Source organism: Vulpes lagopus, chromosome 18, assembly GCF_018345385.1.
Source record: "Vulpes lagopus strain Blue_001 chromosome 18, ASM1834538v1, whole genome shotgun sequence".
Taxonomy (NCBI): Eukaryota; Metazoa; Chordata; class Mammalia; order Carnivora; family Canidae; genus Vulpes; species Vulpes lagopus.
The window spans coordinates 24375944-24497393 of NC_054841.1; the positions used below are offsets into that span (position 1 = coordinate 24375944).

Here is a 121450-nt window from a genome sequence, read left to right on the forward strand (position 1 = left end):
CCTCCAAGAGACCAGGCCCCATCCTCCCTCTGGGCTTCACATTTTATTCACATGTATATCTCATTTCAACCTGACAACCTTTGATCACAAGCATTTTTTCCATTTTAGAGGTGAAAAAGAGGGGAGCCTGACCAACTCAGTTGGTGGAATATGTGACTCTTGATCTCAAAGTTGTGAGTTCAAGCCCCACAATGGGCATAAAGCTTACTTTTAATAAATAAATAGATAGATAAATAGGAAGAGAGTGAGGCCTAGAGAGGGTAAGTATATTATCCAAGTGAATGAAACATGATTTGAACTAAGAGTGTACACTTTTACCCATTGCACTTCTAAGAGCCTTTCCAAATGCAACAGTGCACCTCAGTACCCTGTTGGTGAATATTTGGATTGTTTCCTATTTTCCCCCATGACAAGCAATGCTGAAGTCAACATCCTTGCACATGCTTCTTTTTGTCCACATGGAAACATTTCTGAGGGTTGGTTGTGATGGTGAACTTGCTGAGTCAAAGGCCATTACATTAAAAAAAAATTTTTTTTTTAAATTTTATTTATTTATGATAGGCACACAGTGAGAGAGAGAGAAGCAGAGACATAGGCAGAGGGAGAAGCAGGCTCCATGCACCGGGAGCCCGACGTGGGATTCGATCCCGGGTCTCCAGGATCGCGCCCTGGGGCCAAAGGCAGGCGCCAAACCGCTGCGCCACCCAGGGATCCCCCATTACATTTTTAATAACAATACTGCTAAACCTCCCTCAAAGAGGTTTTTCTAATTTACCTTCCCACCAGTTGGAGATTCCATTTGCTCTAAGATGTTCAGGATTTGGGGTCACCACATCTGGGCTTGAATCCCGCCTTTGCAGCATGACTTTGGGCAAGTTATGCTGTTGTATGTATGAGTTTCTTTCTCTCCTCCTCTTCTTTCTCCCCCTATCTCTTTTTGTCATGCAGGGTCCTGTCGAACAAATAGTCTACAATTGAACTGTTCTGGTGTTGATGGGCATCAGGTTGTTTTCAGAAGAAGGCTGCCATGAGGGGTGCCTGGGTGGCTCAGTGGTTGAGTGTCTGCCTTAGCTTAGGTCATGATCCTGGGGTCCTGGGATTGAGTCCCTCATTGGGCTCCCTACAGGGCGCCTGCTTCTCCCTCTGCCTATTTCTCTTCCTCTCTCTCTGTGTTTCTCATGAATAAATAAATAAAATCTTAAAAAAAAAGAAGGTTGCCATGAACACTCATGTACATGCCTTTTGGTAGACATATTTATGTACTCCTCTTAGACATATAAACCTAGGATGTTGCTGAATCATAAGGGAGATATAGATTTAGTTTTCATATATATTGCCAAATAGTTTTTTTTTTTTTAATTTATTTATTCATGAGAGACACAGAGAGAGAGAAAGAGGCAGAGGGAGAAGCAGGCTCCATGCAGGGAGCCCAATGCGGGACTCGATCCCGGGTCACCAGATCAGGCCCTGGGCTGAAGGCAGCACTAAACCGCTGAGCCACCTGGGTTGCCTGCCCAATAGTTTCCAAAGGGATTGTACCAATTTATTTTCCTACTGACAATGTATGAGAGTTCTAGTTGCTCCACATTCTCATCAACATTTGATATTGTCAGCCTTTTACATTTTAGCTATTCTGATGGCACTATGCTCTTGTAATCCTCATATCACCCCGGAGAAGTATATGTGTGTGTGAATACTGTTGTTTAGTGACTGACCTCATCAATATCCTCCTTCCTACCTACTTCTGGCTTAGGAGGGCACTGTGATATAGTTCTGGCTGATGAGACAGAAGAGAACACCCACTGTGTAAAACTTCTGAGAACTGGGAACACGTTGGCTTTCTGAGAAGAGACTCAGGTTGCTCATCCTTCATTCCTTTACTTTTCTTTATTTTTCTACCTGGAACATGGACATTATGTCATCCATGGAACAACATATTCCATGAGGCCACAACATGAGGAAAAGGTCAACAGAATCACAGAGACACTGGCCATGACGTCATTAAGCCAGTGAAACAAACCAAGTAGCTCCCTGTGTTGAGATTTCCTGTAAGACAAAGTCCCCTAACCTATTAGTCTGGTTTTCTATTATTGCAACCAAGTTCATTCTTTGGCAGTACTTTAGCTATCTTCACTCTGCAAGTGAGGAAAGAGAGGCTCAGACAGTTCAACTGAAACAACAATGCAAGGAGCACTAGGGAATGGAGAAGGTTCTGAGATGCATGGAATTGACAGGATATTAGAGGCCTCTGCTTGTGAGGACCCTAGGGGAAGTAGTACCCTTTCTGAAGGCTCAAGAGAGGAAACAAGGCCGTCATAAAGACCTCCCTGAAGATTAATATATCTCTCTGGGGATCCCTGGGTGGCGCAGCGGTTTGGCGCCTGCCTTTGGCCCAGGGCGCGATCCTGGAGACCCGGGATCGAATCCCATATCAGGCTTCCGGTGCATGGAGCCTGCTTCTCCCTCCGCCTGTGTCTCTGCCTCTCTCTCTCTCTCTGTGACTATCATAAATAAAAAAAAAAATAAAAATAAAAAAATATATATATCTCTCTGGACAAATTTTACCAAGTATCCTTCCTCTAAATAAAGTCAACCTCAAATCAAGCCACTTTGATTGATCAATCTGCCATCTCTAAGCTGGAGATCTTTCAGGCCCTTCTAGGTCTACTACCTATGATTCTCTACCTCTTCTCTATAACCCATCTGGTATGCATAATTACATTACATGAGTACACCACATTATTATACTGTTTATGGACCTTCAGGTTGCTTCTAATATTTCATATTTACAAACAATGATGCCACGAATAGTGTTGTACATGTCTTCTGTGCACACATATGATATTCTCTCAGATATAGCTTTGGGAATGGAATTGGTGGGTCAAAGGGCATGCACAGCTTCAACTTTGCAAGTCATTGCTAAGTGGCTCCCCAGAAAGCATATTATGCATATTTGCTTATGCATATTTGCTTCTCCCCTACTAACAAAGCATGAGAAGTCTTGGTACTCCTCATCGTTGTCAACATTTGGTATTGGCAGACTTATTAATGTTGTGGATTGAGTTACAACATACATAAAGTTAAGTAAATAAAATGTACCTGTCCTAAGTGTCCAGCTTCATGCATTTTTACTTTTGTTAAACTCATGTAAACTCTTCCTGGACTATTTCCAGACCACTAGATGGCTCCTTCAGGTCCCTTTTCAGTTAAGATTCCTCAATCCCTCTGCCAAAGTAACAACTATCCTAATTTCTAGAAACATAAATTAGTTTTGCTTGTTCTTGAACTTCATACAATTGGAATTATACAGCATGTACTCTTTTTTTGCTTAGCTTCTTTCACTCAACTTAGTATCTGAGATTCATCCATGTTTTTTTTTTTTTTTATTCATCCATGTTAAAAAAAAAAAAAGAGAGAGAAATTTACTTTGAGGAACTGGCTCCTATGATTACAGAGAGGGAAGTCTCACAATCTGCCACCTCTAAGCTGGAGACCCAGGAAAGCTGGTGGTGGTAATTCAGTCCAAGGGCAGGAGAGGATCAATGTCCCAGCCCAAACAGTCAGGAAGAGAACAAATTCTACCATCCTCCACCTTTTGTTCTATTCAGGCCCTCAATGGATTCGATGATGCCCACCTACATGGGGGAGGATGATCTACTTTACTAAATCCACTGATTCAAATGCTAATCTCATCTGGAAACGCACAGAGACACTCAGAAATAATGTTTAATTTGGACACGCTGTGGCCCAATCAAGCTGACACAAAATTTAGCATCACAAAGGGTGAGGGTGGGCAGCCCGGGTGGCTTAGCGGTTTAGCTCCATCTTCAGTCCAGGGCGTGATCCTGGAGTCCCAGAATCCAGTCCCAGGTTGGGCTCCCAGCATGGGGCCTGCTTCTCCCTCTGCCTGTGTCTCTGCCTCTATCTCTCTCTGTGTCTCTCATGAATAAATAAATAAATAAAATAATAAAAAAAAAACCTTTTCCTAGAAAGCCATGTATTAAAAAAAAAAAAAAACAAAGGGTGAGGGTGACAAGGACTCTTTGCCAACTAGAGTAGTGTCAAGAGGGGGATCTGATGTTGGGCCTGTCCCTTCCTTTTCAACTCCTGTGGTGCCTAGTAGAGGCTCTGCATTCAACAGAAGCTCAAGAAACTTGCTAAAGTGACTAATTTCATGGGGACATCTCCTAATAATAACAATTCAATATCGGGCACCTACATATGTGGGACACCTTTTTATTTACAACTTCATCTTTCTCTCTTGGCAATCCTAGGAGTCTGTACCATTTTTCTCTTTCACAAAGGTGGAAACTGAAACCCACAGAGGCCCAACTTGGTCTGCCTTAGATCCTAGAAAAATGAAGTGCTGTGGGTTGAACAGCAGCCCCTCAAAAGATATACCCCTATCCTAATTCCAGAACCTGTGAACTGCAGGTACCATTCAGTTAAGGATCTCAAGATGTGGGCAGCCCCAGTGGCTTAGTGGTTTAGTGCCGCCTTCAGCCCAGGGCATGATCCTTGGAGACCTGGGATCGAGTCCCACATTGGGCTCCCTGCATGGAGCCTGCTTCTCCCTCTGCCTGTGTCTCTGCCTCTCTGTCTCTCTCTCTCTCTCTGTGTGTGTCTCTCATGAATGAATAAATCTTAATTTTTTTTTTTAAAAAAAAAGATCTCAAGATGTTTATCCAGATGGGTCTTTTTTTTTTTTTTTTTTTTTTTTAAGATTTTATTTATTTATTCATGAGAGAGAGAGAGAGAGGCAGAGACACAGGGTCCATGCAGGGAGCCTGACATGGGACTCAATCCCAGGTCTCCAGGATCAGGCCCTGGACCGAAGGTGGCGCTAAACCGCTGAGCCACACGGGCTGCCCCTCCAAATGGGTCTTAAATCCTAAATCCGATGATAAACATCTTCCAAAGAGAAAAGAAGAGGGAAGAGACAGAGGGAGAACAGGAAGCCATGGGAAGATGGAGACAGGATGTGTCCATAAACCAGTGAACTCTCAGAGCTACCAGAAGCTGGAAGAGGCAAGAAAGGATTCTCCCCTCGAGCCTTTGGAGGAAGTGTAACCCTGGTGACACTTTGATTTTGGACTCTGGTGCCCATAACTCTGCGAGAAGAATTTCAGTTGCTTTATGCTACTGGTCCATGGTAAGTTGGCACAGCAGCTGTAGGAAAGCAACACATGAGGGTGGTAGAGAAGGCAAAGGAGAATAAGGAGGGTCAGCTGCCCCTGCTGAAGCGCATGGTTCTCCATTGCCTGGCAGCTTTGTGACCCAGTCTCCTCCACTCTGCCTCTAGTTCATCTCACTGCAGCTGCAATGGTCTCCTTTCGTCATCCCTGGAATATGCTGGGCACATTCTCACCTAAGGCCTTGGTGCTTCTTGTTTCCTTTGCCTAAAATATTTGTCTTCCCCTGAACACTCAGTTTCCTGCTCCTCAGACAAGCCTCCCTGACCTCTCTCTAGAGTGTCTCCCACCTCCCAAGTCACCCTCCTCATCCCTCTAATTTTTCTTCATGGCCCTCAAAATCACCTGATGGGACGTTTGTCCACGATACACATGTTTACATATATAATACCCCCTCCAACTAGGACATTAGCTCCCCCAGGACAGGGGCTTTGTTCATTGCTTTATCCCCAGCCTTTAGCATGGTTCCTGGTCCATGGGAGGTATTCAATAGATATTTGAATGACTACTTTCCTTCGACAGCACATAGACTAAATGTGGAACAATACAGAGAAGATCAGCATGGCCCCTGTGGAAGGTTGACATGCAAATTCATGAAGTGCTTCCTATTTTTTAAAAAATATTTTATTTATTTATTTATTCATGAGAGACACACAGAGAAAGGCAGAGAGATAGACGAGGGAGGAGCAGGCTCCTTGCAGGGAGCTTGTTGTGGGGCTCTATCCCCAGACCAGGATCATGCCCTGAGCCAAAGGCAGATGCTCACCCACTAAGCCACCCAGACATCCCAAGTACTTCCTACTTTTTAAGATTTTATTTATTTGAGAGAGTGAGAGAGCGAGATAGTGAGCATGAAGTGCAGGGAGGGGCAGAAGGAGAGGGGGAAGCAGACTCCCTGCTGAGCAAGGAGCCTGACACAGGGCTGGGCTTGATCCCAGGACCCTGGGACAATGACCTGAGCCAAAGGCAGACACTTAACTGACTGAGCCACCCAGGTACCCCAAAGTGTTCCATATTTTTGTGTGTTAACTTGAATTAAAATTAAAATTAAAAGAATAAAGTAGATGACTAAAAAAAATATTTGAATGAATGAACAAATTACCTACTAATAGTGATGGGAATGAGAAGGAGGAGGGCCCAGATATGGAGCTGTCATCCAAGCTGAAGAGGAGACTGTGTGTGGGAAGCTCTTGGCCGTAACAGGGCCTCTGGCCCTCAGCCCAAGTGTGATTATGAACCTCAGAAAAGCCTTTCTCCACATCCCTCCACCTGGCTTGCCTTGTCTTTCCAGCTGATCACAGTCCCCAAGGGTTCATTTGATTCAAACATCCCTGGGAAGGTTTGAAAGCATCCTTTGTTTCTACACTTTCTCATTTTTTCCAAGCATCAAGTATGGACAGATACACACACCCTCATGCACATACATACACATAATCTAACACATACGCTTGGCCATAACCCACAGTCTCATGGACCCTCATGGCTCAGTCTACCCATATCCAGTACTACTTGTGCACAGCTATGGACACACACTGACCCTCAGTCATTTGCACTCCCCTGTCTCACATACTCACACACAGTTAGAGTCCTGCATGTGCCCTCACACACGAGCAGGCCTCCACCTAAGGTCTCACCTAGGTAAGTGCTCACACCGACACACAGACTCACTCATCAGCTCCTCTGGGCATGTGTGCCTGAACCCTCATGCACATACAGCTTTGAACATACCTCCAGGTTTCCTCACACACATACAAACAGGCAATGGCCTGCTGTGGTGACTCACACTTGTCATGACGACCTGTCATGATGGCCTATCATGACTTTGCATAATAACCTAACAACAGCAATATTGACTGAACACTGGCCATGTGCCAGGTACCCTGCCCTTTGAGACCTGTCTCATTTAATTCTCACAACAATCACATGAAATAGGTGCTATTATTAGTCCTATTTTATAGATGAGGAAACAGACTCAGAGCCAAAAGAGTCCAAATGGGATTCTAACCCAGGCATCTGACTCCAGAGTTCCCCTCTCCTTTTCTGGTAGAGTATATTTTTCAAAAATGATTGCATCAACATCTCCTATCCCTCATGCTCTTCTAGAACCTTGTCACTCTCTAATCAAATGGTAGAATCTCTGGCCCCTTCTCTTGAACTTGAGTGGATCTTTGTGACTACTTCAAATAACAGTACGATGAACATGATGCCAGTATGAATCCAAGGCTAGATCATAAAAGGTGATACCAAAAAATGGCCAAGATGTAGAAACACGGGGCAGCCCCGGTGGCACAGTGGTTTGGCGCCGCCTGCAGCCTGGGGTGTGATCCTGGAGACCCAGAATCGAGTCCCGCATCGGGCTCCCTGCATGGAGCCTGCTTCTCCCTCTGCCTCTCTCTATCTCTCTGTCTCTATGAATAAATAAATAAAATCTTAAAAAAAAAAAAAAGATGTAGAAACACCTGAGTGTCCACTGATGGATGAATGGATAAAGAAAAAATATGCCACTTTTCTCCACACAATGGAATATTATTCAGCCATAAAAGAGGGAAATCCTGGGGTGCCTGGGTGGCTCAGTAGGTTAGGTATCCAACTCTTGGTTTTGCCTTAGGTTATGGTCTCAGGATTATGAGATCGAGCCCACCATCAGCCCAAGCCCAGCACGGAGCCTGCTTGGGATTCTCTCTCTCTCCCTCTCCCTCTGCCCTTCCCTCTGCTTGCACACACTCTCTCTTTCTAAAATAAATAAATCTTAAAAAAAAAAAAAGGAAATCCTGCCATTTGGGATAAGATTGATGGACTTGAGGGTGTTATAAGTGAAATAAATCAGAGAGATAAAGGCAAACACTCTTACTTGTATGTGGAGTCTCAAAAAGCCAAACTCATAGAAACAGAGTAGAATGGTGGTTGCCAGGGGCTGGGAGGTGGGGAAATGGGGGTGATGCTGGTCAGGGGGCATAAACCTCCAGTTAGAAGACGAATAAATTCTAATGTACAAGGTGGTGACTATAGTTAACAAGACTGTATTGCATACTTGAAAATTGCTAAGAGAGTAGATCTTAAAGGTTCTCATCACCACTATTACCACCACAACAAAAGAATTACTGATAATTATGTGAGGCAAATGATAAGTATACAGTTAATTAATCTTATTGTATTCATCTTTTCATAATACATATGTTTGTCAAATCACCAAATTGTATACTTTAAAGTTATACAATGTTCTATGTCATTTATATCTCTATAAAGCTAGGGAAAACATTTTTTTTTTGCGGGGGGAGGGTTTTACTGTTTATTTATGACAAATGTCCCCCATCCGTGGTCTTCTCCCATCAGAAGTTCTTTGAAATGATGCCGTCGGCCTTGGACAGCTGGAGGATGGAGTCATCAGACTTGCCCATCCTGCGAATGGCCCCGCAGATAGCGTAGCTCTTAAACTGCCCATTGAACCTGCCAGTCACCTTGTCAACCTCGGCCACGTTCATCTGGATGGATGCGTGGTCCTTGCTGCCGATGATGCGGTTGCTGACGGAGCATTTCCGTGGCATGTACAGGTCCACGAACTTGCTGGCGTCGTTCTGCATGTTGAGGGCGCACCTGCTGCTGCCACCATGAGCTAGAGTGCAGAAAGTTAGGAAAAAAATTTTTATGTTTTTATGTTTTTATTTTTTAAAGATTTATTTATTTATTTATTTATTTATTTATTTATTTATTTATGATAGATAGAGAGAGAGAGAGAGGCAGAGACACAGGAGGAGGGAGAAGCAGGCTTCATGCCAGGAGCCCAACGTGGGACTCGATCCGGGGACTACAGGATAGCGCCCTGGGCCAAAGGCAGGTGCTAAACTGCTGAGCCACCCAGGGATCCCCAGGAAAAAAATTTTTAAAGAAAAAAAGGATTACACAAATTCTGCCTGGCTCTCTCTTGGGACACTCATCCTTGGAACCCAGCTACCATGCTAGGAGGAAGCCCAGGCTACATGAAGAGGCCATGTGCAGGTGTCCCGCAACAGCCTACTGAGGTCCCAGCTGACAGCCAGCATCACCTGGCAGTCCTGTGCATGAGGAAGCCTTCAAGATGACATCAGTCCAGTCACTATCTAACTGCAACCACACAAGAGATCCAGAGTAAGAACTGCCCAGCTGAGCTCAATCAACCCCCAAACTGAAAGGTAATAATAATAATTATTATTGTTTTATGCCACTAAACATGGGTGATTTGTTACATAGTGATAGCTAACTAGATGCCACGACAGATTACCAACAATTAGCCTCAGACCACCATGGGGAAGTGGTGCCAAGCTCTTTGTCCTCCTTTTAGACTGTCCTCTTCTACCCCCAGGATCCAGGATCTCAGAGCACAATCCTCATGCCACATGACCACTGGTATATCCAACTCCCTATCTGGGTGTGAGCTGTTCCACCCCCAGGCACTTGTCCACTGCTGACTCTGTGATGCTTAAGGCAAGTGCTCATCACTTTATTTATTTGAGAGATAGTAAAAGAGAGAGAGAGAGAACACAAGACAGAGGAGAGGCAGAGAGAGAGAGGGAGAAGCAGACACCTTGCTGAGCGGGAAGCCCAATGTGGGGCTGGATCCCAGGACCCCAGGATCATAACCTGAGCCAAAAGGCAGCCACTTAACTGGGTCACCCAGGTGCCCCCCTGTTTACTCTTTAGTCAAATGTGTAACAATTCCAGCCCTGCCCACCTCACAAGGAGGCTGCAAGGATCCATCCTGGAAGCTTGAGTTTAAGGGGTTATTATTATTATTTTAAATAGATTTTATTAAGTAATCTCCACATCCAACGTGAGGCTCAAACAACCTGAGATCAAGAGTCATATGCTCCACAGACTGAGCCAACTAGGTGCCCCACAGGGATTAGTGTTAATACTTGCATTTTAGGATCCCAGTGGCAACTAGAAGATAGGTAAATATAACCAACACAGGAAGTCCTGCAATGTGGAGACATCTAGCATAGGGGCAAACAACTCAGTGGCTGCAATGCAAATAAGAATGGCAACAAATGGGACGCCTGGGTGGCTCAGCGGTTAAGCACCTGCCTTTGGCCCAGGGTGTGGTCCTGGAGTCCCAGAATCGCGCCCCACATTGGGCTCCCTGCATGGAGCCTGCATCTCCCTCTGCCTGTGTCTCTGCCTCTCGCTCTCTGTGTCTCTCAGGAATAAATAAATAAAATCTTAAAAAAAAAAAAAAAAAAGGAAGAATGGCAACCAATGATCATTGGGATGATCCTGGACTGTTGAGAAAACTAAGCCAGAGATCAGACTGCCAGAACAACTTAAGTGGGCCAAGGGCCAGGATGTATGTTGGCCTGGAGAACTTACACACCATCTAGAGAGGGCAGCTCTCTGACTTGCCCGCCCATTTTTTTTCCCACCCATTGTTGTATGACAACATACACTCAATTCCCAGATCTGATCATTTTTTCTTTCTTTCTCTTTTTCTTTCTTTCTTTCTTTCTTTCTTTCTTTCTTTCTTTCTTTCTTTCTACTTTCTTTCTTTCTTTCTTTCTTTCTTTCTTTCTTTCTTTTTTCTTTCTCTTTCCTTCCTTCCTTCCTTCCTTCCTTCCTTCCTTCCTTCCTTCCTTCCTCTTCTTTCTTTCTTTCTTTCTTTCTTTCTTTCTTTCTTTCTTTCTTTTCTTTCTTTCTTTATGATAGACACAGAGAAAGAGAGGCAGAGACACAGGAGGAGGGAGAAGCAGGCTCCATGCTGGGAGCCCGACGTGGGACTCAATTCTGGGACTCCAGGATCTCGCCCTGGGCCAAAGACAGGCGCTAAACCGCTGAGCCACCCAGGGATCCCCCCGATCATTTTTTCAAGAGAACTTAGAAATATGGATTTCTGTCAGAACTCTTCAAATTTAAAAAAATGGGCAACTAATTCATACTTCATACCTTCTTTTGGGGGGCAACTGATACAAAGTATCAGAAAACATCATCTACTGGGCAAACATCCCAAGGACTACCTTCCAGTCCAAAAATCTTATCCAGGTGGCTCCCCTGGGCCAGTCCTGAAGCCAGAGGCTGGGATGCAGATTTGCCCAAGACCTGGTGGCTGCACTGGAGGAGTCTTGGCCTTCTAGGCATTTAATCCTCTGTGAAGAATTTAGAGGCACAATATTTATAAAGCTGTTTGCCCAAACCAAAACAATATAATATGGTCTATGAGGGCACACTACCAGAAAGTTCTTCTTGGGCAGGAAGCACTAGGATACTTAGATAGATTTTGAAGGCAGTGGGGAGAGTGATACTATATGGTTGCCCCTGTCAGGGTCCCCTTCAGTGTCAGGAGGGGAAAGAGGAAGGGTATCTATGTGTGGGAAGCAGAAGTGATCACAGCCAAAGCAGCAGAACCCTGGCACCATGAGTCTATACTTTGGAGCTAGATGGAACGGAGTTCAGATCCTGACTCTGCAGCTTATCAGCTGGGTTTTCCTGACCTTCCTTTCCTTATCTACAAAATGTAGTTAATGATTTTTTTTATCCCATAGGATTATTGAGGGGGTTAAACAGGATAATCTACATGGAGGGTTTTTTTAAAAAGATTTATTTATTTATGATAGACATAGAGAGAGAGAGGCAGAGACACAGGAGGAGGGAGAAGCAGGCTCCATGATGGGAGCCTGACGTGGGACTCAATCCTGGGACTCCAGGATCACACCCTGGGCCAAAGGCAGGTGCTAAACCACTGGGCCACCCAGGGATCCCCTACATGGAGGGTTTGAAAGAGTTCCTGATGTTAGCTGCTATTTTCCCTCACTTTTTTTTTTTTTTTTAAACTCTGCCATGACTACTTTCAAATGTATCCATGCTGGAGCAGGTCTCTTTCTGCTTTCTCTGCCTGGTTCTTTCTAGACCCAGATAGGTGCCTCTTTCTCTGAGAAACCTCCATAGTCTCCAGGCTGATACATCATTCCCTCCCTCCCTTCTGGATGCTTTGCTTAGATGTGCCTTGGTGTCCATGGTCTAAGTGGTGGTTCTTGGCGAGTCTTTCTCCCCCAGAGGTAGGAAGTTCCTGGAGGGCAGGAGCCAGCTCTGAGTCATCCATGTTCCCCAGCAGTCTTCTCTCCAGTGGGTGGCCAGCAATGTTTGTGGAGTAAAGGGAGGGGAAGAAGAAGGGAGGGGTGTTACAAACAGCTCACAGAGCGTTGGTTGAACCTTGGGCTCCAGGGCTGTGACAGTTAAAGCACAGGTCAAGGGCCAATCTTTGTCGAACACCTCCCTTTGATACAGGGAGTGTGTACTGAATATATGAATGAATGTGTGTGCATGTGAATGAGTGAGTGAGAATATAAGTGTATTTGTGTGTGATGGCCAGGAAAATGTGTATGTGTGAATGAGCATGTGTATGAGGGTTTAGGCAGTTATAACTGCCTTTATTTTATTTTTAATTTTTTTAAAAGATTTTATTTATCGGGGCACCTGGGTGGTTCAGCGGTTGAGTGTCTGCCTTCAGCTCAGGGCATGATCCTGGAGCCCCAGGATCGGGTCCCATGTTGGGCTCCTTGCATGGAGCCTGCTTCTCCTCCCTCTGCCTGTGTTTCTGCCCTCCTCTCTGTGTCTCTCATAAATAAATAAATAAAATCTTTTTTTTTCCCCACTAATATGGAGCTCCACAGGAAAGGGGTCTTTGTGTCATTCCCCCTTGTGTCTTCTTCACATACAGCATCTGGTACTTCCCAGTGTGTGGTGGGGTACTGGGAAGAGCATGATAGGAAAACAGAATAGCACAATGCTTATCAAGAGGGTTCCAAGAGTCAGATGTTACCAGTGCTTCCTAACTTTGGGCCAGTTGACCACTATAAACCTCGGTTTTTTTCATCTGTAAAATAGGTATAATCGCAGCATCTAACCTATAGGGTGGAGCATAGAAAGTACTTAGTAAATATCAGATAGTATTATTATAGTGAATGTCACTATCCACTGCCAGAGCAGATGCTTCCATGGGCTAAAAACTTTCTCTCTTTTAAAGATTTTATTTATTTATTCATGAGAGACACACACACACAGAGAGAGAGAGAGAGAGAGGCAGAGACATAGGCAGAGGGAGAAGCAGGCTCCACGCAGGGAGCCCGATGTGGGACTCGATCCCAGGATTCCAAGATCACACCCTGAGCCAAAGGCAGACACTCAACCGCTGAGCCACCCAGGCGTCCCTAAAGACTCTCAAAACAAGTCAACAGACTACTAACCTTATCCATCAAAATTCTCTCTTAGTTTCTCCTACAAGAGGGAGCAATAAACTATTTTGTCTTCTAAAGCAGCTGGGAGGTTTATGCTATCACAGGATTTTGGTAGGCAAAAGCAAAACCCTAGGAGCAGGGTGCCCTCTCCTGGAAGTATGGGGTAAAGGTTGGCTCCCTACATTAGTCACTGACCTCCTAGGTGGCAGATGCTGTCAGGATTGCCAGCAAACAGAGCCCACAGAGGGGCAGCCAAGGGGGAGGGAACTTTTACAGCTGCCTAGCATAAGCTCCCTCTCTGACCTCCCCGCCTCGTCCGCTGCTCATCCGCTGCTGGACTCCTTCCTCAGATCTCACTTTAGGACGGCCAGACTGGGCCAGGCACCCCTGTTACAAGTTCTCAGAGCAAACTGTATTCATTTTGCATTCTTCTGTGTGATTATTTATTTATTTTTTAAAAAGATTTTATTTATTCATGAGAGTCACAGAGAGAGAGAGAGAGAGGCAGAGACACAGGCAGAGGGAGAAGCAGGCTCCACGCAGGGAGCCCGACGTGGGACTCGATCCCGGGTCTCCAGGATCGCGCCCTGGGTCAAAGACGGTGCTAAACTGCTGCGCCACCAGGGCTGCCCATAAATAAAATCTTAAAAATTTTTTTAAAGTTCAATTTAATTAACATATACCTTATTATTAGTTTTAGAGGTAGAATCCAGTGAATCTTCAGTTGCATACATTACCCAGTCCTCATTATTTTGAATGCCCTCCTTAATGCCCATCACCCAGTTGCCCCACCCCCTACCCACCTTCCCTCCAGCAACCCTCAGTTTGTTTCTCATAGTTAAGAGTCCCTTATGGTTTGCCTCCCCGTTTCTCATTTTATTTTTCCTTCCCTTCCCCTATGTGCATCTGTTTTGTTTCTTAAATTCCACATATGAGTGAAATCATATGGTATTTGTCTTTCTCTGATTGACTTATTTAGCTTAGAATAATGTGCTCAAGTTCCATCCACATCATTGTAAATGACAAGATTTCATTCTTTTTGACTGCTGGTTGTTTTCTTGACCCAAGAAAACATCCAGCCCCTCACGGGAGGGCTCCAGTTTCAGCCGGGGACGTTAGAGACCTGGATTTGCAGAGTTCCTGATCCCCACTCCAAAGATAGCCAGGTCTGTGGGCTGAAGCCAGGACACACCACAAGGTGGGTTCCTGAGCCTACATCTGAGAGCGTTAATTCATTCCACAAATATTGGGTGCCTTCTGTGTGCTGGACACTGAATGGACATTGGGAATATGGCAGTGGGCAAAACCAGACACATTCCTGACTCTTGGAAGTAGTGGGACAGTCAGACACATAATCAGACAATTTTGACATAATGATACATAGCTGTGCACACCCCCATTTGAGTCTGAGGGTTCCCAGAAGTGTGTCTGTGGGTGGGTGCAGCTGGCTCCTGGAACTCTCATAGGCCCTCTCACCACTTGTGATGTAGTGGTCTACGATGAGAGGACTGAGGGGGTTTGGGTGAGTTCTGTTCCAAGCTCTCCGAGAAATCCCACACCTCTGTACCCAACCTGTGTGGATCCCAGCACTGACATCAAGGCCCACCCAAGGGACACTTACAAACATGAGGGGGCCTGGAAGGAGGGTAGTGGAAGGACTTGGAGAGGTGGGGAGACACCCTGATAGGGTGGAACAGTGGGAAAGGTCTCCCTAGAACTGCATGAGTCCACCTCACCCCCATAGTCAGGATCCTCAGGATCTGGATCCCAATCCCCCATCTGGCAGCCTCCCAATGAATTCTGAGTCTATGTGCTGGTCCCCGGGGCTTGGGCAATCCAGAGGGCCCTTTGGCCAATGGGAGGGCTCCTTCCCTCTCCACCCCTCTCCACTGTCCAGGCTGGAAGCTTAAGTGTCTGCAAAAGCAAACACCCAAAGGGCAGGTTCAAAGGGCAGACAGTGTGGCAGGCTACAGGGCCCAGCCTGTCTCTGCTTATTACTTAGGTTGCCCCACAGCCTCCCCGGAGCCCTAGGTTGGTATCTGGGCTGGGAAAAGGCCAGTGTAACAATTTTTTGTCCACTATGGCACTGAGCATGAATGGGGGACCCTCCAGGAAGCGCTGTTCATTGCTTGTGTATTCAGCCTGATTTTTTTTTTTTAAGATTTTATTTACTTATTCACAAGAGACACACAGAGAGAGAGAGAGAGAGAAAGAGAGAGAGGCAGAGACACGGGCAGAGGGAGAAGCAGGCTCCATGCAGGGATCTCAATGCGGGACTCGATCCCGAGACTCCAGGATCACACCCTGGACCGAAGGCAGGCACCCAACTGCTGAGCCACCCAGGCATCCCTCCTTTTTTAAAAAAATTGTTTTTTATATATTTATTTATTGATGAGAGACTCACAGAGAGAGGCAGAGACACAGGCAGAGGGAGAAGCAGGCTCCCTGTGGGGAGCTGGATGTAGGACTTGATCCCTGGACTCCGGGATCATGACTTGAGCCAAAGGCAGATGCTCAACCACTGAGTCACCCAGGTGCCCCATCTTTTCCCTTTTAAACACATAATGACATACCAGACACACTGTTGTGCAAGGGTGCTTTCTTTCTTCTTCACTTAACATTTTATCTTGAAGATCGAACGTTCAGTATCAATAGATAAACATATTCCTTTTTTTTTAAATAAAGATTTTATTTATTTATTCATGAGATACACACACAGAGAGAGGCAGAGACACAAGCAGAGGAAGAAGCAGGCTCCATGCAGGGATCCTGATGCGGGACTCGATCCCAGGATGCTGGGATCAGGTCCTGAGCCAAAGGCAGATGTTCAACCGCTGAGCCACCCAGGTGCCACAATAAATAAAATCTTTATTTTTATTTTTTATTTATTTTTTTTAAATTTTTTATTTTTATAAATAAAATCTTAAAAAATTTTTTTTTAAATTTATTTATGATAGTCACACAGAGAGAGAGAGAGAGGCAGAGACATAGGTAGAGGGAGAAGCAGGCTCCATGCACCAGGAGCCCGATGTGGGATTCGATCCTGGGTCTCCAGGATCGCACCCTGGGCCAAAGGCAGGCGCTAAACCACTGCGCCACCCAGGGATCCCTATAAATAAAATCTTTTTTTTTTTTTAAATAAAATCTTTAAAAGAAAATCCACATACAGTTTAATGCAATTCCTACCAGCATGCCCGCAAAAATTTTTTAGATGTAGACAGGATCATTCTAAAGTTTATGTGTAGGGCAGCCCAGGTGGCTCAGTGGTTTAGCGCCGCCTTCAGCCCAGGGCCTGATCCTGGAGACCCGGGATCGAGTCCCAAGTTGGGCCCCCTGCACGGAGCCTGCTTCTCCCTCTGCCTCTCTCTCTCTCTCTCTGTGTCTCTCATGAATAAATAAATAAAGTCTTTTAAAAAAATAAAGTTTATGTGGAAAGACAAAGAAACTAGAATAACTAAAACAGTTTTTCAAACTCGGATAAATTAATTTACCTGATCTCAAAACTAATTGTATAGCTACAGAAATCAAGGCTGTAGTACTGGCAGAGGGACAGGCACATGGATCAGTGGAATAGAAGAGGGAATTCAGGGCAAATTGAACTTAAATTAAAAAAATATTTTTAAAGATTTTATTTATTTATTCATGAGACACACACACACACACACACACACAGAAAGAGAGAGAGAGAGAGAGAGAGAGTCAGAGATACAGGCAGAGAGAGAAGCAGGCTCCATGCAGGGAGCCCGATGTGGGACTCGATCCTGGGTCCCCAGGATCACACCCTGGGTTGAAGGAGATGCTCAGCCGCTGAGCCACCCAGTCGTCCCTAAATAAAATATTTTTAAAAAAGAAAAAGAAGAAAGGGAACTCAGAAATAGATGGAAATAAATGTGCCCAGCTGATTTTTGACAAAGGTGCAAAACCAGTTCAGCTGAGGAAACATAGCCTGCTTATCCAATGGTGATGAAACAACTGGAATGTCCATTGCACACTCAGGAGCAAAAAAAGACACCCAAAAACCAAACCAAACCAAAAACAAAAACTGCACACCATCTACCAAAATTAACTCGAATAGATCATGGACTTAAATGTAAAACCTAAAACTACAAATGTTTTAGAAAACATCCTGGGAGAGAATCTTTGAGCTCTAGGGCTAACACAGAGTTCTTAGACCTAACACCAAGAAGCACGATCCATAAAAGGAAACACCAATAAACTGGACTGCATCAAAATTGAAAACTTTTGCTTTGTGAAAGACCGTGTTAAGAGTATAAAAAGACAAACTACAGACTAAAATAATATATTTGTAAACCATATTTATGACATAGGGCTACTATCTAGAATATACTAAAAACTCTCAAAACTAAACAATAACTACACCACCACCAAATAACTCCAATATTCCTCTCCCAAATAATCCAGTTAGAAAATAGGCAAAAACGAGAAAGATATATTTCACCAGGAGGATATACAAATGGCAAATATACATATGAGAAAATGTCCAACATCATTTGCTGCCAGGGAAATACAAGTTAAAACCACAATGAGGGGCACCTGGGTGGTTCAGTGGTTGAGCATTTGTCTTTGGCTCAGGTCATGATCCTGGGATCCTGGGAATGAGTCCCGCATTGGGCTCCCCATAGGAAGCCTGCTTCTCCCTCTGCCTGTGTCTCTGCCTCTCTCTCTGTGTCTCTCATAAATAAATATTTTTTAGAAAACCCAATGAAATATTATTATATGCCTATCAGAGTGGTTAAAATAAAAAATAGTGACAACACCAAATGCTCACAAGGATACAGAGAAACTGGATTACTCCTATTTTGCCGGTGGGCATATAGCACAACTGTACAGCCCCTCTGGAGAATATTTTGGCAGTTTATTCTTATAACACTAAACACACAATTACCACACAGCCCAGCAATTTCACTTTTTAAAAAAGAGATTTTAAGTATTCCCCATACCCAATGTGGGGCTTGAACTTACAATCCTAAAATGAAGAGTTTTATGCTCTACTGACTGAGCCAGCCAGGTGGCCCCCAGCAATTCTATTTCTGAGCATTCATCCTTGAAAAATTAAAACTTACATTCACATAACAACCTGTACATGGATATTCATAGCAATTGTATTTATTTATTTATTTATTTATTTATTCATTCATTCATTCATTCATTCATTCAGTCCAGTCAAAAACTGGAAACCCAGATGTCTTTCAATGGACGACTAGGTAAACCAATTAGTGCATCCACAGCAAGGAATACTATGCTGAGTGGGAAAAGCCATCCAAATAGGTGATACAGTGTAGGGTTCCATTTATATAGCATTCTTGAAATGACAAAATTATAGAAATGGACTATAGATTAGTGACGGGGGAATAGAAAGAGAGAAGTGGGTGTGGCTATAAAAGGTCAACATGAGGGATTCTTGCGGTAATGGAAATGTTCTGTATCTTGACTGTATCAACGTCAATATCCTGGTTGTGATATTCTGCATAGTATTACACGATATCACCACTGGGGGAAACAGGGTAAAAGGACCATGGGATCTCTCTGTATTATTTCTTACAACTGCATGTGAATATTCAATTACATCAGAATAAAAAGTTTATTTTAAAAAGGATAATGTGGGATGCCTGGGTGGCTCAGTGGTTGAGCATCTGTCTTTGGCACAGGTCGTGATCCTGGGGTCCTGGGATGGATCCCGCATCGGACTCCCCACAGGGAGCCTGCTTCTCCCTCTGCCTGTGTCTCTGCTTCTCTCTGTGTGTCTCTCATGAATAAAAAAAATAAAATCTTAAAAAAACAGGATAAAGCTTATGGTTGGAGAATGTATGGCCAAGTTTTTTCACCCAGTAAATTAGAAAATATTTGAAATATTATAATTGTATCCAATTTTGGAGAATATCAAGAACAGGAATCAAATTTCTGGAGGGTAATTTGACAAGTTGGATCAAGACTTTGGCAAATATTGGGGTGCCTGAGTGGCTCAATGAGTCAAGCCACTGAGTCTTGGTTTCAGCTCAGGTCATGATCTCAGTATCATGAAATGGGTCTGGGCTCTGCATTCAGTGGGGAGTCAGCTTGAGATTCTCTCTCTCCCTCTTCCCTTCGCTCTCACATTCTCCCTCTCTCTCTCTCTCTCAAATAAATAAATAAATAAATAAATAAATAAATAAATATTTTTTTAAAGGACGTTGACAAATATTGATATTCCTTAAGCAAGCTATTCTATTTCTGTGTGTTTATCTGAAGCCATAACATATCAAAGGTGGGACACATTAATGTCTTACTTGTAACAGGGAAACTGAAACAATAGATGCCTTGGATACATAAATTGTGATACACCCATAGGCTGGAATTTCTGTAATAAGAGATACTGCATAATATAGGAGTTAAGAACAAAATCTGGAGTCTGACCACCTGGCTTGAAATTCCAGTTTCTTTACATATTAACTGTGTGACTATGGCAAAGTTACTTAACCTCTCTGTGCCAGTTTCTTCATTTGCTATATAAGGAAAACCTACTTAATATTATTATTATGATTAAATGAGCTATTATTTACAAAGGCCTTTTAATACAACCAGGCATAAATGAGAGCATTATGAAGCTAGCTCATGTGATAATTTTAGCTATAAAAAAGATATAAGATAGTTTATACAATATGATCTTAGATATATGTAATGAAAAGAGACTAGGAAGAAATTTATCAAAATGGTAATAGCCATAATCTCTGAATAGTCATCTCTCTGAATTAGTTTCTTTTTTATATTTTTCTATATTTTTTACATTTCACATAATGTATCTGTTTAATAGGAAAAGTTATTAATTTTCCAAAATGAGAAAATGGACTCAAAAGTGCTTTGTAACCTGTAAAGTGCTGTATCCATGTGAAGGTAAAGTGCTTTTCGATTAGCACTAACCCCCTAAGGTGATATTCTTTTTTTTTTTTAATTTTTTTAAAAAATTTATTTATGATAGTCACACAGAGAGAGAGAGAGAGAGAGAGGCAGAGGGAGAAGCAGGCTCCATGCACCGGGAGCCCGATATGAGATTCGATCCCGGTCTCCAGGATTGTGCCCTGGGCCAAAGGCAGGCGCCAAACCGCTGCGCCACCCAGGGATCCCAAGGTGATATTATTCTTATTCCCATTTTACAGGAGAGGAATACAAGGCTCAGAAAGGTGATGTGCGGGGATCCCTGGGTGGCTCAGCGGTTGAGCGCCTGCCTTTGGCCCAGAGTGTGATCCTGGAGTCGAGTCCCGGGATTGAGTCCCACATCGGGCTCCCTGCATGGAGCCTGCTTCTCTCTTTCCCTGTCTCTGTCTCTCTCTCTTCTCTCATGAATGAATAAATAAAATCTTTAAGAAAAAGAAAAAAAGAAAGGTGATGTGCCTCCCCAAAGTTCACAGCAGGAGTGTCGACAAGGTAGTTTGAGACTTGACAGGCAATGGGCCAGGTGGAAGTTATCTCCACCAGAGAAGTATGACAGTAAAAGGGGAATGGCAATCAATTTTGAAGAAACAAACTGGAAAATAAAGTATCGCACGGTATATGGCACAGAATCAATAGACTGTGGTAAACTTTCAGTGGAATGTTCTTTTTTTTTTTTTTAAGATTTTATTTATTTATTCATGAGAGACAGAGAGCAACAGAGACACAGGTAGAGGGAGAAACAGGCCCCATGCAACAGGGCCAATGTGGGACTTGATCCCTGGTCTCCAGGATCATGCCCTGGGCTGAAGGTGGTGCTAAACCACTGAGCCACCCAGGCTGCCCATCAGTGGGATGTTCTTGCTAGGTTTGTCCTGGAACCTTTTGCTCCAATAGTAAAGAAATGTACATTTCAACAATGTATCATTTTCACCTACTACATCAGCAAAAAACAAAACAAAGAAAAACACACAAAAAAACCCACAACAAAAACAAGGATAATATACATGCTGGTAAACATGCAGTAACATGAACTCAGACACTACAGATGATTTTTAGAAAATATGTCAATAAAATGAGGAGGAGCCTTTAAAATGCTTACGTCCTTTGATCTAGTTACTTTACTCTAAATTCTAGGATTTTTTTCCCTCAAGGGAATGATCCAAAATATACAGGGAATTCAGCATTAATAAGTAACTCTCGGCAGTCCTAATAATGAAAAAATGGGGGAAAAAACCCCAAAACCCCGTGTGATATATCCACTCCATATGAAATTTATTTTTTTTAAAGATTTTATTTATTTATTCACAAGATACACAGAGAGAGAGGCAGAGACATAGGTAGAGGGAGGAGAAGCAGGCTCCCATGCAGGGAGCCTGATGTGGGACTTGATCCTGGAACTCGGGGATCATGCCCTGAGCTGAAGGCAGACGCTCAACCATTGAGCCATCCAGGCATCCTCCAGTGAACTTTATTATTATTTATTTTTATTTTTTTCTATGTGAACTTAAAAAAAATTAACCTCATACATACTCTCTTATTTTGCTGGAGGATAAATTACATGGATGTATGTATTTGTCAAGATTCATCTGTATAATACTTAAGTTCTGTGTATATCACTGTTTACAAATTATATACTCTTGAATAAGAACACGGTGGTGGTGGGACTTTCTCTACCAGGTATCAAGATTTACTCTGAAGTCTTAGGAGCTTCTGGCTGGCTTAGTTGGTAGTCCATGCAACCCTTGATCTTAGGGTCACGAGGTCAAGCCCCACATTGGGCAAGGAGCCAGCTTAATAAAAAAGATTTACTATAAAGCTTTAGTCATTTCAACAGGGTAGAGTTGGCATAGTTCAATGCATCAAAATAGAGAGTGCAGAAATAACCATGTATTTATGGACACTTAATCTATGATGAAGATGATACTATACATCCTTGGGGGAAGGATGCACTATTCTTTTTTTTTTTTTTAAGATTTTATTTACTTATTCATGAGAGACAGAGAGAGAAGCAGAGACATAGGCAGAGGGAGAAGCAGGCTCCTCACAAGGAGCCCAATACGGGACTTGATCCCAGGACCCTGGGATCACGCCTTGCACCAAAGACAGATGGGACAACTGCTTACCCATGTGGGAAAAAAGTTTTTTTTTTTTTTTTTTAAGATTTATTTATTTACTTATGATAGACAGAGAGAGAGAGAGAGAAAGGCAGAGACACAGGCAGAGGGAGAAGCAGGCTCCATGCTGGGAGCCCGACATGGGACACGATCCTGGGACTCCAGGATCGCACCCTGGGCCAAAGGCAGGCACCAAACCGCTGAGCCACCCAGGGATCCCCCCCATGTGGGAAAAAAAGTGAAAGAGAATTCCTATCTCATACCAACCACATACATAACTGAATCATAAAACTTTGGGAAAACAATCCAGGAGAAATTCTTTATGACCTTGGGATATATAGACTTCTTAAAACAAGACAAAAACTCCCACTAACTCTAAAGGAAAAGATAAATTTGACTACATTAAAACTAAGAATTTCCACTTAAAAAACAGGTTGAGAAGACAAACCAGAAACCTGGAGAAGATATCTGCAACACATATGGTTAGTAAACGACTAGTATTCAGAACATGCAAAGCATTCCTATTAATTGAAAATGAAAAACAAACCACTTATTTTTTTTTTTAATTTTTATTTATTTATGATAGTCACAGAGAGAGAGAGAGAGGCAGAGACACAGGCAGAGGGAGAAGCAGGCTCCATGCACCGGGAGCCCGAAGTGGGATTCGATCCCGGGTCCCCAGGATCGCGCCCCGGGCCAAAGGCAAGCGCCAAACCACTGCGCTACCCAGGGATCCCAAAACCACTTATTTTTAAGTGGGAAAGACATGAGTGGAACTTTTACAGAGAAGGGACCAGACAGGATTCATGAGTACATGTGAATAGGTGTGTAACCTCATTAGTAGCCACAGAAATCCAAACTACAACCACAATGAGAGATCATCTCATACTTACCAGGTTGGCAGAAAATAAAAATTCATAACAGGATGCTGGCAAGGGGGGTAGAACAAGAATTTTTATCCCAAGTTGGTAGGAATATAGACTGATGCGACCATTTTGGGAAACTGTTTCATATTACCTAGCTAAGCTGCACCTGAGCATAAGTGAAGAATGTTCGAGCAGTATTATTTGTAGTAGAAAAAACTGCAACAACTCAATGCCTATCAACAATATCATGAATTAGAGGCGCCTGGGTGGCGCAGTCAGTTAAGTGTCTGCCTTTGGCTCAGGTCATGATCCATGGGATTGAGCCCAACATTGGGCTCCCTGCTCAGTGGGGAGTCTGCTTCTCCCTCTCTCTCTGCCTGCCACTCTGCCTAGTTGTGTTCTCTCTCTGTCAAAGAAAGTCTAAAAAAATTTAATGAATTAGTAAATTGTGGTATATACATACAATGGATTATACAGAAAATAAAGGAACCATAGCTACGTCATCTACAAGAATGACTCAAAAACAATGTCGAGAGAAAAGCAAGTTGCAGGAAGAATATATACAGTATGACTGCATTTATGCAAAGGCAAAAACCAGTCAAAACTAAACAATTTGCTGTTTAGATATAGTAATATAGGTAGTAAAACCCATTAAGAAATGCAAAGAAAAAAAGAAAAAGAAAAGTAAAGGAATGATTAAGACAAAATTCACTGTAGGGGCAGCCGGGGTGGCTGAGCAGTTTAGCACCGCCTTTGGCGCAGGGCATGATCTTGGAGATCCGGGATCAGCATCGAGTCCCATGTCGGGCTCCCCCATGTAGAGCCTGCTTCTCCCTCTGCCTGTGTTTCTGCCTCTCTGTCTCTCATGAATAAATAAATAAAATCTTTTAAAAAAAGACAAAATTCACTGTAGCAATAACTCCCATGGTGGGGAGAAGGGGCATGTGATTGAGAAGAGAAACTGGTGGCTTCTGGCATAAGGCAGTGTTTTAATCCATGGACACATAGATCAACTTGACAGAAATGGTCACAACAGAAGTAAATGGTGAAATGGCAGAGGAAGGAGGAGCAGAGTAAGAGGAAAAAGGAACATCAACCGTTAAAGGCACTAGAGAAAGATGAAGTTGCTAAGGTCAGAGAAGAAACTGAGTGAACAGGAATAAATACTGATAGGAGAGGCAGGAAAGAGAAAGCCAAAGGCATATTTATGTTGCAGGGAGGTGGGAATGCAGGCTAAGGCACATCTGTTGGATTCAGGCCAGGTTCCCTGATGACCTTGGCTGTAGAAATTTCAGCCAAGATCTGGGGGTAGAGGCCACATAGCTGAGAACTGAGTGGGAGGTGAGGAAGTGCAGATCCAGAACAGAACAACTCTGAAAAAGTTTGAGAAGAGAAGGAAGAAAATGGACAGCAGCAAGGGTGGGGGTGGGGGGGTAGGGGGGTAGGGGGTGGGGGGGGAGTGGGCTTGTAGGGAGAGTGGGGGAATGCAGTTGGGGTGGGGGTGGGGCGCCTTCCTTGAGAGATGTTAAAGGGTCTTCAGGTGACCAGTTAAAGCCACACGAAGAGGGTGCTCGGCTGGCTGAGTTGGTTAACCACCTGCCTTTGGCTCAGGTCATGATCCTGGGCTCTTGGGATCAAGCCCCATCTTGGCCTCCCTGCTCAGCATGGAGCCTGCTTCTCCCTCTGTTCCTCAGCCCACTCATGCTCTCTTTTCCTGTCTCAAATAAATAGTCTTAAAATAAAACCCACAAGGAGATATATTTTTACACCCAACAGGTCAACAAAAATCTGTTAGACAAGTGGTCACAGAGATAAGGAAAAACAGGCCCTCTCAGATACTGCTGATGGAAGGGTAAATGGCAAAACTACTTTGGAAAGCAATTCGGCAGTATCTAATCAAGTTGCAAATATGTCAGCCTAGAAACGCCTCCTCTGGGCACATTTCTGCCCTAGAGACACATGCACATGTGCACTAGGAGGCAAGTACAGAAATGCCCATTGCTGCATGTATCCAATAGCGACAGACTGTATATAACCTGCACATCAGCCAATAGAACATATAAATTACATGGAATGTACACATAAAATACTATCCGGCAGTAAAAGCAAAAATAAATACATTAAAACTACACATGATTCATAGAAATATATTGACAGAAGAAAGCAAGTTTCAGAAGGTTAAGTACAGTATGGTTCTATCTATCTATCTATTTATTTTTTTTAGTATGGTACTATTTATATAAAGGTCTTAAATATAGGAAGAATTCTAAAAACGTTTAACGATGTAGACATACGTAGTAAAAGTAGTAAAATGCATGAGACTTTACCTAAACTCAGGATAGTGCTTACCTGCAGGGGAGTGTGTAGTATCTGGGATGTGCTAGGTACCTGACATTGCAACTTCATGTATAATCCGTTTGGTAAGTTATCATTTGGCCCATTTTATTAATGAGAAAATTGCGGCTCAGGGAAGTGAACTGGTTAGAATAGCAGTTCCACTCAGTTTTGACTTTGGATTTCCTGGCTGAACGAATGAAAGAGAGGGCCTCAGGTTTGCTCTCAGGCCTCTCCCAGAGCTCCCTTCCAGAACCAGTGTGGACAAAATTGTTTTTTCCCCCCAGCGGGGATCAAAGTCCGTTCCGGCTCCTGCCTCCCGCCCCCTGGCGTTGGGACCCGCCCCCGACCACTCAGCTCCAAAGGGGCTCATGAATATGCAAAACAGAGGAAGATACTTAAAGGCGCCGGCGCCTAGTGCATATCTCTGCCCAGCGCCGCCCTTCCAGTGTCAGGACCTACTCCTGAGGCCGGCTCCCTTCGGTGTCCATCACTCTGTGCGGAAGCGCTGCCAGCATGTCGGACAAACTGCCCTACAAAGTCGGTGAGTTCCAGAAGTGGACCTAGCCAGGTCGGCTCTGCTCGCGCCGGGGCTTGTCTGGGAGGCGGCCGCAGGGCCCCCGCAGTGCGCTCCTGGTCCCCTTGAATCTTCAGCTCGGCGCGATCTTGGACGCGCGAGGCAGTTTGGGGGTTGGAGTTCTCACGTCGCAGCGAGCGGGTCGTCTTAGGCGGTGGTGGACTACAAGTCCCGGCGTGCCGTGCGAGGCCCAGTGCAGCGGCGTGGGCTGCGGAGCCGCTAACCCGCGGCGTGTAGCGCACGGAGGAGGCTGGGGTGGGCGGAGAGCGTGCACCTGGCCGCGGCCTGGGACTGTTAGCACCTGCAGGGCCGGGAGGCCAAGATGCTGCGGTCTGGGCCTGGACTGGCCCCTTGGCCAGCTGGGTGGACCCAGACAAGTGCCCAATCCTGTCTGGGCCTCCTGTAGGGAAGGCGAGGGCGCTGGAGCCGCTAAGGCATGTGAGGAGGAGAGGCCTGAAGAGCGAGCCTGAGGCCGGCGCTAGTCCACTCACAGGGACTTGGGGCTCGTTATTCAATCTCTGGGGTCACTCTCCTGGCCAACAGGGACAGTCGTGCAGAGACTCTCCGAGAAAACTTGCAGTGCTTAGAAAAATCCCTGCTGTCCTATGGATTGAAGTTGATAAAATGACAGTTAATCTTTTTTTTTAAGATTTTATTTATTTATTCATGAGAATACACAGGAGAGAGAAAGGCAGAGACACAGGCAGAGGGAGAAGCAGGCTCCATGCAGGGAGCTCGATGTGGGACTCGATCCCGGGTCTCCAGGATCACACCCTGAGCCGAAGGCAGGCGCTCAACCGCCGAGCCACCCAGGCGTCGGGACAGTTCATATTTATTGGGCGTATACAATGGGATGGGCACCTCTTCTGAGCTTTATTCTACACTAATTCACTTTATTCTTACGGTTTTTTGGGGAAGAGGCTATCTCTAATTTTATGATGAGTATGCAGAGACACAGGAGTAAAGGTAGTTTGCTCAAGATCTTACAGCTGGGAGATGTTGGAGCAGGATAAGAATGTAGGCCTTGAAGGCCTCTAAGCACACATTTTCACCACTGTGTATAAGTGGACACAGTTGGAGCAAGCTCGATGAACTCTTAGCACAGATCTCTTCGGGCTGCGAGTAGTTTTTATTTGATTTATTCATTCGAAACACACACAGAGAGAGAGGCAGGCTCCGTGCAGGGAGACCGACGTGGGACTTGATCCCGGGTCTCCAGGATCATGCCCTGGGCCAAAGGCAGGTGCTAAACCACTGAGCCACCGGGGCTGCCCTGCTAGTAGTTTTTAAAGTAAATTCAAGACACCATTAAAAATAGAGAAAGGCATCGGTATTTATGGAGTGCTTGCATCGTATTTGGTGATTTGCACGTGTTTACAAAATAATCTTTGGAATTGGACTTTATCCCATTATACAGAGGAAGAAGCTGAGGTACTACTATGAAGTACTTGTAAAGTTTCTGTGGAAATAGTAGCTTATCAAGTAGCTGGAGTAGACGGTTGTCCCTATGAAACTGAAGCTCAGAAAGCTTAAGTCAAGGTCTCATCAGTGGGGGCATATCATATCAGAGATCAGCTGCTCATGATTGAGAGCCTATTTGTGCTGGAAGGGGGAGGGTTGGTGAAAGGGGAAAAGAATAAAGAAATCTTAAGATTTTGGCTGAAGTGGCTGGTCAAATGGTTTCATTTCCTAAAAAGGGAAGATAGGGGAAGTAAAAGTTTAGGAGGGAGGAGGAGTCCCAAGGGCTCAAACATGACACATAGTAGATCCAGTTGGGCATCCAAGTAGAGATGCTGAGTAGAGAAGATGGATTTTATGAGTCCTAAATTCAGGGGAGAAGTTTGGGCTGGAAATAACATAGGAATAATTGCCGTAGGGAAGGTATTTCAAGCTGTAACTGGATGAGCTCATCTGGTAAGAGGTGAGATGATGGAAACCCTGAAGGTTTCCAAACATAAGAGTCAGTTGTAGGAAGAGGAGCCAGGAAGGTAGAAAGAAAACCACAGAAGGACAGGCATAGAAGCCAAGAAAAGAGTTTCAATTAGCAATAATCGCGCCTCGGATAAACCTCATTGGCTACGATACTGCCACTGCGCAAAGCTAAGAAAAGAGTTTCAGAAGGAGTATATAACTAGTGGGAGCAGTACTTCAAGGAGAAACATGAAGATAGATAATTGACCTTTAGATGTAGGATGAGGCCACTCTTGGGAGACCTTGAGAACAGTTTCAGAGTAGTGAAGTTCCAAAAAAAGTTGAGAGGACATGGGATCAAGCCCCACCTAGTAGAGCTGTTCTTTTGTAACAAAAATGCTTGGTCTATAGCTACAGAGGAGGAGGGTAGTGGATTGCACAGAGGAAATGTGGCGTAGTTCTGAATTCTTCTCATGAATTGTCATTAGTTGGTGAGGAGAGGCGTTAGAGGTTTGGACAGAGCAGCAAAAGAGTAAATTTTTTTTTTTTTTTTTTTTTTTTTTTCCTGAGAGAGCGTATGCAAGAGAGTGTGAGGTGGGGGACAGAGGGAGAGAGAGTCAAGCAGGCTCCATGCTCAGCATGTAGCCCAATGTGGGGCTCTATCTCACAACCTGAGATCATGACTGAAATCAAGAGTTGGACACATAACTGAGTTATCCAGGCGCCCCAACCTAAGAAGAGTAAATTTACTAAGAAAATGTACAAAGATTGCTTAGTGTCCCATGAGATTTCTGGTCTTGATATGGTTGTGATTTTCCTCCTGCTGGGCTCCCTGGCTTGGGTGCAGTGGAGGATTGGGTTTAACTAGGGTGGGAGTTTTGCCAAGAGGTTTTCAGAGGGAACAGTGGAATCTTAAACTGTGGAAGAAGTTGAGAATAGGAAGGTGGTGTGATGAGGGACTGGAAATTGGTAGGATTAATGCATTAGAGGTTCTGACCTCACCATCCTTGCCCTTACTGGAGTTGGGGCTCCAGAGGGAGAAGATTAGAAAGATGGGACATGGCTAGAGTTGGTTGCTTGAAATCAAGATTTCCAAAGAGGTGGATAGGTGGGGGTGAGGTGGGAGGGTGATAGCAATGGGATGTGTGGTGAGGCATTGTGGCAATAGTTCCTCCCTCATTTCTTCTCTGAAATTGTTTAGATGTACAGTAGGAAGCAGACTGACTTAGTTTTATTGTTACTATTAAATTCTCTACAATCCTTTCCCTCTCACCCACCACATCTTTGGATGATTGGCAGGTTCTAAATTTCCCGAGAGATTAAAATCACCAGGAGTCCCAGCCCTCATCCTAGACCTATTGAATCTTTTTTTCTAGGAGAGTTTTACAAGTATGCCTGATGACTCTTACTGTGGAAGTTTGCAACCACTGACCTGGGGAATGGGGCTGGTTTGGGCTGGGAGACAGAAAGGGTGAGATTATTAGAAGACTATGAGATGGTGAGAGAGCTCATTATAGTATTCTTCTTTCCTGTCTGAAAATGTGGGCAAATTTGAGACATTTGGGGTGGTAGAAGCCAAAACATAACTCATTATTGATAGTATCAAAGCCAGAGGGTAGAGATGAGTGTTGTTAGATCCTGCTAACAAACTGCCAAATTGGGCAGTTCCTCCAGGTACAGGCAAGGTGAGCAAGGCAGGTCTCTTTGTGGAAGAACTTGCTTCCTGCAGGCTGGCTGGCTACTGCTTGCTTGCAAAGGGAGAGCTGAACCGAGCATGCCCTTTATTCCTCCCAAATTCACCAATCAGACAAGCCACTCTGGCTTCCTCTAAGGCAGAGAGAGGCCAAGAGTGTTCGTTATACAGGTGAGTTTACTCTGAGTGGAAAGGAACATGAGTAGGGGGAAGCAGCATATTGATGTGGTGAAGGAGATCAAGCAACTGTGTTGAGTCCAACGTGTTTGATATTATTTATGAGTGATGGAGTCACCAAGAATGATGACTTGGAAGATGGAGCGCCAGAAGCCAAAATCTTTAAGAAATGAGGTTGGTAGGTGACCAACCTAGGTGATCAGAAAGGGTAGGGTAGTGGGTCTATTTCCAATAGTGGGCGTGCCTGGGTGACTTAATGGTTAAGCATCTGCCTTCAGCTTAGGGTGTGATCCTGGAGTCCCACATCGCGCTCCCTGCATGGGGCCTGCTTCTCCCTCTACCTGTGTCTCTGCCCCTTTCTCTCTCTGTGTCTCTCATGAATAAATAAATAAAATCTTAAAAATAAGAGGGGGTAGTAGGACTTACTTATAAGCTGATAGCTATTTTCAAGGGGGCATTTACCTGTGTTGTAATTTTCACATTCCTGTTGATTCTTTGATTACACGTGTTCTCCCACAAGGCTGTAAGCTGTGGTTAGGCAGGGACAATGTCTGTCTTTTTTGACAGCCCTGGCTCTGTAAATCCTTGTTGAATGAGTGAGAATGGTGGTGCTTTGCGGTTGGTGGGAGGAGACAGCTCACGCAACTCTCATCCATCTTGGCCCTGCAGCTGACATCAGCCTGGCCTCCTGGGGACGCAAGGCCCTGGACATAGCGGAGAATGAGATGCCGGGCCTGATGCGCATGAGGGAGATGTACTCGGCCTCCAAGCCACTGAAGGGTGCCCGCATCGCTGGCTGCCTACACATGACCGTGGAGACAGCTGTCCTCATTGAGACCCTCATAGCCCTGGGTGCTGAGGTGAGGCCTTCAGTATTTTCTGTGGGGGGTGGGGGCAGGGAAGTCCAATGTGGTGCCCCTTTGGCCCAGCAGGGGCTCCAAGCTTGTTACAGACAGTGTCCACACCCTTTGTGGTGACTATTCTTATGCATATTTTCGACCTGACTAGGACAATAGTTCCTGAGTTCCTTCAGCTCACACCCTTCTGACTGAGGAACTCAGTGGTGGGAAAACCTCACCGCTGATGTCCCACTGGGTCATCCAAGGACTGGCTCTCACTGGCCCTCCCAGGTTCATGTGCCTGCGGTGCCAGAAGGATGGTGTACTTTCATTGTTTCAGCTTAGGCTATAAGTACCAATGGCTGGCGGCTCTTCTAACCTCTCTGGGAACTTTGGAGTAAGATGGTTTCCCAAGACAGGGCAGGGAAGAGCAGCCAATACCAACCAACAATCCCACCAATGCTCAGTCCTTGAATGTCTTATTTCAACATTCACACTCAGTGGTCTGATTTTATGGCTTTAAATACTGTCTGTATAACTCCCAAATATGTGTATTAGCCTGGACTTCTCCCTGCAACTCCAGACTTATGTATCCAGCAGCTGATGTGTCAGTCAACTCCACGTAGATATCTAATAGACAGCTCAACCTCAACATGTTCAAATTCATGATTTCCTGTTCCCTTCCTCTTTCTGCAGTCTTCCTCATGTAAGTAAATGGAAACATCAGCCTTCCAGCCTTCTCAGCTCAAGAACCTGGGGTCATCCCTGACTCCTTTTCCTCCCTCACCCCGACAGCTAATCCTACAGCAAGTTCTGTCATCTCAACCTGCAGAATATACCCATCATCACCTCCACTGCCACCATTGCATTTCTTTGTCTGAACTCTTACAGCAGCTTCTTGTCTCCTTGCTTCCTTGTGGAGCCCTTTAACCTCCACATCATGTTTAGTACCAGGTGATGTTTTAAAACCTAAATTGGGTTTTGTTAATGCTCTGGCTCCTATCTACTCATCAGTTGTCCCCAGCCTATGGTTGAAGAGCCTGCGGGGCCTCTTCCCCCTCGATCCAGGGCTTTGCTTTATCCCTTTCCAGTGACCCCAGTCCTTCTGAGCTGTCTGTGACCAGTAGCCCTGTCTTGTTTTTTGTTCCAGGTGCAGTGGTCCAGCTGCAACATCTTCTCTACCCAGGACCATGCAGCTGCTGCCATTGCCAAGGCTGGCATTCCAGGTGAGTCCTGTTTGCTGCTGAGGGATATGGGAATACATGATGGAACTCTGCTTCTCCTGTTTTCTTCACTGACTCCTACTGTGACAAGTTTTCCCATGGCAGGGGAGAGGAGTCATGGTTGCAGAATTCTAGCCTAATGATTGAAGGAAAGACTTGTTTTGTTCCACTGTCATCTAAAATCCTGTGGAATGCACTTACTGGCCCATCTCAAGTCCTGTAACCAGGAAAGGTGGGATCTTATGATTGGGAGCCATATGATGTGGAGGAAAGGAAGTTCCTTAAAGGAAGAATGTAGGTCTATTTCCAAAAGAATCAGGGAGAGATATGGGCAGAAAAAGAGCCTCAGAGGTCCATTGCCCTAGGGTCTGATAGTCTGGGGGGCTGAGACTTTATCACAAGCTGCTGAAGAAACAGGCACCATCTGCTGGGACTTGAGGAGGAGAGTGGTTAGCTCTGATGGTGATTAAATAGGACATTCCTGGGGATCCCTGGGTGGCTCAGTGGTTTGGCGTCTGCCTTTGGCCCAGGGTGTGATCCTGGAGTCCCGGGATCGAGTCCAACGTCGGGCTTCCTGAATGGAGCCTGCTTCTCCTCTGTGTCTCTCCTTCTTTCTCTGTGTGTCTCTCATGAATAAATAAATAAAATCTTAAAAAAATAAAATAAATAGGACATTCCTTCTAACCAGCCATAGGTGGAGGGAATGGGTTGGGGAGGACCCTTCCAGAGCTTGGAAGGGCTCAGACAGGTCCCCCACTCCTCAGCCTTGTTTGACTCCATGACCCTTTTCTGGGAAAGGCCTTGTTTACAAGACCACTGTCTGCTATAGTTTGGGGGAGGAGGCAGCTGCTGGGCCTGCTTGGTCAGTTACATTTGCTCACAGGAGATTCATGGAAGCGGCCCCCCCCACCCCCCCGGTTAGTGTCCCAGTCTGGGCTGGCAGTCAGTCCTGGATTCTGGTGGCTGTTCTGGAATGCCCATGCTGAGTGACAGGGCACATCTTAGCCCCTCTCTGGGCATCTGTAAATGATGATGATGGTAATGCCTGCCTCAGAGTGTTACTGTCAGGAAAAAACGAGATGGAGCGTGAGGCAGTCAGAATAATTTTTTGGTCAGACAGTCTGGGACAACCCACCACAGAGACTGCTGGGCCCTCAAGTCCTTCAGTGCAAAATTAATCTTGGACTTTGGCTGCTGGTCCACCTGAGTGTGGCTCACTGATCCTGTAGCACCTTCATCCCAGCAGTAGGCATCATGGGTGGGAGCCCTGGTCATTAGGTTGATGTCCTAGTCTTTGGGGCCCAGACAGAAGGGAGTAGGGAAGGAAATAATTATTTCCAGATACTATATCTGGGGGGCCGTACTCTGCCTTAATCTGTAGAGATGAAGAAACTGAGGCTCACAGAGGGGAAGTGATTTGCTCAAAGTCACACAGCTGGTGAATGTAGAACCAGGATTTGTACTCAGATCTGGTTCCAAGTTCTGTTCTTTTCACTGCCTGAATCTTCTAGGGATGGGAATTTGGTAGGAGATTGTATTGGCTGTGCTCAGGTGGTTCCCTGGAGCAGGCACCAGTGGGGAGGGCCAGGCTCTGATGTGCTGTGCCACTCCACCTCCAGTGTATGCCTGGAAGGGTGAAACGGATGAGGAATACCTGTGGTGCATTGAGCAGACACTGTACTTTAAGGACGGACCCCTCAACATGATTCTGGATGACGGAGGTGACCTTACCAATCTCATCCACACCAAGTACCCACAGCTCCTATCAGGTAGGTAAGTGGGGTAGGTGTGGGGCAAGGTGTTCTAGATGGGGCCTGCTTGCCCATGTGAAAGCAGCAGCCTGGCAAGATTCCACTGCCTCGTGCAGCAGGTTCTGTGGAAGATGGGAGGATGGCAGTTTCCCACAGACATGTTGGGGCCTGGACTCCAGATTTCTGATGATGTGGGGCTGAGGTTGTGGTGGGGAGGCCTGGCTAAGGTCTGGTTTGAGGGCAAGCATAAGGCCAAGGCTGGGATTATTAGCTTTGTTAAATCTGGGTGGGGAGGAATGTAGAGGGAGTACTGAGTACAAAGGCCCTGAGGCAGGAAAAGATGGACTATTCAGGAAACTGAAAGGAAGCCAGTTTGTCAGCTTCTTTCACAGGGGAGAATTGCAGGGTGTGGCTGGAGCCCTAATGAAGGGCAGATGTGTGAGGACTTAACAGACTAGAGAGATTTTGGCTTGATCCTGAGAGCAAAGAGAAATAATTGGATGATTTTTTTTTTTAAATTAATTTTTATTGGTGTTCAATTTACCAACATACAGAAAAACACCCAGTGCTCATCCCGTCAAGTGTAATTGGATGATATTAAAAAGATTTCTCTGGGGGCACCTGCGTGGCTCAGTGGTTGAGCATCTGTCTTTGGCTCAGGTCGTGATCCCTCGGTCCTGGGATCAAGTCCTGCATCAGGCTCCTCAAGGGAACCCATGTCTCTGACTCTCTGTGTGTCTCTCATGAATAAAATCTAAAAAAAGATTTCTCTGAAAATATATACACATTAAAAATGGCTGCTGGCTCCTGTGTAGAAGATGGGTCGTGCTGGGCACTGCCACTGGAACAGTGGCAGCAGGCATGAAGAGCTTGAGATTGCTGGTGAGAGAGCGAGCACCAGCTCCAGCTTAAGCTGGAGAGCTTAGGCCTGGTGATGGTGGTGGTGACTCTTGCATGCTGGCCTGGAGGATCAGGTGACTGGTATCAGTCACAGAGATGGAACCCAGAAAGAGGAGCAGCTTTCAGGGGCAAAGATAAGGAATTTGGATGAGTTGAGGTGTGGGCTCTCTGAGGCTCTTGGGGTCTCATGCCAGAGGCACTGCGTTTTTCCCCTTGGGCAGCCCCTTAGGCTCATCCCCTTCTCTCTTGTCCAGGCATCCGAGGCATTTCTGAAGAGACCACAACAGGGGTTCATAATCTATACAAGATGATGGCCAACGGGAAGCTGAAGGTGCCTGCCATCAATGTGAATGACTCTGTCACCAAAGTGAGTCTGGGGGCAGTGCCATGTTCAGCTGTTCATTCCCAGTGCTCAGGAGTAGGCCTCTGAAGAAGGGCCCCTGGGAAGGCTGTAGGCTAGAGACTTGAAGCCCTCATTTGAGGGGTGGTGGTGGGGGTGGGTAAGGGGTAATAAGCGACTGAGGGTAATAAGTAGATTAAAGAGGAAAAGAACTCTATGGTGAGTTTTAGAGCTGGGCACCAAGAGCTTTAAAAATGAAGCAGGTTTTAGGCAATCTCTCTTAGCAGTTAATCCTTAGGAAGCCTTCTAGACTGGCATAGAAAGGCTAGGGAGAAGGTTTTGGGCTGATTCAGAGCAAGGGGCATATGAGCACATTAGCTGGTAGGGAGAAGTCACAGGAGCTGATTAGGCCAAGATGCTGAGAGTAGTTTCTGAGGCCCCAGGGCCTTGCCTGCCCCCATCACCCTTTTGCCCCTCTTCTTTCAGAGCAAGTTTGACAACCTGTATGGCTGCCGGGAGTCTCTTATAGATGGCATCAAGCGGGCTACGGATGTGATGATTGCAGGCAAGGTGGCAGTGGTAGCAGGCTATGGCGATGTGGGCAAAGGTTGTGCCCAGGCCCTGCGGGGTTTTGGGGCCCGCGTCATCATCACGGAGATCGACCCCATCAATGCACTGCAGGCTGCCATGGAGGGTATGATAGGGCGAGGGTTGTCTGTCAGCCACTGGGGCCAGAGGAGGGGCAGGGCCACCCTGGATGACCTGTGGACACCATCTCTGCACAGGCTATGAGGTGACCACTATGGATGAGGCCTGTCAGGAAGGCAATATATTTGTCACCACCACAGGCTGTGTTGACATCATCCTTGGCCGGTAGGTGCCAGGTTGGGGGTTGCAGGGAACAAGGAAGGGGTTAGGCTTGGGTCGCTCTTTGTCCCTAACCGTTTTCCATGGGTTGGCGCTCCCCAACAGGCACTTTGAACAGATGAAAGATGATGCCATTGTGTGTAACATCGGACACTTTGATGTGGAGATTGACGTCAAATGGCTGAATGAAAATGCTGTAGAGAAAGTGAACATCAAGCCCCAGGTGAGTAGGCCCAGCAGCGTGGGCAGATGGAAGACAGCAGGGGACATGTTTGTGGACTGATCACCACGGAGGGTAGAGGAGCAGGCTCTGGCAACCTGGGCAGTGAGATGGGAGGGAGGAAGGCCTGGTTTTAAGGCCTCTTAAGTCAAAATCTTAGAATGACATCAGGACATCTCCATTTTTTTTTTTTTTTTTTTAAAGCTCTCAAGATGATTCTGTTGTGCAGCTTAGGTTGAGTACCACTCCATTCAATTTTTACTAAGCATGATGATTGAGAATATGGGATTTGTCCTCAAAATGTCCTCCAGGCTCAAATTGCAGCAACTTAACCCTTTAGACTTCAGTTTCTCTATCTGTGAAATGAGGATAATAATAGTACATAAATCATAGGGTTGTTATTAGAATCAAATGTGATAATTATATGTATATATATAATTGTGTATGCTCTTAGCCCAGGGCACATGGCAATAATAATATTAGCTAATACTTATGAGTACTTAGTATCTATCTGCCAAACCATGTGTCAAGTGCTTGACACATGTCCACTCATTAAATTCTCACAGCAGACCCATGAGGTTTGTAGCTCAGAGCTGCTAAATAAATATTGGCTCCTACTAATTTTGAGTGCCAGGCGCAATGCTGGAGGTTGTTCTAAGATGGTCTAGGCCCTTCACAGACAGTATTGGAGGGAGGAACTGCTGGACAAGAGGGTAGGATGAGGCAGGAACAGTGCCCTGCCAACCCTCATTATTGCTCTGCTCAATTGCAGGTTGACCGCTACCGGCTGAAAAATGGGCGCCGTATCATCCTGTTGGCTGAGGGCCGGCTGGTCAACCTGGGCTGTGCCATGGGCCATCCCAGCTTTGTGATGAGCAACTCATTCACCAATCAAGTGCTGGCACAGATAGAATTGTGGACCCACCCAGACAAGTACTCTGTTGGGGTTCACTTCCTGCCCAAAAAGGTAGGTTTATCTCTATCCTCTTAGGGGTCCTCACAGGGTCCTCCATAGGCAGAAACATTCCATCTAACAGAGGAGGAAATGGAGGCCCAAAAGCAGGGAATGACTCCCAGAGAGTGGTTGTTGTCATCTGAAGGCTTGACTGGCTGAAAGATTCACTTCATGTTGGTGTTGGCTGTTGGCAGGTCTCAATTCCTCACCACGTGGGTCCGTCTCCATAGGATTGCTTAAATGTCCAGACGAGATGGCAGCTGGCCTTCCCCTAGAATGAGTGATCCAGAGTAGAGCAAAGGAGGAAGCTGCAAGCGCCTTTTAGGACCTAGTCTCCAAGTCCCACAACATCATTTCTGCTTTATTCTATTCATTAGAATGAGTTACTCAAAGATAAGGAATAGGCTCTCCCTCTTAAAGGAAAGGGTGTTAAGAATCTATGGACAAGGGGACCTGGGTGGCCCAGTGAGTTAAGTGTCTGCCTTCAGCTCAGGTCATGATCCCAGAGTCCTGGGACTGAGCCCCACATAGGGCTCCCTGCTCAGCGAGGAGCCTGCTTTTCCTTCTCCCTCTGCCATTCCCCCTGCTGTGCTCTCTGGCTCTCTCTATCTCTCTGTCAAATAAATAAGTAAAATCTTAAAAAAAAAAAAAAGAAAAAAAAGAAAGAAGAATTTTGGACAAAGACTTTTAAGGATATATTTTAAAACTATCACAACCATTTTAATCTAAAAAGGAACTCTTGGCTATATAACATAGAACTCTAAGAGTCAGACAATGGACCTAAAGATTCATCTTTCTATGTCTTGATTATTTTCTTCTTTACATTCATTTCACTTATCAAATAGACTTGCCACTTATGAGCTGAGACGGATACCTTCCCTGTTTAAGATTCCCTCCCTGACAGCACCTGGGTGGCTCAGTCAGTTAAGTGTGTGCCTTCGGCTCAGGTCATGATCCCAGGGTCCTGGGATTGAGCCCCATATCAGGCTACCTGCTCAGTAAGGAGCCTGCTTCTCCCTCTCCCCAGTGCTTGTGCTCTCTCTTGCTCTCTCTCTCTCAAATAAATAAAATCTGGGATCCTTGGGTGGCGCAGCGGTTTAGCGCCTGCCTTTGGCCCAGGGCACGATCCTGGAAACCCGGGATCGAATCCCACATCGGGCTCCTGGTGTATGGAGCCTGCTTCTCCCTCTCCCTGTGTCTCTGCCTCTCTCTCTCTCTGTGTGACTATCATAAATAAATAAAAATTAAAAAATAAATAAATAAATAAATAAATAAATAAAATCTTACAAAAAAAAATAAAAAAGATTCCCTCCCTTTTAGGAATTGAAGAGTCCCTGTCTCTTACCTGTCATAGAAAATATGTTCTATCCTTGGTTAACTTCCAGAGAAGCTTTTGGCTAGTTGCATGGATTGGTGGAGAGTGAGGAAGGAATCTAGTTGATGGTTTCATTGGGGCTACTTTGGGGGGTGGGTATGATGCATGGTTCCCTCTTGAAAAGGGGAAGCTAGGCAGCCAAAAACAACACATCCACTGAAGCTGACTATGAGGATAGAATGAGGTAAGATGTAACACATGACAGATACTCCAACAGAATAATTCTTGTCTGTATTGGTAGCTGGATGTAGGTAAGGGGTCCCAGAGCATGGCATTGAGTCTGGGTCTTCCTGTGTTTTTCTCCAGCTGGATGAAGCAGTGGCTGAAGCTCACCTGGGTAAGCTGAATGTGAAGCTGACCAAGCTGACTGAGAAGCAGGCCCAGTACCTGGGCTTGTCCCGTGATGGCCCCTTCAAGCCCGATCATTACCGCTACTGAGAACCAGGCTTATTGTTTGCCTTCTAACTGCTGGCCTTGCTGGGGTCCCACCTCTCTTCCCCAAGAGCAAATGGCACCAACTTTGAGATAGGTTTGTTAATGTCCCCCACTGACTCCCCAGTGCTGGTCACTTAGTCTTTGGCCTTTGCTGCATCCTTCATACTGTTCTAGGTGTGGCAGAGGGAATGGAGAAGCCCCTTCTCAAGCCCTGGTCATAATAGAAGTACACAGGAGAAACCCACAAGGAACCCTGAGCTCAGGGGTTTTGGAACTGCTCACTCAGTCAGTCCTTACTTAGTTCGGAAGTCAGCAGTGGTGGTCACAAAGCCCATACACTTTACCATCTAGGCCCTCACTTGGCCTATGAACTTTCTACCCATGTTCTTAGTTACTGGTTCACTGGTCCCTCAGCCCGTGACAGATGAGAATGAATGATATCAAAAGGAAGGGAGGAACTTCTGCGAGTTTGAATGCCCCAGAGAGCCTGGCTTAGTGCTGGGCATTCTTTTGAAGAGGTTTCACAGAACAATGAGGTTAGTACTTTCAGTTTCTATTTTACAGAGGTTAGAATAGACTGTTAAGGGACAGCCAGAAAGGACAAGAGAAGTGACAGCCTGAGGTTGAGAAGGGCCAGAGAATCATAAAAGCAGATATAGATCTGGCCACCTCTTTGTAACATGATGGTTCTTATCACAACCCTGGATCAAAAAGATTTGTTTGGTTTATAATGTTTAATTGTTTATAATGTTCAAAGAGAGTGGAAGGAGGGTAAATAAAAATTTTGGTGCCTAAAAAATTTTGAGCCTTTATTAAATAGATAATCCACAGCCAATAATATATGGCATGAATAAGAAGTAAGAGTTGTGTGCTGATGAAAACAAAGGGTTGTCTGCAGTGTGGGCTGATAAAGGCTGCAGGCACAGCCTTGGGTTGGAAGAACGGGTAAAGTGAGAGAATTCTATCTTTTCAGGTATGTCTCTTGTAAACAGCCAATTTTTTAACCTCATCTAAGACTATCATTTAATAGGTGAATTTAGCCCATTATATTCATTATAATCCCTATTCATATTTTTTCCTCTACCTTATGTTTTGTGTGTTTCAATTCATATTTTATTTTTCTCCCCCTTTACACTTTGGGTTGATCCAGTGCTCCTCAGGGGGAAGTATTTATTGAGCATCTGCTGGATGCTAGGTGCTTTGTAGTTGATTTTCTTTATTCTCACAATAAGCTTAGTCATGTTACCCTAATTTTATAGATGAGAATGGAGGCTCATAAAGATTAAATGTCTTTCCTAAAGTCCCACATTTATAAGAGGCCACTTAGAGGAAATTGAGCTCCCTCCTATTTGCCTAAATGGTCATATATTGAACTCTGTCCTGGTCTTAGAAATCAAGAACTCACTTGGGAAGGGTAACTGGAGACTATTCTAAGGGTCATCCACTGAATGGAGGGCCTGATGGGGATATTGGGATGTTTGAGACTTAACCCTACCCTTCTGGGATCTCAAGCTAGGGGGAGAATGCATTCACAAAACAGCTTTGCCATCTCCTGGCATTTCTTTTTCTGTGCCCAACTTTAGAGGTAAGTCCCGGGCAGCAGCAGGAGAAAGGCAGCAGGGAAAACGTGATGCCTGAAGTAAATTTTAAAAGAACTGATGATTTTTAACGAGAAGAATTGAAGGCCAGGGCATTCCAGGCAGAATGGCTTAAGCAAGAGTGAGTTGAGGGGATGAGGTAGGAAAGGGTTATTTGACTATAGTTTAGGAGGAGCTATGAGGTAAAGGGCTCAAAAGGTGGCCTGGGGGACAGGAAGGATAGGCTTTGAACTCCAAGATTAGATTTCTGGTTTTAATCCATGAGTTGCACAGACTCCTGAAATGTCCCTGCTTGACCGAGCATTCCACAAATGTGGTTTGTTCATTTTTATATTCTCCGTCTCTGGCTATCAGGTAGTATTATTCCCATGTTACTAATGAGGACAGAGGTTCAGAGAGGCCAAATGTCCTGACTCAAGATCATACAATATGTTACAGGCATATATGATATGATTCCACTGTAAATAATTTTACAAATTTTGGTACTTCAACAATTACCAGTAACGTGATGTAGGACCCACTTCTCAACTGATTGTGACACCAATGGTCAAACAGAAAGATCTATTTCCATACCCACCGCTATTTTCTTGCATACCTAATTGTGTATCAGGCATTTTGGTAAGAAAGTGCTTATTTATTTCTCATGATAACTTTGTAGGGAGTTGAATTCCTATTTTACAGATCAGGAAACCAGCTCTGAGAGGGGCCAGAGTGAGCTGGCTTTTGTACTGGTAGGATTCGGAATCCCAATCCAAGCCCTGTGTCCACCCACAAGCCCAGGTTTAGGACTTCCCAACATGTGGCTCGATAACTCTGGAACTGTAATATAGGTCCCCGAAAGGCAAGACTTCTTCCAGAGAATGCTGTCCACAGCACCACTTCAGCAACTCTACCATGGTGGTCTTTGGGACAATGACTTCTTGGTGGAAAAGAGGGACAGGCTCATCTGTTCATCTGAGCCAGAGAGGTTAGATACCTTAGCTCCTATAGCAGTCATGCCGCTCCCTCCAAGAGGCCCCTGCCTGTTTGTAAGCATACTCCTTTCAAGTCTGCCTCCTCCCAGACATAGGAAATACCTATCTAGATGTTCCCTCCCATGAGATCCCATGCAGTGCCCCCTCTCCACTCCCAGAGTTCTGGTTTCTGTTATCCAGGCCTTTTTTATTTTCCACCTTTCCTTTTTTTTTTTTTTTTTTTTAAATTTTTATTTATTTATGATAGTCACAGAGAGAGAGAGAGAGAGAGAGGCAGAGACACAGGCAGAGGGAGAAGCAGGCTCCATGCACTGGGAGCCCGACATGGGATTCGATCCCGGGTCTCCAGGATCACGCCCTGGGCCGAAGGCAGCGCTAAACCGCTGCGCCACCCAGGGATCCCTATTTTCCACCTTTCCTTTTTGGAAATGTTCTGTCAGTTTCTAGAAACTTTCTTCAAAACAAAACAAAAAACAAAATACATCCTCTCCTACACTGGGTATAATGCAACATCCTTATTCATTAAGATACAAATGTTTATATACTTACATGTAGAAACAGGAATGGCCTCAGGTAAACTCAATAAAACTACACTGTGTATAAAAACAAAAAACAACCTTCTTTTACATCTGGTCTCAGCCTCCCTCTCTGATCTCAGGTCTGCTAATCTGTCACATGTGTAACACTGACCAGGTATCCACAATGAAAGATGATGTGTCTCCTATGTCCCCAACTCCAACTCCTGATGTCTGGGCTCCACCATCAAAGCTTCAAAGGAAAAGGAGGAATTGGCTTTGTAGTATGTAACCTGGCCGTGGCTGGATTTTTTATTTTTTTATTTTTTGCCCAGGAAAGGGAGAAAGGAGGTTGGAGGCCAAGTGAGGGTTGTGGAGCAGTGGGCTAGGCTTTGAAAGGAAGAGACATGGGTCTGCTATTAACTCACCATGTGACTAGGGGCAGGGACAAGTATCTACCTCAGGTGGCTGTTTTGAAAGTCAAATGATATAACTTGTATGAAGAGTTTCATGTCAGGTTTTAAGTGTTATGTCAAGCACAGTGGGTGTGAAGGAGCAGTTTTGAAGGCAGAGAATTTAGAATAGTTGGAAAATTAGACAATACTTTAGAAAAGTCATAGGCTCAAAAAAAAAAAAGAAAAGAAAAGTCATAGGCTCTTAGTATTAGGGAAGAGCCTTAGAGCATCTATAAAGCCAAATCCAGCATTTGTATACAGAGAAGTGGAGGCTCAGAGAACTAAGGTGACACAAAGGCATCCTGCGGATCCAGGTGTCCAGCTTGCCTCCAGGTCAGAGCTCTTTCCTGGATACCAGGCCCCTCTGCCTGCTTCCATGTGGTGATGGTCCTGCTAGGCTAGAGGTGCTGGCATCCTTTTTTTTTTTTTTTTAAGATTTTATTTATTCATGAGACACACACACACACACACACACACACACAGGCAGAGACACAGGCAGAGAGAGAAGCAGGCTCCCTGCAGGGAGCCCAACCTGGGACTTGATCCCTGGTCTCCAGGATCATGCCCTGGGGCTGAAGGCAGCACTAAACCGCTGAGCCACTGGGGGCTGCCCTGGCATCCTTTTCAAGTCCTGTTGGGGATAAGTAATGAGTTTCCAGATTCCCCTAGGACAACCAGCTTCCTCTCCCAGGCTGGGGAGTTACAATCTCACAAGGATCCCAAAGGTCCCATGTGCTAGGCCATGGGCTTTTTCTGACAACTGCCGTAAGTTTAGTTGGTACCTAAGTCCACACTTCCTAGCACCCTAATGGACCACCTGCACTCATCACTTGTTCTCATCCTTGCACTTTTACAAGGGAGAGAAACAGGTGGATGGGAACATATATCTACAGTGTGTCCAACAGAATGCCTTGCCTCATCATGTCTCTCCATGGGGACCTGTGCCTGCTTTTCTTCTAACCGCTGGTTTATGTGTAACCCACTGAAGCCTCTCACCTAATCCAGTGATTCTTACTATATATCAGAACCACCTTGGAGTGGCTGGGTAGCTCAGTGGTTAAGTGTCTACCTTTGGCTCAGGTCGTGACCCTGGAGTCCTGGGATCCAGTCCTGCATCAGCCTCCCCACGCTTCTCCCTCTGCCTGTGTCTTTGTCTCTCTGTCTCTCATGAATAAATAAATAAAATCTTAAAAAAAACAAAACACCTAGAGGGCTTGTTAAAACATTATTGTGCCTATCTCCAGAGTTTCTGATTCAATAGGTCTGAGGTCAAGCCCTTATAATTTGCATTTCTAACAAGTTCCCAGGTCATGCCTATGCTGTATAGCAATCATACAGTTTGCATCTGTGTTCGACATGGATGGAACTGGAGGGTATTATGCTGAGTGAAGTAAGTCAATCGGAGAAGGACAATCATGGTTTCACTCATACGGGGAATATAAGAAATAGTGCAAGGGATTATAAGGGAAAGGAGGGAAAATGAGTGGGAAAAATTAGAAAGGGTGACAAAACATGAGAGACTTCTAACTCTGGGAAATGAACAAAGAAGGGGAGGTGAGCAGGGGAATGGGGTGACTGGCTGACGGGCACTGAGGAGGGCATTTTATGGGATGAGCACTGGGTGTTATATGTTGGCAAATTGAAATTCAATAAAAAAAATAATCAAAAAAATTTGCCTCTGTGTCTGTTGCACAGCAGCTGGCAACTGCAAAAGAGAACCACCTGTCCTGAAAATGGAGGAAAGGCACACACTTTAGTGGGGCTGCCAGGCTTGGCAAGAATGTGAACCCAGACCTGCTTCTTTGCCCCAACCAGGGGGAAGCCTACCTGAGGGTGACATCAACACAGAATTAGGAGAGTGACACATTTCAGAGGACTTGAATCTAGGCTTTATACTAACTACAAATACCCTCTGGACTTTTTAGTGATGTGAACAACAAAGTTCCCTTTTTCTTTTAGCCTCTTTGAATGAGGTTGCTGTCCCTGGCAATTTCAAGAGTCCTGCTGAGATGGAGAAGACAGAAATGACACCAGGTTGTAGGAAAATAACAGAGAAAATGGGAAAGGACCTTAGGGCTTTAATCTATAAAGTGTTGGTTCTAGGCAGAATCTCCCACCTGTTTAAGGTGGGTTGGGTGTGAATAAGCAGTGAGGTGTAAGGTCTAGGCACAATACTTAACCTGTCTGAGCCCCAGTTCCCTTATTTACAATAATACCTACCTCACGAAGTAAATTTGGGAGGTTGGGTATCATCCAGGCACAAAGTAGCTGCTCAATCAATGACCACTGTTAGTGTGATATGAATAATTGCAGAGCACATAGCCTCAGGCTGTAAGCAGCAGCTCTATATCTGTGGCAAACGTCAGGAAACAACCTTAGAGGCATCCTGGGGAGGGGGCATGTCTCAGGGCCTCCAGAGATGTCAGCAAGTGCAGGGGTTCCATGATTCTGGCTTGAGGGAAACTACTGAGGATTATTTGGAGTATTGGGCCTTCAGGGGTAGGGGGTGGGGGATGCTCTGTCAGATGGAGATCAACTAATTCCCAGATCATTTAAGACTGAGAAACAGGCTGCCTTGGGATTCCCAAGGGTCAACCCTTGGCTCATCAGTGAATTGACTATCCCCTTCCCTTCATAAAGCATGCCCCCCCCTTTATTTCCCAGCTCCCCAGGTGCAGCACTTCTGTCCCTCCCCCTCAGGCCCCATCTCTACTTTTCCTTTGCAACCTCTGACATGTATGTATACATATGCAGAATTCCAGATGTTGATAGATACCGACCTGGTTAAATAATAAAAGGAGAAAAAACAAATAGCAGAAAGAGAAATTAAGAAAACAATTCCCATTTCCAATTGCATCAAAGGGAATAAAATACCTAGGAATAGGGGGATCCCTGGGTGGCTCGGTTTAGCACCTGCCTTTGGCCCGGGGCGCGGTCCTAGAGTCCCAGGATTGAGTCCCACATCGGTCCGCATCGGGCTCCCAGCATGGAGCCTGCTTCTTCCTCCTCCTGTGTCTCTGTCTCTGTCTCTGTCTCTGTTTCTCTCTCTCTCTCTCTCATAAATAAATAAATAAATAAATAAATAAATAAATCTTAAAAAAAAACCCTAGGAATAAACTTAACCAAGAAGATGAAATACCTGTCTTCTGAAAACTATAAAATACTAATGAAAGAAATTGAAGATGACACAAATAAATAGGAAGCATTCCATGCTTATGGATTGGAAGAACAAATGTCCATTCTATCCAAAGCAATCTACAAATTTTACGCACTCAGTGAGTTATTGGTATTGGTATTATTGGTATTGGTATTTCTATCAAAATACCAATAGCAAAAAAAAAAAAAACAAAAAAAACAAAATACCAATAGCATTTTTCACAGAACTAGAATAGTCCTAAGATTTGTATGAAACTGCAAAAAGACCCCAAATAGCCAAAGTAATCTTGAAAAAGAAGAACAAAATTGGAGGTATCAGAATCCTAGATTTCAAGATATACTACAAAGCTTTAGTAATCAAAACAGTATGATGCTGGGACAAAAACAGACACATTAATCAGTGGAACAGAATGAAGAGCCCAGGAATAAACTCATGATTATATGGTCAGTCTTCAACAAGGGAGGCAAGAAAATGCAATGGAAAAAAATACCGTCTCTTCCACAAAAGTGTTGAGAAAACTGGATGACCACTTGGCAAAGAATGAAACTGAACCACTTTCTTACACCATACAAAAAGAAAATAACCTCAAAATGGATGAACGACTTAAATGTGAGACCTGAAACCATAAAAATCCTAGAAGAGATCATAGGCAGAAATTTCTCTGGCATTGGCCATAGCAACATTTTTCTAAATATGTCTCCTGAGGGAAGGGAAACAAAAGCAAAAATAAACTATTGGGACTACATCAAAATAAAAAGCTTCTGCACAGCAAAGGAAACAGCCAACAAAACTAAGATGGCATACTGAATGGGAGAAGAGATTTGCAAATGACATATCCAATAAAGGGTTATGTATCCAAAATACATAAAGCACTTATTAAACTCAAAAACAAAACCAAAAAAACAACCAATTTAAAACATGAACAGAGATATGAACAGACACATGGAAAGATGCTCAACATCACATCCTCAGGGAAATGTAAATCAGGGATCCCTGGGTGGCGCAGCGGTTTGGCGCCTGCCTTTGGCCCAGGGCGCGATCCTGGAAACCCGGGATCGAATCCCACGTCAGGCTCCCGGTGCATGGAGCCTGCTTCTCCCTCTGCCTGTGTCTCTGCCACTCTCTCTCTCTCTCTGTGACTATCATAAATAATAAAATAAAAATTAAAAAAAAAAGAAAAATTAAAAAAAAAAAGGAAATGTAAATCAAAACCACAATGAGATATCACCTCACACCTGTCAGAACGGCTAAAATAAAACACAAGAAACAAGTGTTGACAAAGATGTGGAGAAGGAACCCTTGTGCACTGTTGGTGGGAGTGCAAACTGGTGCAGCTACTGTGGAAAACAGTATGGAGGTTCCTCAAAAAATTCAAAATAGGGGACGCTTGGTTTGCTCAGTGGTTAAGTGTCTGCCTTTGGCTCAGGGCATGATCCCGGGATGCTAGGATAGAGTCCTGCATTGTGCTTCCTGTGGGGAGCCTGCTTCTCCCTCTGCCTGTGTCTCTGCCTCTCTCTCTGTGTCTCTCATGAATAAATAAAATCTTTAAAAAAAATTCAAAATAGAATTACCACATAATCCAGTAATTCCACTACCAATATTTACCCAAACACTACAAAAACACTAATTTGAAGGGATATGGCACCCCTACATTTTATTGCAGTATTGTTTACAACAGTCAAATTATGGAAGCAGCCCACATGTCCACCAATAGATTATTAGATAAAGAAGGTATGGTATATACACACACACCAGAATATTAGCCATAAAAAAGAATGAAATCTTGGCATTTGCAACAAAATGCATGGATCTAGAGAGTAAAAAGCTAAGTGAAATCAGTCATTCAGAGGAGGACAAATACCATATGATTTTACTCATATATGGAAATGAAGAAACAAAAACAAACGAACAAATTAAAAAAGAGACAACCTGGGATGCCTGGGTGGCTCAGCAGTTGAGCATCTGTCTTTGGGTCAGCGTGTGATTTCGGAGCCTGGGACTGAGTCCCACATTGGGCTCCTTGCATGAAGCCTGCTTCTCCATCTGCCTATGTGTCTGCCTCTATCTCTGTGTCTCTCATGAATAAATAAAATCTTTAAAAAAAAGACAACCCCCAAAACAACCTCTTGACTATAGAAAATAAACTGGTGGTCATCAGAGTGGAGGTGGGTGGAAAGATGGGTAAAACAGGTGATGGGGATTAAGAGTACACTTATTTTGATGAGCACCGAGGAATATATAGAATTGTGGAGTCACTATAGTGTACACCTGAAACTAATATAACACTGCATGTTAACTATACTGGAATTACAATTTTTTAAAAATTAAAAAAATAAGTTGCATTGAGATTGAATTTTTGTTAGAGGGAAGAAAAATAAAACTTTCCCCCCAAATCACAAGGCTCTACTTTTTGATTTGGGGAGGAATCAGCTCACCCAATGGCTTGCAAATATGATCTCACCATATCATATTTGGTGACTTGGAAAACTTATTTTTATCATCATCACTATATTAGTTTTTCTAGTAATTGTGTTTTTATTATTTCTCTGGCAGTTTATGCAGCCATTGGGTCCAGGAATTCTAGAGGAGTTCTGGAGGGTGTGGAAACCTTTAGGTTCTGAAGGAATGAAGCTCCCTTGGCAATAAGAAGGCACCATCATCATCATTATCACCATTAGGTGGTGCCGCCTCCCAGATTCTACAACTCCCATAGCCAGTTGGAGAGCTGGCAACAGCTACTGTCTCTCTGCAAGCCATCAGGAGAAAGCTTTCTGCAGTGAACATAAGCATTTGGCAATTTTTACCATTAAAACAAAAGACATTCACTCCCCACCCTCAACATCTTCAACATACACATCCCATATCCCGTGGTAAATATATTTGGTGCATGGAAAAAAGAAAGAGATTTATTTCAGGCTATTCTGAAATTTACTACAAATAAAACTCAGTTAAAGTCTAATTCTTTTTTTCACCTATCCTGTCCCCTTCACACATGGAAATTAGCTCCTACAGTTAAAATGCTCTGTAAAGTTTCTATTGTATGACTAGAAGGTAGCTTTGTAACAGTAGGTGGAGATGCAGTATCTGTGGTTGTTCAAACAGAGGAATGATCTTATAATAAGGAGCCAAAGATTACCAATTAGTTGGCCTATGGTCCATAATCCCAGAAGGTGTTTGAGGACCTGAGCATGGTTTTTGAAGAATATTATTTCTGTAGAACCATAAGCTTCAACTTCTACTTTTAAAAACATCAAAGACTTGGAGCACCTGGGTGGCTCAGTTGGTTAAGCGTCTGCCTTTGCTCCAGGACTCCCAGATTGAGACCCTCATCAGGCTCCCTGCTGAGCAGGGAGTCTGCTTCTCCCTATGCCCCTTACCGTGCTGTGTTCTCTCTCTCAAATAAATAAAATCTTTTTTATTTTATTTTAAAATATTTATTTATTTATTTATTTATTTTTTCATTCATTTATTTATTCATTTATTCATTCATGAGACACACACACACACACACACACACACACACACACACACAGAGGCAGAGACACAGGCAGAGGGAGAAGCAGGCTCCATGCAGGGAGCCCGACGCAGGACTCCATCCCGGGTCTCCAGGATCACACCCTGGGCTGCAGGCAGCGCTAAACTGCAGGCAGCGAGCCACCAGGGCTGCCCTAAAATCTTTTTTAAAAATAAAAACAGGGATCCCTGGGTGGCGCAGCGGTTTGGCGCCTGCCTTTGGCCCGGGGCGCGATCCTGGAGACCCGGGATCGAATCCCACATCAGGCTCCCGGTGCATGGAGCCTGCTTCTCCCTCTGCCTGTGTCTCTGCCTCTCTCTCTCCCTCTGTGACTATCATAAATAAATTTAAAAAAATTAAAAAAAAATAAAAAAATAAAAACATTGAAGACTCTTAGAAGATGTAGTGAAAACTTGTATGTTTCAATGTGCTATGCACTGGATTTTATTTTATTTTAAAGATTTTATTTATTTATTCATGAGAGACACAGAGGGAAAGAGAGAGAAAGAAAGAAAGAAAGAAGAAAGAAAGAAAGAAAGAAAGAAAGAAAGAAAGAAGCAGGCAGAGACACAGGTAGAGGGAGAAGCAGGCTCCATGCAGGGAGCCCTACGTGGGACCAGGATCATGCCCTGGGCGGGAAGGCAGGCACCAAACCGCTGAGCCACCCAGGGATCTCCAAAATCTTTTTTTTTTTTTTTTAATTTTTTTTCTTTATTTATTTATGATAGTCACAGAGAGAGAGAGAGAGAGAGCAGAGACACAGGCGGAGGGAGAAGCAGGCTCCATGCACCGGGAGCCTGATGTGGGATTCGATCCCGAGTCTCCAGGATCGCGCCCTGAGCCAAAGGCAGGCGCCAAACCGCTGCGCCACCCAGGGATCCCCAAGGGATCTCCAAAATCTTAAAAAATAAATAAAATTAGAGCAAAGAAAACTGTCGCTTCAGATTATGTTGCAGAATTTTTGGGGCTGGAAGTATTCTCAGGATAAATCTGGAGTCCAGCTCTCTCATAGTGACCAGCTGCAGATTTTGCCCCCTGGCAAGTCTTTGATTTTCCCCTTGGAGAATTACCCCTCCTACCTTACAAACAGGATTTGTTGGACTGTTAATCAAAATGGTCCAGATGTTCCTGGGCACCACATCAGGTCACTCAGATCCTCTTTCCTGAGAATTGAAATTACAAGTGGTCCCGTGCAAGAACTTAAGTGGTTGGAACTGACCCATCCTTTGGTCTTGCCCTGAAGACCTTGTCTGCTGGTTCTCTTGCTCCCTAGCACTCCTCAGTGTGCTGTCCTTTCTGAGGCCTGGCATATGGCTTATCCTTTGATTATTTGAGATCTCCTGGTCAGTCCAGTAGATTACTGACCCCTCTTTGTTTTTTGCTTAGGCTAGGCAGAATTATTTCTGTTGTTTGCAATAATAACACTGAGTGATTTTCTCTTCATTTTGCAAATGGGAAAGTGGTAGTAGCGTCAAGAAGTCAATGATTGACTTGTCCAAGGCTATATCGTTAGATCTTTGGGCTCAAGTTTAAGGCCATGCCCTAAAGGAAGAAATTATTCTGAATCAACAGCCATAAAAGTAGAACAAATCTTCTTAGGAGAGAGGTCACCCTACGTGTTATGAGAGAGAGAAAGAGGATGCGTGTATGGGTGGCAGAAGGGAGAATGAGTGAAGAATGCTGTGTTAAGTTGGGAAGGGGCAGATCTTCCGAATTCTGAACTCAGAATAAGTCTGAGCTACAGATGTGTTTCAATTCTGGTCATTCAGTTAGAGCTTTGCAGAAGCTCAGAACCATGCTATCAGGACCTGAAGGTTTGAGGAAGAATTCTGAAAAGATGGAATAATCTTGGGATCTCAAGTGGAAGGAGAACTTGGGTATATAAATACCTTACCAGGGATCTGAGACAACAGAAGTGAGAACTCAGAGTCTGAGGGAATAAACCACATATGCTAATGGTTCTAGGTTCTTTTATTTTTTAAAAAATTTAAAAAAGATTTTATTTATTCATGAGAACACAGAGAAAGAGAGAGAGAAAGGCAGAGACACAGGCAGAGGGAGAAGTAGACTCCATGCAGGGAGCCGGATGAGGGACTCCATCCCAGGTCTCCAGGATCACGCCCTGGGCCGAAGGCGGTGCTAAACCGCTGAGCCACCTGGGCTGCCTCAAGATGATTTTTAAAGGCCTGTGCAGAAGAAAGATCCTAGAGAGAGGCTATGAGACAGAATAATGTGGAGCAGTTGCCTCATCTCTGATAACTACCATGTATCTTTGTCCTTAGATATGAGAGTAGTGGGGCTCAAGGATGAGCACAGGTGAGGCCACCTCCATGGCCCACTCTTCTACTGGAACCTTCCATCCTTCAAATTCCCTAAAACTTCTTCCTTTCCAAGGACGTTTTCCCAACCAGAGACCCAGGTTGTGCCTGTAGTGACATAGTCCGTATAGAATGGAGGAGGTAAACCCCAGACCCTGACTGGATAGACAGGAACCACCTGGATAGAGCACAAGAAAAAAGGTGGACACTCCAGGCTAGGCTGATAACACAAACCTGCATGCTGAGTAAGTTTCTGTGTTTCTCTGGGCTTCCATTTACTTGTATGTAAATGAGAAATAATTTTTGCTGTTCTCATAAATCGGAGAAAATAAAGCTTCCTATATCTTAAAAAGACAAGAAATACACATACACAGAAAAGCTGGCAGTTGCTTATTTTGTTTTGTTATTTAGGCTACAAACCCACAGGGCAAGAATGTTTTGTTCATTGTACTGCAGCTGCCACTGAGTAAATGTCATCAGTAATGAGAACGTTGAGAACATATTGCAGCTGCTGCTCCTGTGTTTTCCAGACATTGCTCACCAACCAGGTACCATTTGGCCTCTAGGAGTGAGACCAGGAATACAAAGCCAAAGATCTGCTCCATTAGTGACAAAATCACTTGGCTGCTGAATCTAGACAAATATATGGAAGACCTACCCATTCACTCATTTAGCAAATGTGTATTGAGCACCTACTATGCGCTGCCATTGTGCCAGCTGCTGTGAATACTATGGTGAACAAGTCCAGTATGGATTTTCTCTTACAGAGCTTATGGTCCAGAGGGCCATGACCATTGTCCCTTGTTTGAAACTAGAACCATTGGGGTGCCTGGGTGGCTTCAGTGGTCTGCCTTCAGCCCAGGGCGTAATCCTGGAGTCTTGGGATGAGTCCCTCATCTGGCTCCCTGCAGGGAGTCTGCTTCTCCCTCTGTCTGTGTCCCTGCCTCTCTCTCTCTCTCTCTCTCTCTCTCTGGGTGTGTGTGTGTGTTCTCATGAATAAATAAATAAAATCTGTAAAAAATAAATAAATAAAAATCATCTTCTTTTATTTTATTTTATTTTTTTATTTATGAGAGAGAGAGAGAGAGAGGCAGAGGGAGAAGCAGGCTCCATGCACTGGGAGCCCATCGCGGGACTTGATCCTGGGTCTCCAGGATCGTGCCCTGGGCCAAAGGCTGGCGCTAAACCTCTGCGCCACCCAGGGATCCCTAAAAATCATCTTCTTAGGCCACAGTTGTTTGCTGCTTCCTCTTTTCTTGCATATGTCTATTCTTTGTTGGAAGAGCTCCAGTTGCTGGGAAGCACTGGAAGGTGACAGCTCAGGTTTTCTTCCCTGTAGCAGGAATGCCTCCAGCCATGCAAGGCAAAGTAGATGATGTCATTCAGAGCCCTTGTCCCTCAAGCTTCCATGTGATCCCTGACCTTGCTTGATCCTTTCTCAAAGACCCTGCTTCCACCTCCACTCTCTCTCTCCCCAGTATCTTAGGTCCTTCTGCTTCCAGGGTCTTTCTAAAGATATAATGCTGCATTCAGTTTCTCATAGATTCAAAGACTCTCTAAGGATGGAACTTCAGGCAACAGCTTGGGACATTTTAGGTTATAGGGCCTCTTATAATCCAGAGTGGGCCAAAGTTTATTAGCATATGACACATATGCTGTACCACAACAAATGCATTATAACACAGCATTTCTGGCAACACAAATACCCTCATAGATTAATGGATATTTACTATCCAAAGAGATGGTATTTCAATGGTCTAATAACAGGTATTATACCTGGCATGAGCTGGAAATCAATGCTAATCTTTTTCCTTTAACAAGAACATCTACTGAAAATTTACTTTTGGACATGGGACACTTTAACTGGATAATTTGTGCTAATAATCTTCTTTTAAAAAAAGATTTATTTATTTGAGAGAGCATGCATGTGAGTAGAGGAAGAGGCAGAGGGAGAGGGAGAGAACTTCAAGCACACTTACCAGTGAGTGTGGAGCCTGATGTGAGGTTCTATCTCAAGACCCTGAGATCATGACCTGAGCCAAAATCAGAGGTCAGCTGTACAACTGACTGAGCTATGCAGGTGTCCCTCAGAGGTCATGTTCTTTAATCAGAATGAATGATACTATGGAAATCATAGACAATGATTGTGTAAAATTGTATGCTATTAGTGTAACATTTAGCAATGTTACCAAAATGGTTACCTTTGTCTCAGAATATTCATATAAAATTTTTTCAACATCTTATACTAAAATAACAGAAATACCTTGGGTGAAATTGAACAAAATTGATAAACTTTTAGATGAAAACTTAGAAGGGTTCAAATGCAGCCCATAAAACCTTGACCAAACAAGCTAACTCACTCTGAGCATGCTGCACAGGCCATTCAAGCAGCCTTAGCAGTCATTAACACTTAGCATTGAAAAGCTTAGCATTGAAAAAGAATATACAAAAATTATATAATAAATCATCCTTTCTAGAATTTAAAAAAAATTTAAAGTATTTTAAAAAGATTTTATTTATTTACTCATGAGACACACACACACACACACAGAAAGAGAGAGAGAGAGAGAGAGAGAGAGAAGTAGAGACATAGGCAGAGGGAGAAGTAGGCTTCATGCAGGAAGCCCGATATGGGACCCAATCCTGGGATTCCAGGATCACGCCCTGAGCTAAAGGCAGACACTCAACTGCTGAGCCACCCAGGTGTCCCCGTTTCTACAATTAACAAAACTCTTCAGACACATGATTTGTTCTGGCTCATGGTCTGACTGTAACCCTTTAAAATACTTCAAGAAATCCTCTCTCTACACATATTTGGGAATCCATTAAGGAAATCTTTCTATTGCTTTTAGCTATTATATTTAGCTATTATATTTTGTTATTTTATCTTATTAAACATGCTATTAAAATATGCACCCTCAGGCTTAAGAAGGAAAAATCATGAAAAGACCATTTTTTAAAAAAGATTTTATTTATTCATGAGAGAGAGAGACAGAGAGAGGGGGAGAAGCAGTTTCCATGCAGGGAGCCCGATGTGGGACTCAATTCCAGGACTCCAGGATCATGCCCAGAGCTGAAGGCAGGCACTAAACCACTGACCCACCCAGGGATCCCTAGACCATGCTTAACTATACCCTCACTGTTCTTTTCTAGATGTGCCAAGACCCGATACTGAAGATTCCGTATGTATTTTTGGATTTTTATCTGCCTATAGTTGGCAATGTGATTCTTATTTCATTGATTTGACTGCTTTGCTGATTTGTTAACTTACCTTAATAGAATTTAGATTTAGTTTTTCTTATTTTTGACTTATTTTTATTAGATGTGACTTTGGAGTTTTAAAATTTAATCCTTACTTAATTTTGCTTTATTTGATTCAGCCTAATGTCTCTAACTTGTTTGGATTTGATGTGATCATTGTTTTATGATGTCAATTGACATTTCGTGTGGTTTGAGATTTCTTTGATTTTGTTTGATTCTCATTGAAAACGTGATTGAATGACTTGTTTTTTTTTTTTTTAAGATTTTATTTATTTATTTATTTATTTATTTAAATTTTTTATTTATTTATGATAGTCACAGAGAGAGAGAGAGAGGCAGAGACACAGGCAGAGGGAGAAGCAGGCTCCATGCACCGGGAGCCCGATGTGGGATTCGATCCCGGGTCTCCAGGATCGCGCCCTGGGCCAAAGGCAGGCGCCAAACCGCTGCGCCACCCAGGGATCCCAAGATTTTATTTATTTATTCATAGAGACACAGAGAGAGAGAGAGAGAGAAAGGCAGAGGGAAAAGCAGGCTCCATGCAGAGAGCCCGACATGGGACTCGATCCAGGGTCTCCAGGTTCACACCCCAGGCTACAGGCGGCACTAACCCACTGCACCACCAGGGCTGCCCTGACTGAATGACTTGTATTTACCTCTTCCACATTAGCAAACTAGTACTGTGACCTGGTTTAAGACATATTTGACTCCTGCATGACCCTTACAGATTTGTCATGAGGAATCACAGGGTGGAATGTAGAAAGCAAGGTGGAGTCATTCATGTCAAGCAGGGGACTGTGTCAAGCAGGGGACTGACAAGCAACGATGCCAGAAGCTAAGGGCATTTCAGCTAAGACCAGGTATCACTGAGACCAGCACCAGCTTTTGACACACGGAGGAGTGATAACCAATAGAAACAAAGAAGGTAAAAAAACAAAAAAAAACAAAAAAAAACAAAAAAAAAAACAAAAAAAAAAAAAACAAAGAAGGTCTGCAAAGCTTCAAGACTGATTAAATCCCTTTTAAAAAGAGAGGGTATTTGCAGCAAACTGTCAGACTCCTCAGGCACTGACTTCTCTATGTCTGACCATTTCAAAAACACAGCTGCCACTCAAGGTTCTGCCTGATTGATCTCTGGAGGAGATCAGAGATCCTTCTTGTTATGCTATGCTTGAACATAAGCAGTAAGTGCCAAGAGCTGACCTAGACTGGTCGATGGCCTTATCTTAACTGCCCACTCACAGATTGAACTTCATCTTTGGTTCCTTAACTTCCTACCCCGTTCTACGTTGTTTGTTGTGTGACTTGTCATGTGCTTTGCTTTCTGTGACCTTTAAGAAGTCAAGTTAAACACGTGGTGAGATGTTACTGAGTCTAGAATACAGAAACTGCTTTATAATTACGTTAACCTTGCTTTATGACTGAATAAAGCTGATATTGTGAAAAGGCACAATTCACATGCGTCCCTTCATAGTAGCTCCTGACAGATAGTTTCGTGTGTTCCCACGTTTAAAGGTATCATTTGTTTCCAGCGGAGAAGCCCTTGAAGGGAGTGCAGCCCTAGGGCCTGGGCCCAGGAGACAGAGCATGCGCAGTACACGGGTCTTGTGCTGTGAAGGGGACAGGAGGAAGGGAGAAGGTTCTTTGGAGTCCTTTAAAGAAAGAGCCACACACCTTGAAGCAGCCTACATCTATTTAGACTTTAGCCCTGCCCAAGCCAAGTCTCCTCAAAGTCCCGCCTCCTGAAAGCTCCGCCCCAACCTAAGTAAACTACACCCGCGCCGGGTCCTAGGAAGCCATACTTCTTCTTCTTCTTCTTTTTTTTTTTTTTTAATATTTTATTTATTTATTCCTGATAGACATAGAAAGAGAGAGAGGGAGGCAGAGACACAGGCAGAGGGAGAAGCAGGCTCCATGCTGGAGCCTGACATGGGACTCGATCCCGGTTCTCCAGGATTGCACCCTGGGCCAAAAGCAGGCGTCAAACCGCTGAGCCACCCAGGGATCCCCAAAGCCGTACTTCTTAGATAATCAGCCAACCCCCTGGAGGCCGCTGGGCGCGCTCAGCAGCTGGGACTGAGAACGCGGCAGGTGCAGGCGCTGCGGAAGAAGCGGCACTGGCAGGAGGCGCAGGGGTCACAGCAGGCGGGCGCCGGGGACTTGCAGCTGTTGCGAGTGGCCACGCAGGGGTTGGGTGGCGGGGGCCGGGGACGAGCCACGTTCTTCATCGAAGCCTTTTTCTGCAGGGAAACGCCAGGGCTGCCCAAGCTGGCCACGTCCACCCCACCTGTCCTCACGTCTGTCTCGGAACTCCTTGGGCTGTCCATGGAGGCCCCAGACCAGACATCCCCACCCGCTCCCGACCGTCCGCTGGACTTCATGACCACAGGGGACCCCAGCGGGTCCCTGCTTCTCCCAGTCATCCACCCCCTGCCTCCAAACCCATGAACACTTACTTACCTGGCTGGGCGCGGCCCACTTTTCTCCCTAGGCGATCCTACTCAGTTCTAGAGTTTTCACTACCTCTGTCTTTCCCTTTGCAGCATGTCTCCAATTTCTCATCAGTTCTGCCTTCACATTAAATCCGGATCCACCCACTTCTTCACCACCTTGCTACCCTGGGCCAGGCCACTATCTTTGGCCTGCTGGCCCTCTAGCCCACTTAGAGTCCATCCTCTGTTGCACCAAACAAACGGGCCCCTCCGAAGACCTATGATAGCAACCACACTGGCTTAAAGCCCCCAGTGGATTTTCTTTGAATTTGGAATAAACCATAAACTTCACTTTAGCTCTCGAGGCCCTCTGGTTTGGCCCCGCCCACTTCTCTGAGCTGAGTTTTGACCACAGTGCCTTGGTTCCGTGTACCCAACACCAGGAAATTAAGTTCCTGCTGCAGAGCCTCTGAAAGTGGCCAGCCACTTTCCTGAAACCACTCTTTGCTGTGCTCCAATGCAGGTAGCCGTTAGCCATTTGAGGCTACTGCATTTTGAAGGTGTCTAGTACAACTGAAGAACTGAATCTTCAAACTTTTTTTGTATTAAAAAAATTTTTTTTAAATTAAAAAAAATTTTTTAAATTTTAATTTACATTTTAAAATAGAAACTGTGAAAAATTTTAAACAATTGTTTTTGGGGGCAGCCCCGGTGGCCCAGCGGTTTAGCGCCACCTTCCGCCCAGGGCGTGATCCTGGAGACCTGGGATCAAGTCCCATGTCGGGCTCCCTGAGTGGAGCCTGCTTCTCCCTCTGCCTGTGTCCCTGCCTCTCTCTCTCTCTCTGTCTCTCATGAATAAATAAATAAAAATAAAATCTTAAAAAAAAAAAAAAAACAATTGTTTTTGTTAGAACTACAATTGACTTTAACTATTAAAAATTAGTATCGGAATTGAGATGTACTGTGAATGTAAAGATGCACCACCAAGTTTCAGACTTAGCACGCACACACACAAATGTAAAATATTTCACTAACTTTTTATATTGGTTACATATTAAAATGGTAATATTTTGGATATGTTGGGTTAAATAAAATATTACTAAAGTTAATTACACATACTTTTTAAAACTTTTTTAAATATGCTTTTTAATATGGCTAGTAGGAAATTTAAATTTATATATGTGGCTCACATTGTATTTCTATTGCTGCTTGAGATACTGAACTTTTCAATATTTAAGTGTTGCTTCCTCTGGGAGGGCTTCTGAGACCACTCTTCCCTTCACTTTTACTACCATGCTTTAATTCCTTTACAATGTTTTTCATTATTTGAATTTATTTTACCTATTTATTGGTTTACTTACTGTTTGTCTATTTTCCCCACAAGAATGTAAACTCCATGACAGTTGGGATATATCTCTCTGTTCACTTCTATACAACCCATACCTGGTATGCAAATATATTCCTCACTATGTATTCTTATATGTCAATCATCTACTTACTCTACAGAAAGTCTACAGAGGAGCAGAGACTCTCAAGATCACACAGTGCCAGGTCTAAGACAGGAATAATGTGTGCATTTCAACAATGCCTTAATCCAGTATTTCCCACATCGTGGGAACCTGTACCATGGTAGTATGATTTTAGGTGGTATATGAGTATTAAATGACATTATATCACACAGTGAGAAAGCATTCTTTTCAGTTTCCTTCAACTTTAAAGGCTCGTTTGGTGCCAATATATCATTAATGCTTTCCCAAAACTTTCTTTTATTTTTTTATTTTTTATTTTATTTTTTTTTAAAGATTTTATTTATTTATTCTTGAGAGATAGAAGGAGAGACAGAGCCAGAGACACAGGCAGAGACATAGCCAGAGGGAGAAGCAGGCTCCATGCACCAGGAGCCCGACGTGGGATTCGATCCCAGGTCTCCAGGATCGCGCCCTGGGCCAAAGGCAGGCGCCAAACCGCTGCGCCACCCAGGGATCCCTTCTAATCTGATTTTTAACACAGAGAACAAGCCTGAGATTTAGAGCATTTGCCAGGCAACCCCATCCAGCTAAAATCCACTAACAATGTTTTATTTTCATTACACTTATTTTTATGGTTACCTTTTATTTACGGCAAGTGATACTGATTTTCTATCATAGTTATATATATTAAACAAATATGTTAAATAAATAAGTGAAACTCAGTTACAGCAAAAATTGTGGGGGCCCCACAATTTTTAGGTTCTGTTGGTGGAGCATATGACTTTTGATCTCGAGGTTGTGAGTTCAAGCCCCATACGGGGTGTGTAGATATTACTTAAAAATAAAAGTCTTCAAAAAATTTGGGAAGTGAGAGATGCCTGGGTGGCTCAGCGGTTGAGCGCCTGCCTTGGGCCCGGGGCGTGATCCTGGAGTCCCGGGATCGAGTCCCGCATCAGGCTCCCTGCGTGGAGCCTGCTTCTCCCTCTGCCTGTGTTTCTGCCTCTCTTTGTGTATGTCTCTCATGAATAAATAAATAGAATCTTTAAAAAAAAAATTTGGGAAGTGGTTCTGAAACAATTGAACTTTAGGAGACATTGCATTCAGTCAAAAGAATGAGTGATGGTGGCATTTCAGTCAGAGGGCTAGCTTGTATAAGATGCTTTTTAGCAGGTAAACTATTTCGCTCAGTGAACCTTAGCTCTCTGGGCTTCTGTGGGGGTCTGATTCAGGGCTTGAGGCCAGGAGGCCTTTAGATAGCTTTCAGCTTCTTTTGTTCATGGAAGGCTGGAATATCTTTCATTTAGTTCCTAGCTAGAATTCCTTTTAAGTCCGGTCCCACCCCCACAATGAAAACTCACAGTCCTACCTTAGAAGATCTCTTCTTTTCCGCCTCTTTTCTGCTGATCTTTTTGGATTTCTTGTTCAGTGCTTCAAAGAGAGACAGAAGGAGCAAAGCCAGATGTTTTTGGAGGCCACGAGCTGCAGTAAAGTGGGAGGAGCGGGAAGGGGCTCCAGGAAGTCTCAGGGTGGGGGATAAGAGGGGTTGGCTGGATGAATCACAACTTGAGAACTTAGGCCAACAGGTTCTTACTAGTCTGGCTGCTGACTGGGAGCCAGGGACTGAAAGAAAAATGTCCTCTGAAGGAGGGCAAAGAGGAAATCCAAGAAGGCCCTGAAACATGGACTCAGTATCATGTACATGAAGGGACCTGTGTTTTCTATATTCCTATTTTTCATTTGTCAGACCTATGGAGCCAGGCACCTGATTTGAATCCTGACTCTGCCATATAACAGCTGTGTTTGCTTAGGCAACTTACTTAATATCCTTAAGCCTAGTTTTCTCATCTGCAAATAGGGTCCTGTAATGTCCGCCTTGCAGGGTTGTCTTGAGGATAAACAAGGTATGTTTATAAAGTGAGAAGTCTGGCACATCAAGGTTGATCAAAGGTGATAGTTACTTCCCGATACATCTAGAATATTATCTTTTCCTAGTGAGAGGCAAAGCAGTGAGGGATATTAGTTTTGAATTTGGATTCTGGAATTTAAAACACCCAGGTTTGAATTCTGGCCCTGCCAGTTAAGAACTGTGTGATCTCATGTTAGTCAGTTAACTTTGCTCAGCCTCAATTTCCTCAACTGTGAACTAGGAATAAAAATAGTATTCACTTCACAGTGCCCAGCACACAAAGAGTATATCTCTTACTATTATTTTTATCAGATGAAGTTGAACTAGAAGATGTTTAATGCCAGGCTTTAATGTGCCTGATGTTTTCCCCTGAGCAGTCATTCTCAGTCCTCAACACTGAAAAGACTAATTCATCCCACACTTGTTTATATTCTGCAGCATTTTCAAACATTTTTACTGTTGACAGTTCTGTGATTCAATAAGTTTCAGAAATGCTAAGTTAAAACAAATTCACAGAGGGTCTTGACTTCTGGATTTCTCAGAGCCTCTAACATGTGAAGCTGCATATTAGATTGGTGGTATGCAGGGCTTTTCCAAACCATATGAGTCAAAGAATACTTTATTCATGTAGGATTACTTTGAAGAATAAGCACAAAGGAGCTCTGACGTATGTCAGTGAATCCTGATATTAGCCTGGAGAGCATGTTTGACATCCTGTAGCCCTTTCTCATGGGCCAGAGTCCAGAGACTAGACACCAAGTCATGCTACTCACCTACAATAGAGACAGAAGGGAAATCCAAAAGGTTCACAGAGGAGTTGCTCCTTAGGCTCCTGTCATCCTTGGGCTTTTCCTCAGCCAGGTGGCTGTAGGCAGTGAGGAAGCACAGGGAGACCAGCAGGGTGGCCAGGAGTAGGCGGAAGATATTCATCCTTGGAGGCCTGAGTGGAACAGAAAAGGCAGTCAGGCTGATGGGCCAGGGGTCTTGATAAGAGGCCGTGCCCTCTGGCTTTCCTTGTATTTCTTTGGGGGTGGTGCTTTGACTCCATTTTATAAGTATCCCAATAGAGCTGGAGGATACCCAGGATTGGGACAGGAAAGGGGAGCTGATGAAAGAAGAAGAGAGAAAAGGAGAGATGGGGAGAGCAAGAAAGACAAGGAAAGAAGGGAGATTTCGGGTAAAGGATTATGGATCTGAACAAACCCTCATTGCTGTTACTACTCAACGTGGGACACACACTTTCTGCTATTAATACAGGATAATAATGCTGACAGCAATGACTACCTGTGCAATTATGTTTCTCAAGATTAATTTGTCCTTCCATTCTCTAGTGGTGAAGACTGTTCTTTGATCTGTGGTATCACTGATGACAATTCCTTCCCTTATACTCATCATTTGCTTTAAGTTACTGTTAAGGATTTAAGATGAGTTTCTGTTCAGCATGGTGGATATAAAGAATCCAGAAAGGGGAGTCAGGCCACCTGGATGTACCTGCTATTTAAGCGGCTGTGTGACCCTGGGCTCATCTGGGCCTCTGCTTTCTCATCTATAAAAAGAGAGGATAGGACTACATGACTTAGTACACATTATGAGGTGCAGAGTTGAAACTTACTAAAGATTTAATGAATGAAAGAATCTTGAGACCTTTCCTTTCTAAAATTCTATGAATCGGTGATTTCTGATTCTTGCTTCCTGGGCTTTGGAACAGGTTAAACAGTTGTACAAAGATTTTGTGAAGGCCACTTTTGTATCCTTAAGAGTTGAAGGATTTGCAAATGCATAAAAAATATGACTGGATCTGATTAAACTCTGGAAAAGAGGGCATGGAAAGCCATGGTTAAATCCAATTGGCTGGGCAGCCCAGGTGGCTCAGGGGTTTAGCCCCGCCTTCGGCTCAGGGTGTGATCCTGGAGACCCAGGATCAAGTCTCACATCAGGCTCCCCGCATGGAGCCTGCTTCTCCCTCTGCCTGTGTCTCTGCCTCTCTCTGTGTGTGTCTCCCATGAATAAAAAAAAAAATCTTAAAAAAAAAAATCCAATTGGCTGTGTACCTCAGGAGTCTTGTTGATGTGTGTATGTGTGTGTGTGTGTGTACATGTGTATGTATGTATGTTGCACGAGCAAACAAGTACTAATGTATAAAGGCTCTAATTAAGGGAATATGGGAGATAACAGTATCCGGATCATCTCTGAGTATGATAAAATGAGTAGACAGTATATCAGTATAGAGTGCACACTCAGTGTACACCGCAGACATCCCCTTAGCTATGGCACTTAGCCTGATCTCTTAATCCTCTTGGGTCAAGGCCTTGGTCCCCAAAGCAAAGGAAAGGATTGTAATTTCCCGGTGATGAGGAAGGGCTAACCACCTATTGGGACAGAGGTATAGTGAGAGATAAGAACTGAGGAAGAGGCGAAGGCAGCAGAGTTTTTTTTTTTTTTAAGATTTTATTTATTTATTCGTGAGACACACACACACACACACACACACACACACACAGAGAGAGAGAGAGAGAGAGAGAGAGAGAGAGAGAGGCAGAGAGAGAAGCAGGCTCCATGCAGGGAGCCTGATGTGGAACTCGATCCCGGGACCCCAGGATCACGCCCTGGGCTGAAGGCAGGCGCCAAACTGCTGAGCCACAGGGATCCCCAGAGTCTTCTTGAAAAGAGAGAACAATATTAGTTGCTGACCATACTAGCTGTTAATGAAGTACAGCCTTGATAGCCTGCTGGGGTTTTGCTAGTAGCATCAATGAGGAAAACCAGGGTTTCTGGGAAGCCAGCAAGTTGGCATTGCTGGGAACGTGATTGGGCTCTGTTGGTTGTAATAGTGGCCTCTACCAGTCCTGCCAACCACCAATTGCCAGGGATATGGGAGTTTGAGTGAAGCTCATCTTTGTGGAGAAAAAAAAAGTGACCCAGAGGCAAAGTAGTGTTTAGTAGAAGCTTACCATGGAGGAGCATTTCATAAAGGCCAGTGGTATTGGAGGCAGATGTGCCCCTGATCAATCTTTTGGAACAAAACATATACTTGGGAAGAAAGGGAAATTAAAGGGAAATTAAAGGAGGGAATCTTAGCCTTGAAACTGTCTGCAAACCTTTGCCCATATGCACATTTTTTTTCTGGGGAGAAGGTCCATAGCTATTTCTGGATCTATAAGGGGGCCTCTGGCCCCTAAAAAGCTCAGAGCCCCTCCTTTGCAACCTGAATGGGGCTCACCCAGAGCCACAGGCATATGAGAACAGAGGATACTGTCAATTTTTTTTTCTGTTTAGGCAAATAATTGAGTTCTATACTTGGGAAAGTGTGCTTGTTGGAAGGGACATATCACTCCAGCACTGGTATAAAATAAAGAAATGTAATAATGAAGCAAACCAAGGAATATAAACACTATAGTCCCATTTGTGAACAAATATCAAAACTTCCTCAAATGTAAATATGCTTACATATGCAAAGAAAAAGAGTGGAAGATTACACATTAACATTTTAATAATGAATACTTCTTAGGAGTGGAATTGAGGCTGGGGAGTGAGGTTGAGACATGCACTTCTTCATGTACTTCTGTATGTGAATTTTTTTTTAAGATTTTATTTATTTATTCATGAGAGACACATACACAGAGAGGCAGAGACACAGGCAGAGGGAGAAGCAGGCTCCATGCTGGGAGCCCCACGAGGGACTCGATCCCGAATCAGGCCCTGGGCTGAAGGTGGCACCAAACCACTGAGCCACCCGGGCTGCCCTGTATGTGAATTTTTCAAGAATGTTATTACATTGTAATAAAAAAAGAAAAGATGATAGAAATAAATACTAAATGCAACTTGACATAATGTCAAAGGATTTAAGGAACATGGATGGAGAGTTATGTTTGATTTGTGACAATGAGGCTGTGGAATTTGTAGGGCTCTCTTCCGTCTTTGTGCCTCAGATTCAAGGTACAGTCTGCTCTCAGCACCTACTGCTCTTGTTACCAAATTTAGGGCTTTCTCATAGCATATCCTCCTTTTACCCCTTCTCTGTCCTGGAAAGCTCTCAAAGTCTTTTACCCTTCTGGTTCATCAGCTACTGTTTTGATATGGGAGAGGTAATGCACAATTTTTGTTATGGTTTTGTTTCTCAGCCAAATGAGCTATACCAAATACTGAAGTTCAGAGCCAGGGGAGAAATATCTGTCATTCATCATTATCTAGATTCCCCACACCAGATGTTCAGTGGCTGCATAGGGATCCTACCATCCCACATATCTTTGACCCATCTGAGCAACAGACAATATGTATCCATGACAGGTGACTGGCTGTGCTGAACTTAGGAGGCTCCATTAGGGTTATAGGCTCATTCCTTAAGGTTCCCTTAGGCTTATCAGTGATGGCAATTTATGATATATCAATATGTTTTACCTACTTAGCTTTGTCCTAGAATAGCCAATCAAGCAACAAATATTTTTTAATACCATGGGAGCTTTCTTCCTATGACAGTTGTGTTACAGGATTAGGCATACCTCTGAGAAGGGCAAGAGAAGGAGAAGCAAAGAAAGAAGGGTGAAGAAAACTTTGGGACATGGTTTCAAGAGAGCAGATTTTGCTGAGGGTAGGGATGGGACACCAAAAGGGAGGAAGGGACTAATGGAAAGGGCCTGAAGAAAGTCACTTAAGGGACTGAGCCTAACATTCCAAGGGATCCTCTTTAATCAACCTCATCCATAACACGTAGGGAAAACATTAGAAAGACAAAGCCAAAGGATCATGAGGAATTCACCAATTTCATAATTAGTTCTTGCTCTATCTTTGGTTAACCCAGTCCCAGAGGTTCAGCATCCCTGCTGAACTGCCAACCAAATCTACCCTAAGCCAAGCCACCCACACTGTTGCCTAGACAACTGTGAATGTCTCTTAATTGACATCCTGCCTCCTTTCTTGTCCTGTTTCATCTGTTCCCCCAAATAGTAGCCAGAGTGATTGGGGACAGGATGGGGGGGCATGATTCAAATCACACATCACCCCCTGCTTCCTTTAACAGCTTCCCATTGTTCTTGAAATAAAATCAAAATTTCCTGCAAAGCCCTGTTACTCTCTCTGGATTCATCTGATAGAGTCTTCTGTTTAATCACTGTATTTTGGATGTTATTGTACTCCTTTCTGTTCCTAGAACATGCTAAACTGTTTCCTATCTCAGAGACTTTACACCTGTCATTCTCTTAACCCTAAATGTTCATTCCTTGGCTTTGAACTTGATTCCCTCAGTATTTCACCAGGCTGGATCATTGGCAAGTTTTAGATCTTTGTACATCACCTCTTTCTTTGACCACTTTATCTGAAAGCATCCTTTCTCCAGTTTCTGTCTATCCTATCATCCATTTCTTTCATAGCTCTTACAAATGACCAATTATCTATGTTTATCTTCATAATGGCTTTCCTTCATTTGTAGAATTTATTTATTTATTTATTTTAAAGATTTTATTTATTTATTCATGGGAGACACACACACAGAGAGGCAGAGACATAGGCAGAGAGAGAAGCAGGCTCCCCGCGGTAAGCCCAATGTGGGACTAGATCCTGGGACTCCAGGGTCATACCCTGGGCCGAAGGGAGACACTCAACCTCTGAGCCATCCAGGCAACCCTCGTTTGTAGAATTTAATCTCCCAGAGCATAGGGACATTGTTGTCATATTGATTTTGCTAAGCAATGCCTGGCACACAGTAGACATTCAATAAATATTTGGTGAATGACTGAGTGAATGAATGGGTAGCAAAGAAAAACAAAAAATCTTTAGATTTGCTGGTCCCTTCAGGCCAACAGGACAAGAACAGGTTACAAGTCAAATCTGATTGTGATTCAATGTCTTTTCCTTGGCCTTTGTTCTATCCTACTGGGGCTTAGACAACTCTTAGGTTTCATCAGTATCCCTTATTTGAGTGCTAGGCTAGGACTCTGGTTTTTCTTAATATTTTTGATCTTGTGCTTGACCAAAAAAGGTAAAAGAGACCATTTACTTTGTGGATAAAAGTGCCTGGAAAGGGGGCCAAGATGGTGATATAAGAATCTTAGGACCTTAGAATTGGAAGAGACTTTAGCGATCTTGTCCAAGGAACTTAAGCCTGGCTATGCATTAGAATTATCAGGGGAGTTTTTGCCACCATTCCCACAATACTGTGTTAATAAGAGACAATTTGGGGATCCCTGGGTGGCACAGTGGTTTGGCGCCTACCTTTGGCCCAGGGCGCGATCCTGGAGACTCGGGATGGAATCCCACACCGGGCTCCTGGTGCATGGAGCCTGCTTCTCCCTCTGCCTGTGTCTCTGCCTCTCTCTCTCTCTCTGAGACTATCACAAATAAATAAATTTTAAATAAATAAATAAATAAAAAATAAATAAAAGTAAGAGACAATTTATTTACACACAATACAATGCACACATTTTAAGTATCCAACTTGATGAATTTTAACTTATATATACACTTATGTAACTACTACTCAGATCAAGGTATATAATATTTCTTTCATTCCTGAAAGTTCCCTCATGCCTCCTTCTAGTCAAAACCTATTTTTACCCCTCAGAGGGTAATCTCTATTCTCACTCCAACCACCACAGATCAATTTTTCTGGTTTTTGTACTCATATAAATAGAACTGTATTGAATGAAATCTTTTGTGTGGGACTTATTTCTTCTTTTGCTCAACATATTTTTGAGGTTGCATGCATAAGTAGTTTCTCCCTCCCCCCCTTCTTTGCTGATTAGTATTTCACTGTAAATATATCACATTCATTTATCCATTCTCTTGGTGAGGCTTTATAATAAGTAAACCCAAATCTTGTCCAACCTCACTGAATCTGAATCTCCAGGAATGGAGACTGGCAGACATATTTTTAATAAGCTTTCAGGCGATTGTGATGTACAGCCATGTAATACAAATTTTATTGATCACCTTGGTTCTACAGATAAGAAAACTGAGGTTGAGAGTAGGAAAGGGGTTCCCCAAGTAAACACTTGAACTAGTAAGAGGCAAGACTAGAACTTCTTCCACTGTGTTACTCTTTCCACTGCAAGACAACTGAAACTGCTAATTAGTAACAAAGGCAAGGATGTGAACCATAATAGCTTCCATTTATTGAATACCAGGTATATGCCAAATTCTGCTTTAGGCACATTATATACATTTAATCCTCTTAATAAACTATACATCATAGCTGAGGAATCTGAAACCCAGACTAGCCCAAAGGACAGAAATAGTGAGTACACAGAGAGACATCAATCCCAAGTCTGCCTGACCTGAGTCACACAAGAAGGTTGGAACCTTTTCCTAATGTGGAAAGGAGGAATACTACAAACTCGTTGGTTTGGGGGCCTGCCATCCTGGCCCAGTCCAGCTTGCTATAGTAGAAATAAATAAAACCAAACAAAATAGCATTTACCCTGCTTTTCAAGCCCCTTCAGTTTTGTATACTCAGTGCTCCATCAGTGAAAGTTGTTGACTGCCAGATTAATTAATGTTTCAGCCAGGGACACCTGGGTGGCTCAGTGGTTGAGTGTCTGCCTTTGGTTCAGGGTGTGATCCTGGAATCCCAGGATCAAGTCCTGCATCAGGCTCCCCAGAAGGAGCCTGCTTCCCCCTCTGCCCATGTCTCTCTGTATCTCCCCTGAATAAATAAAATCGTAAAAAAAAAAAAAAAAAAAAAAAAAAAGTGTTCCAGCTAAGGAGAAAGTGATATGTTTGCTTAGCCATTTGCTCTTCCTCCTCTACTGAGAAGTTTCCCCACAGGAGTGGAGACTACAAATGCAGCCAGTGAGCCTGTCAGGGATGTGTCGCCACATCTGGGAAGCAAGTTTCCCACAGCAGGGAGGGCCTTGACTCTTTCACCAGGGAGTAAACTGACCCTAGCAGTCAGGAACTGGAATGAGTCAGAGACATATCTGCTAGTTGAGATGCTGAACCTGGAGTTCTAAGAGTCTGGCAAGCTCTGTTTTTCAATAATGAGGGAGTCTGGGAAGTATAAGGGAAGGGCCAGGGGAAGAGAGTAGAGACTTCTCTTTTGTAGCTGTTGGGATTGAAGGAGCAGAATGGGAAAGGATGGGGAAGGAGAGAAGCAAGCTTGTGGATATTGAAAAAGACTCTCCGACCAAACTTTAGACTTCTCTGAGGCCTCTCAACTAGGCCTCAATATTGGTCTTTCATCCTGTCTTTGGTCTGCCTAGTGTAATTTTAGCAAGAATCCTGTTGACTTAGTGAGAATCTCCTCATCCTTGATATCTGATCAAGTTCTTCATCCTACACCTTTGATGTATATGGCTACCTTTAGCAAGAATCTTGTTAGGTCTGGCTAGCAAGAAATCCCCCTATCCGTGATATGTCTTTTTAGTCATTTTCCATCCACTAACCCTCACTATGCTCTTTGACTATACATCCCCAACTATCTTTGCTGTATTAGGATTTGAGCCTGATCTCCATCCCTTACTGCAATATCCTTATTGAAACAGTCTTGAATAAAGTTTTATCATTTTAACAAGCATCAGAATAATTTTTTAACAATATCAAACACAAGTTGACCTCTTGGGCTGCTTCTATACATACAGACAAATTTGACTACTATGACTGAATTGACTAGTCTAATTTTTATGCCTAACAGAGGCTAAACTGAATAATATTCTAATGGTGGTTTTGGTCTTAGGTAGAGACAGCCTGCCTCAGGACTCTATTTCTGAGATTAAAACCATGTGGCAGGCCCAGGATCTGCCTAAAGGGCCCTGAGTCAGAATTTGAGAGAAGGCTTAATTAAGGCTGTGTTTCTCCTCAAGAAGCAAAAAGACACAAATCATCCAGGCTGTTGCTTGTCAGTGTGAAATACGTCTCTATGTCCTACTGAAACAGAGGTCAGAGTTCAGGCTTCCCAGATATTCATTCCTACAGTGTACAAGGAATACAATGCTTGTAGGAGCTGCTAAGATTACTTTGATTCCCTGACATCATTCCCTTCAGCCTGATTTAATGCTCTTCACTCAACAAAGATATTAGTGGGGACGTCATTGGTTTTGTTTTGTCTGTCAGAAACCACTTCTCTCCCATTTCTTTGCTCCAGACAATGCTGTTTTCTGCTTTTCCAAATTTCTTTGACTTGGGTGTGTTCTATAATCATTAAGCATGGCCTAAAGCTAGGCTGATGGTCTGCTACAGCTCTCAACAACTTTACAGCAGACGGAAGGCAAGAGGCTTTGATTTCAAATGAAATTTTCTGCAGAAAACGATCAAGGCAGAACCAAGGAAATATAGCTGAACAAATCTTTTTTTTTTTTTTTAAGATTTTATTTATTTATTCATGAGAGACAGGCAGAGACATAGGCAGAGGGAGAAGCAGGCTCCACACAGGGAGCCCAATGTGGGACTCAATCCCAGGACTCCAGGATCGGGCCCTTGGCTGAAGGCGGTGCTAAACCGCTGAGCCACCGGGGCTGCCCTGAACAAATCTTTTTTTATATATAAAAGATTTATTTGAGAGAGAGAGAACGTGCACATGTGCAGGCACAAGCAGAGAGAGGGGCAAAGGGGGAGGGAGATGGAGAGAGTCTCAAGCAGATCCTATGCTGAGTGCAGAGCCCCATGTGGGTTTCGAACTTATGACTCTGAGATGATGACCTGAGCTGAAATCAAGAGCTGGACACTTAATCAACTGAGCCACTCAGGTGCCCCAGAGCCGAACAAATCTTAAGACTATGTATGAATTAGTTCTAAGGGAAAGTAGAAAAAGTTTTGAAACAGATGCTCATGCCAGTGTTTCTGGAGTGGGTCAAGATCTTCTGATCCCACAAAGTCCTCCAAAATGAAACCAAAAATGCTTCCAGCGTGCCCTTCTCCTAGCATCTCTTCAATGGAAATGGCAGAACAAATGTCCAATGTTGCTGAAGTGGAGCAAATTCATCCACAATTGAAAATATTAGCCTGAGCTTTCCTCTTGGCCAATATAATGTGCCAAAATGGGCATTCACTCTGAAAATTTGAACATTTAGAAAGGAAAAGGAGTTTTGACATAAATGGACTTTTGGTTGTCTGTTTTGGCTTCATTTTTTAAAAAAAAGATTTTATTTATTTATTCATGAGAAACATACAGAGAGAGGTAGAGACATAGGCAGAGGGAGAAGCAGGCTTCTCACAGGGAGCTCGATGTGGGACTTGATTCCAGACTCTGGGTTCATGCCCTGAGCCAAAGGCAGATGCTCAACTGTTGAGCCACCCAGGTATCCCTGTTTTGGCTTTAATAAATATGAAATGAACCAGTTCTACACAGGTAGATTGATCCAAAATCCTAAATTCTACTCTGTGACAATCATTAGAAATCTGATACTACAGATGATTTTCTGAAGACATTAAAGAAGTGTTAAAATTTGACTCTGGAGTCAGAATTGAGATTTTGGAGTACTTCTAAGGAATTATTTTTTTCCTGCTAGGAAATGGAAACGGCAGAGTAAAAAAAAAGTAAGAAGTTACTAGTTAGCAGAAGGTAGATTGCTTCCTTTATGCTGAACTAAATACTCTGACCCATAAAAGTGAAAGATTTGTTTAGCTTTCCCCAAAACTAGGAAACAAGGGATGACTAATGAGTTCCTTAAACTTTCCAAAGTAGCAGCAGCTTCACTGATTCTGAAAGGATATTTAAGTTGCCAACTAAACTCCATCTACTTCCCCTCAAAGAACAGAGGTCAAAAGAACTTTGTTTCTGACCCTGCAGCAAGAGTCTTGCTGCTTGCTTGCTTGTTATTTCAAAGACAAGAACAAGAGAACAACCAATCATACTACAAAAATTATTCCAAATTTCACTCCATTTCATGGGCAGGAAGATTCTCCCTGATGCACAATGAAAAGAAGAACTGTTTCATTAGCTGAAAAGCAGTAGTAAGCAGACCCGGAGAGCAGGCCAGGTTTTACAAGAGAAGCAAAAGTAAAAGGTAGCATTTACTTTACAGAGGGGATCTCTAGCAAGTCAGAAACTTAAACCCAGACAAAAAGATGGGATCTTTGCAGGCAGCAGCAGAAATGTGTTTTCCTCCTACTTACAGTGCCCTTTAGTCAGCCTCTGTAATGACGGGAAGCTGGAGCTCAGCGTCTTCCCTGTCCTTAAACAGCAGAGGAAATATGTGTTGCAGTGAGTCTTTTAAAAAGACATGGGGAGCTCCCAGTAGTTGGCTTCCTATCTTACCCTTTGGCTTTCAATCAAGCAAAAACTGTGTCTTCATATTGGTTCTGGTGGCCACAAGGGTGTCACACTTCTTTGTATTTGTTGTCTGATCTTGTATATTTCTTCTCCATTTGGGAATTGAAATTGCAGTTGACACTGAGGTTAGAAGAACTTGAAAAGGAAGTGGTTGCACTGAGGATACCCATGACCAAAATTTAATGAGAATTTACTTCAGAATGGATCCCAGGAGATAGAATGAAACTTTAGCCTAAGGAATTAACCTGGAAAAACAAATTCTGCCAGAGAAGGGTTTAATTCAGCTTCTTAACAAAATTCTGGGTGGGCTAAGGAGCACTTGGTGTAGAAGTCAAACCTTAGATGGGCAGATTGCTAAGGACTCGATTGTCTTTTTAGTAAAATCTCTTTGGAAACGTTCAATATTGGTCTCATAATTTTCAAATTTCTTTTTTTTAAAGATTTTATTTATTCATTCATGAGAGACACAGAGACCCCACACAGGACTTGATCCTGGGACTCCAGGACCATGCCCTGGGCCAAAGGCAGATGCTCACCGCTGAGCCTCCCAGGGATCCCCCCCTTTACTCATTTTAAAACAGGGTTGTCTTTCTGTTGTTGAGTTCTTCATATATTCTGGATAAAAATCCTTATCAGATCAATGATTTGCAAATTATTTTGAACCATTCTGTGGGTTATCTTTTCACTTTCACTTTTTAAAAAGATTTTACTTATTTATTCATGAGAGACACACAGAGAGAGGCAGAGACAGAGGCAGAGGGAGACCCAGAATCACAACCTGAGCCAAAGGCAGAATCTCAAACACTGAGCCACCCAGATGCCCGCTTATTAGTTCTAATAGTTTTCTGTGGATTCCTAGGCTTTCCTATGCACAAAATGATGTCATATAGGAATAAATCATGTCAATAGAGATAGTTTTACCTCTTTCTCTCAAATCTGGATGCATTTTACCTTTTTCTTGCCTAATTACCCTGGCTAGAACCTCTAGTACAATGCTGAATAGAAGAGGTCATGGAATGATCTTTAAAAAAAAAAAATCAATTCAAAATAATTTCTGACTCTTACCTCTCCTAACTCTCCTGGTCCATATGCCTTAGAAAGGAGATTTGGTTTTGGAATGTGACTTTCTCTAGAAAGGAATAATCTCCTCTTAGCTGCTTATTGGTTAATGATCAGGGTGAATGGGATGAAGAGTTATTTAGATCTATTTTTGAAATTCAGGAGTTCTGCATGACTATTCCTGGGCATAATGTGCCTTTCTTTCTGCCAACAGCAGCTTCAGGTCGGCCTGGTTGTTATACCCTCTTGGGGATAGCCCAGCCAAAAAGGATGTCTGGGGTATTCAAACATAATCCTGGTTCAGCCATCTGGATTCTCTGGTCAGACTGACATGGTCCTAAATCACGAGAACAATGTGTGTGCTACTCACAAAATCTTCCTGCAGCTGCCTGAGCAGGGTAAGGTGAAGGTGGGGACATAATGTGTCTCCATCAATTTTTTTTTTTCAAAATGCCCTGTCTCACTCACATTTGACTGTTTGAAATTAAGAGTGTGAGTAGGAAGAACTGGAGAAAGGTGAAAAGCGATAAGACATACTGATTTTGTGGCTAAGGAAGGAGAGTAACAACCCTAGCAACTGGAGAAGGAACATCTTAAGTCCTAGGAAATGTGAGGCTCAATTAATGTTGTCCTTTAGATTTAGCACTACAACCTGGCAAAACAATCATATGGTTTGTGTGAGGCAGACTGCTATCAGGCTGGCAATCTCACCTCCTGCTGGGCTTGTCTTTCCTATTCATGTGCTATGAAAACAAAACAAGAAAAAAAACCACATGCGGACATGCTCTGACACTGTGTCTTTTCTGCCTGATGCTATCAACATCAGCTCCCAAAGATGGATGATAACCCATTCCCCCCTGCATCTGTGTGCAAACCCACAGACTGGCATAGCCATGTTTCAATCTGACTGGTAAAAAATCACATGCCTCTTCTGATGTCCAAGTGGCCTTGGTTGCGGCCAATGGTGATTGAGAATAGCTTTAGGCTACATTCTGGTTATCTGAAATATGACCTCTTGATCTTCTCTGAGACTTATTCATAGTTGGCTGAGTCTGGAATCCTGGCGGACATGGCTGAGGTTAATGCTGCCGATTGGCCTCATCCTGCTGCTTGGGAGACCCGCTGACAGTAGCCTATGCTATTCAGTGAGATAAACTGAAAGGATTTGGTTATAGCACCTATCCATCAAACTAATCAAAGTGGTGAAGAGAATGGCTTATTCATGTGAAAATCCACCAGAAGCCAAGATGATACAGAACAGAGGGTGGATGTTATTGGGATAAACTCTGCCATGGGTCTCCTATGCTCCTTCTTCTCATCTTATAGAGTGAGTATTCTAAGAGTGCAAGGTGTTCTTTACCTTTACCCAGCTCTATATCCAGGCTATTTCTCAGGATTGTCTTTGTAGCAAGCAACCTTAAAGTATGAGGTGATCCCTCCCTAGAACAAAAAGCACGCTTGCTTATAGTGGATTACCAAAGCTAATAGAAACAGATAACAGATTGGTGGTTGCCAGAGGTGGGAGTTGGGGGGTAAAGTAGGAGAAGGTAGTCAAAGGATATAAATTTCCAGGATGGCTGGGTGGCTCAGCAGTTGAGCGTCTGCCTTTGGCTCAAAGTGTGATCCTGTGTCCTGGGAGAGTCTCACATCAGGCTCCCTATGAGGAGCCTGTTCCTCCCTCTCTCTGTGTCATCAAAAAGATGAATAAATTAAATCTTTGAAAAAAAAAATACACATTTTCAGTTATAAAATAAATAAGTCAGGATATTTAATCTATGGTATGAGACTATAGTTAATAATACTATATTGCATATTTGAAGGTTGCTAAGAGAGTAAATCTTAAAAATTCTTACCATAAGAAAAAAATCCTGTTACTAAATGAATGTTAACTAGAGTTATTGTGATGATCACTTTGTAATATATACAAATATCAAATCATTATGTCATATACCTGAAATTGATATAATGCTATATATCAACTATACTGCAATAAAATATTACATGATATATAAGTAAAATAAACTGTAGATATTGCAATACAACAAAACAGTGGGTTTCTCAAGCTCATTGTTCCTCTAATGTAAAACATCTCACTATGCTTGCAGGTATCTATTTGGGTCCTCCGTGTTGTCCCTGGTGAATATGAGAGCAAGAATGGAGGCAAAAAATTAATGCACATGTTGCTTGCTGTATGGTGAGTAAGAAAATAGTTTGACTCATCCAGTACACTTTTCATCTCTAAAATTTGATTTGGGTCATTTTTATATCTTCCATGTCTCCATTTAAAATGGTCAATCCTTTCTTTAGCTTACTTGCGTAAGGATATAGTAAAAATAACTATTTTAATGTCCTTGCTACTAATCCTATCATATGTATCATTTCTGGGTTGGTTTTTATTGACTGGTTTTTATCCTAATTATAGGTCATATTCTGTTTTTTTCTTTTAAAGATTTTATTTATTTATTCATGAGAGACACAGAGAGGGGCAGAGACATAGGCAGAGGGAGAAGCAGGTTCTTTTCAGGGAGCCCAATGAGGGACTCAACCCCAAGACTCCAGGACCACGCCCTAAGCCAAAGGTAGAAGCTCAACCACTGAGCCACCCAGGCATCCCTATTCTCTGCTTTTTAAATGTGTGGTAATTTTTTTTGGATAACCAGACTTGATCCCAGGACCCCAGGATCATGACCTGAGCCAAAGGCAGAGACGTTCAACCACTGAGCCACCCAGGCACCCCTATTCTTCAAACTCTTGATTCTAGGCTTTCTTAGACTGGACTAGAGCAGCCTTTAGGATTACTTTTCCCCCCAATGTTCAGGTACAACCCTTCTGAATATTATTCCTGATGCTCTGTGAATTATGCAGGTTTTCTACCCTGAATGGTGGGAATAGGTATTAGTCCCAGCTCTGTGTGATCTTTGGTATTTTTTCCTGCTAATCCTTTTCAGTGGCTCTTTCCCCAGCCTCAGGTAGTTTCTTCATATGGTGCTGTATACCCTAGGAGGATCTTCTGAACATTTCTCTAGTTCCTTCTCCAGTTTCTGCACCATGGGCTGGAAACTCTCTAGTCATTAAGTTATAACAATTGCAAGCTTCACTTATTTTCCATCTTTCAGCGATCACTGGGTTTCATAACCTGGTGTCCATTGAAACCACTGTTCATATATTTTGTCCCATTTTTTAGTTGTTTCAGGGGGAAGGGTAAATTCAGTACCAGTTATTCCATCTTGGTTGGTTGTGTTCATTCTATTTGATAACAAAATTAAGGTCCTGAACAGAAGTATGCTGTGTTCTTAACCATATATGAGAGTCAAGTATGTACTATTCTAAACTCTTATCACCAGTGTAATTGATGAATTTATAGTATTCTACCTCTTAGGAGAAGTAATCAAGTGTCAAAAGCATGACTTTGGAGTTAGACAACTTGGGTTTAAATTCTGTCTTTGTAATTAGCTAGTTATATAACCACTGACAGGCTCCTTGAGCTTCAGTTTTCTCATTCGGAAAATGAAAATAATAATACCTAATTATCAGAGTTGTTGAAATAATATAAAATGTGTATCCTAATGGTTGGTATATAGTAAATTTTCAATAACTGGTAGCTGTTATTATCAAAGGCACTTGTCTTATCAATACTATCAGTTTCTGCATAGATGTTCAAACTTGATAAATTATAAGCCAATTTGCCAATGTGAGGACATTGTTCCTTTATTGCCAAAGCTGTCATTTGTCTTAAAATCAAATTTTGTTGCTTTCTTGGATGGCACTGTCTTGCAGACAATTTATGATAATATTTTTTAATTGTACTTCTTTTTTTTTTAAAAAAAAAAAAAAACTTCTTTTTATTTTTTTATTTATTTATGATAGTCACAGAAACAGAGAGAGAGAGAGGCAGAGACACAGGCAGAGGGAGAAACAGGCTCCATGCACCCGGAGCCCGACGTGGGATTCAATCCCGGGTCTCCAGGATCGCGCCCTGGGCCAAAGGCAAGTGCCAAACCGCTGCGCCACCCAGGGATCCCTTAATTGTACTTCTTGATGATACCAAATCTATATTCATAATGGCCCAAGAAAATGCACTTTAGTTAATATAAATTATGTACATAATACACCGTAGAATGTTTTTGCTTATATGGTCAGTTGACATATGAGACATATGTTCTAAAGTAGCTATAGATCTATTGTGGTTATGAAATAAATATTCAAAAATCAATAGTTTGTATTAACCAACAATAACTTAAAAACAGTAATGCCCAACTAATATTTGACAAAGCAGGAAAGACTATCCACTGGAAAAAAGACAGTCTCTTCAATAAATGGTGCTGGGAAAATTGGACAGCCACATGCAGAAGAATGACACTAGACCATTCTCTTACACCATACACAAAGATAAACTCAAAACAGATGAAAGATCTAAATGTGAGACAAGAATCCATCAAAATCCTAGAGGAGAACACAGGCAACACCCTTTTTGAACTTGGCCACAGCAACTTCTTGCAAGATACATCTATGAAGGCAAGGGAAACAAAAGCAAAAATGAATTATTGGGACTTAATCAAGATAAAAAGCTTCTGCACAGCAAAAGAAACAGTCAACAAAACTAAAAGACAACCTACAGAATGGGAGAAGATATTTGCAAATGACCTATCAGATGAAGGGCTAGTATCCAAGATCTATAAAGAGCTTATTAAACTCAAAGCAAAGGAACAACCAATCCAATCATGAAATGGGCAAAAGACATGAACAGAAATTTCACAGAGGAGATACGTTCGTTAGATTACTCCTTTCTGCCCCTGGACGCCGCCGAGTAAGCATCGTTAAAGTCTCCCCTCCCACCGCCGTCATGTCTAAGTCAGAGTCTCCCAAAGAGCCCGAGCAGCTGCGGAAGCTCTTCATCGGAGGTTTGAGCTTCGAAACGACCGATGAGAGTCTGAGGAGCCATTTTGAGCAATGGGGGACGCTTACGGACTGTGTGGTAATGAGAGACCCCAACACCAAGCGCTCCAGAGGCTTTGGGTTCGTCACGTAGGCCACCGTGGAGCAGGTGGACGCGGCCGTGAACGCCCGGCCGCACAAGGTGGACGGAAGAGTCCTGGAACCAAAGAGGGCTGTCTCCCGAGAGGATTCTCAAAGACCCGGTGCCCACTTAACTCTGAAAAAGATTTTTGTCGGTGGCATTAAAGAAGACACTGAAGAACATCATCTAAGAGATTATTTTGAACAGTATGGGAAAGTTGAAGTGATTGAGATCATGACTGACCGAGGCAGTGGCAAAAAGAGAGGTTTTGCTTTTGTGACCTTTGACGACCAGGACTCTGTAGACAAGATTGTCATTCAAAAATGCCATACTGTGAATGGCCACAACTGTGAAGTAAGGAAAGCCCTATCGAAGCAAGAGAAGGCTAGTGCTTCGTCCAGCCAAAGAGGCCGAAGTGGTTCTGGAAACTTTGGTGGTGGTCGTGGAGGTGGTTTTGGTGGGAATGACAACTTTGGTCGTGGAGGGAACTTCAGTGGTCGAGGTGGCTTCGGTGGCAGTCGAGGTGGTGGTGGATACGGTGGCAGTGGGGATGGCTACAACGGATTTGGTAATGATGGAAGCAACTTTGGAGGTGGCGGAAGCTATAACGATTTTGGCAATTACAACAATCAATCCTCAAATTTTGGACCCATGAAAGGAGGAAATTTTGGAGGCAGAAGCTCTGGCCCCTATGGTGGTGGAGGCCAATACTTTGCCAAACCACGAAACCAAGGTGGCTATGGTGGTTCCAGCAGCAGCAGCAGCTATGGCAGTGGCAGAAGGTTTTAATTACTGCCAGGAAACAAAGCTTAGCAGGAGAGGAGAGCCAGAGAAGTGACAGGGAAGCTACAGGTTACAACAGATTTGTGAACTCAGCCAAGCACAGTGGTGGCAGGGCCTAGCTGCTACAAAGAAGACATGTTTTAGACAATACTCATGTGTATGGGCAAAAAACTCGAGGACTGTATTTGTGAGTAATTGTATAACAGGTTATTTTAGTTTCTGTTCTGTGGAAAGTGTAAAGCATTCCAACAAAGGGTTTTAATGTAGATTTTTTTTTTGCACCCATGCTGTTGATTGCTAAATGTAATAGTCTGATCATGACGCTGAATAAATGTCTTTTTAAAAATGTGCTGTGTGGATCCCTGGGTGGCGCAGTGGTTTGGTGCTTGCCTTTGGCCCAGGGCGCGATCCTGGAGTTCCGGGATCGAATCCCACATTGGGCTCCCGGTGCATGGAGCCTGCTTCTCCCTCTGCCTATGTCTCTGCCTCTCTCTCTCTCTCTGTGTGACTATCATAAATAAATAAAAATTTAAAAAAAAATGTGCTGTGTAAAGTTAGTCTACTCTGAAGCCATCTTGGTAAACTACCCCAACAGTGTGAAGTTAGAATTCCTTCAGGGTGATGCCAGGTTCCACTCGAAATTTATTTGCAACCTGCTTGGGCACAGAAGCCATTGTCTCCACAAACCTTGGTGTGGTTGAACTGACAGTTAATGTGTTGTGACCTGGAGTTCACCGTTAAAAGGGTCACCCAAGCAAAGTCCTGGAGTTTATTTGGTTATTATGATTGTTGGCACATCCTATGCAATATATCTAAATTGAATTATGGTATCAGATAAAATTATAGGTGGGATTAAAGCCTGTGTATCGTCCATTATCATGTGTAATCAATAAACGATTTAATATTCTCTTGAAAAAAAAAAGAAATTTCACAGAGGAAGACATAGACATGGCCAACAGGCACATGAGAAAATGCTCCGCATCACTTGCCATCAGGGAAATACACATCAAAACCACAATGAGATACCACCTCACACCAGTGAGAATGGGGAAAATTAACAAGACAGGAAACAACAAATGTTGGAGAGGATGTGGAGAAAGGGGGACCCTCTTGCACTGTTGGTGGGAATGTGAACTGGTGCAGTTACTCTGGAAAACGGTGTGGAAGTTCCTCAAAGAGTTAAAAATAGACCTGCCCTACAATCCAGGAATGGCATTGCTGGGGATTTACCTCAAAGATACAGATGCAGTGAAACGCCGGAACACCTGCACCCCAATGTTTATAGCAGCAGTGTCCACAATAGCCAAACTGTGGAAGGAGCCTCGGTGTCCATCGAGAGATGAATGGATAAAGAAGCTGTGGTCTTTGTATACAATGGAATATTACTCAGCCATTAGAAACAACAAATACCCACCATTTGCTTCGAGGTGGATGGACCTGGAGGGTATTATGCTGAGTGAAATAAGTCAATCAGAGAAGGACAAACATTATATGGTCTCATCTATTTGGGGAATATAAAAAATAGTGAAAGGGAATAAAGGGGAAAGGAGAGAAAATGAGTAGAAAATATCAGAGAGGGTGGCAGACATGAGAAACTCCTAACTCTGGGAAACAAGGGGTAGTGGAAAGGGAGGTGGGGGGGGGGTTGGGGTGACTGGGTGATGGGCACTGAGTGGGGCACTTGACGGGATGAGCACTGGGTGATATGTTATAAGCTGGCAAATTGAACTCCAATAAAAAAAATACAAAAACAGTGGGGATCCCTGGGTGGCTCAGGGGTTTAGCGCCTGCCTTTGGCCTGGGGCGCGATCTTGGAGTCCTGGGATCGAGTCCCACGTCGGGCTTCCTGCATGGAGCCTGCTTCTCCCTCTGCCTGTGTCTCTGCCTTTCTCTCTCTATGTCTATCATGAATAAATAAATAAAATCATTAAAAAAAACCCAAAAAAATACAAAGACAGTAATGCCAAAATAAAAATATGTCATTCACAGCAGAATTACAAAAATAATTAGGAACACATTTAAGCAATTACGAGGTTATATATGAAAAAAGCTATAATCTCTACTGAGAGACATAGGAAAAACTTGAATAGGTGGGAAGACAAGCTATTTTCCTTAATGGTAAGAATTATGAAAACAAAAATTGTCCCCAGATTAATATAAAAGTTTAACATAATCTCCACCAAAACCCTGATGAATTTTTTTATTTTTTAAATTGCCTCTGAGGTTCATTTGAGAAAACTATGTTCCAAAGACTGTCAGCCCATCTTGGTTGTACAATTTCAACTGGCATTAGGCAGTGTGGGAGCCATAGAGGCTACGTAGAGTAGCCTTTTACATCATTTCATTTAAGAAGTCCTAGTAGGATAATCCCAGGAGACCTTTTTGGTTGTTTCTGATTCATTACTATGTTATGATGATCATTCTTCAAAACTCTTTTGACGTCCACATGCATTTAGACACTCAATAGGCCTGTCTACACCAGTCTCTTGGAACATAAGTACCTCCTTCTATTTCATGGCCAGTGGAGCAGAGTGGCTGTGGTCAGAAAGAAGAGTCTGGCCATCCTGAAGCTGGATGTGGGGAAGTCACATGGATCTTGAGAAGGCATACATGCAAATACCAGCCCAAACCTCTTGGGGAGGCAGTGTATCTTTTCCCAATTGTTTCTCACATTTGTTTCTCCTGAGCATCTTTTGAATTAGTATCACCTTCAGAGCTTGTTAAAGATCCCTGGGTCCTGCTTTAGACCTACAAGTTAGGATCTCAGGATCTAGGCCTTTATTAATTTTATTTTATTTTATTATTTATTTATGATAGTCATACAGAGAGAGAGAGAGAGGCAGAGACACAGGCAGAGGGAGAAGCAGGCTCCATGCACCGGGAGCCTGACGTGGGATTCGATCCCGGGTCTCCAGGATCGCGCCCTGGGCCAAAGGCAGGTGCCAAACCGCTGCGCCACCCAGGGATCCCCAGGATCTAGGCCTTTAAAACCTATTTTTCACAAGTTTTTCTGCATGCTAAGTGTTCTAAAATGCCTGCTACTCTGTGTCTAGTTTCAGAGTTGCTCAATCTGATAAACACTGTTCTCTAAACAATGGTTCTCAGAGTCCTTAACCAGTTTTTGAAAAAGTACTTCACAGGTCCTGAGTCCTAAACCTCACAGGAAGACTCTAAGGCCTGGGCTACTTACAAGCTGCAGATCACAGCAGTTATAGCCTTATTCTGTCTGTAGCCTATGTTTCATTTCTCTCCCTCTCTGTAGCCACCATTCCCAACCCTACTTCTTTTAGGTTTCATAAGCTGTAAGTGGTCATTTCTAAGGTAAAAACAGATATCCTAGACATAAACATTCTCTATAACTACAAACCCTGTCCATTCTTTAAAATATCCCGTCCCCTTCTATTCCTGCTGCCACACCCTAGAGATCCTTATCTCCAGAATTAGACTCACACACAACCTCTTGTTAGTCTGTATGACAGCAGTCTTCTTTCTCTCAAATCTTTCCCACCTACTACCCCCCATCCTCCTGCTCAAAAGCCTAAAAAGGACTCTTGGTATTAACCATATTTGTCTAAACTCCTCCGTTTGTTTTCCAGGCCCTTTACAATGTATCCCATTTTGATTTCCCACTATTGCATACATGCTTTACATTTACTGCCCATACACATGTCCTGCTCATTTCAACCCATGGGACAGATTTATTTCAGCATTTCCAAAGCATGGTATGAGGAGTCAGAATAGGGGTCCAATAAATGTGAGCCAACTGACTCAGTAGTTGGCATTTGTTTCCTTTCGATGCCCTCCCTTTATATATATATAATCTTACAAATCAAGTATCATATTCTGTTTACAGATATTCCTAGGCTTTTATGGTCTCCATTATTATTAAGTAAAAAATAAAACAAAAAACAGGAAAGGATAAAAGGAAGGGAAGAAAAGTTCCCCACAGTAGAGAATTGGCTTTCAGAGTTGCAAAAGCAAAGAGAGGGAAAGGCTAGTGGTCTGATAACTCCCTCTTTGAAGTTATTCAGGAAACAGCTCAGGAATATTCAATGGCTTTCTATAGTGCCATATAATCAGTATCATTCCATTTAGAACACAGATACTGTCTCTGTTCCTTGCTAAATGTTTCAGATGCATTCATGCTTGCCTCCTCCATGTTAGTTCAGGATTCATTTCTTCCCACTCACCTGATTGCCCATATTAAGCTAAAATGTCCTTCTCCATGCTCTCATGAGTCCCTGGTGTTAACTTTTAACTCAACATCTTATATTGAAAGTGCTTGTATGTGAGTCTGACTCACCCTTAGACTGTGAATTTCATGAGACAAGGTCCAGGCTTACTTGTTTCTGTGTTATCTATATAGATTCTGTTCATGTAGATGCCACATAAATGACCTCTGAAGGGGGTAAACTTCAGAGGGTGGAAACTTTGTTGTTTTTGTACTGTGAATAACAAGCTCAGTGTTTAGGTGTTCAGAAAAAGTTTGTTAATGTTAACATTTCTGTGCTTTGCTCCTCTCACTACATACTCATAACCTTGCCCTTTTCCATCAAACTCTAGTTACTGAGCATTTAGTAAATGTTCAACAGACTCTTGTTAATTGAGATTAATACCGATAGCCACTGTGACAGAAACAATAAACAAATTCATTAATTATACTTTTGTTTAGAAATTTGTGCATAGTCTAATTGTTTAAATAAGAACTTCTGCCTCTTTTTCATACTTTCAGAGAATAGGCTTTAGAGCCAGGGCGAAATAGATTTGCCTGGCTCCGAAGCTTATTAGACTTGTGGCTCTGCAAATACACTATTTAACTTTTGATATGCCCTTTTAGAGCCCTACATTAAAAATGGAAGTAACAGGGGGTACCTAGGTGGTTCAGTTGGTTTAGCGTCTACCTTCTGCTTGGGTCATAATCTTAGAATCACGGGCTCGAGCCCTGTGTCAAGCTTCCTGCTCGGTGGGGAGTATGCTTCTTCCTCTGTCCCTCTCCCTGCTTGTGCTCTAATACATAAAATCTTTTAAAAATAAATAAATAAAAATGGAAATAACAGTATGTATTCTGTAGGATCATCATGAGGACTGAATATAATATATATAAGGTGTCTTAGCACCGTAGTTGGCACATAATAAGCATCAAGCAAAGTTAACTCTTACTTTTTGATCCTGTCCTTCCTCAAGAGGGTCACTTGGGTCACACAATATCTACTAGATTACAAGATATTAGCAAGTCTACAGTTAGGTTTCCTGTTCTCATGCCACCTATTCCATAAGAACTATTAGTATATTTTTATATACATTTGAGTGTGTAGTATGTGTTACTTGGGAATGTGTATATATGGACATCTATATGGCTCTGTGTGTACATCTTGTGTGCAAGAGCCATAGGCTTCCAGTTATCCTTCCATTTGATTTGAGAAACTTCAGAGGCTTAAAGTCACAAATAGGGCATGTTCTCCTCTCCTCTTGCTGCTTTCACCTCCATCTACCAGATATCCCCTGTTAAATGAAGTATAGTGAGAAGTTGCTGGATTAAGCTACAGTGAGCAGATTCTACTAACAACATATAAAAGCAAATAGGAGTACTCCCCAGTATTATCAAGCTACAAAACCTAGATGCTGCTTTAGCTCACAATGGAAAAATGATGAATGGGTGATACTACTTTGCTTCAGTGGGACTGAGTAAAGGTAATGAGCAAGAGGATATTATCTCCAACCTCCCATTTTCTGGGGAGGGTAGGTAAGTGGAAAATTTATAAGGCATATCAAGTAGTTTTGGTGAGTAGCTCCAAACATCAATCCTGTTTGTGGCACTCATTCTGGTCTGAGGGCCTATAGTAGATGCCTCCCCACCCCCAATATGCAGAAGCCAAACTTCCATGCTAGCAATTTTCATCCCTCTAGGTAATTGCCAGTTATCTCCAGAATCAATAGGAAAATCTGAAAATATATTCTAAAACAAAGTTGATTTTAATTAACACGTATATACTTAAATGTATTATCAGAGAGTTCTACTTCTAGCAAAGGCTGACTAGTTAGGATGCTACACACAAATATCTTGCTGAGAATAATTAAGAAAGTTGAACAAATTATTTATTATATGTAAAGATTTTATTTATTGTTTTTTAAAAATTTTATTTATTTATTCATGAGAGACACACAGAGAGAGAGAGAGAGAGAGAGAGAGAGAGAAAGAGAGAGGCAGAGATGTAGGCAGAGGGAGGAGCAGGTTCCATGCAGGGAGCCTGATGTGGGACTTGATCCCGGGTCTCCAGGATCACGCCCTGGACTGAAGGTGGTGCTAAACCACTGAGCCACCAGGGCTGCCCAGATTTTATTTATCTGAGAGAGAGAGAGCAGAATGATAGAGAAAGAGCACAAATAGAGGGGAGAGGGGCAGAGGGAAAAGCAGACTCCGCACTGAGCAGGGAGCCTGATGGCTTAATCCCATGACCCTGGGATCATGACCTGAACTGAAGGTAGACACTTCACTGACTGAGCCACTCAGGTGCCCCCAAGTTATTATTTTTTAAACACCAATTTGAAGACATACAAGAGCTAACAAAGCAATGATAATTTGCTGGTCCAAGATCTGGAAGAAAAGAGACGCTAAAAAAGGTGAGCTGGTGTCTGGGGAAACTTTACCCTGAAGATAATTGCTGATTCCAAAAACAAAAACAGCACTGAGAAGGTGAAAAGAGCTTTCAGCAATTTTCCTGCCAGGAATGGCAAGACATAAATTATTGTAAAGAGCATGAGAAGAGAGAAGGGCTCTGGTAAACACCCCAGGCTTTCAACTGGGACCACAAAGGACTTTACCCTAGAGATAAAGATGAACTATAAGTAGATCAGTTCTCATAAGGACTGAAGGTCAGCTTTTAATTTCTCAGACATTTAATGGTTGAAGGTATTCAGGCCCTATCCCATCTATTTGACAGAAATAAAAGTAAATCTTCTCTGGAGGGATATAACATCATATAGAACCTCCAATTATTCTGAAGTTCAGCAAGCTTTTTTGACAAAATTGACAATGTGATTCTAACATTTAGATGGAAATGCAAAGGACCTAGAACTTAGAATAACCAAAATGATATTGAAAAAAGGAAAAACAAAGTTATAGTACTTATACACCTGAGTTCAGAATTTATCATAAAGCTACAGATTTACAATAAAAGTAGATAGAAATAGATTAATTAACAGAGTCAAGACTAGAAATAGACACAGACATATACCAAGGCACCAAATCAACTCAATTGGGCGAGGTAAGTCTATTTAACAAATTGTGCTTAAATAACAGAATATCGCTATGGAAAGAATTTTGACCCCTACTGCACTCCATACACAAAAATAATTCAAGATGGATCATAAATGTAAATGTAAAAGCTAGAACCACAAAAGTGCTAAAGGAATACCTTTGCAACCATGGAATAGGCGAAACTTTCTTAGGCATAAGGTAAAATGTATGAACCATAAAGGTAAAAAGTGAAATACTGCACTTTAAGAAAATTAATTTTTTTTGCTCATCAAAAGACACCATTTTGAAAATGAGAAAGCAAGCAACCATCCAAGAAAAAGATATTCCAATACATATATTACATGGCAAAATATTTGTATTTACAAAATATAAGGGATTTCTACAGAGAATTTCAGGAAGATGGTCAGGTAAGAAACACATTAGAATCAAATTTGCAAAAGATAAGACAAATGTAGATTCTTGAAATTAGCAAGAGAGAAGCTACTAATCACATACAAGGGATCCTCAACAAGATAATTAGCATATTTTTCTCGCAAACTTTAAAGGCCAGAAGACAGTGGTCAGATGTATTTGAGGTACTAAAAGAAAAAAACTATCAGCTGAGAATCCTATATTTGGTGAAACTGTCCTTCAAAAGTAAAAATAAAGACATTCCTCCATAGATAAAAGCTGAGGAAATTTGTTACTACTAGATCTTACCCTGCAAGAAATGCTTAAGAGAGGCCTGCAGGGTAAAAAGACAAGACACTGGACAGTATCTTTAAAATATATGAAGAAATAAAGATTTCAATAAGGGTAAATGCATGGGTATTATAAAAGCTAATACTATTGTGACAATGGTTTGTGATTCTTTGTCTTCTAGATGATTTAAGAGACATTTGAAAATAATTATTAGTCTAAAAGCTACTATTAGTGTAACTTTGGGTTATAATTCTGCATTTTCTTTTATACATAATTTAAGATACTAATGAATTGGAAAGAATTAATTGTTTATGTTTTGGGGCACACAATGTATAAAGACGTAATTTTGTGGGGTGCCAGGGTGGCTCAGTTGGTTAAGCATCCGACTCTTGATCTTAGCTCAGGTCTTGATCTTATGGTCATGAGTCAAGCCCTGTGTTGAGCTCTATGATGGGTGTGCAGCCTACTTAAAAAAAAAAAAAAAAGTTTTGTGGCATCAACAACTGAAAGGGGTAGAGATGGAGCTGTAAAGGAGCACAGTTTCTGCATGTTATTGAAATTAAGCTGGTTCAAGTTCAAATTAGAGTGTTACAATTTTATTTTATTTTATTTTATTTTTTAATAATAAATTTATTTTTTATTGGTGTTCATCTTGCCAACGTACAGAATAACACCCAGTGCTCATCCAGTCAAGTGCCCCCCTCAGTGCCCATCACCCATTCACCCCCACCCCCTGCCCTCCTCCCCTTTCACCACCCCTAGTTCGTTTCCTAGAGTTAGGAGTCTTCATATTCTGTCTCCCTTTCTGATATTTCCTACCCATTTCTTGAACTCTAATCTCCACAGTAACCACAAAGAAAACAGCTATAGAATAACCAAAATGATATTGAAAAAAGGAAAAACAAAGTTATAGTACTTATATACCTGAGTTCAGAATTTATCATAAAGCTACAGCAGATTTACAATAAAAGTAGATAGAAATATATTAATAAACAGTCCCTGGTGTCTCTACCTCTCTCTCTCTTCTTTCATGAATAAATAAAATCTTTAAAAAAAATAGACTTCAAGATCCCACACTCAATAAATGATAAAACCAGACAGAAAATAAATAAACAGCATTTTAAACAACACAATAAATCAATGAGATCTAATAGACATATACAGAGCACTCTATCTAACAAGAGCACAGATATTCTTCTCAAGTGTACATAGGACATTTACCAGGATAGACCATTTGTTAGGCCACAAATTAAGTCTCAGGAAGTTTAAAAAGGTAGATATCATACAAAGTATATTCTCTGAACATAATGGGATGAAGTTAGAAAAAAATAACAGAAGTAAAACTAGAAAATTACAAGTCTGTGGAAATTAAACAGCACATTTAAACAACCAGTGGAAAACAAACAAACAAACAAACAAACAAAAACAACAACCAGTGGATCAAAGAAGAAACCACAAGGGAAATTAGAAAATACTTAGAAATGAATGAAAAAAAAAAAAAAAAAACAAACACAACATACAAAATCTTACAGGACACAATGAAAGCAGTGCTAATGGAAAATTTATAGCTATAAATGGTTACATTAAAAACAAAAAAGAACACAAATACAACTTAACTTTACAACTTAAGGAACTAGAAAAAGAACAAACTAAACACGAATTTAATAGAATAATAATGATTAGAGCAGAGAAATAAAATAGAAAAACAATAGAGACAATTAACAAGACCAAAAGTTAGTTCTTCAAAAAAATCAACAACACTGACAAACCTTTAGCTAGAGGGAATAAGAAAAAAGAGAGAGAGTTTAAGTTACTAAAGTCAGAAATGAAAGTAGGAACATTACCACCAATTCTATAGAAATAAAGAGGATTGGGATGCCTGAGTGGCTCAGCGGTTGAGTGCCTGCCTTCAGCCAAGGGCATGATCCTGGAGTTCTGGGTTTGAGTCCCACATTGGGCTCCCTGTGTGGCGCCTGCTTCTCCCTCTACCTGTGTCTCTGCCTCTCTCTCTCTCTCTCTGTGTGTGTGTCTCTCATGAATAAATAAATAAAAATCTGGGCAGCCTGGGTGGCTCAGCGGTTTAAGCACCTGCCTTCCGCCCAGGGCATGATTCTGGAGTCCTAGGATTGAGTCCCATGTCAGACTCCCTGCATGGAGCCTGCTCCTCCCTCTGCCTGGGTCTCTGCCTCTCTCTCTCTGTGTCTGTCTATCATGAATAAATAAAAAATCTTTAAAAATAAATAAATAAAAATCTAAAAAAAAAAAAAAAAGAAAGAGGATTTAAGAGAGTACTATGAACAATTGTATGCCAACAAATTGGATAACCTAGATAAAATGGACAAATTCATATAAATATAAAAACTACAGACTAAATCACAAATACTAAATATGAATAGATCTATAACTAGTAAGGAGATTGAATCAGTAATAAACAATCTTCCATCAAAAAAAGGTCTGAACCTGATAGCTTTACTGGTGCATCTACCAAACATTGGAGACTACCAATCCTTCTCAAACTTTTCCAAAAAATTGAAGAGAAAAATTGAATACTGGCCTCCTAACTATGAGGCCAGTATTACCTTGATAGCAAAACCAGACAAAGACACAACAAGAAAACTACAGAGGGGCACCTGGGTGGCTCAGTCGTTCAGCGTCTACCTTTGGCTCATGATCTCGGGGTCCTGGGATCGAGTCCCACATCAGGCTCCCTGTAGAGATCCTGCTTCTCCCTTTGCCTGTGTCTCTGCTTTTATCTTTCATGAAGAAATGAATAAAATCTTTTAAAAAGAAAACTACAGGTGTGTGTGGGGGTGGGCCTTGTACATGGAGAAGGGAGAAAAAGACTATCACACCAGAGCACCCACACAGAGAAGACAAGTCCCCATAACATTTGGCTCTGAAAGTGATGGGCCAAATTTCATAAGGTCTTACAATCAGTGGGACTTAAAACCTGGAATCTTAAAATCAGTGGCTGCTTCTGGAAGAGTCTGGAGGGTGATAGGAAGCTGAGTACTCCCCTTTAGAGAAACCACATGACAACAATCCAGGGAATGACAACAACCCAGGGAATACAGTATACAGTGTAAAGCAGTAGTGTGCAAAACACCTGGGGCATAAGGGAGGGAGAGTAGTTTACTCATTTTAGAGTGTGTCCTGTTGGGATGCCTGGATGGCTCAGCAGTTTGGCTCCTGCCTTCGGCCCAGGGCGTGATCCTGGAGTCCCGGGATCGAGTCCCACATCGGGCTCCCTGCGTGGAACCTGCTTCTCCCCCTGCCTGTGTCTCTGCCTCTCTCTCTCTCTGTCTGTCTCTCATGGATAAATAAATAAAATCTTAAAAAACAAAAAACAAAAAACTAAGAAACATTGATGAAAGAAATTGAAGACAACACAAATGGAAAGACATTCCATGCTCATGGATTGGAAGAACAAATATTGTTAAAATGTCTATACTACTGAAAGCAAATTACAGACTTAATGCAATTCCTACCAAAATACCAACAGGATTTTTCACAGAACTAGAACAAACAATCCTACAATTTATATGGAATCACAAGAGTCCCCAAATAGTCAAAGCAAGAGAGAGAAAAACTAAACTGAAGGTATCATAATTCCAGACTTTAAGTTATATTACAAAGGTATAGTAATCAAAACAGTATGGTCCTAGCACAAAAATATACACACAGATCAATGGAACAGAATAGAGAAAATGTAAATAAACCCACAATTAATATGGTCAACTAATCTTTGACAAAGGAGGCAAAAATATGCAATGGGAAAAACTCTCTTCAACATATGGTATTAGGAAAATTAGACAGCTATATGCAAAAGAATGAAAGTGGACCACTTTCTTACAGCATACACAAAAATAAACTCAAAACGGACTAAGGATCTAAATGTAAGACCTGAAGCCATAAAAATCCTAGAAGAAAGCACAGGCAATAATTTCTCTGGCATTGGCCATAGCAATATTTTTCATAATATGTCTCCTGAGGCATAGGGAAACAAAAGGAAAAATAAACTATTGGGACTTCATCAAAAGTAAAAGCTGCTGCACTGTAAAGGAAACATCAGCAAAACTAAAAGACAACCTATGGAATGGGTGAAGATATTTGCAAATGACATATCCAATAAAGAATTAGTATCCAAAATATGTAACTTATAAAATTCAAAACACAAATAATCCAACTAAAAAATAGGCAGGAGACATGAATAGACATTTCTACAAAGAAGATCTAGAGATGGCCAAAAGACACATGAAAAGATGCTCATCATTAGAGAAATCCAACTATAATGAGATATCACCTCTACCAGTCAGAATGGCTAAAATAAAAAACACAAGAAATAGCACATGTTGGAAAGGATGTGGGGAAAAAGGAACCCTTGTGCACTGTTGGTCTAAATACAAACTGCAGCAGTCACTCTGGAAAACAGTATGGAGGTTCCTCAAAAAGTTAAAAATAAAACTATCCTATGATTTAGTAATCACACTACTGGGTATTTACCCAGAAAATACAAAAACACTAATTCAGTGGGATACATAAGCCTCTAATTTTTTCGCAGCATTATTTTCAATAGCCAAATTATGGAAGCAGCCCAAGTGTCCATCAATGGAAGAATGGATAAAGAAGATGTGGTATATATACAATGGAATATAATTCAGCCACAAAAAATAAAATCTTGCCATTTGAAACAATCTGTAGGGAGGTAGAACATAATGCTAAGCAAAATAAGTCAGTGAGAGAAAAATACCATATGATTTCACTCATATGTGGAATTTATGAAACAAAACAAACAAGCAAAGAAGAAAAGAGACACACAGAGAGAGAAACCAAGAATCAGACTCTTCATTATACAGAACAAACTGATGGTTACCAGAGGGAAGGTGGGGGTGGAGAGGTTGGGTGAAATCAGGTTATGGGGATTAGAGTACACTTATGATGGACACTTCATCATATCCAGAATTGTTGAATCACTACATGTACACCTGGAAGAAATATAACACTGTATGTTAACTATACTGGAATTAAAATTAAAAACTTAATAAAACAAAAAAACTAGACATTAAATATGCCACTTATATAACCATAATATAAAATAATAAGGAATAAATCCAATGGATGATATACTGGACCTCTACAAGGAAACTATGAAATATTATAAAAAAATCTTAATAAGATTTCAGTGAATGGAGGGCTATATACCATATTCATGGATAGGAAATTTTAATACTGTAAAGATTCCCATATTGATATATAGATATGATACAATCCCAATAAAAATCCCAGGAGGACCCTTTTTTTGGTGGAATTTGAAAATCTATCCTAAAATTTATGTGGAAATGCAAAAGTTTAAGAATAGTCAATACAATCTTGGGGAACACCAGAAAAGAAATTATTCTATCATGTATAATAATTGTCACAGTATGGAATTGGCACAAAGACAGACTAACAGACAAACAGAAAAAAATGGACATTCCAGAACCAGATATAATATAACATATAACAAATGGTTATATATACATATAACAAATGGTTATATGAAAACATATAAACAAATGGTTAATTATGAAAGTGAGGAATTAACAGTCTTTTCAGTACATGATCCTGAGTCATTGGATATCTATAAAGTAGAAATCTGACATTAAGCCATACCCCCAAATTGATTCCACGTAGACAGCACTGTCAGACTATATTGCCTCTAGCTACAATTAATTAATTTAATTAAAAGTGAATAAAATTTAAAATTCAGTGCATCAGACATACTAGCCACATTTCAAGTGCTCAAAAGCCATGTGTAGCTAGTAGCTACCATATTGGACAGCACAGCTACAAAACAGTTCAATCATTGCAGAATGTTCTATTGGACAGCACTGTCTAGAAGTCATAAGACAATATCTTTAAAATTTAGGTAAGAAAAAAATGTCCTAAACAGAATTTTTTTAAAAATGTTAACTATAAAAGAAAATCTTGAAAAATTGGACCTCATTAAAATTAGGAACTCCTTTTCAACAAATAACACTATAAAGAGAGTGAAAATACAAGACACAGAATGGGATAAGAGCCAGGAGTAGGGTGAGGCAAGTGAAGTACTTGGCCTAGACACAAATTTTTAAGGGGGGGTACCTGAAAATAAGTAATCAAGACAAATGAGATGTTAATGCAATATTTTTAAAAATCATAATTAATGCAAAAAACTCTGATGAAGAAAATATAAAAAATTTAAACAAAGTATCAGTATTTCTGATGTTTCCTTTTGCCTCAAGCCTCAATATAATTTGACAGCATTATGGGACATGATATTTGCAATATGTACACAAGTATCTATAATACATATATTTTTAAGATTTTATTTATTCGAGAGAGAGAGAGAGAGAGAGGCAGAGGCACAGACAGAGGGAGAAGCAGGCTCCTCGCAGGGAGCCTGATGCAGGACTCCATCCCCGCCCTGAGCAGAAGGCAGATGCTCAAACCACTGAGCCACCCAGACGTCCCAATATCTATATTTAAAGAACTCTTATAGATCAATAAAAATGTCAGACAATCATACAGAAGAAACAGGCTCAAGACGAATATTTCATAAAATGAGATATCCAAATGGCCAATAAATATATTAAAAGATGTTCAACTTTGTTAGTCATCAAGAAAATTTAAAAAGGGGCACCTGGGTGACTTAATTAAGAGTCTGCCTTTGGTTCAGCTCATGATCTCAGGTTCCTGGGGTGGAGCCCTATATCAGGCATCCTGCTCAGTGGGGAGTCTGCTTCTCCCTCTCCCTCTGCTCCCATCCCCACTTGTGCTCTCTCTTTCAAATAATAAATAAATAAAATCTTTAAAGAAATACATTCTTTAAAGAAGACTAAAATTAAAAACAAAAGTATTCCACAATATGCCCACTAAAATGGCTAAATGTAGGGATCCCTGGGTGGTGCAGCGGTTTGGCGCCTGCCTTTGGCCCAGGGTGCGATCCTGGAGATCCGGGATCGAGTACCACGTCGGGCTCCCTGCATGGAGCCTGCTTCTCCCTCTGCCTATGTCTCTGCCTCTCTCTCTCTCTGTGTGACTATCATAAATAAATAAAAAAATATTTTTTTAAAAAACAAACAAACAAAAAAAATAAAATGGCTAAATGTAAAAGACAGACAATAACAAGTGTTTATGAGGATATAGAAAAGAAACAAGTCTCAGATATGGCTGGTGGGGGTGTAAAATTATTTTGGACTTTGGAAAATGACTTTGGAAAACTGGCAGTATCTGTTAAAGCAGAACTTACATATGTTCTGTGACTCAGCAATTCCACTCCTAGATAACTCAATAGAAATGTACTCATATATTCATCAAAAAACTGTTCAAGAATGTTCATGGTAGCACTGTTCATAATAGTCTTCAACTGGAAATCTAACCATCCACCAATAAGGGAATGGATAAACATACTATGGCATATTAATTCATGAAATACTACACAACGAGAACAAATTTTAGCAACATAAAATAACATAAATCTTACAAACCAATAGTAAGCAAAAGAAGTCACACATTTAAAAAGTACATACACACATATATAAAGCATCCCCAAAGCAAAACTTAATCACAGTGTTGGAAGTTGATTAATGGTTACCCTTGGAAAGGAAGAGACTTAAAGGGGCTTAAGCGGACCTTGGGTGCTGATAATGTCCTATTTCTATTTTCTTTTTTTTTTTTTTTAAGATTTATTTATTTATTTAGGATAGAATGAGAGAAAGAGAGAGAGAGAGAGAGGCAGAGACACAGGAGGAGGGAGAAGCAGGCTCCATGCCGGGAGCCCGACACGGGACTCGATCCCGGGACTCCAGGATCGCACCCTGGGCCAAAGGCAGGCGCCAAACCGCTGAGCCACCCAGGGATCCCCCTATTTTCTTTCTTTCTTTTTTCTTTTTTTTTTTTTTTTAAGATTTATCCATCTATCTTAGAGAGAGGGAGAGGGTGTGCATACATGCACATGCTCTGGGGGAAGGGCAGAGGGAGTGAAGCAGACTCCCTACTGAGTGCTGAGCCCAGAATACCAAGCCCAACACAGAGGCTGAGTCTCATCATTCGATATCACAACCTGAGCCAAAATCAAGAGTCAGAAGAGGAACCAACTGAGCCACCTAGGTACCGCATGTCCTATTTCTGTATCTAGGTTCTGTTTTTCTGGGTGTGTTTACATGGTGAACATTTTTTTGTTCGATAAAAATAGAAAAACTTTCAATGAAAACTTCAGTTAAAAGAAAACAAAGTATTTCCTGACCATTCAGGAGCCCAGGGAAGGGGAAGATGAGGATTTAAAAAAAATAAGCAATGAAGTGATAAAATCAGCTACTACAATGTACTTTCTCTGATCCAATTCTCTCTACCTCAGCTAAGGCAGATACTTTTGGTTGTCATCTTATCCATAAGCATCCTTGCAAGTAGGGGAAACTAGTCTTCATTTTCTCATTGGATGCACAGGAGGATGGTAGCCCCGAGGTCAATGACTAGATTAAAGCTTCACAGTCAGTCAGGGGTACATGCAGTACCAGAAACTGGTCCCTACTTTCTGATCCTGAGCTTTGTGAACCAGGACCTGCCACTCCTGTGAGCCAGGCCACCTGGCCACTCTGAGGCTAGGCTCTAAGCCATGATTGCCTTCACTAGGGTCCAGTGAGTTTTTCCTCTGTGTCCTTAATTTACAGATGGCAAAGATGGGGATGGGCTCTTAATTTATTTGAACTGACTTAAAGCAGGTATCCAGTCAGTTATCACTGTGTACACTGCCCTGGAAGCAAATGTCAAATGGTGCAGCTGTAGAACACAAGGAGACAATTTGAAATAATCACTTTTCTCCCCTCTAAAAGCCCAATTACTGACTATTGAATGAAGCCTGATGGCACCTGAAAGCAGAATAAACCAAGGGGAGAGTAAAATACCTAATGCCTGGGATCCTGTCTGCAACGACTATTTCTAAACAAGTGAATAGAGTTACACTTCTTACTCTTTCATCTTTTAAACAAGATTCAAGTTGTGGTTTAGAATGTTTTGAATTTAGTACTTTTGCTTCAAGCTGATTCTTTTTAAAAACACCTGAATTTAAAAAGAATCTGTAAGCATGGGTTTGGGGAACAGATGGAGACAGAACTGGTGGCTGGAGCAGGCAATTTATGGCTGAATCCTGCCTTGTGGGGGCCATTAGAGGGGCCATGCCCCAGTTTTCTTCTTTTTCCTCAAGATAGCTGCTCTATGATCAACACATAGACCTCTCTAATGGTTAGAGGGACTACTTAGGCCCCCAGACCCAGCGATGTAGGTATTTAAATTGGATAGGCTCTAGCTTTACAGTTCTTTCCAATTTCCTCCCCAAAATCTGAATAAATCTTCCCTATCCAACTGAAGTCAGTTTTCTCCCAAATCATAATCTATTTCTTTGTGTATATTTTTCTCTCTGAATTGCATTCTTTCTTAGTTCAATCAAAGATGACACTGTGGGCCCTTCCCCTCACCCTCGCTCCCCACCCCCATCTGGTCTTTTTGGTTTCCATTTTCTATTTATCTTTTATAAGAGCTCTTCTCTCTTTTTGACTGTGTTGTGGCTCTGGTTCTTTACCTCTTTTGCCCAACTCTGAACACTTTGCTTCTTTGCTTCCCTGTGTTAGATAGACTGTAATGGCATCTTCGGTTAGAATGCTTACCTACATGCAGAAGTGCTTGGAAGAAAGAAACATTCACAGTATAAACCAAGAGATGACAAGTTTTATGTTATTTTAACTTTTGAGATTCCTCCAGATGGTCTTGAAGAACCAGAAACAGCCCTTTCCCCAGAAAGGTTACATTCTAACCCAGAGCCACTTACACAAAATGGGCGTTATTGCACTCGCCAGTAAAACGGCCAATTAAAAGTAATTGTCTCAATCTGGGTTATACATTGCCTTATACCGCTGAATTTTCAGAGCTCCAAAGCAACAAAATCCTGTATGTGGTTTCCTGGACCACAGGTCTGCCTTTCAAAGCCTCAACCTGACACATACTGAAACCAAATACTTCAACCTACAATTTACTTCATTTGAGGTAAGGGTCAATATCCTTTCTACATCTGACAGGATATTTGAGTGACCAAATCAAAAGGCTATAGTAGGGCCCCCCATTCCTGGTAATTACCTTTGCATGAGGCCTTCCTGCTGAGAATTGTACCCAAAGTGAAGCCATCGGTGTTAGTGTCCCGGTCCTTAATGAGATCCCCGTGGTTTAAGCAGAGGAGACGCAGACACTCTCCTTACCTTCAATGTGAGTCAGTCTTTTCCTTTATTTTCAGAGCAGTTTGGAATATGTCATTCTCAGGGCTCAGCTTGGTTGGGAAAATTTTAACTTCATGCTTCTAGGGTATGTTTCCATTACTCCCTGGACTTGCTTTTCATATTGTCCCTATTGTCGGCTCATTGCAACATGGCCGCTCCCTCCATGAAGGTTCTTCTTTCCTACATGTATCTCAATAGAGCTCTGAGTTCTGGCACAGTGAAGGGTAGAGACCTGAAGCCTTCTCTTCTCTGGTACCATCTCACCTACCAGGCTACAAGGCATGAGCAGTGGCCAGGTGCTTTTACAATACTTTAGGTGCTTAAATATTTAGAAAAATTCTGCACCCAAATAAGAAACTATGATTCCGAAACTCCAATTAGTGAAATATGCCAGGCAAAATCATCTAGGCACCAATGGCTTGAGAAAATTTTTACTACAGAAGAAAACAAAAAATAGAAGAAGATGAAAAGGAGGAAGGAAGGAGGAGGAGGAGAAGAGAAGAAATTGAGTCCACAGATATACTAAGCATAGTATCGTACCATACCAAAACATCTGCTGAGAAAGAGAAAGAGATTTCTTCTTCCCACACTGGGGCTCACCTCTCACTATACAGGGCCCTGTCCCAGGAATCGTCAGTAGCAGCTCTCTGTGGTCAATAACAGATAATTCCAGATCAAAAGAAGGGTTCTTAAATCAAAATGTTGTTTTTAGATCAATGATTCTCCAAGTAAATCCAGGGATCTCTGGTGGGTCTGCAAAGATTCTTCCAATCGTTTTGTGGGCTGGGTCAAAATGCAAGGCGCAGAAGTGTGTTGGGTGTTTTTTTTTTTTTTTTTCCCCCTCTTTGAAACATATTTTCCACTGCGGATTTCAATCAAAACTTAAAAGCACCAAAACAAGCCTGTTTAAAGGGAGCTACAAATAATTGACAGGAATTCAGCAAAACACCTCAAAAATGTTTTCTTTTGTTTGTTTGCTGGCTTATTTATTTAATCTACTAAACAGGTAAGACTCTTTTGTTCTGTTCAAATAGTCTAAGGACTAAAATTCTTAAGACTCACCAGTCCAGATGAAAAGGTGAACCTTGCAAAGCACACCTTTTTGAAGGGAGGAAAGTCAGGTCCTTTCATCCCTGTTTCCCATTTCCCAGTGTCATTTACTTCCTGGTCCTCTTTCAGCACTGCTTTTTAGTTTGGTGCCCATGTCCCTGATGTCAGAAGCAGCTACTGCCAGGAAGAACCCTTTCTTGCTGCCACAGCTGTCTTTACTCAAGTTTCTCCTCCAGGGAGCAGGAGCTCAGGTGTGAGGTGAAGGAGATATCAATTGGGGCTGCAGCTTGGGAAGATCTGTTTTTCCTCATCCTAGCCCTACAGTAAAAGTTAACCCCAGTAGGTCCTGGACTGCTGGAGAGGACTTTTTGAGTTCCTAATGACCAGGTTATTAGCCATAAAGTATGACAAAGCTGCCAGGCCATGAGATAAAATTTAGTACTTATGGCTAGGTCTGCCTTTCCCTAACAGCAATGTACACATTCAGCTATTTGTTGCACCAATTTGCATAGCCATAATTTCTTAGGAGAATTTCAAAACAGGCTACCTACACCAGAGGTAAGTGGTATGGAAGCTGTAAGTTGGAATGGACTTGGAGACCTCTAATTGGATTTTGCTGAAGGATTTGCAACATTATTTACCTATCTGTATAATTTCTTCATGTGTACAAAGTGTTCTCTGATCATTCAGATGCCATCCGGAGTTATACCGATTATTAGCCCTCTTGATTCTTTGGTGCAGGCCCACCCAAGTATAAAGGAAACAATGTTCTTCTCACCTTGCTTGATAAGGTGAAAACAACTTGTTCGCTCTTTCAATGTGATTGGAGAAGGAAAAAAAAAAAAAAAGGAAGAAAAAGAAAAAGAAAAAAAACTAATCCCAACATCTGGATGGAATTTATTACATACCTCTCTGGGACCCCCTGGCTCTTCAATGTTTCAGCTAATGATTCTCTCTTCCAAAGTCTGCAGAGTCTCAATGACTCAGCCTGCCAGGGAATAATATTATGCTGCAAGTTACTGCAAGTTGGTTTAAACAGGCTGTGAACATGCTATAGTTGTGACCAAACCCCTGGCAGGGGGAGGTGGGCAGTACATGCCACATAAGTATGCTCACATATTTCTGTGTGGATACCCAGTGGAAGGAGTATTTGCTACTTCTGGAGAAACTGGAGGTTCTCTACTGTATTGTGTGGTGTCCCAGCCCTAAAATATGACTCATGCAGGCAAAGTCCACAAACATGCTCATGTCTTGAGAAGATCTATGTTTGATTCCAGTTATGGCTCATGTTTCTGGATACCTAAGGTATAGAGGAAAGAGGACTAAAATGTTAGAAGACCTGGTTTCAGCTCTGCCACTTACAAGCCTTGGGATTTTAAACTGCTTTGTATGCTTTCTCTGCGCTTCAGCTTATTTATCTGTAATGTGGGTAAATAATATCCTCAATGGAGATACTGGGGAGTGAACTGAGTTAATGGTATGTAATGTGATGGTGGGGCTCCGCATACATGAACAGCGTATGAACCTAGGGGAGCACACTGTGGCAAAGGAGAACTCTGCCTTGAAAAAGGAAGACCCCATAATTACAATGGAAACCCAGGGAAGGAGTCCAATGATTGCCAAGTACTCCTGTCTAAACGCAACTTTTTGGAAGATATTTGCTCTTAAGGTGGAACGGAAAAGACATTGAACCAGAAGTTAGGAAATTGGTGTTCTAGTCTTGATTCTGGTAACAGAGCTAGGTAAATTTGGGCAAGTCATATAATCTCTTTGTGTTGGTTTTCTCACCTAACAGTGATATTCATACTTTCCCTTTCCAAAGAATAGTGTAATTGTGAAGCTTAAATAAGATGGGGTCTATACAAGAAAATACAAAACATATGAAAATAAAAACATAACTTATATGGGTCAAAAGCTTCAAAAGAATACTGCCAACCCAGCAGTGTCTCATATACTCCTGCAAGCTTGTCTGAAATTTAATTTAATCCTATTTTTGTGGCTGACGAGAACGTAACTAGCAATGCCCTCACTGAAGTCACCCAAATAGCCAGTCCCTTGGGTTCTGTGTATAGTCCCTGAAGGGCAATAAGAAATAATGCTAGGAGATGAGCAAAGGCTTGGCTCCAGCTTTTCTAAATCTCCTGTGGATGCATGTTTGAAGTTTCTAAGCCATGTCTTTGATGGCTAGTATTCAAGGGCATGTTTGGAGCCCAATGGCTTCAGGAGCTTGCTCCCTGCTCTGACCTTAAAATACAGTGGAGCAAGTCAGGAGGTCTGGCAGGCAAGGAAGGGGTCAACTTTGCAACTTTGAGGAGCTTAAGACAAAGTCCTACCCTCAAATCGCTCATCACCAAGAACTTCATAAACACTGACTTTCAACAGCAGCCCGGAAGGAGAACCATTCTGTTTATTAGATTCCTTGTTTCCCTTCCCAGCCAAGGAAATAGCTGTAGAAGAAAGTTAGGAAAACCCAATGTTTATTAATTTTTTGCTTCTGCTTTTTCTTCCACGACCCAGCATATTGCAGATCTGCCCTGGGTGAAGAGATTATGGGAGAGGCTTATGGAGCAGGCTATCAATTCTAAGACACTTGTCTATCCCTTTCTTATATCAAAGGGCTGCCTGGAATGTTCCTCCCATTTATGGGTCATTCTGGGCTTAAAGCAAAGGCCTCTGCCCCAAACTCTTCTGCATGCACATGGGGATATGTGAACATAGACTTTTGCCCACAAATGCTGCTCTTTGCATGGAGCCACTGAAGCTGTGGGTTGGATGGGGGAGCAGGGAGGTAGTGGGAGGACAGCAAGAATTAGGATTCAACCTTTTCCCAGGTACGTTGGTCTTGATCTGCAAAGGAAAAGACACTTCTGGCTATCCTAGCTCCAGACATGCAGCACCTCCTCCCCAGCTTGTCCATAAATAATCCCTGCTCCTATTTCAGTAAGGACAGAAACCCACTGGAACTAACACAAGCATTTAAAGTCACAAGCAGGGACACTTGGGTGGCTCAGCAGTTGAGCATCTGCCTTCAGCTCAGGGCGTGATCCTGAGTCTGGGGATAGAGTCCCGCATCGAGCTCCCTATGAGGAGCCTGCTTCTCCCTCTGCCTATGTCTCTGCCTCTCTCTCTGTGTCCCTCATGAATGCATAAATAAAATCTTAAAAAAAAAAAAGTTGCAAGCAGATCTAAATCCAGGCTTGCCACACTCGGTACATGTAGTCTACCCTTTTAGAAGGGGTTATTAGCATGAATTTCTTTTTAATGCTGTGGATTCTCTCTCAGGAGCAGCTTGGAAAAATCTAAGACCCCCTCTTAGAAAACTTGAATCTGTTTAGACACATGGTAAGCCAGCAGATAAAGGGTTGCTTTTGAAATATTTTTAAGATGTGGAATATGTTAGTTCATTAGAGACGAACAAATAGGGACAGTTTCCATTTTAGGGACATCTGGTCAGGAGGCTCCTGATGTTTCAAGGAGTAGTAGTCCCATTCTTCCGGCCTTTATTGTTTGCTCTTTCACCAGTCTGGGCCTGAGGGGAGTCCAAGTGGGCCAGAAGTCCAAGACAGCAGGCCACTTGGCAGGAGGGCTGTACTTTTGAGTACAGAGCTGTCAGGATTAGGGGAGGCTCCTCCCCCTACCCCCCAAAAAGCTTTTCTCCTGGCTGGCCCTCTTTCCTCTAGTTTTTCAGGCCCTGTGATCTTTACTGCAAAGCAAACCATATGGTTTTGATTCTGGCTCCTGGCTTACTAAGAGCATTTCATGTCTCCGGTGGCAGGAAGCCCTCTGGCCTCTTTAGGCAGCTGCTCTGGCATCTCTTTTGGACTCTCTCACCAGCTGGGCATAAAAGCCAGTGGAGGAAGGGTACCAAGAATGGCTGTAGGGGTGGGGAGACATTCTTGGGACTCAAAGAGATGGACTCCAAGTTTAGGCACCTGTGGGTTTCTGTCCAGAGAACTGACTTACTCCCCTCGATGCTACTACCCCCGGACTTAACATCTGAGTCTTCTGGTGAGATGACCCTCCCTGAAGATGGAAGAGTAGGACCTAGTACTTCTGGAAGAGATAGGAAAGGGAGTATCATCTCATATAAAGAACCACACAAAGCTTATAATCCCACAGACTGGTGCTTCAGTCACCAAGACAGCTGCAGTCACATTAACTTCAGATGAGCTTCAATGGGATACGCTGGAAGAAAATTCTATGATTTGAGTGGTAAGGAAGGTGAAGGTTAGGGGAAGTTAATCACTTCTCAGAAGGATCACAGATACTCTTATGTGAAAGGGGTGAAGGGATGGTGACAGGCTAAGAAAAACCTTAAGGTAACATTTTGTTTGTTTACATAATGCTTTATAGTTATCAGTTATTTGGTTTTGTCTCTGGACCCATGTATTTACTGACCTTTATACTTGGAATGTTTTTTAAAGCAGATCCCCATATAGTTGTTTTCTTCTGCTTCTCCTTCTCCTCCTTCTTCTTCTCCTTCTCCTTTTTTTTTATTTAGCAAAGACGTCAAGTGTCCCCTTTATCTTATTAGTTGTCTTCTTTTTGTCCTCCAGATTTCAATGTCTCCTCCTCAGAGAGTTTACTTGACCAACCTCTTTCAGGTGATCCCTACTTCACTCCCTGTCACATCATTTATTTCCTTCTTAGAATTCATCATTATTTGATATTATAAGCACACTCTCACTTTATTGTGCTTCACTTTATTGTACTTTTTGTTACAATGATATTACATTTTTTACAAGTTGAAGATTTGTGGTAACTGTGCATTGAGCAAGTCTATTGGTTCCATTTTTCCAATAGCATTTGCTCACTTTGTGACTGCGTCACATTTTGGCAATTTTCACAATATTTTAAAAATTTTGTTATTATATTTGTTATGTTGATCTGTGATCAGTGTTCTTTGATGTTGTTATTATTCTGGGGTACCACCAACCATGCTCATATAAGATGGCAAGCTTAGAGGCACCTGGGTGGCCCAGTGGTTGAGCATCTGCCTTGGGATCAGGTCATGATCCCAGAGTCCTGGGATTGAGTCGTGCATCAGGCTTCCTGCAGGGAGCCTGCTTCTCCCTCTGTCTATGTCACCTCTCTCTCTGTGTCTCTCATGAATAAACCAAATCTTTAAAACAAACAAACAAACAAACAAACAAACAAAAAGATGGCAAGCTTAACTGATAAATGTGTGTGTTCTGACTGCTCCACCAACAGGCTATTCACTCATCACTTTCCCTCTTCTCAGGCTTCCCTTTTCTCCAAGACAGGACAATGTGTAGATTAGGCCAATTAAGAACTCTACAGTGGCCTCTGAGTGCTTAGGTGAAAGTAAGAATCAAATATGTCTCACTTTAAGTCAAAAGTTAGAAATGATTCAGCTTAGTGAGGAAGGCATGTCAAAAGCTGAGATAGGCCAAAAGCTAGGCCTCTTGCACCATACAGTTAACCAAGTTGTGATGCAAAGGAAAAATTCTTGAAGGAAATTAAAAGTGCTATTTCAGTGAACACACAAATGATAAGAAAACAAAACAGCCTATTGTTGATATGGAGACAATTTTAGTGATCTGGACAGAAGATCAAACCAGCTACATTTCCGTAAACCAAAGATTAATCCACAGCAAGGCTCTAACTCTCTTCAAGTCTATGAAAGCTGAGAGATGTGAGGAGCAGCAGAAGCAAAGTTCAAAGCTAGTAGTCGTTTGTTCAAAAGTTCTAAGGAAAGCAGGCGTCTTCATAACATAGAAGTATAAAGTGAAGCAGCAAGTGATGATGTAGAAGCTGCAGGAAGTTATCCAGAAGATCTGGCTAAGATAAATTCATGAAGGTGGCTACAGTAAACAACAGATTTTAGACGAAATAGCCTTATATTGGAAGAAGATGCTATCTAGGACTTTCATAGGTAGAGAAGAGAAGTTAATGCTTGGCTTCAAAGCTTCAAAGGATAGGCTGATTTTTTTGATAGGGGTGAATGCAGCTGGTGACTTTAAGTTGAAGCCAGAGCTCACCAACCATTCAAAAATCCTAGACCCCTTAAGAATTATGCTAAATTTACTCTGCCTGTGCTCTATAAACTGAACAACCAAGCCTGGATGACAGCACATCTATTTACATAGTTTACTGAATATTTAAAGCCCACTGTTGAGACCTACTGCTCAGAAAAAAGATTCCTTTCAAAATTTTATTGTGCATTGACAATGCACCTGATCACTAAGGGCTCTGATGGAGATATATGAGATTAATGTTGTTTTCATGCCCGCTAACACAGCATCCTTCTGCAGCCCATGGATCAAGGAGTAATTTTAACTTTCAAGTCATTATTTATTTTTTTTAAAGATTTTATTTATTTATTAATGAGAGATACAGAGAGAGAGAGAGAGAGAGAGAGAGAGGCAGAGACACAAGCAGAGGGAGAAGCAGGCTTCATGCAGGGAGCCCCATGTGGGACTCGATCCCGGGTCTCCAGGATCAGGCCCTGGGCTGAAGGTGGCACTAAACCGCTGAGCTACCTGGGCTGCCCTCAAGTCATTATTTAAAAAATACATTTCATGAGACTATAACTGCTATATGTAGTAATCCCTCTGCTCTGATGAATCTGGGTAAATTGATAACCTTCCAGAAAGGATTAACCATTCTAGATGCCATTAAGAACATTTGTGATTCATTGGAAGAGGTCACAATAGCAATGTTAACAGGGATTTGAAAGAAGTTGACTCCAACCATCATGGTTTGAGGGGTTCAAGACTTTAGTGAAGGAAGTAATTGCAGATGTGGTGGCAATAGCAAGTGAACAGGAAATGGGCTGAAGGTATGACTGGATTGCCACAATCTCATGATAAAACTTAAACGGATGAGGACTTGCTTCTTACAGATGACCAAAGTAAGAGGTTACTTGAGGTGAAAACTACTGGTGAGGATGATGTGAAGATTGCTGAATTTAGAATATCACATAAACTTAGTTGATAAAGCAGTGGCAGGATTTGAGAGGATTGACTCCAATTTTGAAAGAAGTTCTATGGATAAAATGCTATCAAACAGCATCCATTGTATGCTACAGAAAAGTTGTTTGTGAAAGGAAGAATCAATTGTTGTGGCAAACCTCATGGTTGTCTTATTTTTTTTTAAAGATTTATTATTTATTCATTCATGATAGAAAGAGAGAGAGGCAGAGACACACAGGCAGAGGGAGAAACAGGCTCCATGCCGGGACCCCAACGCGGGACTTGATCCCAGTACTCCAGGATTGCACCCGGGGGCCAAAGGCAGGTGCCAAACCACTGAGCCACCCAGGGATCCCCATGGTTGTCTTATTTTAAGAAACTGCCACAACCACCCCAACCTTCAGCACCACCCTGATCAGTCAGCAGCCATCAACATCAAGGCAAGACCCTCCACCAGTAAAAAGATCAGGACTAGGGCAACCCAGGTGGATCAGCAGTTTAGCGCCGCCTTCAGCCCCGGGCGTGATCCTGGAGACCTAGGATTGTGTCCCACATCGGGCTTCCTGTATGGAGCCTGTTTCTCCCTCTGCCTGTGTCTCTGCCTCTCTCTCTGTGTGTTTCTCATGAATAAATAAATAAAATCTTAAAAAAAAAAAAAGATCAGGACTAGCTGAAAGCTCAGATGATGGTTAGCATCCTTTTAGCAAAAAAATATTTTTAAATTACTGTATGTACTCTTTTTTAGACATAACACACACTTAATAGGCTATAGTATAGTGTAAACACATCTTTTATATGCACTGGGAAATCAAAAAATTCATTTGACTTGCTTTGAGATACTCCTTTATCATGGTAGTCTGGAACCAAACCTTCAATATCCCCATGATATACCTGTATCTTATTTGTTTACTTGTTTTGGTCTGAGTTATACAACCATAATTTAAGCTCTATGAAAATATCCCATCTATCTTATTCACTGCTACATCTTCAGTGCCTAGAATAGTGTCAGCAGAGCAGCAGATGTTCAATCAATATGTGCTGAACAATGGAATAAATGAGTGGAGAGTTAGGATTGGGAGAGCTAGCCAAGGAAAGCTAGGTAAAATTGGAATGGTATACACATGGCCAGGAAGAACAGAAATGATCAGGAGAGGAAATTGGGACCAGTAACCAATCTTATGAGAAAGGGAAATAGAAAGTGAAAATAAAAGAATAACCACATTTTGTCTGATGCCTTCCAGCTTTCATCATAGTCAACTAACCTTTAAATACTCCCTGTGTACCCAGCATTATGCTAAGAGTTGAGGATACAAAGATGAATTAACTCATAGGTTGAAGAGGATGGGAAGAGGAAGTAAAATTAGGAGTTGCTCTTCCTTAAGTTTTCAAGCCATTCACTTCCTTGAGTTTACCATCTGATAAAGAGACACAGAAAAAACTGCTACATGAAAATGGGACAGAGTCTATCAGGAGTGTTATGGAATTCAGTAAGGGGAACATTCAGGGGAAACTACAGAGATACATATGATTTGAGTCTTGAAGATAAGTAAAGAATTCATCAGGCAGAGAGGAAGAAAAAGATATTCCAGGCAAGGAAAAAGCATGAGGAAAGGCGTGGAAGCATGAAAGTATTTGTTATACCTGGAAAACAGGAGGCAAATCAAGTTGTTCCCTGAGATGAGCGCAGAGTGTGCATAGCAAAATGGCTAGAGATAAAGCTAGAAACATGAATGAAATGGTGAAAGGCTGGTCTTATTATAGGCCATGCTAAAGAATATGGGCTTAGGGGCATGGCTCAGTTGGTTAAAGCATCTGCCTTCAGCTTAGGTCGTGATCCCAGGGTCCTGGGATAGAGTCCTGCGTCAGGCTCCCTGCTCAGCAGGAAGCCTGCTTCTCCTTATCTCTCTGCCATTCCCCCTACTTGTGCTCTCTGGCTCTCTCTGTCAAATAAATAAATAAAATCTTAAAAAAAAAAAAGAATATGGTGATATCAGAATAACCTAGATTCTGTAGTAATCTTATATGACTCCTGATGAATGGTGGTATGGTAGCAAATTTTCTCTATCCATGAGAAAAATCAGTCAAAGAACTCTTAGCTTGATGCCCAGAGGTCTCACTGTACCTCACAGGTAAAGCCTCAATACAGTCCAGCTGAAGGTCTGGGAAAAGTGCTAGGCCAGAATATTGGGCCCCCAATGCTGACCCAAGGTTAGGATGAGATGTCTGTGTCCCACCAGGGGTCTCATGCCTAGCCAGTCCTACCTCCCCCAAGCTACAAGTGCTCCAGGTAGCTAAGGCAAGGGCAGCTGCCAATGGACAGACTAGGGTGAGATAAGCAAAACACACATCAAGGGTGTAAAATTTAAGGGGATACTGGAGTGCCTGGCTGGCTCAGTTTTTGGAGTACATGACTCTTGATCTGAGGGTTGTGAGTTTGAGCCCCACATTGGGTGTAGAGATTACCTAAAAAATAAATAAATAAATAAATAAATAAATAAATAAATAAATAAATAAATAAAATCTTTAAAATTTAAGAGGGTGCAAAAAATCTTGGTAATCAATAAAACAATATTTTAATGAATTATTAAGATAAAAATTTATGCAAAAGAAATCAATGACCAAAGGGATTCTCTTCTATTATTTCATTATCCAACTAATTATTCAAGGGTTAGATGTGATCTTGGGGTAATTCTCTCATGGTTCTTCAAACTCCTTCCTCAGATCAGGGCATGAGAAGGCCTAAACCAGACCAGCTCCCAGGAATTGGAACCTGGGAGTACCAGTACCGCCCTCCCCAGTTAATGCAGGACCTAGCAGAAGATGGCAGAGCCTAAATTTGCTGCTTACTTCCAACTTGAAACACTACCCAGTCTGAGGCTGGTATAGTATCAGTATGGATCTCCATACCAAGAGGCTTACTGCCTCTTCCTAGAGATGCCCTACATTCTGGGAACAAAGTATGAGACAGGCTGTTTTTCAGTGTTTGACAGGCTAACCTGCTTGAGGAATTAATGGTCGTATTTTCTGTGGTATCAGCCATTTTTTTCTTTGTGAAAGAATGAATATTTTCTACCTTTCTTTATACTCCCCATTCCAAAAGAGTGACCAGGGCCTTTTGTTCTGGAGATCAAGGACTTTTCTCACTTCAGGAAAACAAAAAAATTTAACAGGCTTTTTGTTTTTAAAATCAGTTCAAAGTCTCAGAGGTGAGAAAGCTGTTTTTACTGAAAAAGAAGCACTCAGGATTAGAGGAGGGCAAAGAAGAGAGAATCTCCTGAGCCTGGCTCTGGAGTAAATGGTGCTAAAGGGCACGGCAGTCTCCTTGTGCAGCTAGGTCCTGCTCCCACTCTCCCACAGACCTCTGGGACGGTCAAACCTTGAATGGGGAGGACCATGTGCTCAGGGAGGTGAGCAAAGGCACTGCTATTTGGGAGCCTTGGCAGAAGTCTCCGTGCCCCAGCTAGGCTTAGAGAAAAGGTCTTAGAATAGGCAATTGTTCTGGGCAAAGAGCTCCAAGGGTGGCAGGCACTGATTAGAGAGTTTCCCCAAATACCTATAAGCCCCTGAAAAAGAACCAAGGTTGGATTTTCTACCCACTGGTGGATGGAAACCAAGGATATTTAATCTAGAAAACTAAAGAAATGTGATATTTCCATGATCCACATGTTGTGGGACAAAGCTTTACCTGTCAATAGTATTTAACACCAGCCTCACCCCTTCCTTTAAAGTATTTAGGTTTCTTGGCTCAAAGAAACCTCCAATTTGATTTCTTAACCTGCCTCTCAGGAGTTCAAAGCTGGAAGTGTTCCAGGATATGTGTGTTTGGGTGTGCATGCTGCTCTATGAACATGACTATTCCAGTCCCTCCCTTACCAATTCAATGCGAGCCTGAGTCAAAGGTAGACTTAGCCAAGGACATCCCCTGGAAGTGGGAGGAAAGGTTGCTGGGCAGAGTGGCACACAAGATTGGGATTACTTGGACTGGGACTCCCCAAGTGCAGCTGTGAAACCCATCTGCAAGTCTGCACTGCCCTCAGGTGGCCATACTAGAGCTCTGCCCCCTACTTGGTTTGGGGAGAAGAATATCTGAGATGTGTCTCTTCCAGCTGGAGCTCTTTGGAGACCCAGTAGTGTGGAGACAAGAGGAGAAGCCAAGATCTGTAATCACCAAATTGAGCACTGAATGTCTAAGAATGTCTTTTTGCAATGTCACTATGTAATTTTGGCATAAATATATTCAGAAAAATTAATTCAGTCCAGTAGCTAAAATGCTTAGGGATTTGGAGCACGAGAACATCAGGTAATTGAGGTTTAGTTAAGCATGTTTTTTTTTTTAAGATTTTATTCATTTATTTATGAGAGACATAGAGAGAGAGAAAGGCAGAGACACAGGCAGAGGGAGCAGCAGGCTCCATGCACCGGGAGCCCGACGTGGGATTCGATCCCGGGTCTCCAGGATCGCGCCCTGGGCCAAAGGCAGGCGCCAAACCGCTGAGCCACCCAGGGATCCCCTTGAGGTTTAGTTAAAACAATTTTTCCGTTTCTATTATCAAAGACATTTTTTAAACCTAAGAATACTTTTCTGACATTCAATCATTCATACAATTAGGGACTTAGTTTATGTCATGCACTATACTAGAAATGGAGGATATACTAATCTCTGTCTGCAAAGAGCTTACAGTTTAGGATAACAGACATCTAAGTATAGTGTAATTATAAGAAATTATAAATAACGTTAATGAATGAAATGCATGTAGAGATATATATAAGATATGTAAGCACCTAATGGGCCAGGGAGCGGGAGGGCTTCCTTCCTAGAAGAAGTGATGTCTGAGCTGAATTGTAAATGAATAGTATCTATGTAGGGGCAGGAGGTTGACAACAGAAGGAGACCCCATTTAAGACAGAAAGGCCAGCAATAGCAAAGATGATGATGAGATGCCCATTCCAAAGATGATGATGAGATTCCCCTACCTTTGTAGGGACAGGAGAGACTCTAAGGTCAGAGGAAGCAGACAGGGAGGGCCTTACACATTTTAGATCAAGGAGCCTGGATCATATCCTGTAGAGTTGCTGAAGGTTTCAAATGGAGGATACATATGGTCAGATTTAATTTTACAAATCCACTAGCAGAAGTGTGGAGGGGAGACTGACATATAACACATCTGGAGACAAGGAGAACAGAGAAAAGACTTTAACTTAAAGCAGAATCATAGAGGGGAAAGAAAAATAAGCACCTGAATTAGTGAGTTTAGGGAAGAAACAGCAGATCTAAGGGCCTTGGATGGAAGTGGGTGAAGCAAAGGAAAAATCAAGAAAGGCTCTCCAGTGTCTAGCTCAGGTGACTGTGTGGCTGACAGTATTACCAATTAGATGCTAAATTCTAGAGGAAGAGCAGGGTTTAGTGAGGAAGGAGGTGAGTTCTGTTTGCTCTAATGTATCTCTGGGATACACAGAATTAGAGATATGTAGGAATCTGTTCAAAATAAAAGCTAACATTTTGGGGAGAAATATAAGCTAGACATGCAGATTTTGGGTGTTACTTACATATAGACCATAATTAAAACCAGGGGAACAGATGAAACTGCCCAAGGAGAACAGGAATAGAGAAAAGGACAGAGATTCAAGGACTAAACTTTGGAATGGGCAGGGAAACCTTTGGTAGAATTGTCTTATATATTTTTCTGGGGCTTTGGAGTTTACCAACTGCTTTCTTTTTTTTTTAATTTTTTTTATTTATTCATGAGAGACACATAGAGAGAGAGGCAGAGACACAGGCAGAGGGAGAAGCAGGCTCCATGCAGGGAGCCTGACGTGGGACTCGATCCCGGGTCTCCAGGATCACACCCTGGGCTGAAGACAGTGCTAAACTGCTGAGCCACCCGGGCTGCCCTACCAACTGCTTTCATATCTATACCTTACTCAGTTCTCATCTGGGGAGTTCTGTAAAGCACCTGGTAAAGTCAGGGGTGATTGTGATGATGCAAGGCTGCAACAGATTCAATCCATTGGATGGGCACGATGTGGCACCCAGCACTTCCCCCCGACACGGTGTCACAGAGGAAATTCCCAGCTATTGACTCGAAGCTCTGGGTTAACATGACTAATGGAATCCTAAAGGGACTTGAAACTCTTGCCTAGACTCCTGATTAAAAGCAGAGCTGGCCTGTGACTCTGAGTTAGGCTGTGGAGAGACAGTGGCAAAGCTGACAGAAGCTCTGCAGGTAGCTTGTCTGTAGAAGCAGAGGTAGACAAGGTAGCTTGTCTGTAGAAGCAGGGGTAGCCCCAGAAAAATGTATTAGACAATTCTACCAAAGGTTTCCCTGCCCATTCCACAGGTAGTCTCTCTGCTTCTGTGTGTCTCAAAGGCAGCAGTCTACCAGCCTCAGCTGAGGAAGGGCTGCAGGCTAGGAGGAGAAGAAAATTTATATCATATCAGTTCATTTGTCACAAAAATAATATAATCCTAGAAAATAAAATGAACAAAGCAGTGTCATTAAGCTCTAAATAGCTATTGTTGCCAGATTTAAAAAAAAAAAAAAAAACTTCAGGCCTGAGGTCTATTTTTTTTTTGGTTGAAAAGGAGATTAGTAAGTGTTGGATTATGTTCATGACCTATTAGGCCCAAATGAGAATTTCTTCCACAGGTAATCTAGGCTTGAAAGAGGACTGCAAGGGAATTATTTTCTCATGATGTAATTCTTTATTTTATGCTTGTCCATTTACCACCTAAAGTCAGTGTCATCTTATGTACTATTACCGGTATATGCCCTAAACTTTTGGGAACCAAAGTTTTGATGTATGATAGTAAATCAGCCATGGGATGTGGGAGCTAAAACTGGGGCTACTAGATAACTAGATGTAAATCAACAAAACCAAGAAGAGAATTTTCAAAGGCCAATTTCACTTCCTTTACAAGTGTAAACCCTTTTACATTTTGTAAATCTTGCTGAAGATTTCTCTTTTTGCATCCTCTCTGGCACCTAGGATAGGACGGCATACATAATAGATGCTCAATAAATACCTGGAGCTGGCTGACTGAATAAAATGGTATTAGAACAAAGTGGTATTATTAGAACAAATCATGCAAATATGACCCTAGGAACCCAAGAGGAAGACAGGCTTTCCAAAAGGTACTTCCTTTATCTCCCACCTCCAACCAATCCAGGCTCAGCCTAAAGTGTAGGCAAAGTATGGAAATGCCATAAACCAGCAAAGTAGAATCAGTTCTAAGGATTGAACCTTGAAAAGAATAATGCTTTCTCCTCTTTTGAATCTGGAGATCTGGCTTTTGAGAAATAACTTTCTTTACTCTTGCAATGGTCCTGTCCCATTTTCAAGTGGTGAAACAACTTGAGTTAGTTCCCTCATAATAAAATGTTCCAGGTGTGCCTTGTATTTAAATAATCAAGGATCACTCCTCATCTGCCATAGGGACTGGTACTCTAAGTTTGTATCCATTCAAATATATTTTCTTGATTTTGCACAGATAACATGAGTGATAGATAAAATCTGTAACTAATATTTATAAAATACAATATCTGAGTCTCTCAGGGCACTTGGGTGGCTAAGTGGTTGAGCCTCTACCTTGGCTCAGGTCATGATCCTGGGGTCCTGGGATCGAGTTTTGCATCACGCTGCCTATGGGGAGCCTACTTCTCCCTCTACCTATCTCTCTGCCTCTCTGTGTCTCTCATGAATAAGTACATAAAATCTTTCAAAAAAAATCTGAGTCTCTCAAAGTCAGTTTAGGAAATTCAAGGCTATCCTAAGAGAAAGGTAAAAACACCATCATTAGACACTCAGCCTTGCAGAGATGAAACTGACAAACCTTACATACTTTGTCCTAGTCTGGAGCAGGGAATTTACTTTTCTTTTGAGAAGGGCCTTTAGATGCCAAAGGAAAACCAAGATTGAAAACAAACTCCTCTCTGAAAGGATATAAGTGAGCTATGGAAAAGATTTCAGAAATCTACCAATGAATCTTCCTGCCCACCCTAGTTTAGTGCTGAGGCTCTATGCCTATATTCTAACAAAGAACAAATGTCTGTGGCTATAATTATTTATTTGACTCCCCTTCTAATTGTGGATCATCAATGGCAACATCTAAATAAACAATTGATTCCTCTTTGTTCCCTTCATTCATTAATCAGTGCATTTCCAAAGACTACACATTTTGCTTTTCAATCCAAGTTAAACATAATGAGGAAGTTTACTGTTGCCAAATGCCACCCCAAATCTCAAAGTTAGATATAAAGGATTTGGGTATGTCTATTGTTTTAGAGAATTTCTGCCAAGCTCCTTGTAGAAAAATAAGTTGACCTCATTAGTAAATCATGTCATCACCATTGGTCCATTTTCTTTCCAATTTTAGTGATGATATCCTTCTATTAGCAGAAGATAGTTAAACTGTCCAATTCCCGAAGCAATTCTCCTTTGGACTTACCTGTGAAAATTGCTGAGTTGGAAGGGTCAGTGAATTCAGAGACCAATCTTTGGTTTGGTGACTTTGGTAGCTTGACCAAAGTTATCCCTTGCCTTCCCACTCCTTTTTATGCAACACTGGGCTGTTAATAACCTCAAGCTGTGGCGCCACCCCTCAGACTACTTTATCTGGCCTCCCAGATCTACAGCACTTTCAAGGCTAAAGGGCCTCTAAATTCTCCTGCTCCTTGGCCTCCTCTGACTCAAGGATCTCTACCTCCCAGAGTGTTGTTTTTTTTTTTTTTCTACCTCCCAGAGTGTTACAACTCAGCAGGAGTTTCCCTGGTGTGACTTATTTTGCTTTAAGGCTACTTTTCTATCACATTTATAATATGGAAGCAGCTTGAAATTAAAATGCACAAAACTTAATTTTGGACACCAAAAGGATTTGGTGCAGTTGAATTCCAGGCATTGTCTGGGTCTCCCTGGAGTTAAGTCTGCTATGTAGGGGCCTCCTGTTCATGGCTTCGGAGCAGTTTGATAATTTGAAACATCTCTTAGCCATGACAGATCTCTAGTACAGCCAGAATTCAACAGATTCCTTCCTCCCTCCCTCCCTTTTTTCCTTCCTTCCTCCCTCCCTCCCTTCCTTCCTTCCTTCTTTCCTTCCTTCCCTCCCTCGTCTTCCTTTCCTTTCCTTTCCTTTCCTTTCCTTTCCTTTCCTTTCCTTTCCTTTCCTTTCCTTTCCTTCCTTTCCCTTTCCCTTTCCCTTTCCCTTTCCCTTTCCCTTTCCTTTCCTTTCCTTCCTCTCTATTTCTTGCTTTCAAGCTCTATGCCCAACATAAGGCTTCAACCCACAACTCTGAGATCAAGAGTTGCACGCTCTACTGACTGAGCCAGCCAGGCGCCACCAACAGGTTTCTTTTTCTTTTTCTTTTTTTTTTTAATTGGAGTTCAATTTGCCAACATTTAGCAAAACACCCAGTGCTCATCCCGCCAAGTGCCCCCCTTAGTGCTCATCACCCAATAACCCCAACTCCCCACCCACCTCCCTTTTTCACTACCCCTTGTTCGTTTCCCAGAGTTAGGTGTCTCTCATGTTTTGTCACCCTCATTGATATTTTCACTCATTTTCTCTCCTTTCCCTTTATTCCCTTTCACTAATTTTTATATTCCCCAAATGAATGAGACCATATGTTTGTCCTTTTCCGATTGACTTATTTCTTTTTTTTTTTTTTAATTTTATTTATTTATGATAGGCACACAGTGAGAAAGAGAGAAGCAGAGACACAGGCAGAGGGAGAAGCAGGCTCCATGCACCGGGAGCCCGACGTGGGATTCGATCCCGGGTCTCCAGGATCGCGCCCTGGGCCAAAGGCAGGCGCCAAACCGCTGCGCCACCCAGGGATCCCAGATTGACTTATTTCACTCAGCATAATACCCTCCAGTTCCATCCACGTCGAAGCAAATGGTGGGTATTTGTCATTTCTAATGGCTGAGTAATATTCCATTGTATACATAGACCACATCTTCTTTATCCATTCATCTTTTGATGGACACCGAGGCTCCTTCCACAGTTTGGCTATTGTGGACATTGATGCTATAAACATCAGGGTGCAGGTGTCCCAGCATTTCACTGCATCTGTATCTTTGGGGTAAATCCCCAGCAGTGCAATAGCTGGGTCGTAGGGCAGATCTATTTTTAACTCTTTGAAGAACCTTCACACAGTTTTCCAGACCAACAGATTTCTTAACTAGGATTTCATCAGTGCCATTTCATCAGTGCCATACGGGCTTTCAAATCACTTAAACTCTGTGAGCCTCAGTTTTCCCTCTATTCAAAAATTTACATTTAAAAAATAGGGCCAGTAAATCTACATCATACATAAAGAATAAATGATATAGCTATAGAAAGTAATTAGCATGGGCACCTGGGCACCTGGGTGGTTAAATCGGTTAAGTGGCTGCCTTCAGCTCAGCTCATGATCCTGGGGTCCTGGGATTGAGTCCTGCATTGGGCTCCCTGATCAGCAGAGAGCTTGCTTCTCCATCTCCCTCTGCCTGCTTCTTGTGCTCTCTCTCTCTCATTCTGTCAAACAAAATCTTTTTAAAAAATTAGCACAGAGCATGATGCACATAAAAGAATTTTCTTCCCTCTGTAAGTTACCTTCTTTCTACTAACTTGTATAGTCCTCCCATTGGACTTGAAAGCTGTCCAGACAGCATTCTGGAGTTTACAGTGTCATTTCCTTCACCAGCCAAGGAGCTCTCTAGCTTCTCTGGTGAAAGAAATTCCAGGGAGACTTTTGCCCTCTCTCTAAGGACAAATGAGATAAATAAGCATGCTAAAGCTTTCTATATTCTATCCTTGAGCACATATGACTATGGGAGACCTTTACTAAGCAATGCATCTCCAATTTAATTTCCATTTCCATTTCACAGAATTTTATTATTGAAAGAGCTCTTTGAGATAATTTAATATATAATATATAATTTATTTTACATATTAAAAATATATAATTTAATATATATAATATATATATTTCATTTTACATATTTAAAAAAACATTTAACCCAGAGCAATTAAGTGATTCATTCAGCTAGTTAGTGGCAGAACTGTGAACTATATACTTGGTTAATTTTTATGTGGACATGTGTTTTCATTTCTCTTGGGTACAATTGCTGGTTCATATGGTAACTCTATATTTAACATTTTGAGAAGCTGCCAAACTTTTCCAAAGTAGTTATACCCCTATGTCTTTATTTCTGGCACCCTGGGGTCACAAGGAAATTATGGCTCATAAACCAGTACTGTGGATAGGAAATAGATATTGGAGAGAAACTACTTCTCCATGCATGCACTACATTAGCCATGTGTTTCAAATTCATACTATCTATGTAGTTCAGGAAAGTTGAACTGAGAAATTAACATTAAAGTGGGTTTAGAACTGATGAAGTCCAGAGGTGTCCAGGGACAGGGTAAATCTAAAAGTCTATACTTTGACAAACTAATTTAGAAGTGAAAGTGAAATAAATATATTTAAAGACCTACAGAGACTTAGAACATTTACCACCAAAATACTCTTACTGAAAGAACTATTAAGGAATGTACTCAAACCAGAAATAAAGGAACCAAAAAGGAAATAGGGGAGTGCAAGAAGCAATGGTGAAAAAAAGTTGTTAAAGATCATCATGCTAGCTTATAAGATTAGCATACCCTTTAAGGTAAAAAAACAAGGGAAGTAAAAGAAGAAGAAAAAATTACAAGCTAATCTTATCCATGAACATAGGTGCAAAAATCCCAAATAAAATATAAACAAATAAAATTCAATTTCATGATCAAGAAGGATATTACCACACGAATGGTTCCACATTAGAAACTTTATGTGTCAGTGGGGGATGGACTAGATATATGATGGATATTAAAGAGGGCACCTGTGATGAGTACTGGGTGTTATATGTAAGTGATGAATCACTGAATTCATTTTTTTTTATGATAGTCACACACAGAGAGAGAGAAGCAGAGACATAGGCAGAGGGAGAAGCAGGCTCCAAGCACTGGGAGCCTGACGTGGGATTCGATCTCAGGGCTCCAGGATCGCGCCCTGGGCCAAAGGCAGGCACCAAACCGCTGCGCCACCCAGGGATCCCGATCACTGAATTCTACTGCAGAAACCAATATTGCGCTCTGTGTTAACTAACTAAAATTTAAATTAAAAAAGAAAGTTTATTAATGTAATTTAAAACTATATAATCATCTCAATATGTATCAAAAAGTTAAAGAGAACTCAACACTCATTCATGATTTTGCTCTACCTATATTCATGATTTTTACTCCTCTATATATCACCTTTTCCTGTCCCCCTCCACAGAGAAAACCCTATAACCGAAATCTTATTAGGCAGGGATCCATCTAAAGAGTCTGGGTACATGTTTTTTTTGCAAAAGAAGAGAAGCTATTAGGATATATTTCCTGCTGTTTTCAGCTCTGATTAAAGTCTCCACAGAGAGTCTCCAGAAGATCAGATACATTGTTTTGAATTTAAGTAGTTATTGCCCAACATCACAAACTTTCCTTGCTCTCTTCCAGCCCCCTGCCCACCTAATTTGCAGCAGATGACTTTGCCTTCTACTTTTAAGACCAAAACATAACCCTCAGTAGTAAACTCCCCTAACTTCTATTTCTTCTGCTTCTCCTTTCTTTCAACCTAGGAGTCCCTCCCCCTGCTCAAGACCTACTCTTCCACTAGACCTCTTGGCCCCATCCTTTCTCTTTCTTCTATTCTTACCTTCTTTCTGGAAATAAGACACTTGGCTAAGCTCTTCAGTCTGTCTTTTCTATTGTTCTTTTCTCCCTTTCCCCACCACTCCCCTTTCTTTTCTTTTCTTTTTCTTTTCTTTTTTTTTTTTGAGATTTATTTATTTGAAAGAGAGTATGAGAGAGCATGAGTGTGGATGGGGTAGGGAGGCAGAGGGCAGAGGGAGAGAGAGAATCTCAAGCAGACTCCATGAGTATGGAGCCTGACCTTCATTGCAGAGCTCAATCTCATGACTCTGAGATCATGACCTAAGCCCAAATAAAGAGTTGGAGGGAGGCTCAACCCACTCAGGCACCCTGATTCCTTGGTATCTTTGCAGCATGTGGCATTGCTGACCTCTCTCTTCCCAAAGCATGGTTCTGCAAGCATGATTCTGCTTGGGTTTCTATGACATCTTCCCTTTCTTTTTTTTTTTTTTTTTAAGATTTTATTTATTTATTCATGAGAGACAGAGAGAGGAGAGAGGCAGAGACACAGGCAGAGGGAGAAGCAGGCTCCAAACAGGGAGGCCAATGTGGGACTCAATCGCGGGACCCCTGGGCCAAAGGCAGTTGTCAAACCACTGAGCCACCCAGGGATCCCAACTCTTTCCTTGTTTTGTTTCTCTGATGGCTCTCTTTTCAGATCCACTTAATGGAAAGCATCTTAATCTTCAGCCTTCTAAATGTTACCATTGCCAAAGGTTCCAGAGCACCTAAACTTGTAAGGCTTTTGTGAAATTTAAATGAGATAATGCATATGAATTTCTTGGCACTATGTCCAGCATATAGTAAAAATCACTCAGTAAAGGTTAGGATGATAATGATGGTGATGATGATGACAACAACGATTTCACTATTTTCTTGCAACTTCTCTTTAAGTGAGTTCACTCTCTTTAAGTGTAAGTTCATACACTCTCTTTATGTGAGTTCACCCACTCTCTGGGCTTCAGTTCCCATACACAAATTGATGACTCTTAAATCAGTATCTCCCGTGTTTGAGACTTTTTTTCAAAACACATATTTCCTGACTACTACTAGGTAAAATTGGGTACTCTTATAGTAGTCTTTACATGGTTGTTAATATTATAATTTGGTATTAACATCTTGGTTTTTTCCCTTACCACTGGGTGTTTGTGTGCAGCATATTTCCATCAGAGAGCAAATCCTTCTCCCCTACAATCAGAATCAGGATTATTCTCTTTGTTCTTTTCCCATGGTACTTTACCCAGCCTCAGGTAGTTTCCTTCTAATCAGAATTTAGCTGAAGACTCAAGGGAGATTCTCTGTAGATCTTTGGAGTGCTCTATCTTTGTGCAGCCCTCTTCTCTTCTCAGAATTCTGCTCTGTGAATTCTAGCTGGTTTGGCCACCCTGGATCTCTAGCTCCATCTTCTTAATTCAGGGAGATTGCTGAGCTCCATGTGGGCTCTCTCCAGTAGCAGGATTTAGGGTCAAAACATACCATGGAAATAAAACAAACAAGACTTGATACACAATTAGAAAGGAAGGAATGGAGAATGCTGACAGTCTGAATTGTGGTGTCATTCCCAAGTTGGGGGATTCATGAACAAAAACATGGACTGGGAGCTGGACAGGATAAGGGAGATAAAGAGCTTGGTTTAGGGTATAATTAAGGATGAGGTCTTTATGGGTATAGATAGCTGTATATATCCATCTCATGCTCAGAGGGAATAAATGAGTTAGAGATGGAGATTTCAGAGGCATGAATATAGAGTTGAAAGAGGACTTCATCTACTTCCATTTTGACCACAAACTTTCTAATTGGTTAAATTCTTCTCTCCAACTGATCTCTTAATTCAGGCTAAAGACCCCAAGGGCAAAGTGTCCCCTAATGGGAACCAAAACTATTCCCTCAAGCAATAAGGACTGCCCTGAGCCAGGAAAACTCCTGCCCATAACTGACACCCAGACAAAGATCAACTTGACCTTCACCACTCACCTGCAGGTACCCAATGTCTTCTGTCTCACATTTTCCTTATATAAACCTGGAAGTATTTTTAGCACTTTGGAGACATTAGTCTGCTGTCTTCCTGGAGCTGGCCTCGCTGAAATATTCCTTTCTTGTTTTACCACCATTTGTGTCTCACCATTTGGATTTTGTCAGTGGTGAGTGGTCAAACCTAGTCTGTTTGGGAGCCCTAGAGCCAGCTGCTCTTGTACCCCTGTGCCCTAGCTACAGAGTCTGTCATCCAGGGAGCACATACTGAAAACAAACAAAAAAGAGAGTGGAAAATAGAAGTAGGGAGTGTTCTAATATTTAAAGTGCTGCAGAGAAGGAAGTCAGTAAAGGAAACTGAGGGAACAAAGAGAAGGATGAGGAGAGTCAAGAGAGACCTGTCATTAAAGCCAAGAGACAAGAGGAATTTCAAGAAGGAGACAATATTCAATAGTGTCCAATGTTCCAAAAAGGTCAGGTATGATAAGGACAGAAAATTGTCTTCTAGCAATTTGAAAGTCACTGGTGACCTTAGAGAAAGTTTTTTTTTTCATTAGTATAACGACCTTCATTGACTTATTGATTGTTCATTCATTCATTCATTCATTCATTCAATGGACACTTAAATACCAGTATCTGGGGACATAAATATGAATGAGAGCCTCTACCCTGAGGGAATTCCCTGTCTAATAAACAAGGATCGACATACAGCTTGATAAGTGTTAAAATAGAGTGAAGTATGAAGAATTGACTGGTAGCACAGAGGGAATGTTAGAGAAGCTTCCTCAGAGGAAAAACTAAAATTGAAATCCAGAAAGATGGAGAGGGGCTTATCATCTCAGAGAGGGGACTGGAGGATAAGAAACATAAGGGGTCGGGGATCCCTGGGTGGCTCAGTGGTTTAGTACCTGTGTTCTGCCCAGGGCGTGAACCTGGAGTCCCAGGATCAAGTCCCACATCAGGCTCCCTGCATGAAGCCTGCTTCTCCCTCTGCCTGTGTCTCTGCCCCTCTCTCTCTCTCTCATGAATAACTAAAAAAAAAAAAAAAAAAAGAAACATAAGGGGTGAAAGCTCAAGAAGTGAGCTGGACTTCTCATATTGTTAGGTTAACAGAACTGTGTCTGACTAGGATTTCTAGAATATCTTTAGGAAATAGACCCCCTACACTAAAAGGACTGAAAAGAAAGATCAAGTCTTAAGGGTAGGGCACAGCCAATAATGCGAAGGGTAAAAAATTCAGTACATAAATAAGTTGCCTAGGCTCTATTTTGGAATCCTTGCCTTGCTTGCACTGACCAAGTGCTAACCTTGTTTTAGCCCTAAAACATTTACTTTCTAAATCTATACATGATAACCTTGTCTAATTCTAATCTTGCTTTCTTAAGGGACCAATTTGATTTTCTTTTTTTTTCTTTTAGAGATTTTATTTATTCATGAGACACAGAGAGAGAGAGGCAGAGGCATGAACAGAGGGAGAAGCAGGGCCCCTGCAGGGAGCCCGATGTGGGACTCCATCCCAGGACCCCAGGACCCTGGGTTCACGACCCGAGCCAAAGGCAGACTCTCAACCACCGAGCCATTCAGGTGTCCCTTTTCTTTTTTCTTTTAAAGATTTTATTTATTTGTGAGACACCAATTTGATTTTCATATTTCATTATATGAGTTAGAAGAAGAAAATATTTTTCTTGCATATCTTATTTTCAGCTAAAACATTATACATCTTTGGTAGCTTGGCAGTGATAATTTTTATTGACAAATATAAGTGTATTAATTCCTTAATTTTAAACTTATTATTAAAGTTTGAGAAATGTAAAGTATGAGAAAATGTAAACTATTCCTAGAATATGATGAATATACATTTCAAATAACATACTCTTCCAAAGACTTTTTTCTTTTTCTTTTCTTGCATAGAAGAGCAGCTACAATCTGAGCAAATTTAAAAAAGAAATTAAAATAGTGGAAGCTTCAAAGTTCCCATAATCCACCCACTATATTTAACACC

General features: G+C 42.3%; 3 protein-coding genes, 1 non-coding gene and 2 pseudogenes across 9 annotated transcripts; 3 read left to right on the forward strand and 3 right to left on the reverse strand.

The window, feature by feature from the left end:
- The first annotated feature begins 5697 nt into the window (after nucleotides 1-5697).
- LOC121478473 lies at nucleotides 5698-5805 on the forward strand. Its single transcript, XR_005984482.1, has one exon. It is a non-coding gene; the product is annotated as a U6 spliceosomal RNA (small nuclear RNA).
- Nucleotides 5806-8469: 2664 nt separating this feature from the next.
- LOC121478235 (40S ribosomal protein S21-like) lies at nucleotides 8470-26181 on the reverse strand. The gene is made up of 2 exons (XM_041733159.1): nucleotides 25653-26181; nucleotides 8470-8805 (listed from the first exon to the last, which is right to left on the reverse strand). Exon 2 carries the CDS (start codon nucleotides 8771-8773, stop codon nucleotides 8522-8524), a length of 252 nt encoding a protein of 83 aa, XP_041589093.1. The 5' UTR covers nucleotides 8774-8805; nucleotides 25653-26181; the 3' UTR covers nucleotides 8470-8521.
- AHCY (adenosylhomocysteinase) lies at nucleotides 26031-39699 on the forward strand. The gene is made up of 10 exons (XM_041733158.1): nucleotides 26031-26181; nucleotides 30665-30855; nucleotides 31985-32060; nucleotides 33677-33826; nucleotides 34963-35075; nucleotides 35535-35742; nucleotides 35834-35921; nucleotides 36021-36138; nucleotides 36908-37102; nucleotides 38772-39699. Exons 1-10 carry the CDS (start codon nucleotides 26154-26156, stop codon nucleotides 38901-38903), a joined length of 1299 nt encoding a protein of 432 aa, XP_041589092.1. The 5' UTR covers nucleotides 26031-26153; the 3' UTR covers nucleotides 38904-39699.
- Nucleotides 28151-28316, reverse strand: LOC121478455 (annotated as a pseudogene).
- A 17016-nt stretch (nucleotides 39700-56715) lies between the features above and the next one.
- LOC121478203 (agouti signaling protein) lies at nucleotides 56716-113367 on the reverse strand. Of its 6 annotated transcripts, XM_041733116.1 has the most exons (6): nucleotides 113215-113362; nucleotides 98742-98821; nucleotides 97384-97430; nucleotides 61273-61439; nucleotides 59960-60072; nucleotides 56716-56932 (listed from the first exon to the last, which is right to left on the reverse strand). In XM_041733116.1, exons 4-6 carry the CDS (start codon nucleotides 61427-61429, stop codon nucleotides 56756-56758), a joined length of 447 nt encoding a protein of 148 aa, XP_041589050.1. In that variant the 5' UTR covers nucleotides 61430-61439; nucleotides 97384-97430; nucleotides 98742-98821; nucleotides 113215-113362; the 3' UTR covers nucleotides 56716-56755. The 6 variants fall into 6 exon arrangements, with proteins under 6 accessions (XP_041589050.1, XP_041589049.1, XP_041589052.1 ...); XM_041733115.1 differs by lacking the exon at nucleotides 97384-97430; XM_041733118.1 differs by lacking the exon at nucleotides 98742-98821 and having other exon boundaries at nucleotides 113215-113358.
- LOC121478202 lies at nucleotides 77403-78564 on the forward strand (annotated as a pseudogene).
- Nucleotides 113368-121450: the final 8083 nt, after the last annotated feature.

Bases quoted from the DNA above. Each gene is read 5' to 3' on its own strand.
- LOC121478203 (XM_041733114.1), bottom strand. From the start codon at position 61,429: ATGAATATCTTCCGCCTACTCCTGGCCACCCTGCTGGTCTCCCTGTGC. The intron at 60,073-61,272 runs GTGAGTAGCATG...ACTTTACTGCAG, and splicing joins CCCTTCTGTCTCTATTGTAG to CTCGTGGCCTCCAAAAACAT. The intron at 56,933-59,959 runs GTAGGACTGTGA...GTTTCCCTGCAG, and splicing joins AAAAGAAGAGATCTTCTAAG to AAAAAGGCTTCGATGAAGAA.
- LOC121478235 (XM_041733159.1), bottom strand. From the start codon at position 8,773: ATGCAGAACGACGCCAGCAAGTTCGTGGACCTGTACATGCCACGGAAA.
- AHCY (XM_041733158.1), top strand. From the start codon at position 26,154: ATGTCGGACAAACTGCCCTACAAAGTCG. The intron at 30,856-31,984 runs GTGAGGCCTTCA...TTTTTGTTCCAG, and splicing joins TCATAGCCCTGGGTGCTGAG to GTGCAGTGGTCCAGCTGCAA. The intron at 35,743-35,833 runs GTATGATAGGGC...ATCTCTGCACAG, and splicing joins ACTGCAGGCTGCCATGGAGG to GCTATGAGGTGACCACTATG.